At 44.1% G+C, this 144,179-nt stretch overlaps 2 protein-coding genes across 2 annotated transcripts; both read right to left on the bottom strand.

The window, feature by feature from the left end:
- Positions 1-25,569: 25,569 nt before the first annotated feature.
- On the bottom strand, positions 25,570-67,125 carry TM6SF2 (transmembrane 6 superfamily member 2). Its single transcript, XM_069767699.1, has 10 exons — positions 66,930-67,125; positions 47,965-48,068; positions 47,026-47,123; positions 43,049-43,152; positions 40,991-41,073; positions 36,410-36,534; positions 36,218-36,319; positions 31,057-31,149; positions 26,067-26,186; positions 25,570-25,947 (listed from the first exon to the last, which is right to left on the bottom strand). The coding sequence occupies exons 1-10, from the start codon at positions 67,052-67,054 to the stop codon at positions 25,741-25,743; spliced, it is 1,161 nt and encodes a 386-aa protein (XP_069623800.1). The 5' UTR covers positions 67,055-67,125; the 3' UTR covers positions 25,570-25,740.
- A 10,766-nt stretch (positions 67,126-77,891) lies between these two features.
- SUGP1 (SURP and G-patch domain containing 1) lies at positions 77,892-142,781 on the bottom strand. Its single transcript, XM_069767698.1, has 14 exons — positions 142,254-142,781; positions 137,396-137,561; positions 133,266-133,363; positions 132,281-132,502; positions 128,358-128,481; positions 99,173-99,273; positions 86,201-86,318; positions 85,744-86,069; positions 85,550-85,656; positions 84,188-84,365; positions 83,953-84,059; positions 81,817-81,962; positions 79,337-79,466; positions 77,892-78,134 (listed from the first exon to the last, which is right to left on the bottom strand). Exons 1-14 carry the CDS (start codon positions 142,273-142,275, stop codon positions 78,108-78,110), a joined length of 1,872 nt encoding a protein of 623 aa, XP_069623799.1. The 5' UTR covers positions 142,276-142,781; the 3' UTR covers positions 77,892-78,107.
- Between the last annotated feature and the right edge of the window lie 1,398 nt (positions 142,782-144,179).

Here is a 144,179-nt window from a genome sequence, read left to right as displayed (position 1 = left end):
GTATGTGACGTTATTCACACAGGCTATGTAGAGCATCTGGCTTACAGCCTATTACTAACGCACATACAAGCGGGCTGCCCAGTGCTACAAAATGCATGCTGTGTGAACATAGGCCTACAGTTTACAGAGCCATCTTGGTCCAACTGCACCCTGCAAGATAAAGTGCAAAAAAACATATCAATGTATGTAAGGTATTGGTTTATATTGAGGCCACAATACGTAAGCTGGCAACCCACGTCAAGGGTCCTTACATTTTGCCAGTACTAACGCTAAACATCAAACAACGCTCACAGACACAAAAAAAGGACTTAGAAGATCCTCCAAAAATCTGAAAAAAGTCACAGAGAAAAAAGAGATGATTACCTACTCAGGCCTCCAAAACAAATGCACTGGTAGGGTGCAGAGGACCCGATTAATGATGGCTGAAACACAGGTGCAACAACACCGATGAAACAACCACTTTCAATCCAGTGTTGGCAGCTCCGTTAGAGCGGTAGGACCCACTACGAGGTTTGCCGTGACGTGGCAGTGGGCTTCATACAGTCTGATCAGAATGTTAAACTGAAAACCTCATGTTCAGTTATATAAATTTTTGCCTAGCGGCTTTAGATCAACGTATGATTATTGGATGTGCGGTTCATGCTCTTTTTTTTCTTTTTTGCAAAGCATGTTCTAGTCTTTTTCTTGGACCAGCACTCCCCCCATATGGAACAGGTTATTTTCATTAGCAGGAGACTGCAAAGTAAGGGGTCTAGCCCATTTTGGCTCTCACTGAAGAGCAGGAGGAAGGTGAGTTTCAGTGCTCCTTTCATTTTGGTGTTGGTGCTGTGAGGCGGCTATTGTTGCTGTGGCTTTGTGCTGGTGGGGCGGCGTGGTCTGGAGTCATGGGGACTCAGTCTTGCAGCATGGGTGCTGTGGGGCAACAGGCCGTCTGCCCTGCTGGTGCATTGCCGCTGTGGCGGTGGTCCGCTCCGTTAGGGCTATGGGCAGTGGGCTTCACATAGTCTGATCAGAATGTTAAGACATAAGACAGACAGGAGATGATATTCTGCTAGTTGGAATAAGAGATCTGTCACCTCTATTAAGGGTCTGGATCAGGTGCCCCCCCCCCTGTGGTTTATGTAGACCACCGTCACCTGATTGTTGGAGAGGATTCTGACTTGATGGCGCTGAAAGGACACAAGGAGTCTTCTTATTGGCAACTCAACTGCAAGCAATTCCTTCAAGCTTGATGAAAAACCTCTCATCCCCTGACCAAATTCCCTGGATTACTACGTCTTCTAGATAAGTCCCCAACCCCTGGGTCTTGCATCTGTGGTGGCCACCAGTGAGATCTCATTCAAATGGGTACCCCTCTGGACAGATTAGTAATATCCAGCCACCAAGGGAGGGACTGTATTGATCATGGGAATAGTGTCAAGTTTCTTCCCAGGTGCCCACTAAGGGAAATTTAATTTTTTAACACCCTCCCATTGTAAGGCTCTAGTATGAAACTGGGCTCACAGGAAGGAATGCCGGGATGCAAGATGTCAGAAAACCTAGAATTGACATAGCACTTCTAAGAGTGGTGGGGGAACTTCAGAGCCCTAAACACCTGGTTCACTAAGAACTCTTAGATGGAGATTCACAGGCACAAACAGTTTACCTAATGGACAGGCAGCAGGGGCCCTAAGCGTCAACAACCTCCTTTTCAAGATCGGAGCATATAGACGCAATAACCACCCCTTTTTGTAGTATAGGAACCAGTTCATCCCCAGGAAAACAACAAGATAAGGCATTCGCTTTAATGATCTTGTTCCCTGGCCTACATGTGACAAAAAGTTAAACCTGGTGAAGAACAATGCCCATCTTGCCTGTCGAGGTGTTAGACGTTTCGCAGACTCTAGATATATGAAATTTTTATGATCAATGATTACCATAACCTGATGAACTGCTCCCTACAAAACAATGACATCATTTTTCAAAGGCCCACTTGATTGCCAAGTGTTCCCTGTTACCAATGTCGTAATTTCTCTCCGCAGATGACAGTTTTTTTTTTTTCAGAAAAGTATGCACATGAACACCATTTACCAGGAGGTGCACCCTGCGGCAATACAGCATGCACCCCCACATCAGACGTGTCATCTTCTACACTAAAAGTTTGAGTGATGTCAGGTTGTATGAGAATCGGCATAAATGCAAAACACTCCTTCAAGGTATTGGATGCCTCTCTAGCAGGACTGGACCACTTGGAAAAGTTTGTCCCTTTCCTGGTCATATCTGTCAGAGGTTTGGCCACTACCGAAAAGTTTTGATGAACTTACAGTAGTAGTTGGCGAAATCCAAAAACTTTTGTAATGCCTTCAAATCCTCAAGACCAATCCAATCCAGTGCCGCGTGGACTTTTGCTGGATCCATGCAAAAATCGGTGGATGATATAACATATCCTTGAAAAGGGATCTCATCAAATGAGAACATACATTTCTCTGGTTTGACAAATTATTTATTTTCTCTGAGTATCTGTAAGACTTGCCTTACATGTACCTGATGTGAGTCAAGGTCAGGTGAATAAATTAAAATATCATCAATTAGATTACTACAAATCTACCTACCAAATGACTAAAGGTGTAATTTACAAAGTGCTGAAAGACAGCGGGAACATTCGTCAACCCAATTGGCATCACAAAGTTCTAACAGTGTCCCTCAGGCATATTAAAAGCTGTTTTCCACTCATATCCCTCCTTAATACAAATGAGATTATAAGCCCCACTGAGATCCCGTTTAGAAAACGATTTTGCTTATACAATCTGATTAAAGAGGTCCAGGATGAGAGGGAGTGGATACGCATCCCGGGCCATGATCTGATAGAGTTTGCGGAAATCTAGGCAGGGGCGTCACCACTAGTCTTTCTTCTTTAAAAAGAAAAACCCAGCAGCAATGGGGGATGATGATGGTCCGATATGCCCCTTTGCCAAACTTTCAAAAGTCCTAGTCCTTCATGGTAGGCCTCTATGGACCAGAGATATTACATAGTCTGCTCTTCGGCAGCTTGGCCCCAGGAACAAGATTAATGGTGCAGTCATAAAGAAGATGAGGAGGAAGTACTTGGCACCCCTGCTCCAAGAACACATCTCCAAAGGCAGACAGGTATTTAGGCACAGACTGGGTATCCACCCTTGCAAGCCAGTTGCCCAAGCAGTGTCCTTGAAAATACTCCACTTTACCACTTCCCAAGTATGCCAATCTACCACAGGGTTGTGCAGAGTGAGCCAAGAAAGTCCAAGAACCACAGGAGAGGGCACACCCTCTAGCACGTAACAGTCAATATCTTCTGAGTGCATGGCCCCTACCTGTAGATGTACAGTGGGGCAAAAAAGTATTTAGTCAGTCAGCAATAGTGCAAGTTCCACCACTTAAAATGATGAGAGGCGTCTGTAATTTACATCATAGGTTGACCTCAACTATGGGAGACAAACTGAGAAAAAATATCCAGAAAATCACATTGTCTGTTTTTTTAACAATTTATTTTCATATTATGGTGGAAAATAAGTATTTGGTCAGAAACAAACAATCAAGATTTCTGGCTCTCACAGACCTGTAACTTCTTCTTTAAGAGTCTCCTCTTTCCTCCACTCATTACCTGTAGTAATGGCACCTGTTTAAACTTGTTATCAGTATAAAAAGACACCTGTGCACACCCTCAAACAGTCTGACTCCAAACTCCACTATGGTGAAGACCAAAGAGCTGTCAATGGACACCAGAAACAAAATTGTAGCCCTGCACCAGGCTGGGAAGACTGAATCTGCAATAGCCAACCAGCTTGGAGTAAAGAAATCAACAGTGGGAGCAATAATTAGAAAATGGAAGACATACAAGACCACTGATAATCTCCCTCAATCTGGGGCTCCACGCAAAATCCCACCCCGTGGGGTCAGAATGATCACAAGAACGGTGAGCAAAAATCCCAGAACCACGCGGGGGGACCTAGTGAATGAACTGCAGAGAGCTGGGACCAATGTAACAAGGCCTACCATAAGTAACACACTACGCCACCATGGACTCAGATCCTGCAGTGCCAGACGTGTCCCACTGCTTAACCCCTTAATGACCGCCAATACGTCTTTTAACTGACCTGAGATATAAGAGAATAGCCTCCCCATACAGGTAACAATCCAGCATCTGTTGGTTGTACACTATAGCTGACAACTTGCTGTATCAGCCACGATCAGTATTTGCACCTTCTAAATCTGTTTAACCCCTTAGATGCTGCTGTCAATAGTGACTACATCATTATAAATGGTTAACAGAGTGTGGGGGCTTCTTCTTTATCCCAATTGGTGCCCTCAGATCGTGATTTTGTTGTCCTGATGTTTGCCATAGCAATTCATGACCAAATAGCGGCCTTAGAGTCTGACGGCTATAGTAATCTGTTTAGAAGTTAGCAACATTTAGGTGGTAAAAATACACATTTTCATTTCTGTCATGCCACTTTGCATTAATTCCTGTAAAGCACCTGAAGGGTTAATAAACTACCTGACAGCAGTTTTCAATATGTTAAGGGGTGCTGTTTTTAAAATGGTATCACGTTTGGGGGTTTCCCAATATATGGGACCCCTAAAGTCACTTCAAACATGGATAAGTCCCTAAAAAAATTAATGTGGTAAATTTCTTTGAAAAAATGAAAAATTGCTGCTACATTTTTAAACCTCCTAAAATGCTAACAAAATAAAATAACATTTTACAAATGGTGCTGATGTAAAGCCGACATGTGGGAAATATTATTTATTAATGGTTTGCTGTTGTATGACTATCTGGATTAAAGGGATAATCATTCAAATTTAGAAAATTGCTAATTTTTTAACATTTTTCTCAAATTTTTTATATTTTTTATAAATAAACACAAAAAATGTTGAACTAAATTTACCATTATCATAAAGTATAATGTGTCACGAAAAAACAATCTCAAAATCACTGGGATTTGTTGAAGCGTTGCAAAGTTATTACCACATAAAGTGACACTGGTCAGATTTCAAAAATTTGGCTCGGTCACTAAGGGGTTAAGCCAGTACATGTCCGGGCCCGTCTGAAGTTTGCTAGAGAGCATTTGGATGATCCAGAGGAGTTTTGGGAGAATGTCCTATGGTCTGATGAAACCAAACTGGAACTGTTTGGTAGAAACACAACTTGTCGTGTTTGGAGGAAAAAGAATACTGAGTTGCATCCATCAAACACCATACCTACTGTAAAGCATGGTGGTGGAAACATTATGCTTTGGGGCTGTTTCTCTGCAAAGGGGCCAGGACGACTGATCCGGGTACATGAAAGAATGAATGGGGCCATGTATCGTGAGATTTTGAGTGCAAACCTCCTTTCATCAGCAAGGGCATTGAAGATGAAACATGGCTGGGTCTTTCAACATGACAATGATCCAAAGCACACCGCCAGGGCAACGAAGGAGTGGCTTCGTAAGAAGCATTTCAAGGTCCTGGAGTGGCCTAGCCAGTCTCCAGATCTCAACCCTATAGAAAACCTTTGGAGGGAGTTGAAAGTCCGTGTTGCCAAGCGAAAAGCCAAAAACATCACTGCTCTAGAGGAGATCTGCATGGAGGAATGGGCCAACATACCAACAACAGTGTGTGGCAACCTTGTGAAGACTTACAGAAAACGTTTGACCTCTGTCATTGCCAACAAAGGATATATTACAAAGTATTGAGATGAAATTTTGTTTCTGACCAAATACTTATTTTCCACCATAATATGCAACTAAATTGTTAAAAAAACAGACAATGTGATTTTCTGGATTTTTTTTTTCTCAGTTTGTCTCCCATAGTTGAGGTCTACCTATGATGTAAATTACAGATGCCTCTCATCTTTTTAAGTGGTGGAACTTGCACTATTGCTGACTGACTAAATACTTTTTTGCCCCACTGTAACTCTCGTAAGGCTTGAGTAAAAAATCCCAGTCTCTGGGTCACCCTGAAGGAGTGAGATTACTATTTCCATCCATTGCTCCTTGGCCTGTCAGAGCTAGGGTTGAGCGACCTTGACTTTTTTAGAGTCGAGTCGGGTTTCGCAAAACCCGACTATCTCAATAGTCGGGTCGAGTGAAATCGGCCGATTATGACGTAAAGTCGGGATCGACCGAAACACGAAACCCAATGCAAGTCAATGGGGCAGCATAGTCGGCAGTGAGTGGGGGCCAGGAAAACACCTAGAGTGCCCATTTTAATGCCAAAACCATGCATTCTTCTTAATGAAGCTTGTCAATCTTAATTTCCCTTATAATAATAGTTAAGGTAAGGTAAGTATTTAAACTTTGCAAGTGCTGTGATCCTGAGCAAGCAGGGGGGGCCCACTCGTTGGCATTGGCACTGGCACAGGGCCCCTCAAAGTACGGCGGTGTGTTTGCACGGCGGGGGCGCCTCCCACCGGCAGCGACACTTTTGCGTACTATGAGGGGCCCTGTGCCAGTGACGTCGCCAACGAGTATTCCTCCCCCCACCTGATGAAGGAACCTGCACTTTCATCTGCACCTTCCTCTTTGTCCCCGTGTAAGGTGGTATGGTATGCGGGAAGAGGAACCTGACTTTCAGCAGGGTCACAATCTTGCTGTGTAGCGTGCACGGAGAATGTTGCGTTATGGGTCAATGTACCAGCAGACTCATCTATCACTGGCTGGGCAATGGGCAGGATGAGGAGGAAACACAGATATAGGCCCAAAGAATAAAGTGGTTTAAATGCAGTTCAAAATTGGTAAGAGGACTAACCAGGGGGCATTGCTTTGTTCAGTGGAGGACAACTGTAATGAGAGGCTGACAGAGAGTAGGCCCAAATCAGTAATTAGTCTAAATGCAGTTCGAAATTGGCAGCAGTAGTAAACAGGCGGCACAGCTTTGATCAGTGGAGGAGAACAGCAAGGAGCGGCAGACACCAATAGTAGGCCCCAACCCAACTAGTAGGCCAAATGCAGTCTAACATTAACAACTACTTAACGAGAGCCTGAAAATGGAATTTCAGGACAGGAAACCAGGAGAACAGCAAGGAGCGGCAGACACTGTTAGTAGGCCCCAACCCAACTAGTAGGCCAAATGCAGTTGTTCCATTTAACAACTATTTAACAAGAGCCTCAAGATTGAAGCAATGGAGAGGCAACCTGGGGAACACCTTGGAGTGGAACACACCGTCTCTACACCCCTGACCCAACTTGTAGGCCGCATGCAGTGTTGTTTTCAACAACTACTAAACGAGAGCCAGAAGATTGAAGCAATGGAGAGGCAACCTGGAGAACACCTTGGAGCGGCAGACACTGGTAGTAGGCCCCAACCCAAGTACTAGCCCCACTGCAGTTAGATTTACCAAAAAATACTAAATGAGAGCCTGAAGATCAAAGCTCAGAAAAGGCAACCCGGAGAACACCTTGGAGCGGCAGACACTGGTAGTAGGCCCCAACCCAAGTACTAGCCCCACTGCAGTTAGATTTAAAAAAAATACTAAACGAGAGCCTGAAGATCAAAGCTCAGAAAAGGCAACCCGGAGAACACCTTGGAGCAGCAGACACTGGTAGTAGGCTTTAAACCCAAAATTTTGGTCAATGGAGTTTATAAAATGTTCCAGGGGTACACAGGCAGCATTGGTGTGGTAAGCGGAGGACAATTTCTATTTGGGACTGCAGACAGACTTAGTAGGCTGTCCCCTGTGGACCATGCATCCACAACATTAACCCAGTGCGCCGTAATGGACATGTAACCTTTCGTGGACATGCCTACTGGTCCATGCATCTTTTGTCAGGTGCACCTTTCTACTATTAGATAGCCTGAGAGCATGGACAATGTGGATTTTTACATGATGGTGGAGGGCTAGGATGGCTTTTCTCGCAAAAGAAGTGACGACTGGGTAGCTCTTACCATGGTACAGCGTAGTCCATCTGGGCTTTATAATTATAAATAAAAGAAAAAAAGTAGGCTGTATGCACTTTGAAATAGGTTCCAGGGGTACACGGGCGGCAGTGGACTGGTCACTGGAGGACTAGTGGAAGGAGGGACCAAAGACAGGCTTCGAAGGCCTAACATAAAAAAATTGGGCTGTAGGCACTTTCTAATTGGTTCCAGGGGTACACGGGCAGCATTGGTCTGGTCAGTGGAGTAGAAGTAGAAAGAAGGGACCGCAGACAGGCTTCGAAGGCCTAACATAAAAAAAATTGGGCTGTAGGCACTTTCTAATTGGTTCCAGGGGTACACGGGCAGCAGTGGTCTGGTCAGTGGAGGAGTAGTAGAAAGAACGGACCGCAGACAGGCTTCGAAGGCCTAACATAAAAAAAAATTGGGCTGTAGGCACTTTTAAATTCGTTCCAGGGGTACATGGGCAGCAGTAGACAGGTCAGTGGAGTAGTAGTAGAAAGAAGGGACCGCAGACAGGCTTCGAAGGCCTAACATAATAAAATTGGGCTGTAGGCACTTTCTAATTGGTTCCAGGGGTACACGGGCAGCAGTAGACAGGTCAGTGGAGTAGTAGTAGAAAGAAGGGACCGCAGACAGGCTTCGAAGGCCTAACATTAAAAAAATTGGGCTGTAGGCACTTTTAAATTGGTTTCAGGGGTACACGGGCAGCAGTGGTCTGGTCAGTGGAGGAGTAGTAGAAAGAAAGGACCGCAGACAGGCTTCGAAGGCCTAACATAAAAAAAATTGGGCTGTAGGCACTTTTAAATTCGTTCCAGGGGTACACGGGCAGCAGTAGACAGGTCAGTGGAGGCCTAGTGGAAGGAGGGACCGCAGACAGGCTTCGAAGGCCTAACATAAAAAAAATTGGGCTGTAGGCACTTTCTAATTGGTTCCAGGGGTACACGGGCAGCATTGGTCTGGTCAGTGGAGTAGTAGTAGAAAGAAGGGACCGCAGACAGGCTTCGAGGCCTAACATAATAAAATTGGGATGTAGGCACTTTATAATTGGTTCCAGGGGTACACGGGCAGCAGTAGACAGGTCAGTGGAGGCCTAGTGGAAGGAGGGACCGCAGACAGGCTTCAAAGGCCTAACATAAAAAAATTGGGCTGTAGGCACTTTTAAATTCGTTCCAGGGGTACACGGGCAGCAGTGGTCTGGTCAGTGGAGGAGTAGTAGAAAGAAGGGACCGCAGACAGGCTTTGAAGGCCTAACATAAAAAAAATTGGGCTGTAGGCACTTTTAAATTCGTTCCAGGGGTACACGGGCAGCAGTAGACAGGTCAGTGGAGGCCTAGTGGAAGGAGGGACCGCAGACAGGCTTCGAAGGCCTAACATAAAAAAAATTGGGATGTAGGCACTTTCTAATTGGTTCCAGGGGTACACGGGCAGCAGTAGACAGGTCAGTGGAGTAGTAGTAGAAAGAAGGGACCGCAGACAGGCTTCGAAGGCCTAACATAATAAAATTGGGCTGTAGGCACTTTCTAATTGGTTCCAGGGGTACACGGGCAGCAGTAGACAGGTCAGTGGAGTAGTAGTAGAAAGAAGGGACCGCAGACAGGCTTCGAAGGCCTAACATAAAAAAAATTGGGCTGTAGGCACTTTTAAATTGGTTCCAGGGGTACACGGGCAGCAGTGGTCTGGTCAGTGGAGGAGTAGTAGAAAGAACGGACCGCAGACAGGCTTCGAAGGCCTAACATAAAAAAAATTGGGCTGTAGGCACTTTTAAATTCGTTCCAGGGGTACACGGGCAGCAGTAGACAGGTCAGTGGAGGCCTAGTGGAAGGAGGGACCGCAGACAGGCTTCGATGGCCTAACATAAAAAAAATTGGGCTGTAGGCACTTTCTAATTGGTTCCAGGGGTACACGGGCAGCAGTAGACAGGTCAGTGGAGTAGTAGTAGAAAGAAGGGACCGCAGACAAGCTTCGAAGGCCTAACATAATAAAATTGGGCTGTAGGCAATTTATAATTGGTTCCAGGGGTACACGGGCAGCATTGGTCTGGTCAGTGGAGTAGTAGTAGAAAGAAGGGACCGCAGACAGGCTTCGAAGGCCTAACATAATAAAATTGGGATGTAGGCACTTTATAATTGGTTCCAGGGGTACACGGGCAGCAGTAGACAGGTCAGTGGAGGCCTAGTGGAAGGAGGGACCGCAGACAGGCTTCAAAGGCCTAACATAAAAAAATTGGGCTGTAGGCACTTTTAAATTCGTTCCAGGGGTACACGGGCAGCAGTGGTCTGGTCAGTGGAGGAGTAGTAGAAAGAAGGGACCGCAGACAGGCTTTGAAGGCCTAACATAAAAAAAATTGGTCTGTAGGCACTTTATAATTGGTTCCAGGGGTACACGGGCAGCAGTAGACAGGTCAGTGGAGGCCTAGTGGAAGGAGGGACCGCAGACAGGCTTCGAAGGCCTAACATAAAAAAATTGGGCTGTAGGCACTTTTAAATTCGTTCCAGGGGTACACGGGCAGCAGTAGACAGGTCAGTGGAGGCCTAGTGGAAGGAGGGACCGCAGACAGGCTTCGAAGGCCTAACATAAAAAAAATTGGGATGTAGGCACTTTCTAATTGGTTCCAGGGGTACACGGGCAGCAGTAGACAGGTCAGTGGAGTAGTAGTAGAAAGAAGGGACCGCAGACAGGCTTCGAAGGCCTAACATAATAAAATTGGGCTGTAGGCACTTTCTAATTGGTTCCAGGGGTACACGGGCAGCAGTAGACAGGTCAGTGGAGTAGTAGTAGAAAGAAGGGACCGCAGACAGGCTTCGAAGGCCTAACATAAAAAAAATTGGGCTGTAGGCACTTTTAAATTGGTTCCAGGGGTACACGGGCAGCAGTGGTCTGGTCAGTGGAGGAGTAGTAGAAAGAACGGACCGCAGACAGGCTTCGAAGGCCTAACATAAAAAAAATTGGGCTGTAGGCACTTTTAAATTCGTTCCAGGGGTACACGGGCAGCAGTAGACAGGTCAGTGGAGGCCTAGTGGAAGGAGGGACCGCAGACAGGCTTCGATGGCCTAACATAAAAAAAATTGGGCTGTAGGCACTTTCTAATTGGTTCCAGGGGTACACGGGCAGCATTGGTGTTGTCAGCGGAGGCCGATTGTAATGAGTGTCTGCCAGTTAGTAGTCCCAAACAATAAATACATGTTAATCTCTCGCATGACAACAAAACCAAACCACCAAAGGGTGCAATCATTCGGTACTGGGGTGGGCTCCTCTGCGTAGTTTCAGACCTAGTAATTTGGCACAAAGTATTTACTTGGGTAAATATAGGACACTGCCCATGACTATGTTAAGTACCATCATACATGTCAACACAATGGTATGGTCAGTGGCAGGAATTTACGGATGTCAGCGCATAGAATAAACATTGGTGGAACTGTGAGAGATAATTGTGCAAGTGGTAGAGCAATGTTTGAGCTGGGGGTGGGGGAACTCTCTTGTGGCCGGCGGTACATGCCCAGGGCCCCTCATGTTACAACAGTGTGTCTGACGTTGGGTGCGCACCACCACCGCCAGAGACACTTTATTGTACTATGAGGGACCCAGTGGCAGTGCCGTCGACCAAAAGCGGGCACACCCACCTCTTCAGACAAACAGCACTCTCACGGGTGCTGGCGCCAAGTGGCGATACCACAGCCCCGTGTGGGGAGTTTGGCCATTTAGGGAGGTGTAAACATGTCGTATGATGGACAATCAGGTGCTGCAAATTACGAGATTGGAAAAGTCATTCAGAATAGCCCACAGGCAAGACCTTTTCATAGGAAAGCTAGGTGTCGGCCGGGCAAGGTGGGGCAAAAGAATTCGAAATCCTGTTGTGGTTCATTTTAATGAAGGTTAGATCATCTACATTTTGGGTAGCCAGACGAGTCCTTTTTTTGGTTAATATTGAACCTGCAGCACTGAATACTCTTTCGGATAGGACATAAGCTGCCGGGCAAGCAAGCTCCTGCAATGCATATTCTGCCAATTCTGGCCAGGTGTCTAATTTGGATGCCCAGTAATTAAATGGGAATGACGGTTGAGGGAGAACGTCGATAAGGGATGAAAAATAGTTAGTAACCATACTGGACAAATGTTGTCTCCTGTCACTTTGAATTGATGCTGCAGTACCTGTCCTGTCTGTGGTCATAGCAAAATCACTCCATAACCTGGTCAGAAAACCCCTCTGTCCAACGCCACTTCTGATTTCTGCCCCTCTAACACCTCTGGTCTGCTGGCCCCTGCAGCTCGTGTGAGAACGATCACGGGCGCTGTGTGCTGGGAATGCCTTAAGCAAACGGTCAACAAGAGTTGATTGTTTGGTTGCTAATATTAGTTCCAAGTTCTCATGTGGCATTATATTTTGCAATTTGCCTTTATAGCGAGGATCAAGGAGGCAGGCCAACCAGTAATCGTCATCGTTCATCATTTTAGTAATGCATGTGTCCCTTTTGAGGATACGTAAGGCATAATCCGCCATGTGGGCCAAAGTTCCAGTTGTCAAATCTGCGGTTGTGCTTGGTTGAGGGGCAGTTTCAGGCAAATCTACGTCACTTGTGTCCCTCAAAAAACCCGAACCCGGCCTTGCCATGCCAGCAATTTCCAGTGGCCCCGGAAAAGCTTCCTCATTAAAAATATAATCATCCCCATCATCCTCCTCATCCTCCTCCTCCTCTTCGCCCGCTACCTCGTCCTGTACACTGCCCTGGCCAGACAATGGCTGACTGTCATCAAGGCTTTCCTCTTCCTCTGCTGCAGACGCCTGATCCTTTATGTGCGTCAAACTTTGTATCAGCAGACGCATTAGGGGGATGCTTATGCTTATTATGGCGTTGTCTGCACTAACCAGCCGTGTGCATTCCTCAAAACACTGAAGGACTTGACACGTCTTGTATCTTCGACCACTGCACACCTGACAACTCCATGTCTGCCATCCTACTGCTTGCCCGTGTATGTGTATCCTCCCACAAAAACATAACAGCCCGCCTCTGTTCGCACAGTCTCTGAAGCATGTGCAGTGTTGAGTTCCACCTTGTTGCAACGTCTATGATTAGGCGATGCTGGGGAAGGTTCAAAGACCGCTGATAGGTCTGCATACGGCTGGAGTGTACGGGCGAACGGCGGATATGTGAGCAAAGTCCACGCACTTTGAGGAGCAGGTCGGATAACCCCGGATAACTTTTCAGGAAGCACTACACCACCAGGTTTAAGGTGTGAGCCAGGCAAGGAATGTGTTTCAGTTGGGAAAGGGAGATGGCAGCCATGAAATTCCTTCCGTTATCACTTACTACCTTGCCTGCCTCAAGATCTACAGTGCCCAGCCACGACTGCGTTTCTTGCTGCAAGAACTCGGACAGAACTTCCGCGGTGTGTCTGTTGTCGCCCAAACACTTCATAGCCAATACAGCCTGCTGACGCTTGCCCGTAGCTGCCCCATAATGGGAGACCTGGTGTGCAACAGTGGCAGCTGCGGATGGAGTGGTTGTGCGACTGCGGTCTGTGGACGAGCTCTCGCTTCTGCAGGACGAGGAGGAGGAGGAGGGGGTGCGAACGGCTACAGCCAACTGTTTCCTAGACCGTGGGCTAGGCAGAACTGTCCCAAAATTGCTGTCCCCTGTGGACCCTGCATCCACAACATTCACCCAGTGTGCCGTGATGGACATGTAACGTCCCTGGCCATGCCTACTGGTCCATGCATCTGTTGTCAGGTGCACCTTTGTGCTCACAGATTGCCTGAGTGCATGGACGATGCGCTCTTTAACATGCTGGTGGAGGGCTGGGATGGCTTTTCTGGAAAAGAAGTGTCGACTGGGTAGCTCGTAGCGTGGTACAGCGTAGTCCATCAGGGCTTTGAAAGCTTCGCTTTCAACTAACCGGTAGGGCATCATCTCTAACGAGATTAGTCTAGCTATGTGGGCGTTCAAACCCTGTGTACGCGGGTGCGAGGCTAGGTACTTCCTTTTTCTAACCATAGTCTCATGTAGGGTGAGCTGGACTGGAGAGCTGGAGATCGTGGAACTAGCGGGGGTGCCGGTGGACATGGCAGACTGAGAGACGGTGGGAGATGGTATTATTACCGCCGGTGCCCTAGATGCAGTGTTTCCTACTACGAAACTGGTGATTCCCTGACCCTGACTGCTTTGGCCTGGCAAAGAAACCTGCACAGATACTGCAGGTGGTGCGGAAAATGGTGGCCCTACACTGCCGGAAGGGATGTTGCGTTGCTGACTAGCTTCATTGGCCGAGGGTGCTACAACCTTAAGGGACGTTTGGTAGTTAGTCCAGGCTTGCAAATGCATGGTGGTTAAATGTCTATGCATGCAACTTGTATTGAGACTTTTCAGATTCTGACCTCTGCTTAAGGTAGTTGAACATTTTTGACAGATGACTTTGCGCTGATCAATTGGATGTTGTTTAAAAAAATGCCAGACTGCACTCTTTCTAGTATCGGATACCTTTTCAGGCATTGCAGACTGAGCTTTAACCGGATGGCCACGTTGTCCTCCAACAGGTTTTGACTTTGCCACGCGTTTTGGGCCAGATACGGGCCCGGCAGATGGAACCTGTTGCGATGTTGATGCCTGCTGCGGCCCCTCCTCCTCCGCTTCAGAACTACTGCCGCCTGCACCCTGTTCCCCCAATGGCTGCCAATCGGGGTCAACAACTGGGTCATCTATAACCTCCTCTTCTAGCTCGTGCGCAACTCCGTCTGTGTCACCGTGTAAGTCGGTGGTAGAGCGTTCGTGACAGGGCAACATAGTCTCATCAGGGTCTGATTCTGGATCAGTACCCTGCGAGGGCAATGTTGTGGTCTGAGTCAAAGGACCAGCATAGTAGTCTGGCTGTGGCTGTGCATCAGTGCACTCCATGTCAGATTCAACTTGTAATGGGCATGGCCTGTTAACTGCTTCACTTTCTAAGCCAGGGACGGTATGTGTAAAGAGCTCCATGGAGTAACCCGTTGTGTCGCTTGCTGCATCCTTCTCTGTTGTTGTTTTTGCTGAAGAGGACAAGGAAGCGACTTGTCCCTGACCGTGAACATCCACTAACGACGCGCTGCTTTTACATTTACCAGTTTCAAAAGGGGAGGCAAAAGAGCTAGAGGCTGAGTCAGCAAGGTAAGCCAAAACTTGCTCTTGCTGCTCCGGCTTTAAAAGCGGTTTTCCTACTCCCAGAAAAGGGAGCGTTCGAGGCCTTGTGTAGCCAGACGACGAACCTGGCTCCACAGCTCCAGACTTAGGTGCAATATTTTTTTTCCCACGACCACCTGATGCTCCACCACTACCACTACCCTCAATACCAGCTGACAATGAACGCCCCGGCCACGACCTCTTCCACCAGACTTCCTCATTGTTTTAAAAACGTAACCAAACTAACGGTATTTGTTGCTGTCAAACAACTTACACGGTGAGCTATAACTTCAGTATGATTTAGATACCCCTTTACAGGTGGGTGACACCGCAAGGAAAAGCAGGCACAATGTTACAAACTCTGTTTTTGGTGGCACCAAATGAGAGAGATGCCACACACGCAGGACTGTCACTCAAGCACAAATGTCAATATTAATCTCCCACTGTTTGTTTTTATTTTTTCAGGGAGAATTTAGAAACCCCCCCAAAAAATGATTTTTTCAGGAAGAATTTAGAAAACAAATAAAAAAAGTTGATTTTTTCAGAGAGAATTTAGAAACCAAATAAAAAAACAAAACAAAAAGGCTTTCTATGGCCCACTTTCTGAGAGAGAGAGATGGCACACCCAGGAGTCAGGACTGGCACACAAGCAGAAAGGCCAATATTAATCTCCCACTGTTTTTTTTTATTTTTTCAGGGAGAATTTAGAAACACACACACACACAAAAAAAAGGCTTTCTATGGCACACTATCTGAGAGAGAGAGATGGCACGCTCAGGACTGGCACACAAGCCCAAAGGGCAATATTAATCTCCCACTGTTTTTTTTTTCAGGGAAAATTTATAAAACCAATGAAAAAATAATAAATAGGCTGTTAGGAGTCGAGTTTCCTCTGCTGCACAGGGGGAATCTCGATCCGTGTCTGCTGCGGTCTCCCATTCGGTATCGGCCGCAGTGGGCTCTGCTCAGCGGAGACGTCGCTCCCAGCGTCTCGCTGGGGCTGATTCGGTGCATAGGGTCACTACTGCCTTTTCTGGCTTTCCTATGGTACCCTGCACTGATCTGCGGCGAGCGAGCCTCTCTGGGACTAAGTCCTTGTTTACTCACACTGAGCATGCCCAGGGCAGGGTCTCCCATTGGAGGTCGAGGGCCACATGTTCGGTCACATGCTCAGGTGCTGCAGTACATTCCATTGGTCCTTCTGGAAGGTCCTGAAAGGGCAAAACATGCTCAGGTACTGCAGCACTTTCCATTGGTCCTTCTGGAAGGTCCTGAAAGGGCAAAAACTTCAGTAGCAGCTTCCTGTGCTGCAACTATATAAACTGCGCATGACCGCACGGCCATGCGCTAGTATTGTCTTATGTTATGTGCTTTGCGCCAGTGTGGTCACATGTATGTGTGTTCAGGGACCCGGCTGAAATAAGCCCCTAGAATGCTGGCTCCTCCGGCGAGGAGTTTTGTGTGTTTGTGTGACCACTGACTGCTCTCTGCTTGGGCAGTTAGCCTGTGCCTCTGTGGAGTCTAACAGGGCACAGTGCTTTCCTTTCACGGCTACTCAGTGAATTAACTGAGTTAGTCTATACCGCCATATAGCTCCGCCGTTTGCTAGCAGCAGGTACTCCTGCACGGTGGACCCCGGGCTGCGAACGCACCAATATCAATAAACATCTCTATTTACTCGGTGCGTTCCGCTAGCCCTAACATAGGCTTTCTATGGCCCACTATTTGACAGAGAGATGGCACGCTCAGGACTGGCACACAAGCCCAAAGGGCAATATTAATCTCCCTTTTTTTTTTTTTTTCAGGGAGAATTTTTAAAGCCAATAAAAAAATAAATAGGCTTTCTATGGCCCACTATTTGACAGAGAGATGGCACGCTCAGGACTGGCACACAAGCCTAATGGGCAATATTAATCTCCCACTGTTTTTTTTTTTTTAAGGGAGAATTTATAAAACCAAGAAAAAAAAAATAGGCTTTCTATGGCCCACTATTTGACAGAGAGATGGCACGCTCAGGACTGGCACACAAGCCCAAAGGGCAATATTAATCTCCCACTGTTTTATTTTTTTTCAGGGAGAATTTATAAAACCAATAAAAAAATAAATAGGCTTTCTATGGCCCACTATTTGAGAGAGAGAGATGGCACGCTCAGGACTGGCACACAAGCCCAAAGGCCAATATTAATCTCCCACTGTTTTTTTTTTTAAGGGAGAATTTAGAAACCCCACAAAAAAAAAACAGAAAAAAAAATTAGGCTTTCTATGGCCCACTATGTTGAGATGGCACACACAGGGATGGCACTCGAGCAGAAATGCCAATCTTAATCTCCCACAGCTTTTTTTAAAGGGAGAATTAAAAAAAAAAAAAAAAAAAAAACACAGGGACTGTCCTACAATTACTATCTCCCTGCAGTAATCTCAGCCAGGTATGGCAGGCAGCAATAAGGAGTGGACTGCTGCACAAATTAAATAAAAAGTGTGGACAAACAAACAAGATAGCTGTGCAGAAAGGAAGGAACAACAGGATTTGTGCTTTGAAAAAAGCAGTTGGTTTGCACAGCGGCGTACACACAGCAATGCAGCTATCAGGGAGCCTTCTAGGGCAGCCCAATGAGCTACAGCGCTGAGGAAAAAAAAATGTAGCTTCCACTGTCCCTGCAAACAAAGGTGGTGTTGGACAGTGGAAATCGCTACAGCACAAGCGGTTTGGTGGTTAATGGACCCTGCCTAACACTATCCCTGCTTCTGAAGAAGCGGCAGCAACCTCTCCCTACGCTCAGATCAGCAGTAGTAAGATGGCGGTCGGCGGGAACGCCCCTTTATAGCCCCTGTGACGCCGCAGACAGCAAGCCAATCACTGCAATGCCCTTCTCTAAGATGGTGGGGACCAGGACCTATGTCATCACGCTGCCCACACTCTGTGTCCACCTTCATTGGCTGAGAAATGGCGCTTTTCGCGTCATTGAAACGCGACTTTGGCGCGAAAGTCGCGTACCGCATGGCCGACCCCGCACAGGGGTCGGGTTTCATGAAACCCGACTTTGCCAAAAGTCGGCGACTTTTGAAAATGAACGATCCGTTTCGCTCAACCCTAGTCAGAGCAGTGATAAAATCCATAATGGATTAAAAGACGGTTTCAGTCAGAGCTAATGTGACGACTCTGATATCGGGTGTCCCGGGCCCAGGGGCTCTTTACATGTCCCTAATGCTAGGGGCGCCCTAGCTCACCTTGTTCCCCGTGTTACTTCTGATGGTGAAGATGCCGGGGCCACTTACCTTGTCTTAGATTCTGAATTTGCCCTCAGTCTGTAAAAATACCAAATATACAAATATACACACGCATATAACAGGTATGCGCCGGGGGTGGAGGATGGGGATAAACCAAAGTAGGAGAAAAAGGGAATTATCACACGCTCAAAACCTAGCAACAGTCACAGATAAATCCACCAACTCAAATATTCACCAACAACAACATCCAGCCTTGCAGGAAAAGCATGTTCTGACAATGAGTGCTAGCCAGGACCCAGATTATATAGGAGATGGGAGTGGCTAACAATGCAAAGCTGAGAGCCTTAGCTCTAGGAGCCCTCAACAGAGGAGATTAACCCTTGCACCGCCCAAAGAATTTTACACCGTTTAATACGATGGTGAAGTGCTTCTAACCAGTACTGAAGTAGGAGAAATAATATGCTGTGGTCCTCTGGCTCCTCTCTGTCACGGTAAACCAGTGACAATGGGTCTCCAGACGGTTCAACCAAACTATTAAGAATCTAGCTGTATACAGTGGCGGAAATAAGATACAGAACTCTTATAGAGCAAAACCACATATTATTGCAATAGATCCTGACAACAATCAGGTCCATGTATGTGCAAAGCAGGACTAATCACACCCCATCATTATACTCACATAGGGAAATCTACACACCAAAATGATACCAGGGTCCATAATGTATAGAAAATTGCAAAACTTTATTAATTAAAATTGCCAATAGTTTAGGTGCAAAGGGGAAGATGTGCAATAGATATAACATACATAATAAAACATTGCAACAGTATGGGCGTGCACAGGAAAGTGGTATGGAAATGAGGAATGAATCTTGCCTCAATACAAACAAACAATATTTGACCAATCACATGTCTAGTACCAATGGGGATTAATTATTATTCCACCCATAGTAAATATATAAACAAAATACTATTACGGGTAAATATGGATCCACCATATAGGGCACAATAGATGTGCTTTTTTGAGCCACTCCTTTGTTGCCTTGGCTGTATGCTTTGGGTCATTGTATTGCTGGAAGACCCAGCCACGACCCATTTTTAATGTCCTGGCGGAGGGAAGGAGGTTGTCACTCAGGATCTTATGGTACATGGCTCCATCCATTCTCCCATTGATGCGGTGAAGTAGTCCTGTGCTCTTAGCAGAGAAACACCCCCAAAACATAATGTTTCCACCTCCATGCTTGACAGTGGGGATGGTGTACTTTGGGTCATAAGCAACATTTCTCTTTCTCCAAACACGGCGAGTTGAGTTAAAGCCAAAGACCTCAATTTTTGTCTCATCTGACCACAGCACCTTCTACCAACCACTCATAGAATCATCCAGGTGTTCATTGACAAACTTCAGATGGGCCTGCACATGTGCCTTCCTGAGCAGGGGGACCTTGCGGGCATTGCAGGATTTTAAACCTTTACGGCATAATGTGTTACCAATGGTTTTCCTGGTGACTGTGGTCCCAGCTACTTTGAGATCATTAACAAGTTTCCCCATGTAGTTTTAGGCTGATCTCTCCCCTTCCTCATGATCAAGGATACTGCACGAGGTGAGATTTTTCATGGTGCCCCAGATCGATGTTGATTGACAGTCATTTTGTATTTCTTCCATCTTCTTACTACTGCACAAACAGTTGTCTCCTTCTCACCCAGCATCTTACATATGGTTTTGTAGCCCATTCCAGTTTTGTGCAGGTCTATGATCTTGCCCCTGACATCTACAGAAAGCTCTTTGGTCTTGCCCATGTTGTAGAATTAGAGTCTGACTGATTAATTGAGTCTGTGGACATGAGTCTTTTATAAAGATGACTATGTAAGACAGCTGTCTTTAATGCAGGTAACGAGTTGATTAGGAGCCTCTAACTGGTCTGTAGAAGCCAGAACACTTAATGCTTGGTAGGGGATCAAATTCTTATTTCTCACTGCAAAATGCAAATAAAATTATATAAATGTATACAATGTGATTTTCTGGATTTTTATTTTTGATAGTCTATCTCTCAATGTTAAAATTAACCTACCCTTAAAATTATAGACTGTTCATGTCTTTGTCAGTGGGCAAACTTACAAAATCAGCTAGGGATCAAATACTAATTTCCCCCACTGTATGTAGCAGCCACAGCTTTAGGGCTCCCGCTGACGCCTTCCATGTACCTTTAAGGAAGGTATCTGCTTTCTTGTCAACGGAGACCCCATGTCTTCAATTGTGAGAGAGGTTTTTCTATAAGCCTTTGCTACGGCCACATCCAGTTTTGGGGCTTTGACCAGCTTGACAAGGAAGCTTATCAAAAGGATATACAGTTAGGTCCATATATATTTGGACAGAGACAACATTCTTCTAATTTTGGTTATAGACATTACCACAATGAATTGTAAACAAAACAATTCAGATGCAGTTGAAGTTCAGACTTTCAGCTTTCATTTGAGGGTATCCACATTAAAATTGGATGAAGGGTTTAGGAGTTTCAGCTCCTTAACATGTGCCACCCTGTTTTTAAAGGGACCTAAAGTAATTGGACAGATTCATTAATTTTAAATAAAATGTTCATTTCTAGTACTTGGTTGAAAACCCTTTGTTGGCAATGACTGCCTGAAGTCTTGAACTCATGGACATCACCAGACGCTGTGATTCCTCCTTTTTGATGCTCTGCCAGGCCTTCACTGCGGTGGTTTTCAGTTGCTGCTTGTTTGTGGGCCTTTCTGTCTGAAGTTTAGTCTTTAACAAGTGAAATGCATGCTCATTTGGGTTGAGATCAGGTGACTGACTTGGCCATTCAAGAATATTCCATTTCTTTGCTTTAATAAACTCCTGGGTTGCTTTGGCTTTATGTTTTGGGTCATTGTCCATCTGTAGTATGAAATGACGACCAATCAGTTTGGCTGCATTTGGCTGGACCTGAGCACACAATATGTCTCTGAATACTTCAGAATTCATTCGGCTGCTTCTGTCCTGTGTCACATCATCAATAAACACTAGTGACCCAGTGCCACTGGCAGCCATGCATGCCCAAGCCATCACACTGCATCTGCCGTGTTTTACAGATGATGTGCTATACTTTGGATCATGAGCTGTACCACACCTTTGCCATACTTTTCTCTTTCCATCATTCTGGTAGAGGTTGATCTTGGTTTCATCTGTCCAAAGAATGTTATTCCAGAACTGTGCTGGCTTTTTTAGATGTTTTTACCAAAGTCCAGTCTAGCCTTTTTATTCTTGATGATTATGAGTGGCTTGCACCGTGCAGTGAACCCTCTGTATTTACTTTCATGCAGTCTTCTCTTTATGGTAGATTTGGATATTGATACGCCTACCTCCTGGAGAGTGTTGTTCACTTGGTTTGCTGTTGTGAAGGGGTTTCTCTTCACCATGGAGATTATTCTGCGATTATCCACCACTGTTGTCTTCCTTGGGCGCCCAGGTCTTTTTACATTGATGAGTTCACCAGTGCTTTCTTTATTTCTTTCTCAGGATGTACCAAACTGTAAATTTTGCCACTCCTAATATTGTAGCAATTTCTCGGATGGGTTTTTTCTGTTTTTGCAGCCTAAGGATGGCTTGTTTCACCTGCATGGAGAGCTCCTTTGACGGCATGTTTACTTCACAGCAAAACTTTCCAAATGCAAGCACCACACCTCAAATCAACTCCAGGTCTTTCATCTGCTTAATTAATAGTGACATAACGAAGGGATTGCCCACACCTGTCCATGAAATAGTCAATTGTCCAATTACTTTTGGTCCCTTTAAAAACAGGGTGGCACATGTTAAGGAGCTGAAACTCCTAAACCCTTCATCCAATTTTAATGTGGCTACCCTCAAATGAAAGCTGAAAGTCTGAGCTTCAACTGCATCTGAATTGTTTTGTTTAAAATTCATTGTGGTAATGTCTATAACCAAAATTAGAAAAATGTTGTCTCTGTCCAAATATATATGGACCTAACTGTATTCTCTTAAATGACAGAGGGGGGCTCTCTTTTCTTTTTTTTCCATTCCCCCTATATCTTTTCATTTAAAAGAAATGACTTTTGCCTCTTTTGGTTCAACTCCAAACATAATATCCTGAACAGATTTTTGGACTCGGACGCTACTATCCCCATCGTGGTCCTAACTGCCTTTAAAAATCTGTCTATCTGTTCTATAGGGAAACAGAGACAACCTTTGTTATTGTCTGTAGAGCAGGAGGTTGACGAGGAGGATTAGGAGTCATCATCTTTATCTGAAACACTAGACACATCCGACCCTAGCCCTTTTATCCTTCCCCTTATGAACCTCTTCCTGGGAAATGGATTTTAGGGACTCTCTAACTTCCACCATGATGATGATTGATCTTAAGTTGCAGTCAGGCAGTAGATTTCTCCAAAGCACGCAAATTCAACTCAAATTAGCTTTATTGGCAAGACTAAGTACTTGTTAGCATTGCCAAAGCATATGGTAAAAATAGGGGGAGGGGTTGGGAGGCATATAGAGGTCCAAGATATATATGGCTCCTTCTAGAGGATAGGGGACATGTCTAGGGTGGGGTATAGGAGTCCATGGCATATCAGGCTCTTTAGTCGGGGGATAGGGACGTTTCCAGGGTGGGGTATAGGAGTCCATGACATATCAGGCTCTTTAGTCGGGGGATAGGGACATGTCCAGGGTGGGGTACAGGAGTCCATAACATTTCAAGCTCCTCTTAGTCTGTGGCAGGCACTGACATATTCCGCTGCTATGGCCACTGCACTTTCCTCTTCCCCCAGTATTATCAGTAGTTTCTCTTCCTCCTCCATGGAGGCGAAGTCTGGGAGGAAATCAGACAGTGTCTTGAGGAGAGTGTCCCTCACTGCAGAGTATTTGGGGCACCTCAGCAGGAAGTGGGCCTCATCCTCCACGGCCTCCTTGGGGCACTGCTGGCAGTCTACTCTCTTGGGGCTTGTAGTTCTGTCGGTGCCACCCGGATTCGATGAGTAGGCTGTGGGTGGTCAGTCTGTATTGGCACAGGATCTGTCGCTCTTTGGGGTTTTCTAGTTTCTCTAGATATGGGGCCTGTTTGTACTGCCTCTGTAGGTTCTAGTGTATCCTCAGTTTCTGGGATTTGTTTATGTCGTTTCTCCAGATGCTGAGATATTCCTTCTTTGACTTTTTGTACCATCTTCTGGATTTCACCTTTTGTCAGGCTATGTAGGTTGATGGCTTGGTCACACACTCCTTGTGCTTAGACTGTACACTTCTTTCCCTGGCAGTAAAAATGCCAAAAAGGGAAAGGCTAAATTACAGAGTGAACTTTCACAAAGATCACTTACTAGTGTGATGCAATCAAGTGATACTAGATCATGAGGAAGACACATCTCAACCAAAAGACCATCTGGAGAGGCTGAAGACTTGTCCACTCTGCTGGAGCTCCTCTGACTGGATCTGCCACTGCCTGCAGATATCAGTCTCTCACCCACACAGCCTCCAGTATTGCTAAGGGAATGCCACCATTAAAATTGTTGCTGGGGCTTCCCAATGAGCTGTTGCTGCTAATGCAGCTGCATCCATTCTCCTGGAGGGGACAACGAGCAAAGAAGCGTCGATCCATGCTCCCATAGTATCTTAAATGCTGCAGTAGCGCTACTGCCTGCCCCTACCGATTCCGATACCCCACAGAAGTTCGAGGTCGGCAGGTTGATCACATGGCCTGCGCGTCAGCAAGGCATGCCCCTTCCGAGCTTGCACCATCCGCGCCATCAAAGCATGCCCCGGCCGCAAGACACCTTAGTACATCCTCCAACACGCCTCCCCTGACGTCCTTGCACATCCCGAACACACCGGTGGTGCTCCAGAGTATTGCACATGCCGCTGTATTTTTTCCTGATGCATGCCATGCCAGAGTCAGCTATCCCTACCCAGAATAATTCTCGCCTGCGCCCGCACACAAACGTGAAAGTCCCTCTAGACCCAATGTAGCGCTTCCATAGGCCCCGCATTGGCAGAGGCAGGGAAAATACGGCTGCCTGAACTGGTCGTCTAGGCCTGGGAAAATGGTCATCCATCTTTTGATCTTCAGATATGCCTGCAAGAGATTTACCCGTCAAGTTCAGGAAACCAACTGATGTATGGGAGAGGTGCTGCCCTTTTATGCCTGTAGGTTTCCTGTTCTTGAAGGGTGGATCTCCTTTCTCTTGGTCCTGTCATGGGTGATCGATAAACAAGACATTATTTTGCAAAAAACATAAAAGGAGAATGGATGGGGGTTTGCAAACACATTGTGCTTATGAACAAGTTATAGCACAAATAATTCAATACAAGTGTATGTATAGCTCATACATACCCTCTGGTCCCTGGTCAGAATCCGGTGAATTTCTGAGGCGCACAGTGTGTGCGCTGGGGGAATTCATAAGTCTGCAGTTACACAGACTGATCAATTAGGACCGGACTACCCCTTTAAACAGGAAATATAGTTGCCTTCCTAATGTGCAGCATTTTCTGCACGATCTTGAACTAGTGAGTCTTGTAGAAATACTGCAGGAAACACAAATATTAACCCTTCCGTTTTAGTTCCTTCTTTGCCTAGTGGCCTTTTTACCCTTTGTCCCCTTAACTTGGAAGAAAGATTTTCAAATGTTTATTCTATTGTAAAAATAGTACAGTGGCGAGGCTTCAGCTGCAACCTGTTGTCTTACAGCTAGACACAGAAACCAGAGGAAGAGGAGGGGGACATGGCTAAGCTCCTCAAATTCACAGAGAAGATTTCATATGCACTTTAACTTTGAACCAAATACCATGAATGAAAAGATTATGGAGGGTACAGGGAAATTACTCACATGCTCTTTTTCTCCATTTAGCATTCCTTTGATGGGGTTGAAAAACACTTTTCCTGTCTTCTAAAAACAGAACCAGGCTCATTTATTGGCTCTGTATAGGAATTTCATTCATGTCAATGGACTTGAATGGTGATGAGTGACAATATGGTGTGTTGCGGTTTATAATCACATAATATATATTAAGTTTAGAAAAAAATTGATTTTTAAAAAATTCAAAGTTTGTCTTTACAACAGGCCATCAATATTTGATTATTGGTCCAATTCACTGCCGATCAGCTGTTTGGAAGGGCTGTGGGACTGGGGTACCTGCCTCTTTATTATTCATATTGCTTTATATTGCGGATTGGCAGGGAGAGGACAGAATCAGATCCCATTCCAGCTAATATTAACATGTTTTTCAATTGAAAAGAACTAGATGACCCTTTTAGGAAAAGATACTTTTAAAATACAAGTGTTACATATATAAATAAACAGTGAAAACTAGAACTAGACAAATCATATTTATTAGCAAAAATCCAGTGCAAAACACACAAAAACACATTGTTCCAGAGTTCCTCCTACAGTTAACATGTCCTTTTTTACTTGATCAACAACATGAAGTGCCCATTTCATATTCACGGCTTACTCAAGAAGCACTTTAGTCCAATAACATATCCTATTAATCTTGTTTCTTGCCTTCCTCCACAGTTTGCTTTGTGTCTCTAAGAAAGTAGGCAGGGTTTTGAACACATCGATAAGCCAGTAGCTGCATTCCCAGGGTATACAGAACATTCATTATCATGAACTCCCACCATGTTTCTCGAGGAACACGATAAGTATATGGTGTGCGATGGTAGATTGAAGATCCTATGTGAGCAAACTGAGCCTACAAAGAGAAATGAACGTAAATAATTTCTAGAGACACGTAAAAAAAACCTAGAGTACAAAAGATACAGCAGTTAATAGCAACCAATTGGAAAACTAAACTAAAAGGCCTAAACCTACCTGTGCCATTGCACCAGCACATACAACTGCCCAGCTCAACATCCATGTGCAGCCAGGAACCAGCAGAGCATAGATGGACACACATAGAAATGGAAGTAGGTAGAACATATTTACCAACATCTGGAAAGAAGAAATATCTGTCAGCTATTTCCATAGTGATAGGTTACAAGTACATGAAACACACATTAGTATCACCACTCCAGCGCTGCGACAAAACAAATGAAACACTGGGATGGTGCTTTAACCATTCATGATATTTGCCGTACATATATGGCGCAACTCGGAAATGGGTGTACGGAGTGGCACTCGGCAGGGGATAACTAGGTGTTACAGCTAGGACCTGCCTCTAACAATCATGCATGGTACAAAGTGCTGCCCCCCAATTGCTAACCCTTCATGACCTTGGGATTTTCCATTTTTGCGTTTTCATTTTGTAATCCCCTTCTTCCCAGAGACATAACTTTTTTTTATTTTTCCATTAATATGGATATGTGAGGGCTTGTTTTTTGCGGGACAAGTTGTACTTTTGGACAACACCATTGGTTTTACCATACAGTGCATCGGAAAATGGGAAAAAAATTCCAATTGCAAAAAAGTGCAATACAACAATTGCTTTTGGAGGTTTCTTTTTCCTTTTACCATGTTCACTAAATGCTAAAACTGACCTGTCATTATAATTCTCCAAGGTTTGTAAAAAAAAAAAAATGGCTCCATTTTCCAAAACTCATAGCGTTTCCATTTCTCTGTATCTGGGGCCGGCTGACATTTTTATTTATACCATTTTGTGGTAGATACGATGTTTTGATCACCTGCTATTGTAATGTTGCGGCAACCAAAAAAACCATAATTCTGGCGTTTTGATTTCTTTTTCTCGTTACGCCATTTACTGATCAGATCAATTCTTTTTATATTTTGATATATCAGACATTTCTGAACACAACAATATCAAATTTGTGTATTTTTATTTTTTCTATTGTTTTATTTTCAATGGGGGAAAAGGGGGTGATTTGAACTTTTATATATTTTTTAAATATTTTAAGAAAACATCTTTTTTTGCTTTTCTCTTATTTCAATGGTCTACTCAGGAGATTTGAAGCCGCAAACTTCTGATTGTTTGTGCTTCACATAGCAGGGCATTAGCTCTGCCATGTGTAGCTGAATTGATCATCTGCTATAAGCGCCGGCCACAGTTCATAGTAGATCAGCAATGACAACCACAGGAGTCTCTTGCAGATCCCGGGTTGTAATGCCAACCCATTGGCATTCCGTGATCATTTGACACGAGCACCAATGAGCAGAGCTAGTGACGCACATCTGGTTTGCGCGAGTTAAATACCACTGTCAGAGATTTACAGCGGCATTTAATATGTTAACAGCCACTGGTGGACGTCATAGGTTGTGAAGGGGTTAAATGCCACTGACATAGTGACAGTTAGTTAGCTAGTGGTCATAACCATGGATTCCTAAGGTTCTGCAATGCCTGCACATGATGAAAGAGACATAACGAATATGAAAAACTATACATTTCTAATTGGAGGTATTTGCTAATATTATTAGAACACCTACTACACCTACTACATATTGTGATAGGATCTTGAAGATAGGAATTCCCCTTTAACACATAAAATGGGTGACTAAGGCTATATTCACACTTTGCGGATTTTGCTGCGGATCCGCAGCGGATTTGACCGCTGCGGATCCGCAGCAGTTTCCCATGAGTTTACATTTCAATGTAAACCTATGGGAAACAAAAAACGCTGTGCACATGCTGCAGAAAAATCCGCGCGGAAACGCTGCGGATTACATTCCGCAGCATGTCACTTCTTTTCTGCGGATTTTCACCTGCTCCAATAGAAAACTGCAGATGAAAATCCGCAGAAGAAAACGCAGTAAAAACCGCGATAAATCCGCAGTAAAAACCGCGATGGGTTTTCACTGCGGATTTTGCAATTCTGCTGCGGAAAAATCCGCAGTGGAATCTGCAGAGTGTGAACATAGCCTTAGACTCGTTCTCATATATGGTGTCCATGGGAGCTTGGTTACAACCTCTGGCAAAAATTATGGAATCACCGGCCTTGCAGGATGTTCATTCAGAAGTTTAATTTTGTAGACAAAAAGCAGATCACAGACATGGCTCAAAACTAAAGTCATTTCAAATGGCAACTTTCAGGCTTTAAGAAACACTTATCAAGAACAAAAATGTGGTAGTCAGTAATGGTTACTTTTTTTTAACCAAGCACAGGGGAAAAATTATGGAATCACTCAACTCTGAGGAAAAAATTATGGAATCATGAAAAGCAAACAAACAAAAAAAAAACACTCCAAAAACATCACTAGTATTTTGTTGCACCACCTCTGGCTTTTATAACAGCTTGAAGTATCTGAGGCATGGACTTAATGAGTGTCAAACAGTACTCTTCATCAATCTGGCTCCAACTTTCTCTGATTGCTGTTGCCAGATCAGCTTTGCAGGTTGGAGCCTTGTCATGGATCATTTTCTTCAACTTCCACCAAAGATTTTCAATTGGATTGAGATCCGGACTATTTGCAGGCCTTGACATTGACCTCATGTGTCACTTTCCAAGGAATGTTTTCACAATTTTTGCTCTATAGCAGGATGCATTATCATCTTGAAAAATGATTTAATCATCCCCAAGCATCCTTTCAATTGATGGTATAAGAAAAGTGTCCAAAATATCAATATAAACTTGTGCATTTATTAAAGATGTAATGACAGACATCTCCCCAGTGCCTTTACCTGACATGCAGCCCCATATCATTAATGACTGTGGAAAGTTGCATGTTCTCCTCAGGCAGTCATCTTTATAAATCTCATTGGAACGGCACCAAACGAAAGTTCCAGCATCATCACCTTGCCCAATGCAGATTTGTGATTCATCACTGAATATGACTTTCATCAAGTCATCCACAGTCCATGACTGCTTTTCCTTAGCCCATTGTAACCTTGTTTTTCTCTGTTTAGGTGTTAATGATGGCTTTCGTTTAGCTTTTCTGTATGGGATTTTCATTTGAAATGACTTTAGTTTTGTGCCATGTCTGTGATCTGCTTTTTTTCTACAAAATTAAACAACTGAATGAACATCCTCCAAGGCCAGTGATTCCATAATTTTTGCCAGGGGTTGTAGTTCTTTAGCTCATTCCTCGAACCAGTGGTTGAAATTCTTTTTTACTATCTTTATTTTTTGGTGTATTTTTATGTTGCAAACAATGCACTTCCAGCTCGACGCTCGTAAAAGCAGCTATTAATTGTTATTCATTTGTGATTGATAAAATTGTTTATGATTATGAATAAACAAAAGGGGAGAACTGATAAAGAAAATAATCAACACAGCTAAAATCTATAATTTGTCAATATGTTACATTAATTGCCATATGCCAACTTTATAAAATCATGTTTTTAGAACTTCAATAAATAAACCAGTTAGTGCTGCAGACATCCTTGGAATTATCTGTAAGATATTGTTTTCTAGCTAAAATGTACCACAGAAAACAGATCTCTTGACATGTTTGAGATTCAGATGAAAGAAGGTCCTTGAAAACTAATAATTGTTACATTTTGTTTCTATGTTATGTAACTATTGCTGATGGTCTATATCTTTATTTGTGTTTGTGCAGGAGACCAATGACAGTATGCCAGAATTTTTACTTAATTATTGCATTCTTTGGGGGGCAAGTCAGACTTTTTCATAATAGCGCATCTGTGTACTTATTTTTATATATCTTGTCTTTATCTAGCCCTTTTAAATTGCAACTTATATTCTAAATAAATTTCCTTTTTATTCAACTCACCTGTGAAGACCAGATGTTTTGCTACGAAAGACAGATTTCCATATCAGCTAGGTACCTACGACATTTTGATTAGTTTTTCTGGTGTTTTTGTTTTTGTTTTTATGGTGTTTACCGTTGAGGATAATTAGTTTAATATTTTGATAGACTGGGCTTTGTAACAATACCAAATATGTTTATTTTTTTCAATTTCTTTATTTTTAATGGGGAATAGAAGGAGAGATTCACATTTGTATTTTAGTTTTTTACTTTTTTAATGTTTTACTTTTTTTTAGTAAGGGGGACTTAAACCTGTGATCCTTTGATTGCTTTGTTTTACTATACTGTAATACCAGACTATCACAGTATGTAGTGAAAATCGCAGTCTCCCATGAAGCTCAACCTGTGGAGTACCAAGATGGCAGCGACGGGGAGTCTTGGTTGTCATAGTAACTCATCAGTGGCCAGCAACCACATGACAACTGTCAACTGCTCCATTTAAAAGGAACTTGTCATGTTGAAAATGATATATGATATGCATGCAGCACGATATAGAGCATGAGCAACTGGCCAGATTAATACACATTGTGTTGGAAAATATTCAGTAAACCTTGCATTCTATTCAGTGAAATCCTTGATGCTGGTATGCATGAGTCTAGTGGGCAGTGCTATGCAGTGACTGACAGTTTTCCCTGTATGACTGTAGATAGCCATAAATCATTGAGTTAAACCGCCCACTAATTTCAATGAATAAAATACAATAAATACTGAATCTTTTGCAAGAAATCTATATATATATATCATTCTGCTCAGCTTCTACTTCCCTATAACAAGCTGTCCACATATGGAACTGCATGTACAATGTGACAGGTTCACTTTAAATGCCATTTGAAAGATTGGCATCTAAATGGTTAACAGCAGCAATCACGGCTCAATTATAGCCATTGATGTTGGAGACAGATGCCGGCTATGTAACTTAGCTGGCATCTTCCATGTGTGGAGAGATATTAGCTGCTGAGCCACTCTGCACACGGTGGCCCCAAAATTGAAGTACGCATACATAATTTTACAGTAAGGAGTTAAGGGAATGACAAATAGTTTATTTATTCTTAAAAATATTTCATAGTTCTGGTTAAAGTATGGCTCATTAAATTATACTTTTCTCAAGCTTTTCAAAAGTAAACATCAAAAACTGCATATTTACCAGCACTTTAGGGTAAGCCACAGGGTCCCGTATATATGGTTCATACTGGTAGATATAGGTAAAGCAAGAGTCGGAAGGACAGTCCAGTGCCAACTATAAATGCAAATGAGGGCAGAAAATAAAATATTACACCTGATTCAGTAGTTTAAACATATTTACATTAAACACCCCAAGACCGCATGCATTTAAGCAATTTAAAGTCAATAAGAAACATATATCACCATTCCCAAGATTGGTGATAAATGTATAATCGACAGGCGTCCGATCCTGGGACCCACACTGATACTGACATACTGTGGGTCTGTGTGAATGGAGGAAAAGCAAGCATTTGTGCCCTCTACTCCATATTCACTTTCTATAGATATGGTGGCGATAATTATGGCACAGACGCTGCTCACACTGCCTTAGTGATCTAATACTGGAGATAACAGAAGTGCTAAGATAGAAAGACACGGCTCAAAATGCTGTCCTTTATGTCTACCTGATCTAATACTGGACATACCAGGGATGCTGAAGTAAGAAGAGGCTGCTCACACTGCTGTCCACCATATCTATCTGATCTAATACTAGAGCTATCAGGGGTGATGAGGCAAGAAGAGGCTGCTCGCCCTGCTGTCCATCATATCTATCTAATCTAATACTGGACATACCAGGTGTGCTGAAATAAGAAGAGGCTGCTCATACTACTGTCCACCATATCTATCTGATCTAATACTGGACATACCAGGTGTGCTGAAGTAAGAAGAGGCTGCTCAGACTGCTGTCCACCATATCTATCTATCTGATCTAATACTGGACATACCAGGTGTGCTGAAGTAAGAAGAAGCTGCTCACACTGATGTCCACCATATCTATCTGATCTAATACTGGACATACCAGGTGTGCTGAAGTAAGAAGAGGCTGCTCACACTGCTGTCCACCATATTTATCTGATCTAATACTGGAGCTATCAGGGGTGCTGAGGCAAGAAGAGGCTGCTCGCACTGCTGTCCATCATATCTATCTAATCTAATACTGGACATACCAGGTGTGCTGAAATAAGAAGAGGCTGCTCATACTACTGTCCACCATATCTATCTGATCTAATATTGGACATACCAGGTGTGCTGAAGTAAGAAGAGGCTGCTCACACTGCTGTCCACCATATCTATCTATCTGATCTAATACTGGACATACCAGGTGTGCTGAAGTAAGAAGAGGCTGCTCACACTGCTGTCCACCATATCTATCTATCTGATCTAATACTGGACATACCAGGTGTGCTGAAGTAAGAAGAAGCTGCTCACACTGATGTCCACCATATCTATCTGATCTAATACTGGACATACCAGGTGTGCTGAAGTAAGAAGAGGCTGCTCACACTGCTGTCCACCATATCTATCTGATCTAATACTGGAGCTATCAGGGGTGATGAGGCAAGAAGAGGCTGCTCGCACTGCTGTCCATCATATCTATCTAATCTAATACTGGACATACCAGGTGTGCTGAAATAAGAAGAGGCTGCTCATACTACTGTCCACCATATCTATCTGATCTAATACTGGACATACCAGGTGTGCTGAAGTAAGAAGAGGCTGCTCACTCTGCTGTCCACCATATCTATCTATCTGATCTAATACTGGACATACCAGGTGTGCTGAAGTAAGAAGAAGCTGCTCACACTGATGTCCACCATATCTATCTGATCTAATACTGGACAGACCAGGTGTGCTGAAGTAAGAAGAGGCTGCTCACACTGCTGTCCACCATATTTATCTGATCTAATACTGGAGCTATCAGGGGTGCTGAGGCAAGAAGAGGCTGCTCGCACTGCTGTCCATCATATCTATCTAATCTAATACTGGACATACCAGGTGTGCTGAAATAAGAAGAGGCTGCTCATACTACTGTCCACCATATCTATCTGATCTAATACTGGACATACCAGGTGTGCTGAAGTAAGAAGAGGCTGCTCACACTGCTGTCCACCATATCTATCTATCTGATCTAATACTGGACATACCAGGTGTGCTGAAGTAAGAAGAAGCTGCTCACACTGATGTCCACCATATCTATCTGATCTAATACTGGACATACCAGGTGTGCTGAAGTAAGAAGAGGCTGCTCACACTGCTGTCCACCATATTTATCTGATCTAATACTGGAGCTATCAGGGGTGCTGAGGCAAGAAGAGGCTGCTCAAACTGCTGTCCTCCATATCTATCTGATCCAATATTGGAGCTATCAGGGGTGCTGAGGCAAGAAGATGCTGCTCACACTACTGTTCATAATGTGTATCTAAGGCCCCTTTCACACATCAGTTTTTTGCCATCAGTCACAATCCATTGGCTCAACGGATCCGTCGCAGATTGTGAAAAACTGATGAGATGGATCCATTTTTTGGATGGATCTGACAAGCGGATCTGGCTAATTGGATCGGAGCATGCTCAGTTACAAAAAACAAACGGAATCCGTCACTGGATTACGTCATTTGACGGATCCGGCGCCATAGGCTTCCATTCTAGCAAACGATGGACGTCGATGGATCCGACACTGTCTGTTTTTTTGATGTACACAAAAAACGTTACTTTATCCATTGTCTCCGGCCGCCGGACAAAAACTTTTAACAGATCCTTCGAACGATGGATGAAACGTGAGGCCATCCATCGCAATCCGTCACGAATACAAGCCTATGAGAAAAAAAACAGATCCAACGGCATCAGTCGCCAGATCTGTTTTTTTCAAAATTTGACGGATTGCGACTGAAGGCAAAAAACTGATGTATGAAAGAGGCCTAATCTGATATTGGAGATATCAGGGATGCTGAGGTAGGAAGATGTTGTTCTCATTGCTATCCACCCTGTCTTTCTGATCAAATGCTGGAGCTACCAGGGGTGTTAAGGTTAGAAGATGCTGCTCACATTGCTGTCCACCATATCTATCTGATCTAATATTGGAGCTACCAGGGGTGCTGACGTAAGAAGAGGCTGCTCACACTGCTGTACACCTTATAGCAAGATCAATTTGGAAAGAAGCTGCTCTCACTGCTGTCAAACCTGGCTTTCTGATCTAATACTGGAGAAACCTGGAGTGTTGTTGTGTGTTGTTGAGTGTTGTCTTTTTTCGGCCTTACTAACTATGTTACTATATACAATTATTAGGTTCTGTAGAAGGACGTAGATCTGGGTATTTATTATGATGGAATATAGGCTGAACTGGATGGACAAATGTCTTTTTTCGGCCTTACTAACTATGTTACTATGTTACTATGTTAATGTAAGAAGAGACTGTTCCTTCTGTTATCATCCTTGTCTTTTTGATCTAATACTAGAAATACCAGGGGTGCAGAGATAAGAAAAGACTGATCACACTGCTGTTCCTCGTCTTTCTAATCTTAAATCTAGCATAGCCGTCAACTTCAAATACTTGCTTCACATGCTCATCTGTCCTATTTTATGACAGGTTTTTATTAGTGTAGCAAGATGGAATCCATTTTAATGTGCTATTGACAAAATAAACATGATTTGCTAATTAAATGTGTTTTGGAATTTATTCATTACTAGATGGTGGCCCGATTCTAACGCATCGGGTATTCTAGAATATGTATGTAGTTTATTTATGACGTTTTCAGAATAATGCAATTTAAACACAGGATTTGGCCAGCCGCGACCAATTAGTGAGGCGTGGTTCAAATTCCGCGCCAATTTGCGGGCAGACTGCGCCTGTCGCTGATTGTTCGCGGCTGGGCATGACCAATCAGTGAAGCCAGGGCCACCTCCAGGTTTTTGAGGGCCCCGGGTGAGAGTCTCAGTGGGCCCTCCTCTTTAACACATACCACGATTCATGATGCACAGATAACACAGCCCACGTAGTATATAACACAGCCCACGTAGTATATAGCACAGCCATGTAGTATATAGCACAGCCACGTAGTATATAACACAGCCACGTATATTGTCCAGCCACGTAGTATATAGCACAGCCCACGTAGTAAATAGCACAGCCACATAGTATATTGCCCAGCCACGTAGTATATTGCCCAGCCACGTAGTATATTGCCCAGCCACGTAGTATATTGCCCAGCCACGTAGTATATTGCCCAGCCACGTAGTATATAGCACAGACAAGTAGTATATTGCCCAGCCTCATAATATATTGCACAGCCATGTAGTATATTGCCCAGCCACATAATATATTGCACAGCCATGTAGTATATTGCACAGCCACGTAGTATATAGCATAGAGACATAGTATATAACCCTGCCCATGCAGTATAACACAGGCCACGTAGTATAGAGCACAGCGATGTAGTATATTGCCCAGCCACATAATATATACCACAGCCACAGAGTACATAGCACAGGCCACATAGTATATAGCACAGAGATGTAGTATATAACACAGCCCACACAGTATCTAACACAGCCCAGGTAGTATATAGCAATGTGGGCACCATATCCCTATTAAAAAAAGAATGAAAATTAAAAACAGTTATATACTCACCCTCCGTCGGCCCCCCCGGATCCAGCCCAGGCGTTTACCGATGCTCCTCGCGACGCTCCGGTCCCAAGAGTGCATTGCGGTTTCGCGAGATGATGACCGCTACGTCATCATCTCGCGAGACTGCAATGCATGGACCAGTCACCGGAGCGTCGCGAGGAACGGGAAAGGCCTGGGTTGGATTCGGGGGGCCGATGGAGGGTGAGTATATAATGATTTTTTATTTTTTTTATTATTTTTAACATTAGATCTTTTTACTATTGATGCTGCATAGGCAGCATCAATAGTAAAAAGTTAGTCACACAGGGTTAATAGCAGCATTAACCACGGCATAACGCGGTCCGTTAACGCTGCCATTAACCCTGTGTGAGCGCTGACTGAAGGGGAGTATGGAGCGGGCACTGACTGCAGGGGAGTAGGGAGAGGCCATTTTGCCGCCGGACTGTGCCCGTCGCTGATTGGTCATGGCCGCTTTGCAGCGACCAATTAGCGATTTGGGATTTCCGTGACAGACAGACGGAAGTGACCCCTAGACAATTATATAGTAGATTACATTGCTTTCTAGATCACACATTCTATCGCAATGTGCAATAAATATGGCATTTAGCTATCGCACCAATATAGTGGGATGTTACCATGCCCACAACTGGCAACAGTGGATCATCATTATATTTATACTTACCAGGCCCCTGAAAAGAGTAAATGTAATAGCGCCCAACAGATACAAGATCAGTGCAATATCTACTGGGCGTTGAAAAATTCCTTCTTTGTGAGCCAATGTTATCTGGAAAAAAAAATTTTTTAGGCAACATAAAAATAGAAGGTTTATATTCTACAAGACACTGAGGAGTAACGATGTTTCAGCCACTGTTACCTGTTCAGCTGGTATTTTGGTAAGGACATTCTTTTCTCTGAAAATTCTCATTCCTGCCCAGACAGGAAGAAACAGGTAGGGAACATTAAGAATGAAGGCAGGACGGACTTCTGTCCCATACTTCCCTGAAATCATATGACTTTGTTAAAATTCACTGCAGAATAAAGATAAAATGTCATCACATACGAATGAGACCAAACATCCCTCTTATGTTACAGTACGATAGAAGTGACTGAGTCATGGGCCCCTAGTGAGATTTCATAGCTGTACTGTAAGGCATATACGCCCCCAGATCCACCATCAGAAGCGTATGTCTGTCTCCCAAGCCACTATGAGACATCAACTCATAAATCACTGTGACACCGTGGGATACAGGAGACAAGTCTGATGAAATCAAACATTAGTTTTACCAGTTCATCCTGACGGAACTGAAAGAGCAAACTCTAGTGAGGTTTTTAAGAGGTTTATCACAACCAAATAAACTTACTCAGTGTACATTTTCAATTGTAGCTTAACATCATGAATACATACCATGTCCATTTTCACAAAGTTATAAGTGATTGTTTCGGAAATATGCTCAGAATAAAATGACAACATGAAACATGCCACTCTCGAGACTTTGAGTCTCTCATAATCAGTAATAGTTGTGCACTCGTCTGGACTTGGTCTCATGAGGTTTCATATAATCTTATAGAATCCCTGCAAGACTGAATGATATATCTTTCATGGGTAATGGATGTGAGAGTATAAAAATGGTATGAACTTTGTGTGCTTCTTAAAGGAATTCTCCACTAAATACCCTAAGTTCCGAAAAAAATCTACCATATAGAAAAGTAGCAGAAATCGGAGGTTGAAAATGCTGGGGGGTTAATCATGTTAGTGTGCAGAAAAGATATACTGATACCTAATATAAAATACATAGTGATATATAAAATATATACTGATTACCCAATTGTATTTAATCAAAACCATCTAACAGTTAAAGTAATGTAGCATAGGTTTTCTGTTACATAGCTTTAAAGGGGTTTTTCCTCTTTCAACTTTCTTCAGCACATAGGACTTGTGGATGAGACCCTCCCCTGTTCCATCACTGCCTCTCCGGCATTGCTTTTGGTGATTGCTTACAGGCTTCAGCAATGATGTCATAAATACAACACACATAACCGCAGCAGGCAATCACTAGGCTCAGCAGCTGTCTACATTGGCAGAGCCACAGAGTCTGATGATCGGCTGCAGCTGTCGTGTACCATTGTGGCCTGAAAATAATCACTGGGAGCAGTGTTGGAGAGGGCGCCCTCTACAGGGGAAGGTGAGTAGTGCTGTGCTTGTTATTCTCAACATCTGCAAAGGATGAAGTTAGATGAAATGTTTAAGGTCCCAACTCCACTTCACAGTCTTGATAACATTATTTCTGCCTACAATCATAATGGTGAGCTAAATACAACTCTATTAATACTGTTTAATCTTCAGATTAAACAGTCTGAAAATGGGCCAAATTTATTACTGTGGCTCATGCTGGATGACACAATTAGACATTTTGTTTTCTAATTTTACACCACCGATTAAATTAGTCTACCTAAATATTTAACACCACAATTTCGGTGCAACTGGCTATGTTTACGGCTAGGTTCACACTAGCGTTGCGCCGCCCTGCGTCGGCGACGCAACGCGCGACGCACGTAAAAACGCGCAAAAACGCACGCGTTTTGCGACGCGTGCGTCGTTTTTGACGAAAATCGGACGCACAGAAAATGCTACAATGTAGCGTTTTCTTGCGTCCGACGCTAGCGTCGGAAACGACGCACGTGGCGAAAAACGCCACCAAAACAACGCACGCGTCCCCTATGTTAAACATAGGGGCGCGTCGCCGCTGCGTCGCCGCTGCGTCGCCGGCGCAACAGCGACGCACATTGGCGGAACGCCAATGTGAACGTAGCCTAAGCCATGCACCTTCCCACGCAAAGCTATGCCCCAATGGCAGGTATGGCAAAAAACAAATCTTTAAAAAAAAAGAAATTGTAAAGCAAGACATGGACCCTAGTTTTTTGGTATAAACTGAACCAGAATGCAGTTGCATTTATTACTGTATCTTCCCCAATGTATTACTTCCATAGTACCAAGTAGACGCTATGGAAGTAATGTATGTAGAACTGAAGCACTGCCATGTCAATACACAGGCAGACTGCAAACATCAGCATTAGGCTATGTGCACACATTCAGGTTTTTTCACGGTAAAAATGCATCCTATCATTTAGAATGCATTCTGCATGTTTTGTGCACATAATGCGTTTTTTTCCGCGAAAAAAATGCATCGCGGTAAAAAAAGCAGCATGTTCATTAATTTTGCGGATTTTCTGCGTTTTTCCCGCTATTCTATGCATTTGGGAAAAAACGCACAAAAAACGCACGAAAAACGTGGTAAAAACACGGTAAAAACGCATGCAGATTTCTGGCAGAAATGTCCGGTTTTTGTCAGGAAAATTTCTGCAAGAAATCCTGACATGTGCACATATCCTTATAGGAGCTGAGTAACTCTCTTGGCTGAAGTGATCTGCCCCACACTGCTTCTGCAGCAAAGTAACGGACTTACACACGTGGTCAAAATTGTTAGTACCCCTCGTCTAATGACAGAAAAATCCACAATGGTCACAGAAATAACTTGAATCTGACAAAAGTAATAATAAATAAAAGATCTATGAAAATGAACAAATGAAAGTCAGATATTTCTTTAAAACCATGCATCCACAGAATTTAAACAAAAAATAAAACTCATGAAATGGGCCTGGACAGAAATGATGGTACCCCTAAAAATAATGTGACAAAAAGGACATGTTAAATCATGGTGTGTTCACTAATTAGCATCACAGGTGTCTACAATCTTGGAATCAGTGAGTGGGTGTGTATCACACTCAACATGGACCAGAGGAAGAGAAGGAAAGAGTTGTCTCAGGAGATTAGAAAGAAAATTATAGACAAACATGTTAAAGGTAAAAGTTATAAGACCATCTCCAAGTAGCTTGATGTTCCTGTGACTACAGTTGCACATATTATTCAGAAATTTAAGATCCATGGGACTATAGCTATCCTCCCTGGATGTGGCCGCAGGAGGAAAATTGATGACAAATCAAAGAGACAGATAATACGAATGGTAACAAAGGAGCCCAGGAAAACTTCTAAACAGATTAAAGGTGAACTTCAAGCTCAAGGAACTTCACTGTCAGAGCTCACCATCTGTCGGTCTCTGAGCCAAAGTGGACTTCTTGGGAGACAACCAAGGACGACACCATTGTTGAAAAAATCTTAAAAAAGCCAGACTGGAATTTGCCAAGCTTTATGTTGACAAGCCACAAAGCTTCTGGGAGAATGTAATATTGACAGATGAGACAAAAATGGAACCTTTTGGCAAGGCACATCAGTTCTATGTTCACAGACGGAAAAATGAAGCATATGAAAAAGAGAACATTGTCCCTACTGTGAAACATGGAGGAGGCTCTGTTATGTTCAGGGGCTGCTTTGCTGAATCTGGCACATGGCGTCTAGAATTTTTGCAGGGTACAATTAAATGACTATTCTGAAGTGGCCTTCTATGAGCTGTGACCTAAATCCTATTGAGCCTCTTTTGAAAGAGCTGAAACATGCAGTCTTGAAAAGGCAACCTTCAAACACGAGACAACTGGAGCAGTTTGCTCTTTAGGAGTGGGCCAAAATACCTGTCGAGAGGTGCAGAAGTCTCATTGAAAGTTACAGGAATCGTTTTGATTGCCTCAAAAGGTTGTGCAAAAAAATATTAATTTAAGGGTACCGTCATTTCTGTCCAGGCCTATTTCATGAGTTTTATTTTTTTTTTTCAATTCTGTGGAAGCATGGTTGAAAAGCGATGTCTGACTTTAATTTGTTAATTTTCATCGATTTTTTTTATTTATTATTACTTTTGTCAGATTCAAGTGATTTCTGTGGCAATTATTGGTTTTTCTGTCACCTTTATCTCACTTGGATAAAACCCTATTGCGCTGTCTTGTCCTCCTAGTTTTATTCTGTCACCATAATATGTAAATCACATATGAGCTGTCACGGTCCAGTGTTAATCTATGAGGCTATACACGTCAGATTTTCTTCTCGGACCGGCTCCAGATTTTCAGATTGCCCTCGACCATGCAAGTCAATGTGTCCCTGGAATCGGATTGCACTCTGATGACATCTAAGTGTAGTCAGATTTCCATAGACTGACAGATTGGAGAGGATGGAGACATTTTTCTCTCCATTTTCTTCTCATACAAGAGAATCAGATCCCGCTCTGACCAGAGATTGATCAGTGTGTGATTTTCATAATTGCCCGATTCTCTCAAAGGAGAGCATATACGCTGGTGGTCATCTAGCTTTAGGATAGGCCATCAATAATAGATTTGTGCAGGTTTGACTCCGGGTAACCCTTCCATTCCAATCAACTGAGTGAAGGGCCTGCACTTATTCAGTGAGTGAGTTGTGCCATATAAATAAAGAAGGGGAGCTGTGCCTTATAAAGAAGCTGTGGATACTTGAAACTAGTAAGCTGGTGAACAATAGGTACTGAACATGACTTACCAACCACATTGCCAGGCAAAAACACCAGCATGCTCATAATGAGTGAACCCAGCCAGAAAAGACCCACTGTCTTGTAGTTCTTCCTGTCAGAAAGACATGAAAGTACAACATTTCTTATCACAAAGTAGGCTGCAGTTACAGGACAGTACCAAAAACATTCTGCAGCCTCCAAGGTCCCACGCCTAGCCATGAGCAATCTATCGGACATGGCGACCATAGACTGCTATTATTATCTATATGTTACCAAATAACTAATTCTGACCAATAAAACACACTCAATTATTCACATTTCTTGTCACGGTTTAGATATTTTTGCTGCTCTAGCAGTTCTCACATACACCCAAGGAAAACTTTTTGAATCGCACAGCAAGGATATGGTAACAGATTATTCTCTATGGGGAGGGAAAATTATTCACATTATTGGAAATATCTGTTCAAACATGTTATAAAGGCCAAATATACATTAGATGGCTGTTGTCTGGATGGTTCGACCGGCAGCCACCTGTCCCGACTACACCATAGACGAAAATAATTGGCTTTTCCGAGCGCACCAGTGTTCTCTACAACAGCAGGTCTTCTTGGCGCCAAAAAAAAAGGTTTGCAGTTGGAATTCCAAATAATATCGGGGGAGGGTTAAAAGTACGCAATGCACCCTAGACTGTAGGCAGGTCCCACCGATTCAGACAACTTGAGTCTAATGTGTATGGAGGCATTAAAGGGACACTGTCACCTGAATTTGGAGGGAACAATCTTCAGCCATGGAGGCGGGGTTTTGGGGTTTTTGATTCACCCTTTCCTTACCCGCTGGCTGCATGCTGGCTGCAATATTGGATTAAAGTTCATTCTCTGTCCTCCGTAGTACATGCCTGCACAAGGCAATCTTCCCTTGTGCAGGCATGTACTACGGAGGACAGAGGATGAACTTCAATCCAATACTGCAGCCAGCATGCAGCCAGCGGGTAAGGAAAGGGTGAATCAAACACCCAAAAACCCCGCCTCCATGGCTGAAGATTGTTCCCTCCAAATTCAGGTGACAGTGTCCCTTTAAGGTTTGAAATAAAGTTCATCAGACACCAAAGAAGGAGCCCACATACTATGACAGTCATATTGCTTCAATACAGCACTGTCCCATGTGTGGACTATTAGGTTATCTCAAACTAATCATGCTTGATAACACAGGTTGAAAAAAAACCTGGGTCCATCAAGTTCAACCTTTCTCCACCAATTATACAGTATTTTTGCACCATTAGATAGTTTTATCAAGAAAAATAATCTTCATAAAAAGTCTTATTGTCCATAAACAAAGGGCAAGCCTCATCCCCATGATTGATTTCTTAATGATCGGTCACTAATAAAAGTTCTCAGCTTGATTATTGAGAGAGCTGGGTGGTTCCAGTGTTATTCCTCCCACTACACAGTGCTGGCCAGGGATGCTGGACAGATTAGTACAGGGAAGCAGAAGCTAAACACATATAGCTGTCATGGAGACATTTAAAGCCCCCAAGAACAGCCCCATCCACCTCCTGGCTAACACCAACATTTGTCTGTGATGGCAATTAGTCTTTAGCATATCAGCATTGTTGTGAGAGAACTCGTCTTTATAATAGGTACTGCTTTTTCCTGTATGCTCTTCCACAGTGAATCTCTTTAATTGAATTTTTGCTGGTTCAATTTTGCAAATGTTCTTAGCAATCCTTTGCTCCTCCAACCCCTCAGCCCCACGCTTTGTCCCAAGTTGTTTTAAAGGAGCAACAGAGAAACACAAAAGAAAAAATATTAAAATGAATTTAACTAAGGTGCCCCTATACTTCCTTAGATGACCAGAGACATTTTTTCCTATTTTCTATTATATAATCCTTGGTGATTCTTATAGTTATAATACAAATATAAGTTATATTTTTCAACAATGGGCTTTTCCACGATTCTGAATACATAGAAGAAAATTACGTCTCACAAGTTAAACCTAATATTTTTTCATTCATTTTAGGCTTGCCTAGTAAGCTTAGAAATGTAAAGACAACATATCCAAACCCCAGAGCAAATAATTCCATTACTTACTGACGAGCAATTGCTCCCAACATTGTCAAGTAGAGCAGGTAATGCACAGTACCATCCCACAGGCAAATAAGCATTCCATGCGCAGTACGGAGGTATGGCTCCCCCTACAGGTAGAAAGTGATATTAGCAAATCAATATTGAATAGTATAAATCTCGCAGATGCCTGCTGTGTCAGCACATCATTGCAACGTGACTAAGATACCATGTCCCTGAAATTATTGCATAGACCAGGAATAAGTAACCTACACTACAGTTGTTCTAAAGCTACAATTCCAAATGTGCTGCTAACAATAACAGAGGATTTACTGTGGGGGAAATAATTATTTGATCCCTTGCTGATTTTATAAGTTTGCCCACTGATAAAGACATGACCAGTCTATAATTTTAAGGGTAGGTTAATTTTAACATTGAGAGATAGAATATCAAAACTAAAATCCAGAAAATCACATAACTTTATTTGCATTTTGCAGTGAGAAATAAGTATTTGATCCCTCTGTCAAACAAGACGTAATACTTGGTGGCAGTTGATGATAAGATTTGCGCACGTCAGGAGGAATTTTGGTCCACTCCTCTTGGCAGATCCTCTCTAAATCATTACGATTTTGAGGCTGTCGCTTGGCAGCTCGGAGCTTCAACTCCCTCCGTAAGTTTTCTATGGGACTAAGGTGTGGAGATTGGCTAGGCCATTCCATGACCTTAATGTCATTTCCAGTCAACGAAGGTCTCTTCCTCTTTCAAATATGGTGTTCGTGGGTTCCAATTACCTAAAGTGCATGCGCGTCTTATGGGCCCTCTGCTCGAGCTTTTGTTAGTATTAATATGCCACTAGCGACTCCAGCGCATGCACAGATATATATCTTAGGGTAGGTGAACACAGTTAGTAAACGCTGACGGTTGGAGACGGAGTACTTGCACAGAGTCAAACCCGCAGCGTCCAGATGGTACAGCATAGTGGATGGGATTTCAAGAAATCCCATGCCCACTATTCGTGCACCGATGCCTGCGGCTCACCCGCGGAGACGGACATGTGGCGAGTCTTTCCAGACGACAGCATGTCAATTTATCTTGCAGAGACGCGAGGCTCCGCAAGATAAATCTCACCCGTACAAAGTATTGGACGCGGTGATTCCGCACTGTTCAATGAACACATGCGGAATCACCTGAGTTCAATAGCCGTCAGCGCTTTTAGCCGCAGCGGATGTGTGCTGGGCCCAAAGCGCTGCCAATTACAGATAACTTTTGCAGACGCACAGTGATCTTTTTTCCTTTCTCTCTCCTTATTCTTATGTCATAGAAATGCACAATTGATTAGTAAGGATACCAGAGATGGCATTTTTGTGAATACATGATTGGGGAGTAATGATTTTATGCTTTATGAACTGATTTTTGGGATTATTATGCACTTTAACATGATACTTGTATGTTTTACACTTGTTCAGTTTCTACATCATGTTATTACTATTGTGATGTATTTCTTATATAATATTTATTAACCACTTGTATAATTGAAGCACCTATAAAAAGAATGCAAATACACAATTGTATTGCTTAAGAAAGGTTCTCATTTAAAACCAAAACGATGCCATTATGGCCTATTCAAAATTACAAGTTTTTCACCTCTCTATTGGTGTGCCGCCTCCATTTTTTAAAATTCATATTTAATATAGTGATAGAAGAGGGCTGTCAGCTTTAGGATCATTCCACAAATCTAGAGAAGACATAAAATGCTCACACTAGATACTGTAGTTCTAGCTGGTTATAACACTGAGGGATTCCACCAACATGAGCACAGTGTGCTAAGTTCATGCTGTTATTACCCAATTCCTTTTTTTCTCCTTGAATGTAGCTTTCATCTTAAAATGTAAATCTTCGTCTTAATTATGTAAATCAGGATGTTTTCGGCGTTTCATTTTTCCACACTGACTGCTTGGCTACTTTTAAAGTGGTTGTCTTATGTTCTTAAATCATTAAAATTGCCAAGTGCTTCTACAAAGAAGCAACTTCTGCTATTTACCTATTAAAAATCCTCTCCATTCTGAAGACAAGAGAGATTTTTAATTATATTACGTACACTTTGTTGAGTTACATAGGTGAGGAACACGTAGCACGAGTAGGCTCAATGTTTTAGAGCAGAGATCCCAACCTGTGGCTCAGGAGCCACATATGGCTCTCAGCTGCGGCTGTCTGCCAGCTTTGTGCCCCATTACCAGATCTAGCAAAGTGCTATCAGATTATGACTTTTGAGAGTTGCACCTCATAGAAGAGTCAATCTGGATGCACTCATACTGGTATTGGGGTTGGAGAGATAAATTAAGTAAATTTTAGGCTGGACATAGGATGACACAGCATGGTGGGAGTGCTTGATGCAAGAATACCAAATGGGGGTAAAATGGGATCTAGGTATACTGTTTTGGTGTGATTTCTAGGGTAGAAGCTCTGGCTGTCGTTATACTGTTCATGGGGGTTCTAGACGTAATTACAGTGGGAGCGGCAGGAGCTGCTGGTCACTATTCAAGGGGGCTCTGGATGTGGCTCGCCACCCTCACTCATAGCTGAATATGACTCTGGAGGTATAAAAAAGGTTGGGGACCACTACTTTAGCCTCCAAGCACCACTCTGAAGTTGGCCGATTTATTAGATCCAGCCAGCTTCAGTGTCTTTGCGCTTCTCCCTTTTTAAATCCCGTCAGAGGCCACAGGCTCAAAAAGGATAGTCAGATAGACGTGACACTGACTTTTTTATAGGTCCTCATTTCTTTTAATGGTGTCAGGAAAGCAATCACATTGTCTTTTCTTGACTAGTCAGGCTGAAAAAGTCTCTATTTTAAATGCTTCATGGAGCAATTATTGGAGACTTGCGTGAATCTAATCAGCTGATATAAACTGAGCATAGAAACAGTCGGCAGTATGTAGCGATTAGCTTTAAAACACGTATATGTGGATAGGCTAGCTAGCTTCAAATGGGAGCCAAATAAAACAGTGTTAAAAGTATGGTGCTGGGCCAGAAGAAGCGGAGACCAGCATGAAATGGCCGTGGCTTTTGTGCTTTCTACTCCACCTGCTTTTGCATTATTGTTTGGAGAGAACAATGCTTTTCATTTGACCAGTGAGTGCTATCCCTTTCTTCCTGCATTGGACTATCAAGTTTAGAAATTATTCCGAAAGATACAAGGGAATTTGTAATGATTTACAACAGCAAGTCCATTGTGGGGAACAACAGGAAACAGCAGAAAAGGATTGTCAGCTCGCATCATCGGAGAGAGGATACTCCATATAAATGCTGTTCCTCCAAACACGACTGATCAAAAAGAGCGCAGCTGACACAGGCTGTATTTGTTTTTCCGTATGTGAAATCTCAGAAAATCAAAAACCCATCCGTGTTGAAGAGCCCTTTCTTTGGAAGGCTGAGAAAGCTGACACAGCACTTGTATGACTGCCTACATGCATATTTCAGCACATCTGACACGTCTCTGGTACTGTTTTACCGATATACTGAAAAATCTATAAAGTGCTCAATCAGTCTTACTGAATCAGAAAGCCAAAGTTTTCTGTATAAACACCTCCAAAATGTGGCTCAATGGCTGTATAATAGATACTTTCCGTACTGAGGAGGCATATTCGGCACCTCCGCTGAGGTGGCTCTTACGGTTTTTAGCCATGCTATGAATGGAACATTTTTCCATGTGTCAAAATCAATCAATTCTTTTAGTTTCATGTTTCTAGGTGCCATGCTGTTTTATTAATACTACTTACTTATAGTAGAGACTTTAGGCCAACAATCCCTGCAGTTTTTTTTTGTAAAGGAAGGCAAAGTGCTTAAGCAGAAAGTCAATATGGATCTTGCTGAAACTGGCAAAAACTCAAAGCAGGTGGCCATTTCTTAGGAGCAATTCTTGTGGAAATTCATTAGCCATACTCGGAGAACCCTGGAGAGCAGGACACATCTGCAGTGACTGTGCACTTGACTGTAATGCTCACCTCTTTCATGTAGAACGCCATAAATCCGCTGATATAGCCGTCTTCTTCCATACAGATTATTAAGTCGATAACACTTGTGAAGGAGAAGATTGCGAAGACTAAATATATTTGAAGAAAGGAAGGAAATAAAAATTCATAAATGGGCAAGTGGTACGGCAACGTTTAACAGACGAGCAGGAGGACAGAGGTATTAAACAAATGAAATATTTTCATAGTCACAACATCAAATGAAATAGAGCATTTTAAGGCACATTAAACCCATATAAAGGAAACTAAGATGAAACAAGTCTTCCCACTTCAGTGCTTGCTAGCAGATAGCAGCTCAGAATAAAAGATTCATCCAGATGGACAGCTTTTATAGTCTTCCTGAGGCCACTGATAAACTGCTAATGTGCTGTCCAAAAATGCAGCTGTCACAGGGACCACTGAACACCAGCGAGAACTCCTCCGTCCTGCCCATAACTGATCTGCGCTGAAATAATGACCTCTATTATTGTGACTGAGGCTGATCTGTAGCCATGGGTTGGCGCTGCTCTGTGTGGAAGGGATGGGGCAAATGTTACAGAGGTCAGCGATGCCAAAACTCCACTAGTGTCACCATCAGTGTGCTCACTTCAGGGTTACTGGAAAATACCCATCACAGGGATGAGCGACACCGCAAGCTGCCTACGCAGAGGTTATGCCTATGAAGTGTTATAGCGGGTAATTAACACCCCAGTACACCAATCAGCACGGACCTTCTATATGCATATTAATCAAAATGAAAGCATGAGTGTAAAAAAAAGTTTTCATTGCTAGTGGTGGTTGTTTTTTTTTGTTTTCTGTATGAAACACTAGTCACTCAGGATTAATCTAAATTTTAATGCAAAGAACAATATGTAACCAAAGCATCTCCAGGTGTTCTTATCATTGGGAAACTAAAGTTGGTGTTTTGCTTACCATAAAATAAAGGATCTTTGGGTGGGTTTCCTTGTGCAAAGAAAAATAACACGACCAACAAGGATAGCAGCACCAGCACTCCCATGCCAGCTATGACAAGTGGACTGAAACAAGGACAAAATGTATGATCAGACACTGAAGCATGAGTTTTGCACCATGATCCATAAAGACAGTTACGTTCATCGAAACCTCATTTTTTTTCTCTCCAGAATAAATATAGTACCTTCAAATCTACGCTGATAATTTACCACTTTCTTTTCAAAGCTGTCAGGAAATTCAAATACGTTTCGGACCTTGTGGACCAACCAGAGGATAAAAAAGTTTTGGTACTCCAACTACATACAGTATCTAAAAGGAAACCTGACAGATGATAGTTGCTGCCTGATCCACTAGTCGGATAGGCGGGTCCACGGCAGCTTCTCCCCACCCACTCCCCTAGAGTGTCAGGTCTCTCCTTGTGTGTTTGAAAAGCTGCCAAGGACCAGCCTGTCCATCTAGTCTTTAAATTATGTTTTCTCTAAACACTACAGACTTTCAGAGTTACACATCCATGATTGAAATCATACAGCCATAGTCTGATACATGCAGCCCATGGAAAGGGTAGAATGTCTTACATGTTAGGTTCCCTTTAAAGGGGTTATAATTTTTTAAAGGCCATTGGCTTGCACTCTTTGAAAGTAACAAACTCAGCAGTTTTTCATTCTCCCCTGCTCCATCACAGCCACGTCCTTGTGCACAGGATGCTGTGGTGAGGTCACAACTATAGCACATGTAACTGCTGCAACCAATCACCGGGCTTGTGCTATCTACATCAGGATCACTGCCACTAGGCGAACACTGGGCCAACGTACTAATTTCCGTACCAATTAGGCATAGTAGACACCGGCCTATGAGCCCTACATAATTTGATAGTAAAACTTATAATCAGGGTGCCGGTCCAGTCAGCTGGAGCAAGGAACCTCCGATGTGAACATTACAGAAAGCAGCAGTGATGTTTTAGCTGTTGTTGGGTATATTCGAGAATTCAAGAGTAGCAGAGGGGGGGGCATCTATGCAATCAGACATGGCAATTGTGACCGCAAATTTTCGCTCACTCAAGGTCAAAATAGAGCATTCATGGGTAAAAGCTTTAGAAACACAGATGGGAATATATAGGCCGACATCCGAAGTGGACATTAATTAAATTTTATACTGAAGCTTGATTATTTAAGTTTTGTTCTGTTTAATACAATTAATTTTTTTGTTTTAAAAATGTTGTCAGTAAATGTAAAAATACCGTACATTAAGATATAATTTGCTGGAGGAGCCCCGAGATTTTGACTGCCTATAGGCCTCTTCTGAGTTTACGTTCAAAGAGCATGTGGCCCTAAGTAAATTATTCTTGGTAAACCCCTTTAAAGCTAAAATACCCATGTTTGCAATCATTTTTGAAATAGCAAATAACCATAGGATTTAATACCTACTTTATATAAGCTTTTGTTATACATTCTTATAGAAGCTATAATACATGTTGCTGCTAGGTGGAGGTCACCAATAAGGTGCTCAAGTTCAACAAAAACCTTAATGCTTCCCTGGCTGACACTAGGGAGCTCTTTCATTAGGTATGGACATCATGGGTTTGTAATATTCAAAGCCCCCAATCTCATGCACAATTTAATACTTTAATCCTGAAAATGAACATTAGAATTTCCTGTACGTAATCTCTGTGACTAGTCACTATTCAATGTGATGCAAGATAGTCGAGAGACCCGGGGTCAGTACCAAGAGGGCTGGTAGTAGACAAAGGGAAAAGTCAAAAGCATAGTTAGGTCACAGTCCGAGGTCAGAGTATCAGGAAGGTAGCGGAACAAGACAAAGGGGTAAGTAAAATGGAAGGTCAAAGAAAAATCAAAGGTCCGCTACGGAGATCAGAATATAACTCGGAGCAGAGAAAACACGCACCACTAAAGCAAAGCAACAATTGGCAATGGTCTGACAATTGTCAGAGTGCTAAATAGCCCTGTAATCACCTAGATCACCCAGCCAGATAGGACAGCTGAGCTGCCATTCACAATACTCACACCCCTGCCTCAGATTTGGCGGTTGAGCTGTCACTCACAATCCTGACAGCTCAGCAAGCCCTAGACACCATAGGGCAGCAGACCTGTCACTCACAGCACCCATAGGACACCGTGAATGGTGGAATCGTGACAATCTCTCATGAAGACATATTGCAATTCATTATTGAACAGGATTAATTGTTCACGTTACTTTATTCCTATGTACAGTTGTGGCCAAAAGTATTGACACCCCTGCAATTCTGTCAGATAATACTCAGTTTCTTCCTGAAAATGATTGCAAACACAAATTCTTTGTTATTATTATTATCTTCATTTAATTTGTCTTAAATGAAAAAACGCAAAAAGAATTGTCCTAAAGCCAAATTGGATATAATTCCACACCAAACATAAAAAGGGGGTGGACAAAAGTATTGGCACTGGTCGAAAAATAATGTGATGCTTCTCTATTTTGTCTAATTAACAGCACCTGTAACTTACCTGTGGCACCTAACAGGTGTTGGCAATAACTAAATCACACTTGCAGCCAGTTGACATGGATTAAAGTTGACAACCTCTGTGCTGTGTCATTGTGTGTACCACATTGAGCACGGAGAAAAGAAAGAAGACCAAAGAACTCTCTGAGGACTTGAAAAACCAAATTGTGAGGAAGCATGAGCAATCTCAAGGCTACAAGTCCCTCTCCAAAGACCTGAATGTTCCTGTGTCTACCGTGCGCAGTGTCATCAAGAAGTTTAAAGCCCATGGCACTGTGGCTAACCTCCCTAGATGTGGATGGAAAAGAAAAATTCACAAGAGATTTCAACGCAAGATTGTGCGGATGTTGGATAAAGAACCTCGACTAACATCCAAACAAGTTCAAGCTGCCCTGCAGTATGAGGGTACAACAGTGGCAACCCGTACTATTCGTCGGCGTCTGAATGAAAAGGGACTGTATGGTAGGAGACCCAGGAAGACCCCACTTCTTATCCCGAGACATAAAAAAGCCAGGCTGGAGTTTGCCAAAACTTACCTGAAAAAGCCTAAAATGTTTTGGAAGAATGTTCTCTGGTCAGATGAGACAAAAGTAGAGCTTTTTGGGCAAAGGCATCAATATAGAGTTTACCGGAGAAAAAAAGAGGCATTCAAAGAAAAGAACACGGTCCCTACAGTCAAACATGGCGGAGGTTCCCTGATGTTTTGGGGTTGCTTTGCTGCCTCTGGCACTGGACTGCTTGACCGTGTGCCTGGCATTATGAAGTTTGAAGACTACCAACAAATTTTGCAGCATAATGTAGGGCCCAGTGTGAGAAAGCTGGGTCTCCCTCAGAGGTCACGGATCTTCCAGCAGGAAAATGACCCAAAACACACTTCAAAAAGCACTAGAAAATGGTTTGAGAGAAAGCGCTGGAGACTTCTAAGGTGGCCAGCAATGAGTCCAGACCTGAGTCCCATAGACCACCTGTGGAGAGATCTAAAAATGGCAGTTTGGAGAAGGCACTTTTCAAATATCAGGGACCTGGAGCAGTTTGTCAAAGAAGAATGGTCTAAAATTCCAGCAGAGCATTGTAAGAAACTCATTGATGGTTACCGGAAGCGGTTGTTCGCAGTTATTTAGCTAAATGTTGTGCAACCAAGTATTAGGCTGAGGGTGCCAATACTTTTGTCTGGCCCATTTTGGAGTTTTGTGTGAAATGATCAATGTTTTGCTTTTTGCTTCATTCTCTTTTGTGTTTTTTCATTTAAGACAAGTTAAATGAAGATATTATCAAAGAATTTGTGATTGCAATCATTTTCAGGAAGAAACTGAGTATTATCTGACAGAATTGCAGGGGTGTCAATACTTTTGGCCACAACTGTATGTGTGCCCTACATACTGATGTATTTTATACCTTATACACTGTTTTGTGTGTGAGGGTAGACCTTACATGTTTGAAGGATATAGGAACAGCTTTCCCCGGTACAGAGGGATAATAAATAGTCATCTATTTGCAAATGTACTTTCTAACTTTAAATTACATAAATATATGCTATTCCGATTGCATTCAATAAATCCTTTTCTGATACTAAAACCTGGTTAAGGTGCATCTCTACATTCCAATATCTTTTGACAGTCCATTTACAAAGCCAGTAGTGTAATGAGCTTAGAAAATGTACAGGCTGTGCAACAAATGGATATCAAAGGGATCTTAAAATTGATTTTTTGCTAAAATTGACATAATTTCTCATCTCTTCTTTCTTGTGCCTTTTTGGAGTCCCACATAAGAACATATTTTGCATTTGTGATACAGCTTTTGGCAGAAACAGTGTTCCACTGACAGGGGTCCCAGGAAAGGTCGGTGCTACTGCCAAGTGGAGAAAAATGGAGAGGCATGTGTACACCTCTAGATCAGATAACTTCCACTGAAGTATATGGAGAGAGGCGTACCAAGCAGAATGGGGGTTGAGGAACCCTGTTCTGATCAAGGCCCAGAAGTAGAACCCGCATTTATCAGATATTTGTGGCATATACTGTGCATATAAATGTCTAAGATCTATTGTAAGTATCTTTTAAACTCAACAGATTGCAAAGATACTGTAAGGCTACGTTCTCACGTTCAAAATTTGGTCACTTTTTTACATCAGTATTTGTAAACCAAAATCAGAAGAGGAACTGTAAAGGGAAGTGCCCCATAGCCACAGTCTGCTAGAACAGGGGTCCCCAACTCCAGTCCTCAAGGCCCACCAACAGGTCATGTTTTCAGGATTTCCTTTGCATTGCACAGGTGATGCAATTATTACCTGGGCAAGACTAAGGAAATCCTGAAAACATGACATGTTGGTGGGCCTTGAGGACTGGAGTTGGGGACCCCTGTGCTAGAACACAGGATCAAAGTGACCATTAGTCCTGGCAATAACACCATGTAATAACATCGCTGTGAGCACACGACACTTCAAAGTGCACTACTTGCTGGGTGCGAGCAGGGACATGCGCACTGGGCGGTGACGTCGTATCACCGCGCTGCGAGCGCACATGCAGAGGGGCAAGCACACCTTGCCGGCTTTAAATATCTGGTGAGAGCAGCACTCACTCTCTCTCTTTGCTCTGCCCCCTGCCTTAGCCCCACATTTACCTGTGTCCCCTTCCTCTCCAGCCCCACGACTTTATAACTGCCTTCCCCCTCCTGCTCACCTGCGTCTCTGCTGATCCTTCCGGTCCCACTTCTACCCCTCTCCCTTCTCCCATACAACCCCATCTGCTCTCCCCTGACCTCCTCCGACTGCAGCATCCCCTCTGTCCCCTCATGTTTCATATGCACCACCCCTCTGCCCCTTTTCACCTCCTGACCTGACCCTATACTGCTCCTCTGTCTCTTCTCCACACACAGCCTAAATTTTTTTTTCTTTTGTATGCATTCTAATCAAAAATTTATATTTTTTGTTGTTTCAGGTGGCTTTTTGGAATAAGCTGTCTTGTGCGTGAATATGACATGGCCTGTATTCTACATTTTTTTACCAGTTTTCCCCTCTTGAGGCAGCATTTCTAAGTTTCAGTTCAGCTAGTCCTTCTTTTTTAATACAGAGACATAGGGAAACAGACAAGGATACAGAAAACAGCGATATAAAAGGAAAGGAAGGGAGAGGCAAACCAAAAGGGCGATTAAAGAGAGGGAAAACACCAGACAAATTCCAAACAGAAATCTCCAGAGACGACTTCTCTTTCCACGGGTCATAGCTAGTGATGAGCAAATATACTCGTTACTTGAGATTTCCCGAGGACGCTCAGGTGTCCTCCGAGTATTTTTTAGTGCTCGAAGATTTAGTTTTCATCGCCGCAGCTGGATGATTTACAGCTACTAGCCTGCTTGCTTTCTTGCTTACATGTGGGGATTCCCTAGAAAGCAGGCAACCCCCACATGTACGTACTTATGCTGGCTAACAGATGTAAATCATTCAGCTGCGGCAATGAAAACTAAATCTCGGAGCACTAAAAAAATACTCGGAGGACACCCAAGCGTGCTCGGGAAATCTCGAGTAACAAGTATATTCGCTCATCACTAGTCACAGCTCCAAACCAATTCCCATATATAGCAAACTATCACCGGCAACTACCCAAGCTAAAAGGTGAGTACTTATACCAGAGGGGAGTGGTGGAGAAATCAGAACAGCTGAGATAACTCAGCATGGAGAGCTCTGCGAGACAAAAAGAACAGTTTAATCCTTGAAACCAACAAACAAGGGAGATCTGCATAGGTAACTGGAAAGCAAAGCAGATCAAACGACTTCAAGTGTCCGTGTAGACAAATGCAGCGATCTTCTGACCCCTGAAATAGAGAAAACCACTCTCTGTCACAGTATCCATGTGACAGTATGGCTATGAATCTAAACTGGGGTTAGATAAAACACTTAGTAGAAAACAGCAGTACCATTTTTCAGCCTCTCAGTCTCAATCCGCAACCCCTCCTCCCAGAGGCGTAGCTAGGGTTTTGGTTCAGGGGGGGCGAAGCTTCTGAGTGGGCCCCTAACCAGGTAACCTTGATTACAACTGGGTGACGCACCCTAATAGTGGAGGAGAACCTCAGCAGATGACAGCGATGTTACTGAAAATAATCTCTATATTAAGACCAACATGGATATTACCGCCATATGGTCAGTGGTAAATAATACCAGTCCTACAGAACATATAAGATCAAAGTACAGTTACAGATGGTGACTTACCGCCGACGTTCTTTCTGATGGAATTGTTCACTTTTCCGGTCTATTCCATCTGGCCCAGACCGACACAACTTCTTCCACCCAGGACTCGTCTGCAGAGATTACAACAAAGACACATTTCACTTCTCATATTTTCATCACTGTCACCATCTATTCCCAACCTGCACAAACTCATCATCCTACTGGTACCCCAATGATGCTGCCTTATGTGTCCCTATTACTGCACCTGCTGTGTTGTTCTCTGTGACCTCTAAATTCTAAAGCAACCCTCTAGAATATAGTACTGCTGGGCGCAAGTGCCCTAGAAAACAGTGCCCACATTTTGCTCCCTAGAAAATAATATTGCCCTGTGTGCCCCTTTGATAGTCACAGTAACCTGAGTTCCCATATAACAATAAGTGCCCACTTTACATTGAATAATGTCCAGAGTCTCCCCCTTGTACAGCTCCCCTATACACAGTATAATTCTCTTTTATACACAGTATAATGCCCCCTCACTGTATAGTACCACCCACACAGTATACTGACCCCTTAGTAGCCCCCAAACAGCTTGATGGCCCCAACACTGTGTGACGGCTCCGTTACTGTAATCCCCACACTGTATGATGGCCCCCTAGATAGCCTCCATATAGTATAATGTGCCAGACAGTCCTCAATATATTATAATGCATACCCCCGTAGACCTGTATAGTATAATGCACTCCCACAGGCCTGTATAGTATAATACACTCTCCATAGGCCTGTATTGTATAATGCGCTCCCCATAGGCCTGCATAGTATAATGCACTCCCCATAGGCCTGTATAGTATAATGCATTCCCCATAGGCAGCCAGTATAATATAATGCACCATTAGGCAGCCAGTATAGTATAATGCACCCCCATTAGGCAGCCAGTACAGTATAATGCACCCCCATTAGGCAGCCAGTACAGAGTAATTCACCCCCATTAGGCAGCCAGTACAGAGTAATTCACCCCCACTAGGCAGCCAGTACAGTATAATGCACCCCTCATTAGGCAGCCACTACAGTATAATGCACCCCCCATTAGGCAGCCAGTACAGTATAATGCACCCCCATTAGGCAGCCCGTACAGTATAATGCACCTGGATAAAAAAAAAAAAAATAAATCCAATACTCACCATCCTCCTGGTTGCTCCACTGCTCTGAGCGCCTGCACGTCTCCAGACCACAGGCGCCGAGTACTGACGTCATCGCGACCCCCTGTCAGTGTCGGCGTCGATGACGTCAGACGCTGACAAGGGGATGATGAGAGAGGGAGTGCAACGCTCCGTCTCTCATATATGTGGTCAGCTGTATTGGCATCCAGCCGCTACAGTTGACCCTGCGATGACAAGCGGGGGGCTCACTGCTGGCACCGGGCCCTCACCACCTCCTCAGGGGCCCCATAGCAGCCTGGTGGCAGAGCAGGGAGATCGATTCTCCCTGCTCTCCCGCAGAATGTAACTGTATTGGCACAATGTGCTCGCCGATACAGTTACATAGCGCAGCTCCAGGTGGGGCTCCTCAGAGCGTGGGGCCCAGGGCCACCGCCCCCTCTGCCTCCCCGATAGCTACGCTATACCTCCTCCCCTCATTTGACTAATTTTTGAGTATTAATTTGTTCCAGAGTGGATGATAAGTTCAGAAGGCAAGGGAGAGAAAAAGTGAATTAAAATTGAGAAAAAGCTACCGTAATTTCTCTGCTGCGATATATTACAAAGTTTCATATATTTAATTGTAATACTGATTTATGAAAAGTCAATTGAAACAGCAGAGACAACTTAAAGATACTAAAAGAAATAAAATAAAGACTTGTAGTGTACTGATGCTGTGTGTTGTAGGTGCATTTAGAAATATTGCTCCATTCTGTATGTGCCCCATGATTTAATTTATCTAATACCTGTGAGGCAAAGGTCACATGTGAACTGCTCCACATTACCAGGGTAATAAAATGAATCCACTTATACACTCAAACTCATACTGCAGGTTTTCTTGGCATGAACATTGAATCTGATCTCTTTATAAAAAGGATATGGATTTCCAAACAATGAAATACTCCCCTGAATAATTGCCATTGGTTAATAACCATTTTTACAAGCTACTATATAATATTCATTTTGCAAGAATTGAATGATTTGATTCTTCTGCCTGGAATCAGATACTATAACTGGAATGAGATGGGTATTTTATAGTCATGTTTTATTCATAAAACCAGAATAGAACTATATATTATATGACAGCCTAAAATAAATTACAGTTGTGCTCAAAAGTTTACTCATGGTTAGTGGTTGGGTGAAGCCATTTATTGCAAAATACTGTATTTTCTCTTTTTTTAAATCATAATAACATCCAAATAGTGGGTGATAATACAGAAGTTGTGCATATGTTTGTATTATGCTTTTCGTCTGTTTGTTCCTCTCCTGGTTTTGGCTTTTAGATACTGATATAAAATACTGACCAAATACTGCTAGTGTGAATGTGGCCTTAAGGGTAAGTTCACACAGGGCAGTTTTGCTTTTTTTCTGCAGCAAAACCTGATCTTCTTGGCAGGAAAGAAGTGTCAAAAACGCAGGTTTAGGAGCGTTTTTGGTGCGTTTTTTTTTTCTCTTTGTCAATGCCATCGTCCTTGAATTTTCAGCAGAAAAAATGCAGCAAATAATGATACCTGCGTTTTTTCAACACCCGTTCAAGTCAATGGGTGAAAAACGCTGAAAAAACGCAGCAAAAACGCTGAATGAAGTGACATGCTCTATGTCCACAAAACGCAGCAAAGCACAAAATACTGATCACACAAAAAACACCATGGTGTATGCATGAAATTTTTTAAATGTCATAGGCTTTGTTCGTACTGTAAAAAGCAGATGAAAATTAGCATAAAAAACGCAGCAAAAACGCCCTGTGTGAACTTACCCTAAGCCTCATTTAGAAATCTATGATTTTTCACATATGTAATAACACATACTTCTGTTCATCAGTGCTTCTGATCCAATTTCCTTCAGTGTTTGGTCAGTGTGTCAGTTTTACCATCAGTGATAAGTAAAGAAATTGCAAGTTTCTATTCATTGCAATATTAACCCCTTCACAACATGCGCTGTATATATACAGCACTGCGGGAGCTGCGTTCCCAATAATTACCGGCCAGATCACAGCTGTACAGCGCCCCAAGAGCCACCACCTGTACTTTTAGGCTATGTTCACACATTGCGGTTTTTACCGCGGAACCGTGGCGATTTTGCAGCTGCGGGTCCGCAGCAGTTTCCATAGCGTTTACAGTAACATGTAAACCCTATGGAAACCGCAAACCGCTGTGCACATGCTGCGGGAAAAACCGCGTGGGAACGCAGCGGTTTACAACCCACAGCATGTCACTTCTTTGTGCAGAATCGCAGCGATTCTGCACCCATAGAAATGCATTGATCCGCTTACTTCCCGCATGGGGCTGTGCACACCATGCGGGAAGTAAGCGGATAATGTGCAGGTGGTACCCGGGGTGGAGGAGAGGAGACTCTCCTCCAGGCCCCGGGAACCATATTTGAGTAAAAAAAAAATAATTAAAATAAAAAATCATGATATACTCACCTCTGAAGTCTCAGCGCTGCACGCGGCCGTCCGGTCTCAGGTTTGCTCTGCGACCAGGACCTGCGGTGACGTCGCGGTCACATGACCGTGACGTCACAAAGGTCCTTCTCGCACATCTTAGGAACCGGACCGCCGCCTGCAGCGCCGAGGAGATTGGGACGTCAGAGGGTGAGTATATAATTATTTTATTATTTTTAACATTACTATTGATGCTGCATATTGCTGCATATGCAGCATCAATAGTAGGGGTAAAATCCCCCAGTGGAACCCGCAGGACAAACCGCGATAAATCTGCAGGGATAACCGCAGCGGGTTTGCCCTGCAGATTTATCAAATCCGCTGCGGGAGAACCCGCAGGGACAGGACGCATCAATAACCAGTACTGCCGCCGGCATTCGTGACCGGGGTGTACGGCTGCATGTATTTCTGCATGAGTTTCTAGCATCACACTCGCAAGTGTGACCCTGGCCTTAGACACAAAAACCATGGTCTTTTGGACCAGAAGGGGGCAATCAATACAATCCTCTCCCTGTCCTCCCTCATTTTTCTTATGACTAGCAGAATCAGGGCTATTGGAGGGAAGGCCAGGCCAGGGATGCATCTACTACTAGGGGATCCTCCATGGAGTCCAGGGAACAAAACACCTTTACTGTTCTGTTTAGCCTGCTTGCAGCAGGTCTATAACCAGAAGACCCCACATTCGAACTGTCTGACTTAAGATGCCCTGATTTAGCTCCCACTCCCCTTGCCTTAGAATACACAAACCCCACACAATAAACCTGTAAAAGCACCACTTTCACACACATCCCCAGTGTTTTGAAGAAGAAAATAAAAATGGCCCATTCGTCAACAAGATGCTATTACGCTTTCCTTGCCTCCGACACGGATTCCGACAGCGAGGAAGATCCCATATTACTCTATTTCTCTTCCTCCTCCTCATCTAGTGAGGAGGGACCCATATCAAGGCACCCTAGGAACCAGGCAACCCCTTCAGCATATCATATCATATATTGATTTCACCCAGCGAAAATTATCAGCCTGTTATTCCGGATTTTATGGGCAGTTCAGGAATCCAATTTGATGTTACAGGCCTCACTGAAATTGACTTTTTCAAATTCTTTTACGGTGAGGAAATAATAAATTTTATGGTGGCCAAGGCAAATTTGTATGAACATCAATTTTTCACAGAAAATCCCACATCATCGTACACCAGATGGACTCCTGTAAATGCATCAGAGATTATGACATTTTGGGGAATTGTGCTGCATATAGGAATCGTCAGAAAACCAGAGATTTGGCAATACTGGAGTACTGATATTCTCTACAGCACAATGATACTCCATTTGGCTATGACAAGGGCACAATGTTTGCATTATAGTGATAATGCGCAGTGTCCTCCCCGAGACAATCCTAACTTTGATCGTCTATATCAGGGGTCCCCAACCTGTAGCTCGCATGTGGCTCGCCTGCTCCTGAAATGTGGCTCGCCGACGGTCACAGGAAAGAAGACTGTGTTAAGTCCCCAGTGAGCTGCCCCACCGCCTGTAATACCCACGCCGCCGATGGTAATATGCCGCCCCTCCTGTGTCAATCACTGCATTCACTCCTGCGCAGTAGTCACTGTGCTCTATTGAAGCCGCACAAAGTCTCGCGAGACTTCACAAATCTCGCAAAACTTTGGTTACTGAGGCTTCAATAGAGCACAGTGACCCGCGCCACCAGGGCTGCCATCAGTGCATTACTGCCCTGACTGGCGTATGGGGCCTGATCAGCAGAGGAGGCCCACCTCGGGCACCGTCTCTTCTGCTGATCGAGCCCCATCGGCAGGCTTCTGCTCCTTGCAGTAACTGAACCTGCGTCCGAGACGCAGGTTCAGTTACTCTATTGCAGTGTGGGCCCAGGCCCGCACGGCAATAGTTAAAGCCGCCAGCCAATCAGAGGCTGACAGCTGACGTTAGCGCGCACTTCACCGGCGTATGACGTTATTGTCATTCTCCAGCAAGTACGCGCTTGAGACGTCTGGAGGGATCATCATCGCCGCAGGAGCGTGGCAAAGTACGAAGAGAGTTGTTTATTTATTTTTTAAAAGCAATATGTTTCCCTGGCAGGATGGAGACACATGGACCATGTGTCTCCATCCATGTGTCTCCATCCTGCCCAGGGCAGAATAGAGACACGGGTGCAGGATGGGAGACAAGGGGGCAGAATGGAGACAAGGGGCAAAATGGAGATAAGGGGACAGAATGGAGACAAGGGGCAGAATGGAGACAAGGGGCAGAATGGGAGAAACGGGCAGAATGGAGACGTGGCAGAATGGACACAGGGGGCAGGATTGGAGACACGGGGCAGCATGGAGACACGGTGCAGGATGAAGACAGATGGGGCAGGATGAAGACAGATGGGGCAGGAGGGAGACAGATGGTGCAGGAACATGGGGCAGGATGGAGACAGATGGTGCAGGATCATGGGGCAGGATGGAGACAGATGGGGCATCATCATGGGGCAGGATGGAGACACATGGTGCGGGATCATGGGGCAGGATGGAGACAGATGGTGCAGAATCATGGGGCAGGATGAATACGATGGAGACAGATGGGTCAGGATCATGGGGCAGGATGGAGACAGATGGGGCAGGATCATGGGGCAGGATGGAGACACATGGTGCAGGAATAAAGGGCAGGATGGAGACAGATGGTGCAGGATCATGGGGCAGGATAGAGACAAATGGGGCAGGATGGAGACAGATGGGGCAGGATCATGGGACAGATGGGGCAGGATCATGGGACAGGTGGGGCAAGATCATGGGACAGAAGGGGCAGGATGGGATATCACATGGAGGCAGGATGGGAGAACATATGGCTGGAGCAAGGAATGAGACACGCGGGGGCCAGGATGGGGGGTATTATTACTGCAGTGAGGTACTTATTTTATTTTTTGAGGAGTGTTTTAAATAGGGAAGGCTGTCCTGTTACTGTGCAGAGCAACACTGTGGCCTTTTTTTCTTCATCTGGTGTAGTTTAGAATTTGGGGGCAAAAAGTAATGTGTTCTGCAAGCGGAGCTCTAGATAACTGTGTTATTTCCTGCAGAGACAAGCCCTGGCTGGAAGAAGTAACGGTTGTCTGTGCAGGATGAAGATGAAAAGCAAAGATGTAGGACTTCACGTACAGACGACACTTTTGACTCAGTGTGTTACCTGTACACTGACACTACTGTACTAAAATGTGGCTCTCGACCAACTTTCATAGCAGAATGTGGCTCTCAAGGTAAGAAAGGTAGGGGAGGGACCCCTGGTCTATATAAAATTCGGCTAGTAGTTGACCATTTCAGCTGAAAATTTGCTGAGGCGTACACATCCCAAAAGGACATCTTTATAGATGAATCTCTGGTTCATTCCAAAGGGAGGCTAAATTCCGACAATACCAGCCCAGTAAGAGGGCAAACGCAGAATTAAACTGTACAAACTGTGCGAGAGTACCTCAGGGTACACCCACAGATTGAGGGTCAACGAATCCTGGGGGTGAGTAGGAAAATTGTGTGGGAATTGCTGCACCCACTGCTGGATAAGGGTTATCATCACCTCTAAATAGAAAACTTTTAAACCAGCATCCCACTCTTCAAGACCCTATCTGTCAGAGGAACAGTTGCATGCAGCACCCTGTGAAAAAAACAGAGAGGCCTCCCTAAGCCTTTAATTGGCAATGCTGAGAAAAGGCGAAATCAGAGCCCAATGCAGCGACAACATGCTGGTGGTCAAGTATAAGGACAAAACTTATCTTGACCACCATAAACCGTGACAACAATTCCCATGTAACTGTCCGAAGTACCACAACACAAGTCCCAAAGCCAGATTGTATCTTGAATTATAATAAATACATGGGTGGATCTCTCATATCAGGTCCTGAAACCATACCGTGCCATGTGAAAAGCTAAAGTGTGGTACAAAAAATTGGCCGCGCACATTGTACAGATGGCACTATACAATGCTTTTGTGCTGTTTTAATTTGCAGGCAATACAGGAACCTTCCTTCAGTTTCAATAGATAGTCATCAAGCCCCTAATGTTTGTCACTCAGGAAGAGGACTTATGAAACTTATGGTGCCTGTATCGTACCTGGTCAATACTTTCATGCAGAAGTTCCCCAAACAGCGAAGAATGGAAGATCACAAAAAAGTTGCAGAGTATGCTTGAAAAGACACAATTTACCATTGTGAAACCTGGCCTTTGCATTAAGGATTGCTTCAAAGAGTACCACTCATCCACAAATTAATAACATTTGTTTATACCCTATTGACACAACACACTTTTATAATCTGATGTCCTCCGCACAATTTATACATACCATCACGTTATTATAAAACTATGTCTCTAGATAAATTCCTTCAGGGGTCTAGTTTCCAAAATAGGGTCACTTGTGGAGGGTTTCCACTGTTTAGGCATATCAGGGGCTCTCCAAATACGACATGGTGCGAGCAGACCATTCCATCAAAGTCTTCACTCCAAAAAGCCTCTCCTTAGCTTCCGATCCCTGTCATGAGCACAACCAGTGTTTTTTCACTACATATGGGGTATTGGCGTACTTATGGAAAATTGCACAACATGTGACCGCAAGTATGCGATTTACATTCCGACAAAACTTCTCTATTCTCGCTCAATACACTTGCTTTGAGTGAGGCCGCACAGCTAGTTGGCACATGACCGCATGTATGCCAATCACATACTTGCAGTCACGCGCCTGCTGTTCCCACTCTCAAGTGACTTGTACCCTGAGACCGGACAACCCCTTTAACAATATCACTCAGTGATTACTCAGTCTTAATTGACCCATGTAAATGTGGGGTGATGGGTGGGCAGAAGAGTTATTCTGGACTCCGTCTGGCTTCTGTTCAACATTGTCCTTCTTTTCAGAAGTGCATAAAATTGTGGAAGACCACGCTTTTATCCACGCCTAACAAGGACACCGCCGGATCACAGGTCAGAAGGCATCCACAGTGTATCCATCTGCCTCATTATAGGGAATCAGTAGTGGTGGTGGCACAGCAGTAGTAGTGGCATGGTAATAGTTGTGGTGGCACAGTAATAGTAGTGGTGGCACAGCAGTAGTAGTGGCACAGTAATAGTAGTGGTGGCACAGTATTGGTAGTGGCACAGTAGTGGTGGTGGCACATCAGTAGTAGTGGCCCAGTAATAGTTGTGGTGGCACAGTAGTAGTAGTGGCACAGTAATAGTAGTGGTGGCACAGTAGTGGTGGTGGCACATCAGTAGTAGTGGCACAGTAAGGCTGCCGTCACACTAGCAGTATTTGGTCAGTATTTTACCTCAGTATTTGTAAGCCAAAACCAGGAGTGGAACAAATATAGGAAAAGTATAATAGAAACACGTCACCACTTCTGTATTATCACCCACTCCTGGTTTTGGCTTACAAATACTGATGTAAAGTACTGACCAAATACTGAACATGTGAAGGCAGCCTAATAGTAGTGGTGGCACAGCAGTAGTAGTGGCATAGTAATAGTAGTGGTGGCACAGTATTGGTAGTGGCACAGTAGTGGTGGTGGCACATAAGTAGTAGTGGCACAGTAATAGTAGTGGTGGCACAGTATTGGTAGTGGCACAGTAGTGGTGGTGGCACAGTAATAGTAGTGGTGACACAGTAATAGTAGTGGTGGCACAGTATTGGTAGTGGCACAGTAGTGGTGGTGGCACAGCAGTAGTAGTGGCACAGTAATAGTAGTGGTGGCACAGTATTGGTAGTGGCACAGTAGTGGTGGTGGCACATAAGTAGTAGTGGCACAGTAATAGTAGTGGTGGCACAGTAATAGTAGTGGTGGCACAGTAATAGTAGTGGCACAGTATTGGTAGTGGTATATCAGTAGTGGTGGCACAGCAGTAGTAGTGGCACAGTAACAGTAGTGGTGGCACAGCAGTAGTAGTGGCACAGTAATAGTAGTGGTGGCACAGTATTGGTGGTGGTGGCACATCAGTAGTAGTGGCACAGTAATAGTAGTGGTGGCACAGTATTGGTAGTGGTGGTGGCACATCAGTAGTAGTGGCACAGTAATAGTAGTGGTGGCACAGTATTGGTAGTGGCACAGTAGTGGTGGTGGCACAGTAATAGTAGTGGTGGCACAGCAGTAGTGGTGGCACAGTAATAGTAGTTGTGGCACAGTAATAGTAGTGGCACAGTATTGGTAGTGGCATATCAGTAGTGGTGGCACAGCAGTAGTAGTGGCACAGTAACAGTAGTGGTGGCACAGCAGTAGTAGTGGCACAGTAATAGTAGTGGTGGCACATCAGTAGTAGTGGCACAGTAATAGTAGTGGTGGCACAGTAATAGTAGTGGCACATCAGTAGTAGTGGCACAGTAATAGTAGTGGTGGCACAGTATTGGTAGTGGCACAGTAGTGGTGGTGGCACAGTAATAGTAGTGGTGGCACAGCAGTAGTAGTGGCGGCACAGTAATAGTAGTGGTGGCACAGTATTGGTAGTGGCACAGTAGTGGTGTGGCACATCAGCAGTAGTGGCACAGTAATAGTAGTGGTGGCACAGTAATAGTAGTGGCACAGTATTGGTAGTGGCATATCAGTAGTGGTGGCACAGCAGTAGTAGTGGCACAGTAACAGTAGTGGTGGCACAGCAGTAGTAGTGGCACAGTAATAGTAGTGGTGGCACAGTATTGGTGGTGGCGGCACATCAGTAGTAGTGGCACAGTAATAGTAGTGGTGGCACAGTATTGGTAGTGGTGGTGGCACATCAGTAGTAGTGGCACAGTAATAGTAGTGGTGGCACAGTATTGGTAGTGGCACAGTAGTGGTGGTGGCACAGTAATAGTAGTGGTGGCACAGCAGTAGTAGTGGCACAGTAATAGTAGTGGTGGCACAGTATTGGTAGTGGCACAGTAGTGGTGTGGTACATCAGCAGTAGTGGCACAGTAATAGTAGTGGTGGCACAGTAATAGTAGTGGCACAGTATTGGTAGTGGCATATCAGTATTGGTGGCACAGCAGTAGTAGTGGCACAGTAACAGTAGTGGTGGCACAGCAGTAGTAGTGGCACAGTAATAGTAGTGGTGGCACAGTATTGGTGGTGGCACATCAGTAGTAGTGGCACAGTAATAGTAGTGGTGGCACAGTAATAGTAGTGGTGGCACAGTATTGGTAGTGGTGGTGGCACATCAGTAGTAGTGGCACAGTAATAGTAGTGGTGGCACAGTAATAGTAGTGGCACAGTATTGGTAGTGGCATATCAGTATTGGTGGCACAGCAGTAGTAGTGGCACAGTAACAGTAGTGGTGGCACAGCAGTAGTAGTGGCACAGTAATAGTAGTGGTGGCACAGTATTGGTGGTGGCACATCAGTAGTAGTGGCACAGTAATAGTAGTGGTACAGTAATAGTAGTGGTAGCACAGTATTGGTAGTGGCACAGTAGTGGTGGTGGCACATCAGTAGCAGTGGCACAGTAATAGTAGTGGTGGCACAGCAGTAGTAGTGGCACAGTAATAGTAGTGGTGGCACAGTATTGGTAGTGGTGGTGGCACATCAGTAGCAGTGGCACAGTAATAGTAGTGGTGGCACAGCAGTAGTAGTGGCACAGTAATAGTAGTGGTGGCACAGTATTGGTAGTGGTGGTGGCACATCAGTAGTATTGGCACAGTAATAGTAGTGGCGGCACAGTATTGGTAGTGGTGGTGGCACATCAGTAGTATTGGCACAGTAATCATAGTGGTAGCACAGTATTGGTAGTGGCACATCAGTAGTGGTGGCACAGTAGTGGTAGTGGCACAGTAGTGGTGGTGGCACAGTGGTGGTGGCACAGCAGTAGTAGTGGCACAGTAATAGTAGTGGTGGCACAGTATTGGTAGTGGTGGTGGCACATCAGTAGTATTGGCACAGTAGTGGTGGTGGCGGCACAGTAGTGGTGGTGGCACAGCAGTAGTATTGGCACAGTAATAGTAGTGGTGGCACAGTATTGGTAGTGGCACATTAGTAGTGGTGGCACAGTATTGGCAGTGGCACAGTAGTGGTGGTGGCACAGCAGTAGTATTGGCACAGTACTAGTAGTGGTGGCACAGTATTGGGAGTGGCACATCAGTAGTGGTGGCACAGTATTGGTAGTGGCACATCAGTAGTGGTGGCACAGTATTGGTAGTGGCACAGTATTGGTAGTGGCACATCAGTAGTGGTGGCACAGTATTGGTAGTGGCACAGTAGTAGTGGTGGCACAGTATTGGTAGTGGCACATCAGTAGTGGTGGCACAGTATTGGTAGTGGCACAGTAGTGGTGGTGGCATATGAGATTCCACAAAAGCTCGTCCTCGTTCTACAGCGTAAATTGCTGCGCGCCTTTGCAATCCACCACACCACAATTTATAGTGCAGCTCCAATGCAAACCTATGAGATGAACAGCTAATTCACAGCTGATCTACAAAAACTCTGCTGCTGAAAAAAGGGCAAATATCCTCAAAGTTATAAAACAATAATATTTATAAATACAAAAAATAACAGGAAAACCCACAAATCCTGTGTGAAGTCAGCCTAGAGTACATTCTAGGAGGGGCATGTATATAAAGTACTTAGAGGGGGCTGGAGACCCCCGACTGATACACAGCCACTACCGTACCCAGGCGAGGAGACTGTGGCGTGTGTGCAGTGTACTCACTCTGACGCGGCGGCCATGGAGTTCACCATGTAGGAGACGGGGATAGCTGTGAGGGAGAGGAGCAAGGGCCCGCTGGGCTCCGGGAGAGCCATGGCTGCCAGTGTGCTGCGGGAGCTTCCCGGCATACAGGAGGCGCAGCCCGGGACAGGAGTGACTGCTGCGGGCGGAGGGCGGCAGCTCGTCTTGTCTTCCTGGATAGACAAAGGTCACAGGTCTCTGCTGCTCAGATATTGCGACATTAGCAGCCTCTGATAACAGCGCCGCCATGTGAGAGGGATGGAGGGGATTCTGCTGAGAGGACATTATAGGGAAGAGCTGAGCCCACCATCCATTTCAGACATATGGGCTCAGCTTCAGGTCCTGTTCACACTACATTTGTGGAGTGCGGCAGGAGAATCTGCCTGAGACCCCTGAAGAAGCCATAGCCTGCAGTTGTATGTTTCTGAACACGTGCTTATTCGGACGGGCACAGACCTCACAGTCAGAAACTGAACTCGGCACCATTAGGGGTCCGGCGAAATCCTGTTTTTAGGAGGATTTCGTGTTGCCCACTGCTACAGCACGTACCCATTAAAGCCTATGGCGCTGTGCACAAGCCCGTGTTTTCCACACAGCGTGTCCTTGAAAACCCACGGAGACATTCGTTTTTTTACAGTATCAAGAAGGAATATTTACTTCAAATCTATGGGTGCATAAAACAACGGAGCACCCAGCCGCTGCCATCATAATATATAGGAGAAGCTTTGTGACTTCAGATGTGAGACTCACTGGAACCATTGTTTGAGTACGTGAAAAACACTGATGTGTGAATGAGGCCTAAGGCGGATGTGAACAGGGCCTTAGGCATCAGTCCGCAACCATGAAATCCAGGCAGGAGCCCCAACGGGGCCATTGACTGAAAGGAGGCAGACGGGAGTTATTTTGTGCTACATCTGACCTAATTTTTGGCAGTGTCCATCTTTTATAGGCAGGCACAAAAGTAGTTGACCACGCTTTTACTCCCGTCTCAAAATGGCATCCATGGCCAAAAATGAGGTTAGACAGTGACTCCAACTGCTTCACTGAAGTCAATGGTCCAGTCAGTGGACACACGTGGATTCAGGGCTTTCAGATAGAAGGTTCAACAGAGCCACTGACGTGGCAAAAAATGTAATGTGACCCCGCCATACCCGTATACAGATTGCCCCAAGTCTTTCCCATTTTATCCAGCAGAAGTCATGATAGTCTATGTTATGTGCTAATGACGGGAGTCCGGCTGTTTTCGGCAAGCTTGATCATTTGGCTATGCTCACCAAAATCAGTCGTCTCTTTCCGATACCAAATGTATCCCTATTTAATATGGTTTTTTTGCAAACTGCATGAAAAACAAGGAGAAATGTCCATTTATTATCTGATTTGCACGTTGAACCCGACCATTCTAGTGAATATGTCCATGAACAGTATGGATAGTATTTGGATGCCACCTGAGTGCCAGTTTTTCTCTGAGCTGTTGATAGGAGAAGCTTTGAAAAACCTCTGTACATTTTTGTTTTTCATGGACTGTAATGGGACAAACTCTCAATGGGAAAAGTCACAGATGAAACATTATGAGAATTATCAACGTCTGAATGAGCCTCAAGTGACAGCATGTCTGCACCTCAAAGTCTCTGGTGGTCTCTAGAAGTACAAATGTCCAGACATCTTCAGCAGCCGTCAGCCAAACACTTGCATGCTCAGGAATAAGGGAGTAAGGGTAGGTCAGCACTATGTTTGTAGCCACCATTAAAAAAAACCCACAAAAACAGATAACCCCACGTACTGCAAACGTGGACATGTTCTAAAATCTTGACAATGTTGGATCAGGGCAACACAGCAGCCACTGATGACAATTATTGTATAGTGCGGCAAATATGTTGGTAGCATATATGCCATAATGAATGATTCAGATAGTTTGTCTGCAGGGAAAAAATGGACATCCGATTCAGCCATTGACAGAAGTGCAGACCATTTCCAAACAAATGCCAGTTTAAAACCCTACATACATGCTAGCCACCTTAGGGAGAGACCCAAGTTGGGCTAAATGTAGCGGGACGAAAGAGACCGAAAAGCCCTCTACTTAAAGGAAATACATAGTGGATGCTTTCCTGAAACGGAAAGTACTTGCAAGCAGCATAATACAAAGAATAGCAGGTTTACCCAGAATCCTTTGCAGTAGGCGGAGCTATGCAAATCATCTCTTTCCACCCCTGTTTAATCCACAGCGCTTGGAACCGCCAAGCGTGCAATGCTGCAGATTAGTTTCTAAATTTACACAGCCAACCAATTCCTACCTGTGGACACGTGTTTCGGGCTTTAGGCCCTCATCAGCACAGGGCTGGAATTGGTTGGCTGTATGGAGTGGGGCTCGGTGAGCAAGCGATACATACATGCTAGCCACCTTAGGGAGAGACCCAAGTTGGGCTAAATGTAGCGGGACGAAAGAGACCGAAAAGCCCTCTACTTAAAGGAAATACATAGTGGATGCTTTCCTGAAACGGAAAGTACTTGCAAGCACTTGCTTGAAAGTACTTGCAAGAGATGATTTGCATAGCTCCGCCTACTGCAAAGGATTCTGGGTAAACCTGCCATTCTTTGTATTATGCTGCTTGCAAGTACTTTCCGTTTCAGGAAAGCATCCACTAGTTTAAAACCCTGTGAGTTGCATCTTGCAGTGACCACCAGAGGTCACATTCCAGGACCCCCTAGTACTGCAGTTTGTGCTTCATTCTTAGTTGAGAATTTTTAAAAAGAATCCAAATTGTGACAGTCTCCCATTTACAGACTCAACCAAGATAATCACATTAAAGGTAGAATAAAGGTTTTATCATCAGTTTAGTAACTGGTTATGGATGAGGTCATCCCTCTGGCAATAAAAAGCCACGTCAAATTCCGTGGAAAGCTTTCCTTGTTACGGACTTTAGCCCCGGGGCTACTGAATGGCACAGTGTCACAATGCTGGGGAGTTGTGCCTGGACTCTGCCCGTTCTTATCTCCTACCCTGCAGACATACACAGGACTCCTGACCTGACCCAGATTCTGCCATGAAGTTAGATTTTTGTTCAAAATAATAGAAATTGTATATGAATATTTTTTTTTATTAAAAAAAAAAAATTATGCAAACCCTTCCTTAGCTACAGATCAGTGTTTCAGGTTCCAGAGCCGGATCTTTGTTATATGAAGAGTTCTTGCAGAGTTTTTATCAGACAGAGAGCAAATTTTCTCTTCAGTGAGGAAGAGGACTAGAACTCTAGTGCCACCTATTGGAAGTAGCGATCCTAACAGTCAATGTCGACCCTTTAAGGAGCCTTGTCACATGACTTAGGATAAAAACCAAACCAGAATCTCAATTTGCAGACACTGTGTTTCGGGGTACTGCCCCTCGTCAGTGCAAAGTGGAGATCTGGTTTTGCTGATTGAGAGGCGTCTGACCGGGATCCAAGAAGTATTGTTTCTCCTTCCGGAGAGTGACATAACCATGTCGAGGTGAGGAGACAAAGCCGCAATGCTCCTCTGGGAAATATGCAAATTGTCTCTTCAGAGAGGAAGAGGACTAGAGCTCTAGTGCCACCTATTGGAAGTAACAATCCTAACAGTCAATGTCGACCCTTTAATGAGCCTTGTCACATGACTTAGGATAAGAGCCAAACCAGATCTCAATTTGCAGGGGCAGTACCCCGAAACACAGTGTCTGCAAATTGAGATCTGGTTTGGCTCTTATTTTTTTTTCTAGGAAGTTATAAGGGTTAAAATTTGACCAGCGATTTCTCATTTTTACAACGAAATTTACAAAACCATTTTTTTTTTAGGGACCACCTCACATTTGAAGTCCGTTTGGGGGGTCTATATGGCTGAAAATACCCAAAAGTGACACCATTCTAAAAACTGCACCCCTCAAGGTGCTCAAAACCACATTCAAGAAGTTTATTAACCCTTCAGGTGCTTCACAGCAGCAGAAGCAACATGGAAGGAAAAAAATGAACATTTAACTTATTAGTCACAAAAATGATCTTTTAGCAACAATTTTTTTATTTTCCCAATGGTAAAAGGAGAAACTGAACCACGATAGTTGTTGTCCAATTTGTCCTGAGTACGCTGATACCTCATATGTGGGGGTAAACCACTGTTTGGGCACATGGTAAGGCTCGGAAGGGAAGGAGCGCCATTTGACTTGTTGAATGAAAAATTATCTCCATCGTTAGCGGACACCATGTCGTGTTTGGAGAGCCCCTGTGTGCCTAAACATTGGTGTTCCCCCACAAGTGACCCCATTTTGGAAACTGGAACCCCCAAGGAACTTATCTAGATGCATATTGAGCACTTTAAACCCCCAGGTGCTTCACAGAAGTTTATAACGCAGAGCCATGAAAATAAAAAATAATTTTTCTTTCCTCAAAAATGATTTTTTAGCCTGGAATTTCCTATTTTGCCAATGGTAATAGGAAAAATTGGACCCCAAATGTTGTTGTCCAGTTTGTCCTGAGTACGCTGATACCCCATATGTGGGGGTAAACCACTGTTTGGGCGCACGGCAGGGCTCGGAAGGGAAGGCACGCCATTTGTCTTTTTAAATGGAAAATTAGCTCCAATCATTAGCGGACACCATGTCACGTTTGGAGAGCCCCTGTGTGCCTAGACATTGGAGATCCCCCACAAATGACCCCATTTTGGAAACTAGACCCCCAAAGGAACTAATCTAGATGTGTGGTGAGCACTTTGAACCCCCAAGTGCTTCACAGAAGTTTATAACGCAGAGCCATGAAAATTAAAAAAAAAAAATTCTTTTCTCAAAAATCATTTTTTAGCCCGCAATTTTTTATTTTCCCAAGGGTAACAGGAGAAATTGGACCCCAAAAGTTGTTGTCCAGTTTCTCCTGAGTACGCTGATACCCCATGTGTGGGGGTAAACCACTGTTTGGGCACACGTCGGGGCTCAGAAAGGAAGTAGTGACTTTTGAAATGCAGACTTTGATGGAATGGTCTGCGGGCGTCACGTTGCGTTTGCAGAGCCCCTGGTGTGCCTAAACAGTAGAAACCCCCCACAAGTGACCCCATTTTGGAAACTAGACCCCCCAAGGAACTTATTTAGATGTGGTGAGCACTTTGAACCCCCAAGTGCTTCACAGACGTTTACAATGCAGAGCCGTGAAAATAAAAAATCATTTTTCTTTCCTCAAAAATGATGTTTTAGCAAGCAATTTTTTATTTTCACAAGGGTAACAGGAGAAATTGGACCCCAGTAATTGTTGCGCAGTTTGTCCTGAGTATGCTGGTACCCCATATGTGGGGGTAAACCACTGTTTGGGCACATGTCGGGGCTCGGAAGTGAGGGAGCACCATTTGACTTTTTGAATACAAGATTGGCTGGAATCAATGGTGGCGCCTTGTTGCGTTTGGAGACCCCTGATGTGCCTAAACAGTGGAAACCCCTCAATTCTACCTCCAACACTAACCCTAACACACCCCTAACCCTAATCCCAACTGTAGCCATAACCCTAATCACAACCCTAATTCCAACCCTAACCCTAAGGCTATGTGCCCACGTTGCGCATTCGTGTGAGATTTTTCAGCATCATTTTTGAAAAATCCGCGGGTAAAAGGCACTGCGTTTTACCTGCGGATTTACAGCGGATTTACAGTGTTTTTTGTGCGGTTTTCACCTGCGGATTCCTATTGAGGAACAGGTGTAAAACGCTGCGGAATCCGCACAAAGAATTGACATGCTGCGGAAAATACAATGCAGCGTTTCCGCGCGGTATTTTCCGCACCATGGGCACAGCGGATTTGGTTTTACATGGTACTGTAAACCTGATGGAACACTGCTGCGAATCTGCAGCAGCCAATCCGCTGCGGATCCACAGCCAAATCCGCACCGTGTGCACATAGACTAATTCTAAAGGTATGTGCACACGCTGCGGAAAACGCAGCAGTTTCCCATGAGTTTACAGTTCAATGTAAACCTATGGGAAACAAAAATCGCTGTACACATGCTGCAGAAAAACTGCACGGAAACGCAGCGGTTTACATTCCGCAGCATGTCACTTTCTGCGGATTCCGCAGCGGTTTTACAACTGCTCCAATAGAAAATCGCAGTTGTAAAAATGCAGTGAAATGCGCAGAAAAACCGCGGTAAATCCACGATAAATCCGCAGCGGTTTAGCACTGCGGATTTATCAAATCCGCTGCGGAAAAATCCGCAGAGGACCAGAATACGTGTGCACATACCGAAACCCTATCCCTAACCTTAGTGGAAAAAAAAAAATTTCTTTATTTTATTATTGTCCCTACCTATGGGGGTGACAAAGGTGAGGGGTCATTTACTATTTTTTTTAATTTTTATCACAGTGATCAAAACCAGTGTTTCCAGCCATGGCCGATGATATTGCAGCAACGGCCATGGCTGGATTGTAATATTTAACCAGTTTTAATAGGTGAAATATTACAAATCGCTGATTGGCTGTTGAAAGTGAAACTGCCAATCAGTGCGATCGTAGCCACGGGGGGGTGAAGCCACCCTCCCTGGGCTGTACTACCACTCCCCCTGTCCCTGCAGATCCGGTGAAATTGGAGTTAACCCTTTCACCCGATCTGCAGGGACGCGATCATTCTGTGACACAGCATATGCGTCACAGGTCGGATTGGCACCGACTTTCATGACGCATACTCTGTGTCACAGGTCGGGAAGGGGTTAAACTCTATAGCGCCACCTGTTTTAAGTAGCAATCCTACAAGTCACAATCAACCCTTTAACGAGTCGTGCAATATGACTTAGGATAAATGCCAAATCAGTATCTCAATTCGCAGACACGGTGTTTCGGGCTGTTGGCCCTAGTCAGTGCGAAGCATGAGAACTGATTTGGCTAGGTGAGAGGCTCTGGACTGGGGTCTAAGGGGTATCGTTTCTCCTTATGGAGAGTGACATACCATCTCTGGCTTGTCAAGGTAAGGAGGCTTATTCGCCGTGCAATGCTCCTCTGGGAAATATAATATGCAAATTGCCTCTTCTGAGAAAAAAGAGGACTTAAACTCTATAGCTCCACCTGTTGGAAGTAGCGATCCTACAAGTCACAATCAACCCTTTAACGAGTCGTGCAATATGACTTAGGATAAAAGCCAAATCAGTATCTCAATTCGCAGTATCTCAATTAGGTTTAGAATAGAAATGTATCCATAAAAATGGGATGCCACTCAGATGTTCCATGTGAGATGTTTTTTCTCTGCACCCATACACTTGAATGGGTGAGTCTCATCCAAAACTTGGAAGACAGTACTTTCCCGGACTACTGCTGATACTCTACAATGGCCACTGGGTTCCCCGATGCCCACAGGGAAACAACACCCAGCAGGGGTGTATGGGACTGCTGCAGCCTTCACACTGACTGAAAGAAGCCAACTGGAAGAAAATGTAAAGGCTGCAGCAATCATATGCTGCCCCGAGGCTGGGTGAGGAGGTCAGTACAGCATATTTTTTTTTTTTTAAATACTCCAACCTGGGTTAATCCAGAATAACATTTAAAGTAGGGAAACCCCTATAATAAAGTAAATCCTGATCAACCCTTTAAAAAAAAAAAAAAAGGCCCTTAACCTAGAATATGATGCATGCATGTTACTTGTCAGGTCCACTCTGTGTTGCAGCTTTTCTCCACACCAGCTCTCAGACTGGGTAAAGAACATACCATTTTAGTAGAAATGGCTTATTGTTCATGGTAGCAGTTGGGAAAGGTCCCTTGTACAGTTAAGAGACTTCCAGCCGGACACAGAATTGTGAGCTGGTAGAAAAAAAAAAATCTGTTTATATTGCAACTAGATCCCCCCCCCCCCCCCGTGTGCTCACCCACCTATCCACTCTCTCTTTCCCCATGTGCTGACTTCTCCCGTCTGTGCTCTCTTCTTTGACCTGTCTACCCCATGTGCTATCCACTCTGTTTGATGTCTCTCCTTCCAGTGTTGTGTTCTCCCCTCATGTGCTGTCCCGTTTGAGCCGTCTCCCCGTGCTGTCTCTCACCTCGTTGCGCTTTCTCTCTCCCCATCTGCTGTCTTCTCCTCTCATGTCATCTCATCTTTGACCTGTCTACCCCATGTGCTATCCCGTTTGATGTCTCTCTCCTTCCTGTGCTGTGTTCTCCTCTCATGTGCTTTCCCATTTGAGCTGTCTCCCCCTGTGCTGTCTCTCACCCCTGTGCACTTTCTCTCATGTCATCTCATCTTTGACCTGTCTACCCCATGTGCTATTCCGTTTGAGGTCTCTCTCCTTCCTGTGCTGTGTTCTCCTCTCATGTGCTTTCCCATTTGAGCTGTCTCCCCCTGTGCTGTCTCTCACCCCATCTGCTGTCTTCTCTCATGTCATCTCATCTTTGACCTGTCTACCCCATGTGCTATCCCGTTTGATGTCTCTCTCCTTCCTGTGTTGTGTTCTCCCCTCATGTGCTGTCCCGTTTGAGCTGTCTCCCCCTGTGCTGTCTCACCTCGTTGCGCTTTCTCTCTCCCCATCTGCTGTCTTCTCCTCTCATGTCATCTCTTCTTTGACCTGTGTACCCCATGTGCTCTTGTACACGGTCAGACCCAGACAATTTTTAAAATGAACGTTCATGGGAAAACCCCTTTAATGTGACCGGTTTCCTCTGCCCGTAGACATGTCATGCATCTGCCGCCGGGATCAGCCGAATGATTCACTGCGCCTGTGCGGAATTCACGCAGGCGCAGTAAATCAGACCGCCGCCATCTTTGTGCAGACAGATAATGGCAGTCACATTAAGGCTCTATGCACACGTAGGAAAAGAGGTGCAGAATGTTCTGCACAAAATCCGCATCTCCTGGTAGAATCCGCAGCCGTGGATTTGCCGCGTTTTTTCTGCGGATTTTGTGCGTTTTTTACGCAGAATTGATGCAGATTTTGTGCAGATTTTCTGAGGTTTTTGAAACTGCGGAATTTTAACATGGAGGGGTGCAGAAACGCTGCAGATCCGCACAAAAGAAGTGACATGCACTTCTTTGAAATCCGCAGCAATTCCGCACTGATTTTTCCGCACCATCTGCACAGCTTTTTTTTCCCATTGAATAACATTGTACTGTACATCACAGTGCAGATCTGCAGCGTTTCTGCACGGAAAAATCCGCATCGTGTGCACATAGCCTAAAACTGTGCATGCGCCCGTCCTGTACAAAGATGGCAGCAGTCAGTGAATCAGCGGCTACCCCCGGCAGTGGCATGATCACGACGGTGTTCTGCTGGTGGTACCGCGCAAGAGGCTGCGTACGGCGTATAGTTAGTGTGTGTGTGTGTGTGTGTGTGTGTGTGTGTGTGTGTGTGTGTGTGTGTGTGTGTGTGCGCGCGCGCGAGACGGTGTTCCTCTGGTGGTACTGCGCAAGAGGTTGGTACCACCAGCAGTTTCAATATTGAGACATCCATCACTTGGGTGTCCCAATAAGGCGGCTGGTGAATTTCCGTCGCTTGGAATTCTGGCATCCGGACACATCTGGACGGAACAGGATGTGAAGACATTACAAGGTAAGTATATATTAAGGTATGAAACTGAACAAAATCAGAAAGACAGTAGGCTATGAACTGAAGAATCCCCTGCCATCTAGGTTGGACACCCAAAGTTTTTCCCCCCCCCCAATGATGACGTTTTCCTGCCAACGTATGCCATTGTCCAACTGCTTTCATGACCAGCAATGTACGCATTAAAGAGGACATTTTACCAAATTTTTCATGTTAAACTGGACATATAATGTAATAGACACTGCAGAACAGAAGAAAACCTTTTTGTCTGTTTTTTAAATTTCACCTCTCCATTGTGACGATATTAGTGATCAAAGTATTTGCTGCCTAAACAATTTTATTATTTTTTTAAACTCCAAGTGGGCATTAACAGAGATTTCACTGGGGACATGTACTTCACTGACCAATCATAAGCAAGTAGCAACACAATGAGGAAAGAGCAGCACATCTCCATAATAGCTTAGAACAGGCTTAGTGTGAGACATAACAGTCTGCCATCCTCACTGCAGAGTGATGACAAGTGCTGGAGCACAGCAGACCCGAGTGTGATTAACTGACAGTTTTCAGCTCTCATATCTGGCAATCAGTGTGGGGTGAAGTCAAGTTACAAACCAGCTTCGACAATCATAAGCAGGCATCACATGCAAAAGGTAAAGCGAGCACACCTCCAATATAGCATAGAACAAGCTCTGTGTGACACATAATGACACAGCCTGCTCTCATCACTGCAGAATGATTACATGTGATGGGGCACAGCAGACCAGGTTGTGATTAACAGCTTTTATTTGCAGCAGTCAAAATTGGGGAAAGGGCAAAAGTCCACAGCACTACACTTGCATTAGCAATGCTAATGTGTGTATGGTCCTGCCAATAAATCTCATTTGAATTTGAGAGGAGAGTTACTAGTCTCTCTAGTAACTAGAGAAATGAGTCTCTAGTTACTAGCCTCTAGTACTAGTAACTAGTAATGAGTCTCTCCCCTGATACAGCCTGCTGGAGATGAGAGCTTAAAGTTTTCCCTCGCACTCAGATCTGCTGTTCTCCAGCACGTCATCACTCTACAGTAAAGAGAGCACAAACAGTTTGTCAATTCATGGCTCACGCCGAGCCTGTTCTAAGGTTTTGGGTGTGAGTATTCTACATTGCTTCCTGCCTATGATTGGTCAGCATCAGAGATAGATGTATATACTCACAGTGAAATCTCTTTCATAATACCCACTTGGACTTTAACAACATATTAACTGTTCTGGTGTCAAATACTTTGATGGTTTATATCTCCACAACTGAGATGCAAAATTAACGGAAAAAAAACACTTTTTTTTCCTGCTCTGCAGTGCCTATTATATCTTGTGTCCAACTCAACACCTGAAAAATTTGGTGCATGGTCTTCTTTAACTTTTGATACAATATCAATCTGCATGTGCAACTTAAAAAGAAGACACAGATAACGGCTTAAACATATTTATTAAATTCTATGTTTTCCATGAACGATAAACTAAGGTAAAGGTGGGTGTAAGTTACAAGCCAAACTGATGAAGGTTTGTAAACATCGCAACAAACAAGTGATTGCCACCTGAAACATGAATGTATTTTATATTACTGATGAATCAAATTGCTCTTGCACAACATTCTCACAGTATGAAACCAATGGGATCAATCTTCTAGTAGTAGGGGCGTCTTGGGTTATTCTACAAATAGAAAATGAAATAAAGTTAGAAAACCGATTTAAAGAGTAACTAAACGTTTGCAAAAAAAACTGCTGTAAAGTGAGCAGCTCAGAAGGCAGGGGCGGCTTCAATAGAAAGGCAGGTGGCGCTCCTGCTTTCTGAACTCTGCCCTGCTCACTAGTCTTGAGTCATTGGTAGGAGTTTTGGGACCCCCACTGATCTGAAGGGGGATAAAAAGGCCAAACAAATATTACAAATTTTTCAAGTCATTTTCATTGATTTTTTTTCTTTTGTTTTTAACAGAAACAAGACAAAGTCCCCATAAACTCTCCCAAAAGTTTGGAACACCAACACAAATATAATACAAAAGCATGTAATCAGTTCCAAATAGCACAATTCCTGCTAAAATTATACTGAGTCATTCTTAAAGTGGCTTGTCCTGAAATAGAGTTGGGCCCAGATGCACCAAGACTCACATTTTGTATACTGGCTGTGCTCAACCATGCCCACACCCTTGCCTAAAACCGTCAAGACCTTAATTCACCAAGAATGGCATTTTTCACGCGGCCCAAATGTAGCAAAAATTTCAAGAAGCATTACTCCTGAATTCTGGGGAAAACTGTTTCATGAATCAGCATTTTGATTATTTTGACTCAGGCAGAAAAACCGTAAAAGCCTTACAGGCTGACAATTGGCCGTTTAAACATGCCACTAATCATCCATGAATGAGCCAAAACAGTCAGGTTTTTCTGCAGCACGATGTCTTGTGTAATCGGCGAATGTGCTGCCAACATGATGCAGTGCGTAGTCAGAACGAATAGATGATCAACCATTTTCCCCCCATACAGTTATTGTCAGCCTGTAGGTTTCACCCTTTCGACTCTCATTCCTCTTTATTACAAAAGTATTGTGTCTCTAGTCAAGTTAATCACTGCCAAACGCATTCATCTAGCCCATAAACAGTTATGCTTCAGAAGAAGCTTCTCATTTTGTATAAATTTGCTTACAGACATAGATATAGCCAACACAGATATAAGCCAAGTTACTTAGTCACTGAAGTCTCCTAGTCCCTGGAACTGTAATCATTTTTTGGCAATACATTTTCTGATGTCATCCCATCACGTGATATGGGAATTGCTCAAAGTTTGCTATAAACAAAAATCTTTTTTTCAGTCTGTCCCATAGAAATCGGCCTATTAGTACAATATTCACATGTCACCTACCAGTGGATTTGGCCGGAAGCGGTATGCCAGCATCATTCTTTTCCGGAAAGCTTCAAATTCATCATCACTTTTCGTTAACTCTGCTGGACGATCAATGCCAAAACCTGCCCCATCAACTGTTGTAGAGCCCCTGCAACACAGGCATAAGTGACAGTTTGCAGATCAGAAGTACGAGAATACTTCCCTGCAAAGAAATTAAACTGATGGCCTATGAATCCACTAATAGATAAATTAATCCACACAGTTTTTATACATTTGCTAATGAAAACAGTTTTTACGATCTCTGACGGCATAGAGTGGATAAATATGAAAAAACTGGTCTTGACTTGTCCTGGAGATATGTATTGAAAGCGTTTGCGATCAAATTTTAGTGCAAAAATGTGTGTGGCAAATTTATAGGACATTACACCATTTTTTATTATCAGTGCCAAAATGTAAAAATTACAAAACGGCGTGGTTAACATTTTTGGAGTAAAGTACAACATATTTCTGATTGCTCTTAAACAAGTGCAAAAAAAATGGTATATTCTAGATAAGTCATAGCGGTCTTAGAAAAAGAATGGAATTGATTTGTTCAAAAATGTCTACATTATGATGAAACATCTGACACAGTGGTCTTTGGCTCTTATTATTGGGAGGTATGTTACCATGCTTAAAAGTTGTGCTCATTAATGTGCAATATTTGATAAAGATGGTGTGGGGGTGTTGAAGGAAGTGCATGAAAGACTGGGCGCAGACTATGCCATTTTTTATAAATACGGGCCACAGAATTTTATATTTGCGGTAAAGGTTATTCTACATTGCCCTCTAGTGGCAAGACGAGTTATTATTTAGAATAATATCCACAGCCTTAAAACTGTGTTACGTGGACTAGGCACCTTTATCGTTCACACTTGACCTTCATGCTTTTCTGTGGTGTAGTTATGGAAGAATTCATTGTAGGTTTCTATACATGTACAGTATATTTGTTGCTATAATTGTTATGATGTAACCTTATAATACAGGGTTCTCAAGCTCAGCCAGGTAAATGGGGCACACAGTACAGCCTGCATTCCTTGCGGAATTAGAGGAGGTTTTCAGTGATACCATTTTGTTATACAACTTTTTTAATACCTTGCATTCCATTTTTTTGCACCAGTATAATGAAAAAGCTACATTTTTCACGTTTGTCAGTGTTTTTTTTTTTTTTAACTCATTGTATAGGTTGTAGAATAGTTTTATAGTTTCGGTGATGATGCCAAAAGGGGTTTATTTATTTTACATTTTTATGAAGATTTATTTACTATTATTTTTTCATGTTTTAGATTTTTTTTTTTTACTTATTCCTTATGGGAGTTTTACTTGGCTAATTGCTGACCTGATATCATGCAATACTTCTGTACTGCAGGATATTAGATCTGTCAGTTTTTTTACTGACACTTCACTTACTAGGCCACCATAGCTGGCTGACCCAAAGGTCTTGGGTTGCCATTGTTGAAAGGAGATTAAATAGGGAGCCACCTCCCTCAAATAACCATGTAAATACCGCTGGTACTATTGTCATCGGTATCTCAGGTGTTCAATAGTGCCAGTACAGATTGTGGGCATTACAGCAGGGTGTCAGGTATGTTATACAGAAAAAAACAGGAAGATGGTGCCATCATTGCGCCGTATGTTTGGTCGTTTGCGGGAATCAACGTTCACTGCATCGTACATGCACGGTGGATGTTGAGAAGGGGTTAAAAATTCCTCCTCTCCATATTCACCTACCACCAGCAGCGAAGGAAAGACACCTCGGCTCCAACACACTGTGTTCTGGCATGAGGACATTATGGGGTGCTGGCACAATCCTCTGCTGTCTCAGAAGCTCCAGTACCCCTTGGGCTGGAGAGGACAGCCTCAGCTTGGGCAGCATGCTCGACACCCCTAGTGTAACAGATGAATTAAGCCTGCCCCACTTTTGATGCCATATGCCATATACCAAAAAGACTGACCAGCACCTCCAAACAGAACAAGACAAGTATGAACAGGTGCATGTGTTTCATCATGTGATCGATTTTTCTCTTGACGCCTGTTTCATTTTGTAGGTCTATTTATTTGTTGTATAAATGGAAGCTTTATTAACATGCGGTTGATACACAGTAACTCAAAGCACAGTTCCCTATGTATATAATATGGTAAGGATTACAGTCCTCATGAGCCTCCGTTTCATATGTGAACTTAAAGTGCAGGATCATAGTCTTTCCAAAAGCAGCAATGTGGTCTGTTCAGTCACCCAAATATTATTCCTTAGTGCAGGAGGCAGCCATATAGAATCACAAAACAGTAACTGTATCCCAGCATCACATTAAACCCAACACTAAGACCCGCTTTTGGAGGACATACTAATTTCCACAACATTTCAGGAAAGAGCAACCACAACAAAACTAACCTAGAAGAATCTTGTCTTGCTACTTTGTCAGCATAAGTTCTAAGATTGTTAAACATCTTTAAAAACTTACTTGTTAACAGGGTTCTTAATACCTTGGCTCTCAGAACCCAACCCTTCTCCTTCTTTCCAGCCCATCTTCATTAGCATTTGGTATCCAATGTTCTCCACTGTCAGTTTAAACTCCTTGTATTCTGAATAGTCAGGCTCACGTCCCTCCTATAACAGAGGCCAGAGAAAAGTAACACTTTACTGATATGATTTACTTGCCTTGCATTTATCGCAGAAGCCACAGAACTTTGCCAGGTCCATCAACCAGTGGATGCCGGCGGCACCAGACAAGCCCTACTGACCAATAATGGGGTCCTTCACACTTTGCAATAATAGCCAAGAAGCTATGTGGTGTGTGATAAGGGACAAGCCATCCTCATCCCAATCAAGGAAAGTCTATTCCACCATAAAGTATCATTCGGAAAGTATCTAATTCTCACTAACACAGACAAAGGAATACAAATATTTAAAAATGAACAAAAGTGCCTACAAAGAATACACCGGGCCTAAACCCCCACTCCGTTCCCAACAAGACATAATAGTACGGTATAAAAACGGAAAATGAAGGGCAATGCCATTAAAGGGCCAATATTAGCAGTCAGTATTAATGTAAAAATAAAAGGTGAAAATAAATGTTCAAACACCCGCTAATAAATAATACCAGCCCAAAGAAAAAGAAAGTGGTTTTGTACTTTTTTTTTGGCACAATTTTTGTTAAATATTTGAGCTCAAGTGCTCTTATAATACACCGCAATACTTCATCATAAAACATACAGGCATCCCATGTCAGGCCAAAGGTGTACTATCATGGTAAGACCTGGGGACACTTTTAGGCCCCTATCTTCCACAGCAACTCATCGGCACCCCATGATTACACAACAAGGCAAGATCAATACAGGAATAAAAGGGAGTCCCTTTCCTCTGTCACTCTCTTAAATGCCTTGATTACTGTTGTCTGCAGCACCTCGCACCAGTTTTTACATGCTTGATGTAATTATTTTATTTTTCATCTTCATTGCAAGATTTTGTCTTACAAAGTTTAATGTTAAATTTCAATTTCTACCGAGGGGCATTGATAGATTTTTCTATGGATGCATTCTTTTTCCTCTATATGATGTTGCCCAATTATAAGACGGGGAAAACAAAACACAAACTCCCCCAGAGAAACTGGCTTTTTCAGTGTGATGTGGTAAGCCTCAAATGTCTAACCTTATCACACAGATGTCATAGCTACTTACTATCAATACAAGCATCGGGAGAGGAAAGCTGTGCTGTGCGTCATTACATACAACGCTTTGGATCTATGCCAGGCATTGGTAATAATGCCCCGATAGCTGGCATAGATCCATAGAGATGTATGCGACAAACTGCTCGCACACTAAATCTCTCCCCTTTAATATCATTCATAATGTAATGACAACAGTGCAGGGAGAGGAGAGCGGGTGTGAGCAGTGTTGCAAACACCGTTCGATATCTCAGCCAGGTACCGTGGCATTATTCCCTGATGCCTGGGATAGATGCAGAGTTTGGCAATTAATGACAATATAGCAGCGCTCTCCCCCTCTCCTGGTGCTTGTAATGACAGTGTCAGCAGTGAGCTCTCAGTGTGATAAGTTTAGACATGAGAGTCTTCCACTTTACACTGAAAAATCACGTTTCGAGTTTCTCTGGGGGAGTTTTTTTTGTCTGTTCCCCTGTATGACACTGCCATATAATTGGGCAACTTCATATAGGGATAAAAGAGCATCTAAAATTTACAAGTCGATATCTCTGCAACAAATATGAGAAATAAAAAATAACTACATTTTATTCAGCTCTTCGGCCACTTGATCATGATGTAGCCAGTTTAGCATGTAAAAAGTGGTGAACGATCCCTTCAAACAGCAGGGACTGGCGTTCTGTTTAATGGCAACCCTCAGAGGGATGTCAACAGTGTATTACAACAGTCACCTGCTCCATATCTGAGGCCATAACTGTATGTTGTTGTGCTAGACTTTAGTCCTCACCCAAACGAACAATTTGGGTGCAAATATAGCTAAAAATACCACCATATTTTAAGACTTTTCAATGATCTATTAAAGTTTTGCATGTTTGATAAATCGAGCTGTTTGAGCAGCAAGTTGTAGCACTGTCCTACAAAGTTGTTTCACACTGTTACCTTAAGAGCCTTGAATGTCTCCATAAATTTCTCTAGCTCATCTGGAGGCAAGAAATCCCCAATAAAATGCTTACCACGACCCATTTCGGTCAGCTGTTCTGCCCATTCTGTGAGAAAAGAAAATGTGATCACATAGATGTGCTTTCAATCTATCTGCGTTGCCACATAGCATTTTGTATCGCTGTGTGGTGCGGTTACATGTACAGATATTACAAGATGACACCATATACTTTACCCCTTGTCTTGCCCATTTCCATTCTTCTCAACTGGTGTTCCCAGGTGCCTAGTTCATTATCAACTTCTTCATCACTGTCATAGTCATGCTGATGTTGTTTCATAGCATTCTCCCACAAGAGCTGCACATCCTGCATGGCCTGCTTGTGCTTCATTATCAGGTCATACATTTGCTGCATCTGAACAGAAAATGGCGAGATATGTAAGCATGCAATCATTAAAGGGGTAGTAAAAAGGCAAATACATTTTTCTACTAACTCAATATGGTGGCTCAGTGGATAGCCTTGCAGCGCCGAAGTCCTGGGTTCAAATCCCACCAAGGACAACATCTGCAAGGAGCATCCATTAATGGGTTTGTCCAAGTTTGGGATTGCAGACTGCTGATTTGTAACAGCGAGTGGTCTACACGCTGTTACAATTTCCTGGTAGTAATAGCGCGAGTGTGCGATTATGTGACCGCATGCATGTGAATTGCATACTTGTGGTCATGTGCTGACTAGAGGTGTTCAGCTTCTCTCAATAGCAGGGCTGTGGAGTCCGAGTTGTGGAGTTGAAGTTGGTGTCCATTTTGATGGAGTCCATAAAAAAAAAATGTACCATCTCCAACTCCAAATGTTTTCAGAATAATTTGGGAAAGTGATGAAATGTCCTATAAATGTCTGTCCTGTTCCTGATCTAAGGATCTCAGCTTTCAGTGGAGATGACTCTGTACTGTACTTTACATATATGCTCAGTAGTGACCAGTGCTGTGGGGTCAGGAGTCAGGGAAATTGAGAAGTCGGGAGTCAGAGGTTTGGCTTACCAACTCCACCACCAACTCCATAGCCCTGCAAGAGAAGTGAATTGAGAGAAGCCAGCTGAGTCTGGAGTGACTGCAAACTTTTGTCCCAAGTCTGGACAAGCCCTTTAATAAAAGAAAGAGAAAAAGACTTGCTGCCGCTCATTATTATCTGTATAAAGAGAATTAGAAATACAGGAGGAGAGTATGGTATCAGTATTAGACTACATGAAGGATCTCGTAGCACAAACGTGAAGAAAAAACAAAACACTGAAACGTAATGGGACATATTACTTGAGCATTATAGTTTACCCACATACAAAGATATGTAAACTGACATTTCCAATGTAGTATACAATACAATTGCACGATACATTTAGCTGGTCTAAAATTGACCTTCACCCTTTTATGCCTTTGACAATGGAAGGCAGCACATTTTTGTGGCTGCCTGGATCTGGTTGCATTACAAAAGAATCGCACCATGGGAAGGATAGCTTTCCTATTTTACAGTTAAAGGGAAAACCATCATTTGTCAGCAGATTCGCTTTTTCACCGTTCACTATACAGAAGAGTAAAGTTTCCTACCTCTTGCTGTTCTTTTATCTGTTTCTTTTGGGCATCAGATAATTCCGTGACCCCAACCAAGCCCACTGGCTTTCTATTCTCATATCCTAAGCCTTTCAAATCCTGGACTAAAAATAAAACAAGGGGAATTGGAAATTAGGCTCTGAATCTAGTACCTGGGTAGCAATCATATACGCTTTCTAAAGCCATCTCACCTGTTAGAAGACTGGTGGTATCGGAGGGTTCACTAATCACAGCAACAGGAGGCAACTCCGTTTTGTCTTCCTCAGGCCCCCACCGACTCTTTCTCTTCTTTTTTGCAGATGCTTGCTCTGTGGACTGTGGCTGTGTTGGTGGACTAGTAGTAGATGAGGAAGTGGGGGGGTGAGTAGCAGACGTCATCGGTGAGGAAGCTGGCGCTAACTTTCGCTTAAAATCTGGTAAGGTATGATTGTCCGTAGAAGATTGCTTGGCTCGTCTGAATTCCTCCACCTTCATTTTATAATACTGGTAACCTTTGCCATTTGTGTCATATAAAAATCTTCAAGGGACAGAAAAAAAATTGTGTATTAAGTCTGAGAAAACACAAATCTAGACCAGACAATATCCTATTCATCAACTCTGTAATTGGCATTTTGCTCCATAAATATATATATATTGTTCACATGTTACCTAAAGGCAGGGTTTTCTCTGTTATTTTGTAAAGCAATGGCTTCAACCTCAGGACCACCATCTGCCACAAAGCTAGCTAACTTCTCTGCAAACATCTTCGTTTCTTCATCCTCAGGAACTAAAAGGTAAGAAGTCAAAAACATAATCGCGTTGGACACGTTAAATGCTTTTCTCTTAAATATTTGCAACAGAACCTCTTTAAATGGTTGCTCTGATAAATGGTTTCTATCACTTTGTATTCTTAACTCAGGTGATTGGCAAATGAAAGCCCCCCCTTACAAGGGTTGTCAGCTGATATCGACAGGTTCGGCCGATTTTAGTCCAATGTGTACGGGCTTATATTGTGCCATACAATGGCTGAGCCCACCAATATCGGCCGACAGTCCAATATGTGTGGGGGCCTCCAAACTCTTGCTCAACAGATGATGTTGGGGGAGATAAGGATTTGGAATGTGGTTTCTGACTGGCCATCCATTTTGTTCTCAAACCAGCTCCATAGATGAATGACAGTGGCTCTCACTTTTTACTATGGGGTAATTGGGAGAGATAGCAGTTAGCCAAACCATCAATCAGGTGACATTTATTTTGTATGGAGAGTAGAAAAAAAAAGGTATCCAACAAAGTGACAGGTAAATAGAATAAAATCTCCAATTTATTGAAGGTATTAAAACAGTGGCGGTTCCTCCAGTGGTGTTGGACCAACGCATTTCGGCTTAACAAGCCTTAGTCATGGTAACACAATGTCTATACATAGAATTAAATATCAGTCACATGCTGGTTGCAGATCAATAGAATTTACTCAACCAGTTTTTACACTTGGGGTCATATGCAATTAGAACAAAAAGCATGTAGAAGGAAAATGGGACCATAACAAGGACCCTTACATATATTGTAAAATCATGTCTTGTCTCACATCAAGATCTGATAGGGTTCTAGTATTTAGCATAAGAATCCAAAAGGACTCTCGGTTTAGGATTTTTCTTTTGAAATTGCTTCCCGTAACTGGTTTGTGGACCTTTTCTATTCTTTTAAATGTGAACATGGACAAATTGCCTTTGTGCAACTGTGAAAAATGACATGGCTCAATGGATATATTGAAAGCAGTCATATTAACTGCATCAGACATACAAGTGCTTCTCACAAAATTAGAATATCATCAAAAAGTTAATTTATTTAAGTTCTTCTATACAAAAAAAGGGAATTACACTTACCGGTAATTCGGTTTCCAGGTAGTCCCTCAGGACAGCACCCTGGAGGACGTCCTTCCTTGACCTATAGCGGGACAGTATCATAGAGAGGTTAAAAGGACCCTCCCACCTCCACCCTCCAGTGTTGTTTCAAAGTACCACCGAAGGATGGAAATAAATGGTCTATACATGCCCTTACAAACACGTGTGTAGTAAACCCTTTAACGCCTCCATCTTAATTTCGAGCCATGGTGAACCAAAGGATGAACGATCTGCCGGAAGATTAATCCCGTGCAAGCCTAAAAAGAGAAACATAAGGGAGGGAACTATGGGTGCTGTCCTGAGGGACTACCTGGAAACCGAATTACCGGTAAGTGTAATTCCCTTTTTCCATTACGTCCCTCAGGCCAGCACCCTGGAGAATACCAAAGCAACTCTCCCAGGGTGGGTACAGAAGCCAGGAATCAAAGTCCAAGGCAAAAACCGGACTAGATGATAAATAAATGATCTGAAAGATCAGAAAAACCATAGATATCTAAAGAGATCCGCAAAGAGAATCACCGTAGTGTCTGATATACATCTATAATAGCCAATTTCAGTATGAAATGTGGTAAACGAAATAAGTATCAGAAGTAGAGAGTGAAATACACCCATTGTACTCCAATACCAATAATGAACCACAGCAAGTTATTTATTGTGATACTTATAGACATCGCAGCCCCAGAATAGGGTTAGAGAACCTTATTGCCCAGCAAAATATGGTGAAAGTCCCAGCCACCACACCATGAGGACTGTACCGACCAATAATAAGCTCCATGTGCTTATAACAGGACTGTTCCTTCATCGGTCCTTCTGGGCTCAGGTTAAACCTTGGTTACAGACCAGCTTACCGTACTACAAGGAGACCTGCAGAACAGAGGCCCTGGACTGCGGGAAGATCAAACCAATAACAGTTAGTACATGGATAATGGCAGAGAATTGGGATGTACGCACATTACTCATCCAGGAGATCACGTCTATTCCAAATCCTTAGATGTCTAACCCCAAGTAAGGGTTATATATTGTTGAAACTAAGGAATACACCATCCGGCAGGTAATATCTCCTGCCATTACCAACGTCGCGCTTCTCTTTAGAAGCGCTGAAAGAAACGTGGATCATTACTCCCGTTTTACTGATGTTAGACACAGGGAGTCTGGACTCTGAATCGATGAAGGTGGTGGTGAAGGTGGTGCTGGTAAAATCTTCCGACACTTGAAATTATTCGAAACTGCATTTATACGAGTCATTGGTCCAGACATTATAAGTATGTCAACTTATTTGTCCATATCTGCATATACGCACATACATATCCCAAGAGGCAATCTTCTCAGGGATTTTTATACACTCAGACTGCCATTGTGGGAGTAACCATAATCCATGGCTAGAGAAAAGTAGGTTTCTTCCTCATCACAGAGGGAGATTATCTACTGTGAGGCAGTGAGACTATGGGGTCTTAACTGTAAGAGCCCTGGATACAGATTCATTTATCTTAGGAGCCGTGACTGCTGTAAGAGCCTCGAGATTGGGATCCTCTGCCACACGACACAGTGCTGCTGCTTCACCACAAGGTACAGAAGGCAGTGGTGATGTCCCTGGTAAACATAACGCAACAGACTTATGGGACAAGAATCTGTCCGATTGCCAAATGTGGAGTTTGGGAAGGATTAATAATAACAATAATAAACTTTATTTATATAGTGTCAATATATATCGCAGTGCTTTACAGTTTGACAGTTTCAAACACAGTCATAAGTAACAACCACATAATAATTAAAGCAAAATAAAACGACCCTGCTCGTGAAAGCTGACAATCTACAATGAGGCGGGGAAGATACAAAGTACAGGTGTGTATCAACAATATTTTATTTACAATGATGGCCAGCCATCTTCAGGGGGTGGGGGATAGATGGAGATAGTGAATGGGCTACACACACACAAACATAAAATGACTTATTAGGGAACGTGATAGGCCGCTCTGAACAAATGTGTCTTAAGGGAGCGCCTAAAACTATGCAAATTGTAGATGGTCCTAATATCTTAGGGCAAAGCATTCTGAGGCGGAAGGAATCCTTACTTCCAACTCGTGGGATCTTCCACTCCCAGGACAGAAGTATGTCCTTTTATAGGATTATAGGATGTACCAAAATGACATATGTCATCTTATAAAGCTAATTATGTAATAGACTTGCCTTTAGCACTCAAGGTAGAACCTACCTGAGAGATCTGTTCCAAACAGAAGAAATGCAAATTTTACTAAGCCAATTCAAGCATATCTGTTTGCTTGACTAAGCCCTGTTGTAAAGAAAGAAGTAACAGAAGCTGGATCTGGGTCCGAAAACACAAGGACTCCATATCCGGAGTTGAGGCCCAAGACACTAATGTGAAGTTGTAGGCCGAAGATACAATGTGCGGCCACACAACAAGGCACCAGACAGAAGGTCTGACCCATTGGCTCACAGCCAGAGGCGAAAAAGGCACCAAGTCCGGCACACTAATGATACCCCCTGCTCTGCAAAGGGCACCGAAACCCTATGATGCAAAATGATGCATATAGGAACTATGAGGCAATGAAGCAATATGATGCACAAAGTTACTAAGAAGTGCTATGATGCATATAGCAACTATGGAGAAATATGATGCACAAAGGCAACTTGAAGCACTATGATGCATATAGGAACAAAGAAGCAATATGATGCATGTAGAAACCATGAAGCAATCTGCTGAAAAATAATGCACAAAGGTAATATGAAGCGCTATGATGCATATAGGAACCATGAAGCACAAAGGCAATATGAAGCGCTATGATGCATATAGGAACCATGAAGCACAAAGGCAATATGAAGCGCTATGATGCATATAGGAACCATGAAGCACAAAGGCAATATGAAGCGCTATGATGCGTATAGAAACCATGAAGCAATATGCTGTAATTTAGTGCACAAAGGCAATCGGAAGCACTATGATGCATATAGGAACAGTGATGCAAAATGATGCACAGAGTCACTATGAAGCGTAATGATTCACATAGGAACCATGAAGCAATATGATGCAATATGATGCAGAAAGGCAATATGAAGCACTATGATGCATATAGGAACAGTGATGCAAAATGATGCACAGAGTCACTATGAAGCGCTATGATGCACATAGGAACCATGAAGCAATATGATGCAGAAAGGCAATATAAAGCACTATGATGCATATAGGAACAATGAAGCACCATGATGCATATAGGAACCATGAAGCAATATGATACATGAAGTAACTATGAAGCGCTATGATGCATATAGGAGCAATGAAGCACCATGATGCATATAGGAACCATGAAGCAATATGATGCAATATGATGCATGAAGTAACTATGAAGCGCTATGATGCATATAGGAACAATGAAGCACCATGATGGATATAGGAACCATGAAGCAATATAATGCAATATGATGCATGAAGTAACTATGAAGTGCTATGATGCATATAGGAACAATGAAGAAATATGATGTAATATGATACACGAAGTGACTATGAAACAGTATGATGCCGTATGATGTCACAGAGGCACTCAATATGATGCATAGATGTGCTATGATGCAGAATCATGCACAGAGGCAGTCAATATGATGCAGAGGCACTATGATGCAGTACTATGCACGGAGGCACTCAATATAATGCATAGAGGCACTATGATGCAGTATTATGCACGGAGGCACTCAATATGATGCATAGAGGCACTATGATGCAGTACTATGCACGGAGGCACTCAATATAATGCATAGAGGCACTATGATGCCGTATTATGCACGGAGGCACTCAATATGATGCATAGAAGCAGTATTATGCACAGAGGCACTCAATATAATGCATAGAGGCACTATGATGCAGTATTATGCACGGAGGCACTCAATACGATGCATAGAAGCAGTATGACTAGGCCATGCCTGAAGGTGCCAAACAAGAGACCAGACTTACACTTTTAAGCAAAAGAGCAATCTATCAGAGTTCCAGATAAATCTCCACTCTGAACAGTACATCTCATTTGTCAGACTGACTCCACCCGAAGGAGCTAATTAATGAGCCGCAGCTGGAGGGCAGTCTTCATGGAGACAATGTGCCAATTTAACACCCTGTGTCCTCCTATGGATGGAGTAGTTAAGTTGCAAAGAAAAGTGAAACGCTTGCTTATTGAACCAGAAAATGGAAAGCATGCTTCCAAAAAGTCACTCTGAAGCCCAATCATAAGGCTCTGTGCAGACAAGACCTGCAACAAACTGAAGTCCAGTCATGAGATGTAGCCTGGACGTATGGCCTCACCACAGCCTAGAGGTCCAAGGCCTAGCTCCAGGTACAGCTTTGGCACCAAGGCCTGAGACTAGAGTCAGCCCAGAGGCCCAGGCCATCAATGCAACATTAAACCATGCACTCACCTGTGCTGGCTCCATACCTGCTAGAAGACAGGGGGAGCTGGTAACGCCGAGAGCCTACCGTGGAAGGAAGCGGCGTCCCGTCAGAAATGCTGCATTACTGCCTGTGCCCCCTTCCGTGTTCCATCGTGGAACGCACGCCGATCCTAAGTGCCGGCGCTCCTCTCTGACGTCGGTCACTGGAAGCGCAATGGCCTTCTCCACCACATGACTTTCGGAAGTAGCAGTGTTTTGCTGGTCGGCGTCCGAGCCGAGAGCCCCCCACTGGGAGGAGGCGGCTCTACCCAGGAGCCCATCCGCTCGACTGGTCTCTGGGGCTGAGGGACTCCCCACCGGGGAGTTTCCACCCTGGGCTACTTGACAGGGGGAAGGATTGGACCTGCCGCACGATCCCCCTAAGCCCATTACACAGGCTGTTGGCTGAGGAACCTCTCAAAGAGGAGTCAGCCATGGTCCGTCTGACCAGGAAAAGGGAAGGCTGAGACCCCCGAACTCCGAGTCCATCTGGTACAGCACTGATAGCTGAGGGACCTCTACCCAGTGAGGTGTCAGCCACGGACCACTTGACAGGGGAAAGAGAATCCACAGGCTATCTTCGCTCTAGGAGCAACCTCTCATACAACCGTCCCTGTAGGGACAGGAAAAACACTGGAGGGTGGAGGTGGGAGGGTCCTTTTAACCTCTCTATGATCCTGTCCCGCTATAGGTCAAGGAAGGACGTCCTCCAGGGTGCTGGCCTGAGGGACGTAATGGAAAGTGAAACTCGAATATTTTAGAGAGTCATTGCAAACAGAGTAATCTATTTCCACCGCCTCGCCATCGCCAGAGCCGCCGCCTCGCCCCTACCTTCTGTCTCTCCCCACTATCCCATAGAATGTGAGTCTGCAAGGACAGGGTCCTCTCCCCACTGTACCAGTCTGTCAATGTAAACCTGCTTACTGTAATCGATATCTATAACCCTGTATGTAACTTCTTTCTCATGTACAGCACCATGGAATTAATGGTGCTATATAAATAAATAATAATAATATTTCAAGTGTTTATTTCTGTTTATGTTGATGATTATGGCTTACAGCCAATGAAAACCCAAAAGTAGTTAGCTTAGTAAATTGGAATACTTTATAACACCAGCTTGAAAAATGATTTTAAAACCCGAAATGTTGGCCTACTGAAATGTATGTTCAGTAAATGCTGTCAGTACTTGGTCAGGGATCCTTTTGCATCAATTCGGCGTGGCATGGAGGTGATCAGCCTGTGGCACTGCTGACGTGTTATGGAAGCCCAGGTGGCTTTGATAGCAGCAGCCTTCAGCTTGTCTGCATTGTTGGGTCTATAAAACCCCCTCTATAAAACAGTGTCTGGGAGGCTGTGGTGGCTGCTGCACGCAATGTTGATCGTAAACAGATCAAGCAACTGACAAAATCTATGGATGGAAGGCTGCTGAGTGTCGTCATGAAGAAAAGTGGCTATATTGGTCACTAATTTTTCGGGGTTTTGTTTTTGCATGTCAGAAATGTTTATTTCTAAATTTTGTGCAGTCATATTGGTTTACCTGGTGAAAAAAAACAAGTGAGATGGGAATATGTTTGGTTTTTATTAAGTTGCCTAATAATTCTGCATAGTAATAGTTACTAATCACTTATACTGCACAAGGAATGGCGTAAAAAAATAAATAAAACCAATTCTTCACCTGCTGTTGATTTTTTCATCCTGCCTCCCAAAGACCGCAGTAAGGCTTAGTGCACATTTATCCTGCGCTCTACGCTGAGAGCTTACACAGGGGTTTCTGTGTAAATCTGACATATGTGATTCAGACAGAACCCCCGGCGGAAGATTTCCTATAATGAGGTAGATGGAGGCACTGTGGACACCATAGGACCTGTGATCTTGCAGTGTCCGTCTTTTTAGGATTGCATAAAAGTGCCGTTGGCCACGGTTTTATGCTCTACTGAAAATGACACTGCTGAACAGAGGCCAGATGGAGTCCAGAGTAACTCTACTGCCTCATTATAGTGAATGGATCCATCGGGGGTTTCATCTGTCACGTCACTCTGAAATTTAAATGGAACCCCCGATGTAAGTGCTCAGCGTATAGTGCCGGATAAATGTGATCATAAATGTTCCCAATAAAAGCTTCAAATCAATCCACAAAAAAAGCAAGTCCCCACTCAGGTTCATCATCAGGTAACAGAAATATAGAGAGTTTCCACTTACTGGTAGCACAAAGTCTTTGGAAAAGCAAAATGGCTCCTTGCCCCTAAAAGAAATTCAGCAAATTCTCTGCTCCAAAATCCAAAAAAACCCTCCCTTCTAAGCCCCAGTGTGTGCTTAAAACACATTTAGTGCCCACATGTTTGGCATTTCTGTAGTGATGAGAGCCCATCTAACTTACAGGTGCGTGTCTCCAAGAACATGAGCTGGGCATAATGTACTGGTCACTACAGCATACTGGTCACTACAGCATACTGGTCACTACAGCATACTGGTCACTACAATGGTAGTTTGCAATTTTCACTCAACAACATCCACTGTTGCTTGTTTCTGGAAAACACCCATGGAGTAAAGATATTCACTACATCTGTAGATAAATTCCCAAAGGGTTATAAATATCCAAAATGGGGTCACTTGAGGGGGAAAATCTGCTTTCCAGGAGGCAGATAGCCATACGGAGAGACTCGGGAGGGACAGAACGCTACGTAGTACTGTAGAGCCACATATGGGGTACTGCCATATTCAGTAGAAATTGTGGGACTAATTTTGGTGCCAATTTTACCTTTTCCCAGTATGAAAATGTAAAACTTGGGGCTAACAGAATCTTGGTGGTAAAAATGTAAAATTATTTTATCTTCACTGCCCAATGGTATAAAAGTCTGTGACACACCTGTTGTGTCAATATAATCACTGCACCCCTAGATGAATTAATTGAGACGTTTAGTTTGTAAAATGGGGTCACTTATGTGGGGGGGGTTCTGATGTGTTGGCACCTCAGGGGCTCTGGCAATGTAACAGGGCACCCTCAAACAAGTGCAGCAAAATCTGCACTGTAGTATGACGTTTCTTCCCTTCTGAGCTTTGCACTATGCCTCAAAAATAGTTTTCAAAGACATGTGGGGTATTAGTAAACCCAGGAAAAAATTGCACAACAAATTTTGGGGCCCATTTTATCCTGTTACCCGTGTGAAAATACAAAATTTGGAGCTAGAAAAGATTTTTATAGGAAAAATTAGATTTTTTTTATTTTCACGGCTTAACGTTATAAACTTCGGTGAAGCACCTGTGTGTTCAAGGTGCTCAATACACATCTAGATAAGTTCCCTAATTGGTCTACTTTCCAAAGTGTTACTTCTTGGGGTTTTTTACTGTTTAGTCACATCAGGGGCTCTCCAAACATGACTTGACGTCTACTAATTATGCCAGCAAATTTTACATTCAAAAAGTGAAAAGGCGCTCCTTCCCTTCTGAGCCATGCCGTGTGACCAAACAGTAGATTTCCCCCACATATGGGCTATAGCCTGCTCAGAAGAAATTGCACAACAAAATATGGGTCCATTTTCTCCTGTTACCCGTGCGAAAGTATAAAAAATAAAGGAAATTTTTGTGAAAGAAAAGTAAATACTGTATTTATTTTTTCCTTTCACGTTCCAAAAATTCCCGTGAAGCACCTGAAGGGTTAATAAACTTCTTGAATGTGGTTTTTAGTACCTTGAGGGTTGCAGTTTTTAGAATGGAGACACTTTTGGGTATTTTCTGTCACATAGACCCCTCAAAGTCACTTCAAATGTGAGGTGGTCCCTAAAAAAAAACCATGGCTTTGCAAATTTTGTTGTAAAAATTAGAAATCGCTGGTCAAATTTTAATCCTTATAACTTCCTAACAAAAAAATATTATGTTTCAAAAATTGTGCATATGTAAAGTAGACCTGTGGGAAATGTTATTTATCAACTGTTTTGTGCGATGGCTGATTTAACCCCTTCATGACGGAGCCTTTTTTGTTTTTGCGTTTGTTTTTCGCTCCTCTTCTTCCCAGAGACATAACTTTTTTTTATTTTTCCGTCAATACGGCCATGTGGGGCTTGTTTTTTGCAGGACAAGTAGTACTTTTGAACAGAATTGGTTTTACCATATCGTGTACTCAAAAACAGGAAAGCAATTCCGCAACTGTTTTGGGGATTTTTTTGTTACCATATTCTCCAAATGCTAAAACTGACCTGCGACTGATTCTCCAGGTCATTATGCGTACATAGACATCAAACATGTCTAGGTTACTTTTTTCACAAAAAAAATTTACTTTGGAACCAAACTTTTATTTTCACAATGGTATCAGGAGAAACTGAACCACAAAATTAGTTGTGCAATTTCTCCTGAGTAAGCCAATACCACATATGTGGGGGAAAGTCACTGTTTGGGCGAATGGCAGGGCTCAGAAGGGACGGAGCACCGTTTGACTTTTTAAACGCAAAATTGGCTGGAATCAAAGGCGGACGCCATGTCTCGTTTGAAGAGTTGAACCCCACAATTCTAACTCCAACCCTAACACAGCCCTACTCCTGACCCTAATCTCAACCCTGACCCCAAACGTAACCCCAACACCCCAACCCTAAGCCCAACACCCCAACCCTAACTCCAACCTCAATACACCACAACCGTAACCCCAACACCACAACCCCAAACACCACAACCATAACCCCAACATCACAACCATAACTCCAAACGTCACCCCAACACAACCCTAACCTTAGCCCCAACCGTAGCCCAACCCTAACCCTAGAGAAAAAAAAATATGGATATTATTTTTACCTAACTAAGGGGATGATAAAGGGTGGTTTGATTTACTATTTTTTTTTTATTTTGATCACTGTGATAGGATCTATCACAATGATCAAAATGAACCAATAGGAATAATGCCCTATTGTTGCCGGATGCCAAATCTCGGGCAGGTGCACTGCACATTCGCCTGCCATTTTCTTCCTGGAAGAAGACGCCGAGGGCCGTGGGACAGGGCCGGAGAGTCCGAGGATGCCGGAGGTACCGGAGTGGGCCAGAGGACCCCATTTCTCTCTCCTCTGGTATGCTAGATCATATCAGAGGAGAGAGAAACAAATGGGAAATCTGCCTTTTTTTGTTTTGCGGTCGCCGTTATTCGGTGAATAATAGCGATTGTAACACTGGGGATGGTAAAAACCTGCCACTGTTAAAAGGCGTATCAGCAGTCATTAAGGGGTTAACTAGTTTTCTGCAACGCAAAGTTGTGCAAAAAAATTGCAACTTTTGGAGTCTTCACACCAGTCAACTCAGTCAAAGTTGGCAGGGCGGTGTGTGGCCACCAAATTCATGAAAAGTTACTCTATTACTTGAGCCAAAAGTATTATTCCAGCCACTTCTGGCGAGGTGCAAGGAGACGCAAGACCAATGAGAAGATACGCTGAATTAAGTGACAAACACCTCTCGACGAATGCAGCACATCATAGTACACGATGCCACTTCATTAAGTGTGTACGATGCCAGTCTTACTGGATTGGCCTCTTTAAGGGTATGTGCACACATTGCAGATTTGTCTGCAGAATTTTCTGCACAGAATCTGCATCTCTTGGCAGAAAATGCAGGTAAAAATCCATGCATTTATGATGTGGATTTGATGCATTTTTGTAACCTAAATAAAGATCTATTTAAAAAAAAAAAAAAAAGAATTGTGATGTCATTTCTTTGTCCAACCTCTTATTTTACATACTCCATGGAAGAATAGTGTTTACACAGACAGAAAAAATGGTACATAAATAAAAACACACAAAATCTGCCCGCAATATCTTTAATTTAAAAAAAAAAATCTGCGCTAGAGAGGGAAAGCCGACGGCTGGGGGCCAATATTTCTAGCCAGGGAAGGGGTTAATACCCATGGAGATCCTCAGGCTGTGAATCTCAGCCCACAGCTGTATATTTAGCCTTTACTGGCTATTAAAATAGGGGGACCCCCCCAAAAAAAAGACGTGGGGTCCCCCTGTAATTTATAGCCACAAAGGCTACGCAGACAGCTGCAGGCTGATATTCATAGCCTAGAAAGGGGCCATGGATATTGTCCCCCTCTGGCTAAAAATACCAGCACCCAGCCGCCCCAGAATTGGCGCTTCTGTACAATAAAGTATTTTAATGAACTAAAAAACTACACATTTTTTCATAATTTTTATTCCACGCCTAATCCAATCGAAGCCATCGATCACCTGCAAAAAATGTAAAAAACAAACACAAATACTCCCTGTTTCGACGTAGTCCCTCTTTAATAACAAGTGTCCCACGACGATCTCCCCTATATAGAGCCATCACATCAGCAGACGTGACCGCTCTATAGAGCCTCCGATGACTCACTGACCGGAAATAACTCTCCCGCAGTGTATCATCGTAGTTCACTTTACGGCACTACAGTCGTGAGAAAATGGTCATGCTGTAGTGCCGCAAGTGACAGGTGAACTCAGGTAACCTGTCGGCGGTGGAGTAATACAGTGCGGAGGATTATCTCCGTCATTGTATCACCGAAGCCCCTGGAGAGCGGTCGCATCTGCTGATGAGACAGCTCTCCACGGGAGATTGTCTTGGGACAATCGTTATGAATTGGATTACGTCGGACACAGGGAGTATATTGTTTTCAGATGATCAATGGTTTCGGGATTAGATGTATATGGCAAGTATATACTATATGTGTACTGTCTGTGTTTTTTTTTTTGTTTTGTTTTTTAACATTCAACACATTAGCCGGATGATGGGACTACTTTCTCATCAATGGCTAATGGTGTCAATGTAGCAGGCATAGCCGGATGGGATTAGTAGTCCCATCGGACGATGCCTGCCTACACAGACACACACACACACAGCCCCGCACACAGACACAGATTCACGCAGACACCGGCACACACACATACATGCAGATCCACACACACACACACATACACGCACATTTCTCTGCCTACACCCCGCCCACACACTTCCATCCTCCAGCTCTGCAGCATTTCTAGCACCCACATCTGCACCAAATCCGCAGATCTTTTTTACATCTGCGATTTTGCTTCGGATGTGCTTGGCTTAATGGAAGTCAATGGGTGCAGAAACGATGCAGATCCGAAAAAAGAACTGACATGCTGCGGAAAATAAAAAAAAGCTATGTTTCTGCGCAGATTTTTCCGCAGCATGTGCACAACAAATCTCTATTTCACACAGACTAACATTGGCTGTGCACTACACTGTGGATCTGATGCGAATCCGTGTGGCCCAAAAAGCTACGGATCGCATGTAAATCTGCAACGTGTGGACATAGCCTTAATTTAAAATCTGGACAAACCTTTACTTGGTGCAGTTTTCTGTCTCTGGCTTCCTTGTTTATATTCCGCTATCTTCTTTCGGTAATACAGGAACTCCCGGCTGTTCTGATCATGGAGAAATCTGTGGGAAAGGAATTGTACAATAGTCTTAGAATTAGTATTGCAACATAAATTACTTATTTATTATTGGAGTCTCATATACAATAGATATGCTTAACCCCTTGCCGAAATGCCCATTATCCTTTTTCCCTCCCCTTCTTTCCCATAAATGTCATAATGTTTTTCATTTTTCTGTCCACAGATGTTGGATGACCTTATTATGTTGAATTTCACAATTCAATGTACAGTACTGGAAAAAAAGAAAAATTTACAAGTACGTCAAAATTGCGTAAAAATCACAGTAGTTTTTTTGGTTTGATTTCAAGAGCATTTAGTGTGAGGTAAAAATGACCTAGTAATATTTATGATTTTTCAGGTCTGTACGGTTATACAACCCCTGGCAAAAATTATGGAATCACCGGCCTTGGAGGATGTTCATTCAGTTGTATAATTTTGTAGAATAAAAGCAGATCACAGACATGGCACAAAACTAAAGTCATTTCAAATGGCAACTTTCTGGCTTTATGAAACGCTAAAAGAAATCAAGAACAAAAAATGTGGTAGTCAGTAATGGTTCCTTTTTTAACCAAGCATAGGGGAAAAATTATGGAGTCACTCAATTCTGAGGAAAAAAATTATGGAATCACCCGGTCATTTTTCATACCCAAAAATATCAAATTAGATCTGCATCTAAAAAGGAGTGATCACACCTTGGAGAGCTGTTGCACCAAGTGGACTGACATGAATCATGGCTCCAACACTAGAGATGTCAATGGAAACAAAAGGAGAGGATTATCAAACTCTTAAAAGCGGGCAAATCATAACGCAATGTTGCAAAAGATGTTGGTTGGTCACAGTCAGCTGTGTATAAAATCTGGACCAAATACAAACATGGGAAGGTTGTTAAAAGGCAAACATACTGGTAGACCAAGGAAGACATTAAAGTGTCAAGACTGGAAACTTAACCCCTTAGTGACAGAGCCAATTTGGTACTTAAGGACCGAGCCAATTTTTACAATTCTGACCACTGTCACTTTATGAGGTTATAACTCTGGAACGCTTAGACGGATCCCGCTGATTCTGAGATTGTTTTTTTGTGACATATTGTACTGCATGTTAGTGGTAACATTTCTTCGATATTACTTGTGATTATTTATGAAAAAAACGGAAATATGGCGAAAATTTTTTAAATTTTGCAATTTTCAAACTTTGTATTTTTATGTCCTTAAATCAGAGAGATATGTCACGAAAAATAGTTAATAAATAACATTTCCCACATGTCTACTTTATATCAGCACAATTTTGGAAACAAAAATTTTTTTTGTTAGGGAGTTATAAGGGTTAAAAGTTGACCAGCAATTTCTCATTTTTACAACACCATTTTTTTTTTAGGGGCCACATCACATTTGAAGTCATTTTGAGGGGTCTATATGATAGAAAAGAACCAAGTGTGACACCATTCTAAAAACTGCACCCCTCAAGGTGCTCAAAACCACATTCATGAAGTTTATTAACCCTTTACGTGCTTCACAGGAACTGAAACAATGTGGAAGGAAAAAAACGGTAGTTAGTCTTACCGGTAATAGTATTTCCAGGAATCCATCCTGACAGCACCATGGAGGTTGTCTTCTTATCCACAGTGGGACAGGAAACCACGAGTATAAAAGGACCCTCCCCCTACCAACCGTCAGTGATTTTCCAAAGTACCACATCTGGATGGATGCCAAAAGGAATATTTTATTTAAACACAACACAAGATACAAATGTTTACATCACATTAGTTTTTAGTAAATTAGCATGGGAAGGGAACTAACAGTGCTGTCAGGATGGATTCCTGGAAATACTATTACCGGTAAGACTAACTACCGTTTTCCAGGTCATCCACCTGACAGCACCATGGAGAAGTACCAAAGTAGACTACTTCTTAGGGTGGGAATACTGCCTGGAGTACCTTCCTGCCAAACCCTAATTGCGTTGACATTACGTCTAGTTTATAATGTTTGGAAAAATTACTAAGATTAGTCCAGGAAGCAGCGTTACAAATTTGATCTGCTGAAGCCCCACCTTTTTCTGCCCATGAGGCTGCCATTGATCTGGACGAGTGTGCTTTGATACATCCCAGAGGATTTTTTCCCCCGCTTTATAGGCCGAAATTATTGTGGACCTAATCCATCTCGCGATCGTGGATTTAGATGCCTTCTTACCCTTATTTGGGCCTCTAAACTGAACAAAAAGATTATTATCTATCCTCCAGGGTGCCGTAACCTCTAGATATTTAAGAACCGCTTCTCTAACATCTAGATTATGTTAAAGAGTCTCTCTTTGATTTTTTGGCGACTGAAAAAAGGAAGGGAGTACGACCTCCTCATTCATATTTGAATCAGAGACCACTTTCGGGAGAAAAGCTGGATCTAGTTTCAAAACCAATCTGTCATTATAGACCTGTAAATAAGGATTTTGAATAGAGGGGGCCTGAAGCTCCCCCAGTCTCTTCGCTGAAGTGATGGCTACAAGAAAGGCCGTTTTTAGGGACAATTTACCTATGTCTAAATTATCCCCCGAGTCAAACTGATGTTTACATAGTTCATTAAGAACTAAATTTAAGTCCCATGGTGGGACAGTTTTCCTTATTAACGGTTTTAATCTTGCAACTGCCCTGGAAAACCAACTAATCCAGGGGTGGGCCGATAAAGTGCAGTCAGAAAAGACACTAAGGGCCGCTACTTGTACCCTTAAAGTACTGGGCCTAAGACCTGCTTTAAACCCCTCTTGTAAAAAAAAAAATCAAGGATTTTAGGTACATTAGGATGGTCAATATCGACTGTCGTTTCTCCACAATAGCTGCAGAATTTTTTCCAAATTTTGGTATAGATGGAAGAGGTTACTGGCTTCCTGCATGCTTTTAATGTGGAAATTACTTCATCCGATAAACCCTTTGCTCTTAGAACTTGCCGCTCAGGATCCAAGCCGATAATTGAAAACTTTCTGGACTCTGGTGGAGAATAGGACCTTGGAAGAGTAGATCTGTTCTTCGTGGAAGAATAACTGGTTCCTCCCTTGACATCTTCTTCAATAAGGGAAACCAACTTTTCTTTGGCCAGAACGGTACTACAAGTAGGACTTTGGCTCGGTCTTCTGCAATTTTCCTGAGAGTTCTTGGTATTCGTGCAAGCGGAGGGAATGCATACAACAGGACTCTGTTCCATGATTGGGAGAAGGCATCGACTCCAGCCGGGTTCTCCTGAGGGTTCAGTGAGTAAAATACGCTGACCTTTGCATTTCGTCTGGTCGCAAAGATGTCCACCTCTGGGTTCCCCCAACAATGGCATAAGTCTTTGAAAACCTCGTTGTTTAGCTCCCATTCCGTCGATAGAACTGTCCTCCTGCTCAAGAAATCCGCCACTTGGTTTCTGGAACCTTCTAAATGTACCTCTGAGACCGAGAGTACTGTCCCTTCTGCCCATCTGAAGATTCGTTCTGCCAACTGCTGCAAAGCCATATGTCTCAGACCACCTTGATGTCGAAGGAAAGCAACTGCTGTTGTGTTGTCCGAGAGTACTTTCACATGTTTGTTCCTTACCAAGGCCTGCGCTGAAGATAGAACCTTCCAGACTGCGAGCAGTTCTCTGAAATTTGAGGATTGTCTGCTGTTTTCCCAGGTCCACTGACCCTGGTAATACCTTCCCTGGATGTGACCTCCCCAGCCTTGTTGACTTGCGTCCGTGGTGATTATAACTTCGGGAACACTATTCCAGGCCACTCCTTGCCTCAGATTCTTGGGATCTGTCCACCAACGTAACAAAGTCTTTACCTGGGATGGCAGCCGTATTACTTTGTCCAACAACCCCTGTCTTCTGTCCCAGGATGAGATAATCGCCTGCTGAAGCCGTCGGGAATTAAATTGACTCCAATTTACGCAGGGTATGCAGGCCGTCATCAGTCCCAGGATCTTCATGGCTTCTCTGATGGAAACTCTGCTCTTTGTGAATTGACGAATCCTGTTTACTATGCCGCACAGTTTTTCTTCCGGCAGAAAAGACATTCTCACACTTGAGTCTAGTATGACTCCGAGAAATTTTATTCTCTGTTTGGGTACTAGATCGGATTTTGCCCAATTTACGATCCACCTCAAATTCTGCAGTGTGGAAATTAAATACTGACAGTCGGTTCTGAGTTGTTTTACTGAGTCCGCTACCACCAAAAAATCGTCCAGATACGGAACAATTAAGATCTCTCAATTTCTTAGGTAGGCTACCACCTCTATCATAATCTTCGTAAAGATTCTTGGGGCTGAGGCCAGGCCAAACGGAAGGCAGCGAAACTGGTAATGGAAGACCTTGCCTTCTTTTTCTACTGCGAACCTCAGATATTTTTGGTGGTTTAGGTAAATCGGGACGTGGTAATACACACTTTTTAAATCTAGAGTGCACATCACTACCCCTTTGTCTAGGAGGGGAATCGTAGATCTTATAGATTCCATTTTGAATCGTTTGTATACTACCCATGAATTTAGATGTTTGAGATTTATAATAGTCCTGGATTCCCGCGAGGGCTTTATTATGGAAAATAGGCTTGAGCAAAACCCTTGTCCTATTTCTTGGGGAGGTACTGGGACTATTGCAGCCGTTTTTAGCAAGTCCTGAATATCTACCCACATGGGAGAGGTCGAGACAAGGTGGGAGCTTGAGATTAGGAATTTTTGTGGGGGAGGCGAAGAAAATTCTATCCTGTAAACCTGAGCAATCAGTTGTAACACCCACGGGCTTGTAGTGATTTTTTTCCAGCCCCCCAGAAACCTGGTTAAGTGCCCCCCTACACTGGTGGCGTCATTTTCTGTGGTAACCTGATGCTGAACCTGAAAAGGTGGACTCTTTACTTTTGGTTCTAGCCTCCCCACCTTTCGGGTAGCTCCACCTCCCTTGTTTCCCTTTCCCTCTATAGTCCGTTCTCTGATTAAAACGGGACCTACGAAAGGGCTGAAACTTTTTGCGTTTCTCTTCCGGGAACCCCTTTTTATCATCCGACGCCTTCTCTAAGACGTCGTCCAGTACTAGCCCAAATACCCTTCCACCTGAAAATGGGATGGCGCAAAGCTTATTCTTGGAATGTACATCCCCTGACCAGTTTTTGAGCCAGATGGCTCTTCTGGCCGCATTTGATAAAGATTGACTTCTGGCCGTAAACCTTACTGATTCCGCCGATGCGTCTGCTAGAAAATCTGTTCCCATTTTTAGAAGGGGGAGGGATTTTAATATAGCTTCTCTAGGGGTTTTAGATGAAAGTTGATCTGCCAGATCATCTACCCATAAGTGCATAGACCGTGCTACTGATGTCACTGCTATGTTCGCACGCATTACAGCTGCTGAGCTCTCCCAGGCCCTTTTTAAGAGACTGTCCGTTTTCCTATCCATAGGCTCCTTTAGGTTAGAGGAGTCCTCGAAGGGTATGGCGGTTCTTTTGGAGACTCTAGCTAAAGGGATGTCTATTTTGGGAATGTCCTCCCAGTCCTTGACCTCTGCTTGATCAAACGGGAGACAAAGTTTGAAGTCTTTTGGAATAATCAGACGTTTCTCCACCTCTTCCCACTCTTCTAGAATCATTCCGCATATATAAGAATTTACAGGGAAAACTTTTGAAGTTTGAGCCCGTAACCCACCAAACATCTCATCCTGTATTGAACAAGATGTTGGGGGTTCTTCAATTTGCATATTGCGTCTCACTGCACCTAGTAGCTCGTCCGTGTCCATCGAAGAAAATAAGTACTTCTTTCCTTTTTCTGGAGGATCTCTAAACTCATCTTCCTCCAGATCTGATTCGGACAAAGCTCCCTCCGATGTAAAGTCTGAATCCCTCGTTCTCTTCCTATTATCTAGCTGTGAGGGTTGAGGAGTCATTAAGCCGGAGACTGACGCCTGTACCTCCTCCCTGATTATAGCCCTCATATTAGACATGAGAGAGGCTTGCTCTTCACCCACAATGCAGCTAGTGCAAGATTCACAAAGGGATTTTTGCCATGACTCTTTCAATTTTACGGAGCTTATGGGACACTTCTTATATCTCCCCGTTTTCTTAACCTCTTTCTTATCCGTGGAGGCAGGAGCTACCCATAAAAACAGAACCGGTTTAGAAGGTGCATTTATTACTAGGTGGTAGGGATTAGGGGTTGCCCTCTTTAGGGAACTTACATGTGCCTGGCTTTCTGTCTCCATCCTGGCGGTATCCTCCATTTCGGACTATGCCCAGGATTGGAGACATCCCTACCCCCTGTACCTTAAATCCTCTGCTTGATCCTGGCGTTGGAGCGCTCTGTGCTCGCCGACATGCCCCGGAAATGACTCCATCTTCCTTCAGAAGCGACGGAGAACGCCGACCCCGCCCACCGCTGACCGCAACCCAGAAGTGATACACCGGGCTGCAGCGTGCGGCATTCCGGTGACGCTGGCTGTACTCCGGGACCACATGTAACAACTCACAGAGGCGGCCCGGACCGGAGCAGGCTTGGGCGGCGCGTGCAGTCGAGAGCCCCCACAGGAGGAAACGACCGGCGATCCCAGGAGCAGCGCTGCACTGGGTAAGCTGAGGGACCCTGTGTCGGGTTTCAGCACACGGGGATCTTGCGGTGGGAAGGGTACTAAGGGCCTAAACCCCCCAATCCATACCCCCCAAAACGGAGCCTGTCGGAGTCTCGTAGTTCCTATCCACAGTGGGACAGGAAAACACTGACTGTTGGTAGGGGGAGGGTCCTTTTATACTCGTGGTTTCCTGTCCCACTGTGGATAAGAGGACAACCTCCATGGTGCTGTCAGGTGGATGACCTGGAAATGAACATTTAACTTTTTTTTGCAAACATTTTAATTCAGAACCATTTTTTTTTTATTTTCACATGTGTAAAAACAGAAATGTAACCATAATTTTTGTTATGCAATTTCTCCTGAACACGCCAATACCCCATATGTGGGGTAAACCACTTTTTGACTTTTTCAATGCAGAATTGGCTGGAACTGAGATCGGACTCCATGTCACGTTTAGAGAGCCCCTCATGTGCCTAAACAGTGGAAACCCCCCACAAGTGACACCATTTTAGAAACTAGACCCCTTAAGGAACTTATCTAGATGTGTGGTGAGCACTTTGAACCCCCAAGTGCTTCACAGAAATTTATAACATAGAGCCGTGAAAATTAAAAAAAAATAAAAAAAAAAAAAATCACATTTTTTCTACAAAAATGATCTTTTTGCCCCCAAATTTTTATTTTCACAAGGGTAACAGGAGAAATTAGACCACAAAAGTTGTTGTGCAATTTCTCCTGAGTACGTCGATACCCCATATGTGGGGGTAAACCACTGTTTGGGCGCACCGCAGAGCTTGGAAGAGAAGGAGTGCTGTTTTACTTTTTCAATGTAGAATTGGCTGGAATTGAGATCGGACGCCATGTCGCGTTTGGAGAGCTCCTGATGTGCCTAAACAGTAGAAACCCCCCACAAGTGACCCCATTTTGGAAACTAGACCCGCCAAGGAACTTATCTAGATGTGTGGTGAGAACTTTGAATGCCCAAGTGCTTCACAGAAGTTTAGAATGCAGAGTCGTGAAAATAAAAAAAAAAATGTTTTCCACAAAAAAGATTTTGTAGACCCAAGTTTTTATTTTCACAAGGGCAACAGGAGAAATTGGACCACTAAAGTTGTTGTCCAATTTATCCAGAGTACGCTGATGCCCCATATGTGGGGGTAACCCACTGTTTGGGCGCACGGCAGAGCTCAGAAGGGAGGGAGCACCATTTGACTTTTTGAGCGCAAAATTGGCTGTCGTGTTTGGAGACCCCCTGATGTACCTAAACAGTGGAAACCCCCCCAATTCTAACTCCAACCCTAACCCCAACACACCCCTAACCCTAATCCCAACCTGATCCATAATCCTAATCACAACCCTAATGATAATCACAACCCTTACCCCAAAACAACCCTAATGTCAACCCTAACCATAACCCTAATCAAAACCCTAAACCCAACACACCCCTAATCCTAATCTCAACCCTAACCTCAAACCTAACCCTAATCCCAATACACCCCTAATCACAACCCTAACCTTAACCCTAATCCCAAACCTAACCCTAATCCCAAGCGTAACCCTAATGCCAACCCTAATCCAAACCCTAACCCTAATCCCAACTCTAACCCTAACTTTAGCCGCAACCCTAGCCCTAATTTTAGCCGCAGCCCTAGCCCTAACTTTAGCCCCAACCCTAAGGCTACTTTCACACTTACGTCGTTTGGCATCCGTCGCAATCCGTCGTTTTGGACAAAAAACGGATCCTGCAAATGCCCGCAGGATGCGTTTTTTGCCCATAGACTTGTATTGCCGACGGATCGCGATGTGCACTGGATCAGTTGTGTTTTGGCGGACAGTCGGCACAAAAAATTGTTCAATGTAACGTTTTTTGTACGTCGCGTCGGCCATTTCCGACCGCGCATGCGTGGCCGTAACTCTGCTCCCTCCTCCCCAGGACATAGATTGGGCAGCGGATGCGTTGAAAAACTGCATCCGCTGCCCACGTTGTGCACAATTTTCACAACGTGCGTTGGTATGTCGGGCCGACGCATTGCGACGGCCCCGTACCGACGCAAGTGTGAAAGAAGCCTAACCCTATATTTAGCCCCAACCCTAGCCCTAAATTTAGCCCTAACCCTAGCCCTAATTTTAGCCCCAACTGCTTTCTCCTGCCGGCCGGCAGATGGCGGGCACACTGCGCATGCGCCCGCCATTTTGTTTCCCAAAGAAGACGCCGGCGGGCAGGAGAGGACGCAGGAGAACCCAGGGACACCGGTAAGTATAATAGGGTCCCCGAATCCCCCTATTTCTCTGTCCTCTGATGTGCGATCACATCAGAGGACAGAGAAATACACACCACTTTTTTTTTTTTCTTTTGCGATCGCCGGTAAACAGTTAATTACCGGCGATCGCAAAACAGGGGTCGGTATAACCGACCCCGATCATGTTCTTTGGGGTCTCGGCTACCCCCGGCAGCTGAGACCCCAAAGATCCTCCCGGGGCCGGCCGGCGGGCGCACTGCGCATGCGCCCGCCGGAAAAAGGTGACGGCGCCCATCGGGAGCCACGAGGAGCACCGGAGGAGACAGGTGAGTATTGGGGGGCTATCTGGGACCCCATTTCTCTGTCCTCTGATGTGCGATCACATCGGAGCACAGAAATTAAAAGGGAAATCGCGTTTTTTTTTGCGATCGCCGGAAAACTGTTAATTAACAGTTAACTGTTAATCGCAAAAGTGGGGTCGGTAAAAAAAACCCTGAATCATGTTCTCTGGGGTCTCGGCTACCCCCGGCAGCCGAGACCACTGAGAAAATCGGACTCTGGGGGGCGCTATTTACTTTTTTCATAGCGCCGTTAATTACCCTTAACTGCCGCCGTTAAAAGGCGTATCGGCGGTCGTTAAGGGGTTAAAGCAATATGTCTCCAAAACAGGAATTGCACAACAAAACAAATGAGGAACGAATGGGTGGAAACTGGAGTCAACGTCTGTGACCGAACTGTAAGAAACCGCCTAAAGGAAATGGGATTTACATACAGAAAAGCTAAACGAAAGCCATCATTAACACCTAAACAGAGAAAAACAAGGTTACAATGGGCTAAGGAAAAGCAACCGTGGACTGTGGACAACTGGATGAAAGTCATATTCAGTGATGAATCGCGAATCTGCATTGGGCAAGGTGATGATGCTGGAACTTTTGTTTGGTGCCGTTCCAATAAGATTTATCAAGATGACTGCCTGAGGAGAACATGCAACTTTCCAGTCATTGATGATATGGGGCTGCATGTCAGGTGTAGGCACTGGGGAGATGGCTGTCATTACATCTTCAATAAATGCACAAGTTTATGTTATTTTGGACACTTTTCTTATCCCATCAATTGAAAGGATGTTTGGGGATGATGAAATTAATTTTTCAAGATGATAATGCATCCTACCATAGAGCAAAAACTGTGAAAATATTCCTTGAAAAAAAGACACATAAGGTCAATGTCATGGCCTGCAAATAGTCCTGATCTCAATCCAATAGAAAATCTTTGGTGGAAGTTGAAGAAAATGATCCATGACAAGGCTCCAACCTGCAAAGCTGATCTGGCAACAGCAATCAGAGAAAGTTGGAGCCAGATTGATGAAGAGTACTGTTTGACACTCATTAAGTCCATGCCTCAGAGACTGCAAACTGTTATAAAAGCCAGAGATGGTGCAACAAAACACTAGTGATGTGTTGGAGTGTTTGTTTTTCATGATTTCATATTTTTTTCCTCAGAATTGAGTGATTACATAATTTTTCCCCTATGATTGGTTAAAAAAGGAACCATTACTGACTACCACATTTTGTGTTCTTGACTTCTTTTAGTGTTTCTTAAAGCCAGAAAGTTGCCATTTGAATTATGAAATGACTTTAGTTTTGTGCCATGTCTGTGATCTGCTTTTTTTCTACAAAATTAAACAACTGAATGAACATCCTCCAAGGACTCCATATTTTTTTGTCAGGGGTTGTAGCAATATCAAGCTATTATATTTTTTTAACCCCTTCCTGACATGACACACAGTTACGTCATATGTCGGATCCCTAACTTTGATGCAGGCTTGTCCGCATCTTTCCCGGAAGATAATGGCTTTATTCTTCTTCTTTTTTTTATTTTTTTTTTTTTTTTTTTTACCAGCTGCAACATTGCAATAAAAGGTGATCAAAACATCACATCTACCACAAAATGAAATCATTAAAAATGTCAGCTCTGGGCGCAATAAAACAAGCCCTCACAAAGCCCGACATCACGAAAAATTAAAGTGTTACGGGTCTCAAAAAATGGCGACTAAAGCAAAATTGTGTTTTTTATCGCTTAACCAAATTAAAAAAAAACAACTACACATGTTTTGTATCTGCGTAATCACATTGACTTGGAGAATCATATTAACAGGTCAGTTCTACCGTACAGTGAATATGGTTAATAAAAACACAAAAAAAATTGTCTCAATGCACTTTTTTTTTGCAATTTCAACACACACCAAATGATAAAATGAATGGTGTCATTCAAAAAGTATAACTCGTCCCGCCAAGAACAAGCCCTCATACAATTACGGTATATGGATGGAAAAATAAAAGTTATGGCTCTTGGAAGAGGCGGAAAAATGGAAAATAGCCCAGTCGTGCAGGGGTTAAATTGGTGGAAAAATTAGGAAAATTGTTTTGCTTCTTGCTTGTGTTGCCATATTCTGAGACCTGTAACATTCTCAATTTTCCATCAATGGAGTTATGCGAGGGCTTGATTTTAGCAGGGTGGGCAGCTGTTTTTATTCATTCTTATTTTTAAGGTTTCTTTATTTTCTTACTTTATATTTTGCAATCATTACACTTTTGCCTCATTTTCATATTAATCAAAATAGCTACTTTTCAGTCAGGTAGTAACCGTCGAAACGCGTTGTGGACTTAAATATACCCATGTCTTGTTGTTCCTAGCGCTCCTTTGACCGTTCGTTCATTGCAGTACTTTACCCATCCTCCATTGGAGGTAGACGGCTGGAGCCGCGGTGGATCTCTTGTTTATTTCTACTTATTTAGCCAGTTCGATCTCTCTGCGCTCCCCAGGGACCGCGTTACAATTGTTTGCCACTATATTAAGATAAAGACACATATAAAAAGTCTACACATCCCGATTAAATGCCAGGTTTTTGTCATGTAAATAGAGATTTTTGTGTACTCACCATAAAATCCTTTTCTCTGAGCCACTCATTGGCGGACACAGGACCGTGGGTGTATGCTGCTGCCACTAGGAGGCTGACACTAAGTGATACAAAGAAAGTTAGCTCCTCCCCTGCAGTATACACTCTCCTGCTGGCTCTCAGCTAACCAGTTCAGTGACCAAGCAGTAGGAGATTATGAATACCAACAATAGGTACATGTCAAACCTGAGAACAACAATAGCCAACAGGGTGGGTGCTGTGTCCCCCAATGAGTGGCTCGGTGAAAAGGACTTTACGGTGAGTACACAAAAATCTCCTTCACCACATTGGGGGACAAAGGACCGTGGGACGTCCAAAAGCAGTGCCTGGGTGGGGAAATAACACAACAGATTAAAGCCGAGGTACCAGCTGTCTAAAGATGCGCCACCGCTGCCTGCAGAATTCGTCTTCCTAGACTTGCATCTGCTGAAGCCTGAGTGTGGACATTGTAATGCTTTGAGAAAGTGTGCAGGCTAGACCAGGTCGCTGCCTTGCAAACCTGTTCAGCTGACGCTTGATGCCGAATGGCCCACGAAGCACCCACTGACCGAGTGGAGTGTGCCTTGATTTCCACTGGGGCCGGTTTGCCTCTGACATGGTAAGCTTCCAGAATAGCCAAACGAATACATCTAGCGATCGTCGACTTAGATGCGGCCAATCCCTTCCGGTGGCCCTCCAGGAGCGCGAACAGCACACTTGTCTGCTGAAAAGAGGCCGTTCTCGAAACATACCTTCTGAGAGCTCTCACGAAGTCCAAAGTGTGAAGAGGTTTCTCCACACCGTGCACTGGAGCCGGGCAGAAAGAGGGTAGTACAATGTCCTCGTTAAGATGAAAAGACACGACCTTTGGTAGGAAGGGCGAGGATGGCCTGAGAACCACCTTATCTTGATGAAAGGTCAGAAAGGGAGCTCGGCAGGACAGAACAGACAATTCTGAAACTCTTCTGACTGAGGTTACCACAACTAGAAAGGCGACCTTCCATGATAGATGCAAGCGTGACATACTGTAACGGTTCGAAGGGGGATTCCTGCAGGACACCTAGAACCAAGTTAAGGTCCCAGGCATCTAAGGGTGCTCTGTAGTGAGGTACCACATGGGAGAGACTCCCTGAAAGAAAGTCCTCACCTGCGGTTTTGAAGAGATCTTACGCTGAAACAAGACGGGCAAGGCAGAAACCGGTCCCTTGAGGAAGCCCAGCGCCAGGCCTGAATCTAGACCGGACTGAAGAAATTCTAGAATGGTGGGAATGGAAACAACCAGAGGCTGACCTTGGCCTCTACACCATTCTAAAATTCTAAAGTTCTCCAGATGCGATGATAGATGCGTGCCGACACTGACTTCTGAGAATTAATCATGGTAGACACCACCTCTTGGGAGAAACCAGCTTGGGTTAGAATCCAGGATTCAACAGCCAAGCCGTCAAACACAGGGCCCCTGAGTTCTGGTGGTAAATCGGGCCCTGGGAAAGCATGTTCCGGTCGATCTGGTAGTCGCCAGGGGGTATGTGCGACCAGTTGAACTAAATCTGCGTACCATGCCCAGCATGGCCAGTCTGGAGCAACTAGGATTACCGGAACACCTTCCGCTTTGATCTTCCCGATAACCTTCGGGATCAAAGGCAATGAGGGAAATGGGTAGGGAAGGCGAAAAAAGCTCCATGGAAGGACAAGCGTGCCCACCCCGATGGCTCCCAGGTCCTGGGACCGAGCTACAAACTCTGGCACCTTGGCATTGAACTGTGACGCCATCAGATCCACATCGGGTGTGCCCCAGCGAAGGCATATGTGCAGGAAAAGTTCTGGATGGAGCGACCACTCTCCCGAGGCCAGGCCTTGACAGCTGAGTTAGTCCGCAGCCCAGTTTTCCACGCCAGGGGTATTAACAGCCGCAGGGACAGCCGAATCGCACTAATCTCCAGGACATTGATCAGAAGACGTGACTCCTGAAAAGACCAACGCCCCTGAGCCATGTGATGATGGAAGACTGCACCCCAATCCAGAAGGCTGACGTCGGTAGTGACCACATGCCAATGTACCGGGAGGAAAGATTTCCCTTGACGGAGGGAGGACCGAAACGTCCACCACCTGAGTGCCTGTTTGACCCGCAGTGAAGATCAGCACCGGCGATCGAGAGAGAAGGTGCTCCTGTCGCATGCGTCCAAAATCGCATGTTGTAGGGGACGTAGATGCAGCTGGGCGATTGGGACCACTTCCATCGCAGCCCAAGGACCCTCATGCTGAAACAGACGGAATGAGGAAATGGTTGACAAAGAGCTCGGACTCCCTGCTGAAGGGCAAGGACCTAGTCCTGAGGAAGAAGCACCAACCCTCAGGAAGTGTCCAGGATCATGCCCAGGAAGGAAATCCGGTGAGCTGCGACTGTAAAAGATTTGTTCAGGTTTATCAACCAACCTAGCAGAGAAAGAGTATCCAAAGAAATGCGGACGCACTCCTCGCAGGCCTGGAAGGACGGTCCCTTGACCAAGAGGTCGTCTAGGTAGGGTAAGACTACCAAGCCCCGGGAGTGTAGAATGGACATGACAGCCGCCATGACCTTTGTGAACACTCTGGGGGTGGTAGCAAGGCCAAAGGCAAGGCTGTGAATTTAAAATGTTCTCCGCGAACGGCAAATCGCAGGAACCTTTGGTGAGGGGGAAAGATCAGAATGTGAAGGTATGCGTCCCGAATATCGATGGAGGCCAGGAACTCCCCCTGCTCCATCGAGGAGATGACGGAACGGAGAGACTCCATCCTGAAATGTCAGACTCTGAAACTTGTTCAGGAGCTTTATATCCAGGATGGGCCTGACTACCATCCTTTTTGGGACCACAAACAGATTCGAATAGAACCGCTCGTTTACCGGAACCAGGGTAATGACGCCGTCCTGGCGGAGTGACTCGATGGCTTGGTAAAAGGACCGAGCTCTGGTTCCCTCTTTGGGGGGCCGAGAGGCAAAGAACCAGATTGGGGGGTGGGAAGCAAACTATTTTGTATCCAGAGGACACCAGATATCTGACCCATTTGTTGTGGACGACGGCAAGCCAAACATGGCGGAAATAGAGTAGGCAGCCGCCTACTCTTCTGGTGTCATCCTGAACACGTCGCGAGTCATTTAACTGAGAATCCCTGGGACCTGGATCTCCTAGATCTGGCCTGTCCGGAGTGGGACTTCCACGAGTGGTTGGTCTTGCCCGATGCCTGTGGACCGTTGCCCCTTTAAGAGCGAGATGAATTGTCTGTAGAGGACCAGCCGAAATTGCTGCAAAAGGACCGGAATCGTGTCTGCAGTGGTTGGCGAACAGGATGCCTAACTTTCTGCTGGGGAAGGAACTTGCTTTTCCCACCTGTAGCATCTGAGATAAGCTTGTCTACCCTTTCTCCAAATAAGCAGCCGCTCTGGCAAGGTAAAGAAGCTAAAAAGACTTCTTGGATGCAGGTTCTGCTCGCCGCACCCTGAGCCATAATGCTCTTCTGATAGCTACTGCATTTGAAGCCGCTAGCGCAGCGCAATTAGCCACGTCTATGGATGCGTTTACCACATAGTCTCCCTAGGAAGATTACTCTTTTGTATAGTCTTGTACAGAGAATCTGCCCAGGATACAATGACTAGCTACCCACATAGCTACAAAGGAGGGAGCAAGTGCAGAACCTGATGCCTCAAAAACCGAAGAGGCGAGGCTGTCGGTTAGGCGATCCGTGGGGTCCCTGATGGAGGATCCATCAGGCTAGGACAGAAGAGTTTTTGAAGCCAAACGGGACACAGGAGGATCCACTGACGGAGAGTCTGCCCACTCTTTGCGGAGGTCAGATGGGAAAGCATATCAGGCCTCAAGGGAATTCTGTACTGCGAAGCGTTTGTCCGGCCGTTCTCTGTGGCGCCGAACCATGTCCTGGAACTCAGGGTGATTGGCAAACACCCTATGAGGATATTTAGCCCTTTTAACGGACACCGCGTTATCCGCGTGTGCAGAAGCAGGTTCTTCGCTAAACTGCAAGGTCTGGTTGACTGCCTCTATGAGACTATCTATTGTTGTCTGGTAACCCGGAGATTCTAAGTCAAGGGGCCCTTCAGACTCGTACTCAAGAGGCTTGTTTGCTAACAATCCCTGGAGAGGGAGAGCGAGAAACGGAGCTCACGGATGCCGAGGCACCAGAGGGCCTGGGAGACGTGCTATGTATCTGTTTCCTAGATGCCGGTGTTTGCTTTAAGCGAGGATTGCCCCTGCAGACCGACGGTTCCCAAGATGTATGGGAATCCTCTGAGACAGGCAGATTAGTGTCCTCACTCCTGGAGGGCTCCTGAAGGGACTCTGTTAAGGAAGCCATGGACTGTGATAAGGATGCAACCTACTCAGGGGGACTAGTTACAGGATCGGTCGCGGCAGGGGGCTCCAAAGCGCATTTAGTATCACGTTTTGCAGAGCGCTCGGTAACGCAGCCTGACAGGAGGTACATGAGGTGAAAAACACTATGCGTTTTGGTGGCCTTTTTGGAAGTCTAAGGGTACCGTCACACAGTGCCATTTCGATCGCTACGACGGTACGATTCGTGACGTTCCAGCGATATCGTTACGATATCGCTGTGTCTGACACGCAGCAGCGATCAGGGATCCTGCTGAGAATCGTACGTCGTAGCAGATCGTTTGGAACTTTCTTTCGTCGCTGGATCTCCCGCTGTCATCGCTAGATCGGTGTGTGTGACACCGATCTAGCGATGCGATCTAGCGATGCGTTCGCTTGTAACCAGGGTAAACATCGGGTTACTAAGCGCAGGGCCGCGCTTAGTAACCTGATGTTTACCCTGGTTACAAGCGTAAATGTAAAAAAAAAAAAAAAAAAAAAACAGCACATACTTACATTCCGGTGTCCGTCAGGTCCCTTGCCGTCTGCTTCCCGCACTCACTGACTGCCGGCGGTAAACTGAAAGCAGAGCACAGCGGTGACGCGGTGACGTCACCGCTGTGCTGTGCTTTCATTTTACGGCCGGCAGTCAGTGAGTGCGGGAAGCAGACGGCAAGGGACAGACACCGGAATGTAAGTATGTGCTGTTTGTTTGTTTTTTACGCTGGTAACCAGGGTAAACATCGGGTTACTAAGCGCAGTCCTGCGCTTAGTAACCCGATGTTTACCCTGGTTACCGGCATCGTTGGTCGCTGGAGAGCTGTCTGTGTGACAGCTCTCCAGCGACTACACTACGATTTACCTACGATCACGGCCAGGTCGTATCGCTGGTCGTGATCGTAGGTAAATCGTATAGTGTGACGGTACCCTTAGGTAGGGACATGCTGTACCTTTATCTCCAATGTATACGTGAATACACTGCAGGGAAGAGCAGAGCCCTTTGTGTAAAAGATAAGGGGAGGCCTGGAGAAAGTGTGCAGAGCACTTACCCAGGTCCTGTGCCCTTGAGACAGCCTAGTTGCCTTGGGTGGAGTACAGTCCTGTCCTCTTGTGTGCCAGCTCTGTATAAAATGGCTGCCAATAGAAGAAACAGAATAGAAGAAGAAGCTGCAGAGAATAGAATAGAAGAAAGCGCTTCTTGTGGAGAACGAGAAGAGCCAGGAAGGTGGGCGGTACCGCGCATGTGGACGGAGCTACCGGCTTGCGGCCTAGCAGAGGCCGAAGCCGGGGACTAAATTAGCGGTGACCGGCCGAGAAATACGACAGGGCCCCGTGACGCGCTACAGGAGCCCCCCGCGGGTCCTCAACTTACCGCGGAGCCTGGATGGAAGGCATTGCCTGGTGCAGGTAGGAAATGGACGGTGCAGGGACCCTCTTATCCACCATCCTCTTCTATGGGGGAGGTGGAGAGGAACCGTCCAGCTCCATGCAGCGCCGCTGTTTTATCAGTGGTGGTGCAGTGGTAGCAGCACGGACACCATAGGAGCTTCTGTGTATCCTAAGGGTTCGCTCCCCTAGGATGGAACAGGGCTGTGTCCTGGCTCAGAAAAGGTACATGGAGGTGACACTCCATGTTCCTGTCTGTTGCAGGTGTGGGGAGACCGGTGCCCTAAAGGGAACCGTCGCCCCTAGTGTAGCTCAGGCCTGACTTGCGTTGCAGGAGTGGATACGAGGAGGCGACCACTCCCCGTGCTCGCCTATTGTTGATTGGGGGAGATCGGCCCCTTGAAAGGGTCCATCACCCCTTCCTCGTAGAAAAATTTTAAAAGAAAAATTAAAAAGGAATTCACTTCGTGTCAGCCTCCTAGTGGCAGCAGCATACACCCACGGTCCTGTGTCCCCCAATGTGGCGAAGGAGAAAAAAAAAAATCGTAACAGGAATTTCAGAACATTTTCTACTTATAATGTTACCCATAATCTGTCACACCAACTGAGAAATCAACTGAAATCTTTTTGAGTGGAAAAATAAAAAAATTAAAAATAATGTGGTTGATTTAATTATGCATACCCTTAATATTTTGTTGAAATACCTATTGAATTTATGACAGTATTCAGTGTTTTGGATAGGAGTCATGCAACATGGCAAATCTAAAATTTTCTATCTTTGTCCACTCTTCCCTGTATTATGGCTCCAAATATGTCTGATTGTGAGGACATCTCACAGCTCTCTTCAGGTCAACCACAAGATTTCAATTACATTCAGGTCTGGGCTCTGGCTGGGCAATGTCAAAACTTAGATCTGTTTTTGGTTAGCCATTGTTTTGTAGGTCTGCTTAGGTTTGTTGTGGTACTGGAAGGTGCAATTCCACTTCATCTTCACCTTTTTAGCCGAAGCCTGAAGGTTTTGTTGCAAAATTGTCTGATATTTGGAATTGGTTATAATGCCCCCTCCCCCCCCAAAAAAAAAAAAAAGCCTCAAGGCATAATGCTGCCTCCACAATGCTTCTCTGTGGGCTCTTTAGGTGATGAGCAGTGTTGGCTTTGTTCCAAACTGTACCTTCTGGAATTATGGCCAACAAGATCAACTTTGATCGCATCAATCCATAACACATTTTAAGTCATGCTTTTGGCAGACTTAAAGGGGGGACTTAAAGGGGTTGTCCTGGACTTTAAAACTGATGTCATATTCTTAAGATAGGTCATCAATATCTGATCGGTGGGCTTCTGACATCCGGCACACCCCACCGATCAGCTGCTCCCGATGTTGGCAGCGGCTGGAATTGATCAGTTACAGAGCTGCACACCTCCCTTGTCAGAATAGCGGCCAAGTACTGCGCATCCACCCCCACCCCACCCCCATTAATTTGAATAGTTAGGGATGTGTAGTACATGGCCACAATATGCAGTAGGTGGAGCTGTGCCGTGCAGTTCCTGGAACCAAGCAGTTCCAGTGTAGCACTGTCACAGAACAGACACTGATGATGTCTTCTAAGGGTAGGCCATCAACGTTCAAGTCCGACAACTCCTTTAAAGTAGGTTTTGGCAAAATGTAGCTGGGCTTGGATAATTTAGGGTATGTTCACACGTTCCTGATTTCCATCCTTTTTTTTTCAGGACTGTTTTTTAAAAAACTGCAGCTCTTGGCAAAAAACGCAGGTCCTTTTTTTGTCCTTTTTTGATCCTTTTTTTTTATCCTTTTTTTGATCTTTTTTTATGCAGTTTTCTTTGCAGTTAAAATGGCTGAAAATACCCTAACCCTACCCCTAACCGTACCCCTAACCCTACCCCTAACCCTATTCTAACCTTAGTGGAAAAAAAAAAAATTCTTAATTTTTTTTTATTGTCCCTACCTATGGGGGTGACAAAGGGGGGGGTGTCATTTACTATTTTTTTTTATTTTGATCACTGAGATATAACCTATCTCAGTGATCAAAATGCACTTTGGAACGAATCTGCCGGCTGGCAGATTCGGCGGGCGCACTGCGCATGCGCCCGCCATTTTGCAAGATGGCGGCGCCCAGGGAGAAGACGGCCGGACGGACACCGGGACGCCGGGTAAGTATAAGGGGGGGGAGATTAGGGCACGGGGGGGGGGGGGGGGGGGGGGGGGCATCGGAGCACTGGGGGGGGGGGAGCATCGGAGCACGGGGCGGTGGGATTGGAGCACGGGGGGGGCGGGATCGGAGCACGGGGGGGGGGGGGGGGGCAGCCACACTCCGCCCACGCACTTCCGCCCGCTTCCCCGCACTTCCTGCTGCAGCGGTTCGGCACCACAAACCGCAGTAAAACCCGCAGATATTTTTTTCATCTGCGGGTTTTACTGCGGGTTTCACCTCACAATGGAGGTCAATGGGTGCAGAACCGCTGCGGCTCCGAAAAAAGAAGTGACATGGTACTTCTTTTTTACCGCGGCTATTCAGCGCGGCTTTTTTTCTCCGATTCCCGCATCATGTGCACAGTGGTTCCTGTTTTCCATAGGGTACAGTACACTGTACCCTGCATGGAAAACAGCTGCGGAACCGCAGCGGCAAAAACGCTGCGGTTCCGCAGAAAAAAAAAGCACTGTGTGAACATGGCCTTACTGTGTAATGCTTCCATATTGCCAATGAATTCCACAAGCTAGGCGTATGAAGAATACCAAATCTTTATTTCACATGCAATATGCAACCAGTATTTGCCAAACATCTTTGCAGTTCCTTTAAAGGGGTTGTCTACTACTCAAGACAACCATTTTGCAATCCTTATGTTTCCACCCAGCAAAACAACACCACCCAAACTCAACTCCGGTGACAGCGATATTTTTTAATGTTGGCACTTGCTCTCGCAGAGCTCACGTTACTGACTGTAAGGATAATGTGACAATCACCACTGGCTTCATTCTCCCAATCTTTGAACAAATCAGACATCCGGAGGAAGTGAGATGTGGCTGCTCTCTTACTTACTCCGTCCGGAAGTTAATTACGTCCATGGAAGAGGAGAGTGAAGTTAGCACTGATTATCCTCAGGGATTGTTAGACATAATGTTAGGTGAGCCCCGGGAGAGCCAGTGCCGAAACCGCTGGAACGGCCCTTGCACCCAAGGTGAATATAGGTGTTATTTTACAGGGAGGGAAACAAAGATGGAAAAGGGGTTGTCTGAGTAATATAACACCCCTTTATTGTTACTGTAGGCCTATTGGCAGCCTTCCAGTTCAATTTACTTCAATTTATAAGGGACATCCCATTCTAGGAAATGTCACTGTTGTGCCAAATTTAAACCACTTCTTCATGACACTCTTTATAGTGTTCTTTGGTATATCTAATGAGTTAGGCCATGTTCACACGTTGCAGTTTTTACCGCGGATCCGCAGCGTTTTTGACGCTGCAGATCTGCAGCAGTTTTCCATGCGGTCTACAGTACCATGGAAAACCAAATCCGCAGTGCACATGCTGTGGAAAAAAAACGCGCGGAAACGCAGCGTTGTTTTTTCCGCAGCATGTCAATTCTTTGTGCGGAACTGCGTTTCTGCACCCATTGACTTGCATTGAGTCGGGCACTTACGCAGCAAAACCGCAGATGTAAAAAAGATCTGCGGTTTAGCTGAGGAAACGCTGCAGTTCGGGAGGAGGGGGAAGAGTGTGGGCGGGGTCTGCGGCCTGTCCCGCCCGGGAGGTCTGCGGCCTGTCCCGCCCGGGAGGTCTGCGGCCTGTCCCGCCCGGGAGGTCTGCGGCCTGTCCCGCCCGGGAGGTCTGCGGCCTGTCCCGCCCGGGAGGTCTGCGGCCTGTCCCGCCCGGGAGGTCTGCGGCCTGTCCCGCCCGGGAGGTCTGCGGCCTGTCCCGCCCGGGAGGTCTGCGGCCTGTCCCGCCCGGGAGGTCTGCGGCCTGTCCCGCCCGGGAGGTCTGCGGCCTGTCCCGCCCGGGAGGTCTGCGGCCTGTCCCGCCCGGGAGGTCTGCGGCCTGTCCCGCCCGGGAGGTCTGCGGCCTGTCCCGCCCGGGAGGTCTGCGGCCTGTCCCGCCCGGGAGGTCTGCGGCCTGTCCCGCCCGGGAGGTCTGCGGCCTGTCCCGCCCGGGAGGTCTGCGGCCTGTCCCGCCCGGGAGGTCTGCGGCCTGTCCCGCCCGGGAGGTCTGCGGCCTGTCCCGTCCGGGAGGTCTGCGGCCTGTCCCGTCCGGGAGGTCTGCGGCCTGTCCGGGTGTGTGTGTGTGCAGGCATCGTCCAATGGGACTACAAGTCCCATCTGGCTACACACACTACGTGCATGCAACACACTACGTGCATGCAACACACTACGTGCATGCAACACACTACGTGCATGCAACACACTACGTGCATGCAACACACTACGTGCATGCAACACACTACGTGCATGCAACACACTACGTGCATGCAACACACTACGTGCATGCAACACACTACGTGCATGCAACACACTACATGCATGCAACACACTACATGCATGCAACATACTACATACATGCAACATTTAACATATATGCAACATTTAACCTTCGTCCGGCTGAGTAGGTACAATTGTAACTATTCCGTTTTAAAATTCCAATAACTTTTTTTTTCGAAAAGCCGTAAAGGGCTGAAATTTCGTGACATCTCTGCAGTTTTGGTCCAGAATATGTTGGCCAAATTTCAATAAAATATATAATGAAGGTACAATTGTACCTCTGCAGCCTGTTAACGTTGTAAAATTATGCAGCCTGACGAAGGATATACAACATACTACATACATGCAACATATATACAACATACTACATACATGCAACATATATACAACATATTACATACATACAACATACTATATACATGCAACATACATACAACATACTACATACATGCAACATACTACATACATGTGACATACATGCAACATACATACAACATGCAACATACATACAAAATGCTACATACTACATACACACAACATCTAGACATACAGTACATACAACATAGAGTACATACTCACCATCACTTGTCACTTTGATCCCCGAAGCCAGTGTCACCTGTAAAAAAATATTAAAATAATAAACAAACAATATACTCCCTGATCCGCAGAAATTCAATTAAAATGAGTGTCCCATGACGATCTCCCGTGGAGAGCAGCAGCATCAGCTGATGCGACCGCTCTCCAGGGGCTCAAGGAATACAATGACAGGAGGAAGGTATCCTTCCGCACTGTATTCCTCTGCCACTGTAAAAAATAGTCCCTAGTCTCACTTTTGGCACTGCTGTGTGAGAAAGTTCCCACGCAGCAATGCCATAAAGTGAGACCAATGAACTCAGGTAACCTCAGTGATACACTGCAGGAGCCATTGTCTCCTGTCAGTGTGTCACTGAAGGTCCTATAGAGCAGTGACATCACCCGATATCACTGTTCTATAGGGGAGATCATCGTGGGACACTCGTTATTAATTGGACTACGGCAGACAGGTAGTATACGGTTGGTTTATTATTTTAATTTTTTGCAGGCGATCGAGTATGGTAAGTATGGTTAAATTAAGAATATTAAAATACTTTTTTCTGGCTGTGTATTTTTTTTTTTTTTTAACTCTTACTACTATAGGATTAATAATGAATAGGCGTCTTATTGACGCCTCTCCATTATTAACCCAGCTTAATGTCACCTTACAATAGCAAGGTGACATTAACCCCTTATTACCCCATATCTCACCGCTACTCGGGAGTGGGAAGAGAGGGGCTCACAGATGCGCCATTTCTGGGGTGGCTGAGGGCTGGTATTTGTAGCCGGGGGGTGGGGCGCCCATATCCATGGCCCCTCTCTAGGCTATGAATATCAGCCCGAAGCTGCCTGTGTAGCCTTTCTGGCTATAAAATATATGGGGACCTCACGGTTTTTTTTTTTTTGGGGGGGGTCCCCCTATTTTAATAGCCAGTAAAGGCTACGCAGACAGCTGCGGGCTGATATTCATAGCCTGGGAGGGGCCGTGGGTACTACCCCCTTCCCAGGCTACAAATAATGGCCCCCGGCTTTCCCCCTCTGGCGCAGAAAATTGCACGAGAGCCCACGCCATTTTTTTTTTTTTTTATTAAACATTCAGTAAGAAACATAGGCCTTGCTATTATATATCTATGGACATATCTATGGATATATCCATGGATAAATCTATATATCTAAACATGGATAACTATGGATATATCGATCTATAGATATATTTATAGATATATATATCTATAGAAACATCCATATATCTATCTGGCTACTTTTGCCATCAGGCACAACCCGGCGAGTTTTGGAAAAACGGATCCGTGTTTTTTTTCCACAGGATCCGTTTTTTTCTCATAGAGTTGTATTAGCACTGGATTGCGCCTGATGGCCACACATTTCATCTGTTTTTTGCCGGATCCGTCAGAACAGCTGTTTCCAGCAGGCTGAGAAAACGTACAGAAGAACGGTTTTTCTGTCCGGCGAAAAAACGTGCAGTGACGGATCCGGCGAAAAACATATGAAACAGATGTGAAATGATGAATTCGGCCTCCGAATCCAGTTTTTCATGCATTTTTCCATTGAAATCATGTACATTTTCTGTTCTCTCTCTCTAAAAAAAAAACGTATCAGTTGCATCAGTTTTTCACTATTTGCAACGGATCCGTTTTTTCAAAAATTCACCGGATCCTGCCTGATGGACAGATGTAGATAGATATATGGATAGTTAGGCTACTTTCACACAGTTTGTTTCCGTCAGGCAGGATCGAGCTAATTTTTGAGAAAAAAAACGAATACGTTGCAAATAGTGAAAAACTGATCCGTTTGTTTTTTAGAGAGAGAGCGAGAGAGAGAACGGAAGATGTGCATGATTTCAATGGAAAAAAAAAAAGCATGAAAAATGGATTTGGAGGCCGGATTCATCATTTCAGATCTCAGTTTCATACGTTTTTCGCTGGATCAGTCGCTGTGCGTTTTTTCGCCGAACAGAAAAAAAGCTTTCCTCTGTACGTTTTCTCCATCCGCCGGAAACAGTTTCTTTTGACGGATCCAGCAAAAAACGGATGAAAAGTGAGGCCATCAGGCGCAATCCCGCGCTAATACAACTCCATGAGAAAGAAACCGGATCCAGCAAAAATAAAACACGGATCCGTTTTTTTCAAAACTCGCCAGATTATGCCTGATGGCAAAAACCTGATGTGTGAAAGTAGGCTAACTATCCATATATCTATCTCATTCCATCTATCTATCTGTCTGTGTGTGTAATGGAGTGTGGGTTGGACAAATGTAATAGAGGAGGTTGGACAAGACATGACAAATCTTTTTTTTTTTTGCTCAATAATACATCTTTATTTAGATTTCAAAAACGCATACAAAACCACATAAAAAAAAAAAAAAACACATCAAAACCGCATCTGCGTTTTCTGCCAAGAGCTGCGGATTTAGTGCAGAAAAATCTGCAACGTGTGCACATAACCTTATAACTTTGAACAATGAATTCTTTTGCTGTGTTGTAAGCTATTTACTGACCATGGCTTTGTTGTTAATTGCAACTGAAATGTCAGGACTATCCTACTAGAACAGAAACTTTATTTGGAGTTAAATCAGAATCATTGTAAAATATGGCAGCTGTGCACGAACTGTTATTGAACATGGGTTTAAATGTAATTGGCACACACTTCTGCAACCACATTATTTTAGTTACGGTATATTTTTATTTTCCCTTTTTCAAAATGGTTTTAATTTGCTTCTTAATTTGTACAGAATATGGGTGACATTTTAATTAAAAGGTTTAAAAAGTTCTGAAATGTTTTTTTTTTGTATGTTTTTTTTTACATGGCAAAAACCTGGCATTTTGACAAAGAAGTGTAGAATTTTTATATCCACTGTAGCTTATACTATATATAATTTTTAAGCTCCCAACTGGACAGTAAACCCAATGAAAAACAGAGTGCTACTTAAAGCGATATAAATGCTTTTGTCACACACATCTGTAGTAAGTATTTTCATTGCATATTTATTTCTTTTACTCACTTAGGCAGGGTTCACATTGCATAAATGGCAATGCGCTGACGGCATCCGTTACACAGCGGCACTAACGCAATGTAACAGATGCTTCAGCGCACCCATTGACTCCCATAACGCTAACGCATGTCATAATCAGCATGCATTAGCAATGTGCCGTCATTCTGTGACGACCCTCGGACGTGGTCTGCAGCCTTTACGGGCCCGTCACCACTAGCGTAGGTGGAGCATCTGCGCTATCGCGATCTTTAAAAGGCACTAGCGATGGTGCAGTCCGTTTAACGCATGCATTGAACGGACTGCACCAACGCAATATGAACCTGGCTTAACATAGTCCCATCATATTTCTCATCACTTTACAGACATCATCATCATTGTCCCAATTACGGCTCACAATCTAAACTACCTCATCTCCTATTTCAGCAATGTAACAATCTATCTTTACTGAATACAGATTTTACCCAACTGAGAATTTTAAGAATAAATATTCAGTCCTGAAGGAGAAATAAGCAGAACTCTCTCATAAGATACAGTATATACGCCGAGTTTTTTTGTGCTGAAAACGCCCCCCTGGGCTTATACATGAGTAATTGTCCCAGAAAGACGGCTGGAGAGGGGGAGCAGCGGGTCACAGAGGCAGGAGCTGGCAGCAGCAGCTGTAACTGTGCCCGCTGCTAAAAAAAAATAAATATTCACTGCACTGGCAGTTCATTTATCTTATGGCGTGCACAGTTACAGCCGCAGGCTTCCAGCACACATCCTACTTCCTTTCCCTGCGCCCCCTCGATGCATCTCGTTCAGGCGCCAGCAGCTCTTCCGGCTTCCATAGTTGTGGAGTAAATATTCATTACTTTAAAGCTCGGGGACACACGATCGCTCGGCCGGAAGAGTTGCTGGTGCCAGAACGAGATGCAGCGAGGTCGCGCAGGAAAGGTAAGTAGGATATTTTTTGTTTGTTTGTTTTTTTATACGAACCATGCAAACAAGGATAGGGGATAAGGAGCCATGCATACAAGGACAGGGATGGGGAGCCCCATGCATACAAGGACAGGGATGGGGAGCCCCATGCATACAAGGATAGGGATGAGAGGACAATGCATACCAGGCTTATACTCGAGTCAATAAGTGTTCCAGGTTTTTTTTTGCAAAATTAGGTGCCTCGGCTTATACTTGGGTCGACTTATACTCGAGTATATACGGTATATTACAGTTTCTCATTTTCATAATAAAAAATAACGTGATGGTTTACTCTAGGTTTATGGACACCTTAAAGCATACTATAATTTGAGGTCACTTCTCAGAATAGGCCATTATGTGTATATGAAGAATAAAACAATTACAGTTGTGTGAAAAAGTGTTTCCTTCCTTTCCTATTCTTTGGTATGTTTGTCACACTTAAATGTTTCAGATCACCAAACAAATGTAAATATTATACACAGATAACAAGTAAACACAGTTCTTAAAGGGAATCTGTCACCACTTTTTTGCTCTATCAGCTAAAAATATCATTTAATTGCTTGTCAGGTATGCATTCCACATCTACATTTGAAACCCCCGACACCCCATAAATCACCCATAAAAACCTTTTTCATTTGTCCCGCGCTGTATGTTAATCTGTTCAGTCCGGTCCGATGGGCGTTGCCTCTGTTCCCTCACTCCACCCCTCGGCTTGCTGTACGCATTCTTCGCTGTGAATCTTGCAGAGCGCGTACAGACTTTGCGCATGAGCATTGCAATGTGACCTCGCACGTGTGCAGTATGCTTGCCCAAAGGCGGGCAAAGCAGTACGGCACAGTACTGGCACAAGCGCCATACTGCTTTTCGGCTTTGCCCGCAATTGGGCAAAACATACACAAATGGCGAAAACACGGAACAGTGGTAAACCTTCTGAGAAATGGGCGGCCGATCAAAATTACCCCGAGAGCGCAGCGAAGACAGCCAAGAGGTCACAAAAGACCCCACAACAACATCTAAAGAACTGCAGGCCTTAATTGTCTCTGTTAAGGTCAGTGTTTATGACTCCACTATAAGAAAGCGAATGAGCAAAAATGGCCTGCATGGCAGAGTTCCAAGACAAAAAACACTGCTGAGCAATAAGAACAAAGGCTCATTTACGTTTTGCTAGAAAATATCTTGATGATACCCAAGACTTTTAGGAGAAAACGGTATGGACTGAAGAAACAAAAGTTGAACTTTTTGGACGGTGTATGTCCCATTACATCTGGTGTTGAAGTAACATAGCATTTCAAAAAAGGAACATCATACCAACAGTAAAATATGGTGGTGGTAGTGTGACGGTCTGGGGTTGTTTTGCTGCTTCAAAAGCCGACTGTGGTAAATGGAACCATGATTTCTGCTGTTTACCAAACAATCATGAAGGACAATGTCCGGCGATCTGCTTGTGACCTCAAGCTGAAGCGCACTTGGGCTATGCAGCAGGACAATGATCCTTAACACAACAGCACGTCCACCTCTGAATGGCTTAAGAAAAACAAAATTAGCACTTTGGAGTGGCCCAGTCAAAGTCCTGACCTTAATCCGATTGAGATGTTGTGAAATGACCTTAAAAAGGCGGTTTATGCTCGAAAACTCTCCAAAGTGGCTGAATTACAACAATTCTACAAACATGAGTGGTCCAAAATTCCTGCAGAGCGTTGTAAAAAACTCATTGTAAATTATCGCAAACGCTTGATTGCAGTTGTTGCTGCTAAGGGTGAGCCCAACCAGTTATTAGGTTTAGTGAAAAACCACATTTTCACACAGGGCCCTCTGGGTTTGGATTTCTTTTTCCCTTAATAAGAAAGGCCTTCATTTTGAAAACTACATTTTGTGATTGTGTTATTTGTCTAATATTTAAATTTGTTTGGTGATCGAAACAAACATGCAAAAAAATAGGAAATCAGGAAGGTGGCAAATACTTTTTCACAAAACTGTATATGGCTTTTATACTGCACTTTCACTGCGTCCTCCACATCACTCATCCCATGCCTAAAGATTTCAACTATTAGACGGCAGGGTAAAACAGACAGATCAGAATGCATTGCATAAACTGGCCGGAGACTCTCCTAACCTCAGAGTGACCGCTGCACAGAAATACATGAAGTTGTCACGCTCGAGTTGGAAGACCTGACTGTGAGTCCAAGCATTACGTTCCAATGTCAGTCTGATTTATAAGGCCGTCTGAATGTGCCCTGTGAGTTATCTAATGAGTTCAAGAGGTGGGGGGAGCAGTATAGAGAAGAAGTAGCTCACAGATGTAGAAAGCAGCAGATTTTTCTTAGATATATAGCAAGATTTCTAATATTCCTTGTGGAATTGAGTTATGCAAAATGTATTATACCTACATCAGTGAGAAAATGTTTGCTCTACCCAAAGGTCCATTTGCTGTGTTTTACAAAATGTACTGCAGAGAATGGCAAATCCTAGTAGAAGCTATCAAAGTGTATAGGCAGATGCTATGGTTTGAAGTCAATCTGATAATGGTTTGAGAATTGTAAGCCGATATATTGACATTACAATATGCAAGCACTGTGTTTTACCACTCACCCAAAAGATGGATTATCCTTGTAATCTTCCATTGCCATTTTTTCCAGTTCTCTGCCCCCTTCAGCTACAAATCGAGCCAACTGTTCTACCACTTTGCGTATTTCTGAGTCCTCTGGGGGTGAAACTTTAAGCAGGCTGTCAGTACTGGGATTCAATTCACACAGTAAACAGTCAACAGGTATTTACAGTGGTCATAAAAAGTCTACAGACCCTTGCTAAAATGCCAGGAAGTAGAATGAATTCATAACTTTTTCTACCTTTAATGTCATCCATAATCTGAACAAATCAATTGAGAAACACACAAGTAGTTTTGAAGGAATGTGTTGTCAAAAGTATGAACAACCTCTTATAATTGGGGATGTGGCTGTGTTCAGAATCAGCAAATCATATTTAAACTAATGATAGACAGTAGATAGCAGCCATAATTTACAGTGATTCAGATTAACCCCATAAATAGTTTATAGCTGTTCTAGTAGGATTTTCCTGACATTTTCTTAGTTGCCTTTTCCAGCAAAGGCCATGGCTCGTAAAGGGCTTACAGTAAAGCAAAGGGATCTCGTTGCATGTTATCGGTCAAGAGAAGAAAACAAAAAAAAAACCTTCCAAAGCATTAGATATGTCACATTAAAGAAAGTCATCAAGAAGTGGCATCAATTTGGCACAAGGGTGACATTAGCTAGAACTGGACGTCCCTCAAACATTGATGAAAAGACAAGAATAAAAGTAGTCTGGGATGCAGCCAATAGACCTACAACAACATTAAATAAGCTGCAAGAATTTCTGGCACATACTGGCTGTATGCTGCATGTGACAATCTACTGTATTCTTCATATTTTCTGCCTGTGGATGGTAGCTCTGATTTGCCAAAAGCTACCTAACTCTGCCAAAAGCATGTGGGGAAACGTGTTATGATCTGATGAAACCAAGATTGAACCTTTTGTCCATAATTCCAAAAGGTGTGTTTGTCACAAATTCAACACTCCACATCACCAAAAAGACACCACACCTACATTGAAACATGGTGGAACAGCATTACGCTTTAGGGATGTTTTCAGCAGCTGGAACTGGGGCTTTAGTCAAGATGGAGAAAATTATGAAAAGTGCAAAATCAGTCAATTTTGCAATAAAACCTTGAGATCGCTGATAAAAAGCTGAAGAAGAATTTTACCTTTCAGCACGGCAACGACCCTAAACATACCTCCAAATCAACTAGAGTTGCTTCCCCAGAAGCAGATTAAATCCAGACTTAAATCCAATTGAAAATATGTGGGTTTACCTGAAGAGAGCACTGTACACAGGAGATACCCTCACAATCTGACAGATTTGGAGCACTACTGCAAGGGAGACTGAGCAAACGATTGTCAATTCTATAGATGTCATGCTGAAAGACTCCCACCCAAAAAGACTGAATGCTGTCATAAGCCCAAAGGGTGCACCAACAAAGTTAGTTTAAGGCAGGGATACCGAACCTGTAGCTCAGGAGCCACATGTGGCTCACGGTCACAATGAATTGTGGCTCGCGACTGTCTGCCAACTTGATGCATTAGCTCCACATTTAGTAAACTGGTATGAAGAGTACATGTCAAAATGGTGAACTTTGTGAGTAGCCCTGCAGAGAACAGATCAGGGTACACATCTACTTGTCTTGGGGGTTTAGAGATAATTTAGGTATGGTACGTTGGAGACAGGATGATACTACCAGTCAGAGGAGATGCTTGAAGATGGATGTGACCGTGTTTGGAGTGCGTGATGGGAGAATGCTGAATGTGGTGGGAACCCCTGGATCTTGGTATACTGCTTAGGGGTGATTTGTGTTGAAAAGCTTTGGTTGTTATTATACCCATAATGGGGGCTTTGGTTGCCACTACTGTGAGGGGGGACAGGAGCTGGATGTGGCTCGTGACCCTCTTGCAGAGCTGAATGTGGCTCTCAAGGTCAGAAAAGTTGGTTACTACTGGTTTAAGGGAATGCACATCTGGGTATCTGCATTATTTTAAAATCTTTATTTTTATATTTTCCATGCAAAAAGTTTTCCATTTTTTTCACAATTGAATTATGCAGATAGGACAAGTTATGAAATTATTCTTCTTGATGTGATTTTTTTTTTTTTTTTTTACTTGACAAAAACCTAGCATTTTAACAAGTGTGTGTAGACTTTTTATATCCACTGCAATTGCTAGAAAAAGAAAGGGAAAGGAAGGGAACAAACCAAGGAATAAGAGAGCAACAACTGCTTAATTGTCAGCTCTTGTGGCCAGTAACTCTCTACACTGATACTCATTCTATTATATTGCCTATTTCCCAGGGAGAGGCAGATTTATCAAAACTGTCTAAAAGGCATACCAATCACAAGAGAGACAGTTTCTCTTTTTAACTGTTTTCATAATCCGCCCCATTATGAGAATTTCTGTAGAGAATTTTACATTTTCATCCACTCAAAAATCTGGACAGAAATCCACAGCAATTTCATGTGTACATACAGCCTAGCAGTGTCTTAGTTGTAAGATTTCTTCAGCAGAGCAAAACTTTTTTTGACTGGTTACGGTAATTTTTTCCACCTCTTTTTTGGTGATCAGCAACTAAATTTAGCCATATAATAGTTGCACAAGTTACCCTCTATTGCGTCAATACAATATATTAAAATAATTACACTGCAACAAGGGAGTTACCCCTGAAAAATACACCTCCACCTAAAAAATTAGTGTAGGTAACGTGATTATGATAAATGGGTTATTTTAAACATGTCTACTCAGGAGGGAACCATGCAGCAGCCTCCGAGGTTCCTGCTTATCGGGAAAGCCGTCCCACTCCTGAAGATAGACAAATCGACCAGTCAGCATAGCTTCATGGATCCAGAGATCTGGCCATGTTCAAAGCAGTGCTTATAAGGTTTACAGAAAAGCGCTTGCAAGCACATGCTCCTTAACTAGAAATTGATCACCTCTGATAAAGGTGGCCTCTTATCTAGGCACTGAAGAGTAAACTATAAAATTAAAAATCCCTCCATTTTGAGAAGAGAGGATTTTTAATAAGAAGTAAAATGCAAAGGTGCTTGTTTTTACACACACTTAGGCTGGTTTCACACTTGCGTTTCAAAACGCATGCGTTTTTTAAAAAAAAAACGCATGGTGAAAAAACGCATGTCAACGCGCGCAAACGCTGCGTTTTTTTGACGCATGCGTTTTTTGCATGTGGTGAAAAAAACGCGGCGTTTTGACGCGTTTACATGCGTTTTTTCATGCGTTTGCGTTTTTTAAACGCATGCAGATAAATGTGTGACAGCTGCCAATCATCAAAATAAAGTAAAAAAACCCACTATAAACAGAAAGAGCTATGGTTAGGGGTAAGGATCCTAACCCTACCCCTAACCCTACCCCTAAAGGGATCCTATCCCTAACCCTACCCCTAACCCTAAAGGGATTAGGGTTAGGGGTAGGATCCCTTTATCAATTTTATGGTGTGGGGTGGTTTATTAGTGTGTTTGTTTTTTTTTGTTTTTTTTAAACGCATGCGTTTTTAACGCATGCAAACGCATGTGGTTAAAAACGCATGCGTTTACATAGACAGCAATGCATTACTTGCCGCAAAAAAACGCATGCATTTTTTTGCGGCAAAAAAAACGCCGCTAAAAATACTACATGTTGCATTTCTGCAACACAACGCATGCAGAAAAAAACGCATGCGTTGCAAATACGCGTCAAAACGCATACAAAAAAATGCATGCGTTTTTAATGTTAAATATAGGGGGAAAAACGCATGCTTTTTTTGCGTTTTTTACCACAAAAACGCAAGAAAAAAAAACGCAAATGTGAAACCACCCTTAGCAATTGTTTCCATTTATCATGAGAAATCCCATTTAACACTGCATCACACTAGATTACTTATCCCTTCCTGGACAAACTCACCTCCCACTTGCAACTTACTTTTTATTTCTAACCACTGCTCATAATCCTCGTCGTCATCATCATCCTCGTCAGGAGATTTAAAGACAGTATTTCGATTTATCTTGGGTGTTTGCTTAGTACGAGTAAAAGTCTTCATTTGATTGAGCATGCTCTCAACAGAGGACCCATGCCGCTTTACAGTTAGAACAGGCTTCTTCTGAGTAGCCGATGAACTGCAACTAGAACTTGCTGTCGATTTTTCTAAAAAACAAACAAAAAATAAAAACACTAGTAAACACGGCAGTGGAGTGGGCAAGTCAAACCTCTGACTCCTCAATTTCCCTGTACTGTTCAAGCCATTAATAAAGAAACATAATAAAATTTGTATGTGCAAAAGAGTGTTTGCTATTGCTTGCAAAGCAAATCTAAGAAGCAAGCTATAACTATATCAATTATATAAAATTGCTGTTATTAACTGTAAAGTCATCGCTCATTGCCAACTACAGAGTGGGAATGTACAGTTTTTTGTTTTTTTTTAATGGTATCAGTGACGGTTGTCTATTAGATATGTATGAATTTCTGACAATATATATATCGTAAAGAAACAATTCTCATACAGAACATCTTGCTTGGATTTGAACGTTGAAAGAAAATGATGACTCAAGTCTGCAAAGTATCTTTTATCAGATGGATAGGAGATAGCCTCCCCATCACAAGGGATCCAACTGCTGAGACCCCTGCAATCTAAAGAGTCCCGTGTGAATGGATCATTGATTGATCATGCGCACTGACGATCTATTCATTCTTATGGGAACTCCAGGACATAGTCGAGCAATACGCTCACCTAGGCTTCATCACTCCTATAAAAATGAATAGATGTGGCAGACTAGTACTCAATTCACAAGAGCCCCAGCTCTCAGGATCGGTGGGGTCCAATGGTATGGGGTAACGTCCAAACTTGAGAATATCCTTTTAGGACACTTTATAGTGAAATCATAGTTGCATTACAGGACAGATAACTTACCGGTGCCGGTCTTATCTTTCTGTAACTTGAGAAACTGTTGCAAGAAGCTGCCATCATTTGCAAATTTATTTGATGTGGAGGAGGACGCACCTGCAGAGCTGCATTTGAAGGCAAAGCACAGAAATAATCAGTGTGCATAATACAATTTACAGGTATTTGATCAAATTTAGGCAAATTTGAAAAATCGATTGAAAAAAAAATATATATATCAGCTGTTGATTGTTCTGTTCCTTCATTGTCTATTTCACTACTGCTACATTGAAAGAAGTGGAATCCATCATAAAAATATGCAACATAAAGATGCCGTAGAATTGGAAATTTGCGTGGATTTTACATGAACAAAATCTGCAACATGAGATTTATGAAATCTTATTCACTCACCTGCTGCTGTATTCCACTGCAGATTTTAGCCACACAAATCTGCAGGTAAAATCCAGAGCAATTTCATCCCATGTGGATGTATGCTTACTAGAGATGGGCGAACCTGAACAGTAAAGTTCGGAGTACAAATGAAAACACCTACTGTTCAGGCACGGATCCCTAATACAGACTTCAACACAAAGTTGTTGTTAGGGCTCATACCCATCTGCGAGAAAAAAAAAAAAAAGGACGAGTGCTATGCGAGTGTCATGCGATTTTTCGACGGAATATCCGTAAGACATGCGTATGCAACACGATTTTAACATGAGGTATTACATACAGCAATTCTCTGTATGTAAAAGCTCATGTTAAAATCGCATTGTAAAATACAACTGTACACATCATTTTAAAACCAAGTAGTCTTCAAGATAGATAGATAGATAGATAGATAGATAGATAGATAGATAGATAGATAGATAGATAGATAGATAGATGATGAACTCGGCAGCGTGAGAAAACGAAGTGTCACCTTCCCACGCTCAAGAGTTCACGTCGGGTCAGGCTGGGAGGCTGCGCTGACATCACTGATGCCGGCAGCTTCTCATTCATTCCTCAGTGGTTTACAGCTAGGGCGGTTAAATTCGCACGGCTCCCTATTGTAAACTATATATCCCCCAGATATGGATTACGTCGTGGGACTGACTGTACGCCGGACAGGTATGGGTATATTGTTGTTTTTTTATTTTTATTTATTACAGAAGATCGAGGGCATCATTTGGATCGGCAGAAGAATACAGATGGCAAAACTGTGTGTTCTTTCATTTCATTAAATTACTTTATTCTGCGTGTGCGAGTGTATTTAACCCTTTACAAACTTTAGGATTAGTAATGGATAGGTGTCTTATTGACACTTACAATACAAAGGTGACATTAACCCCTTACTACCCCATATGCCACCTCTACAGGGCAGTGGGAAGAGAGAGGCCAAGTGCCAGAATTGGCGCATCTTACAAATGTGCCTTTTCTGGGGTGGCTGGGGGACAGATGTTTTTAGCCAGGGGGGCCCAATAACCATGGTCCCTCTCTAGGCTATTAATGTCTGCCCTCAGTCACTGGCTTTCCCTCTCTGGCGCAGAAAATTGCGCGGGAGCACACGCCAGTTTTTTCCGCGAAAACATTCTTTTATTAAATAGATACAGGTCCCAAATTTACTCACATACTACTAACAGTATTAGTCACTGACATACAGAAATCTAACTGTTCTGCAATGGTTTACTGTGATTTTACAGAAGCCAACAAATGAATTATCGGCTATTTACCAGTGCGTAAAAATCAGAAACCACTTGCATGGTGCAAGTACTGTGCGATTTTTTTCTCGCACCCTCTGACTTAAATTGGCGAGTCTAATCAGAGATACGCAGCATGCTGCGATTTTTTTCTCAGTCCGATTTCGGCGAAGGAAACAATAAAAAAAAAATCGCAAATGTGATGTCACCCATTGAATAACACTGGTCCGAGTGCAATCCGATTTTTATTAAAAAAAACTGAGTGAGGACCCCTCTATTCTTGATAACCAGCAGCTGAGGGTTGCAGCCCACAGCTGTCAGTTTTGCCTGGCTGTTTATTAAAAAATACAGGGCAACAGACTTTTGTTTTTTTTAATTATTTAAAATGCAGGAGCTGGCTGATAAATACTCCAATTAGCCGTCGCCTGCTCTCGCTGTTATTAGAGGCAGCAGGTATAGACTGATGGGTGTTGTAGTCCCATCATCTGATGCCAGTGACCGGAGGTAAACTTTTTAAATCCAATCACAGCTGCAGGCTCACCCTGATTTGACAGTGTGGGAACAGCGGCTGTCTAACTGGCGGTAATGATTTTAAGGCTGATCAGAGGCAGTGTTTGCTGCGCGGTCATGAACATGACAGCATGTCAGACACTGGATGTTCGGACCCCCCATTTAAGTGAATGAGGTCTGTGTACTGTTCTGGTACCCAAACTTTTTTTTAACTGTTCATCAGGACCCTATCCGTGCACCAATAAAACACAGGAGTGCCATTGTTTTTTTCCCTAGCGATGTATGGTAGAAGAACAGAATGGGAATTGGGTGTTTGAATTTAGAATACTTAATTTCCTATAGCAGGCTCTGTCATCAACATACAACAATACCTGGTTTAACAGCACACAAAATACTGTGCCCTTTTTTATGTAAGCTCTTGCACACACATTGCAGATTTTGTCTGTTTTTGCCATACAGATTTGTTAGCAAAACCTGAAGCAATCCTGATGCCAGCAAAGTGAATGAGAAACTTTAAGTTAAGGTTGCTTATTTGTGACTTGCAGGTTTCGTGCAGAAAATAATCTGCTGCATGTCAATTCTCTGTGTTTTTGCCCTGCATTTTTGACTTCACTAAAATAAATAAAAAATACAGGGCAAAAATGCAGCCAGAAACGTGCGTTTTTGCAGCTGCGTTTTTCCTGCCAAGAGATGCAAAAATTACTGCATCCATTTACTCAACGTGTGCACAGCCTAAGAGCCATTAAAAAGACTTCAGCAGGCTTGTAACTATCAGACCTCACTCACACTAGATAATGATTTTCTCAAGCGATAGCATCAGATGCTTTGTGCAAATAACCCTCGGCTCAAACTCTGCTGGGAGCGTGAGAAGAGTGACGTTTTACTGATCCGATTTCCTCGCATGCGAGAATCTGATCAAGGGGGCGAGAAGATGGAGAGCTTAATTTCTCCATCTTCTCCATTGTGTGAGCCAGTGTATATTGAACTGCACTCGGTTGACAGAGTACAGCCCAATGTTTTGCATGTACCAATAGACTTCTATGGGAGTGCAACGTCCAATATACGATGCCAACTGCAGCATGGCAAGATTTTTTCTCATGCTTACTTGGCATAAGAAAATAAACGCTAGTCAGTACTGTTCAATAACATTGGAGCGAGTGCGATGAAACATCAGATAGCATTCGTCCAAGTAATACGTTGGCTACTCACCAGTGTGAGCGAACCCTTATTTCCCTGAATTCATGAGGGAAGTACTTCCTCTGCTCCCTTTAACAATGACTGCTGGGTACCCATATGGACATACAAATACTGTATTTTTCAGACCGTAAGATGCACCCCAAATTTTCAGAAGGAAAATAGGGAAAAAAAATTAATGTTTCTAATGGGGGTCCGTCTTATAGTCCGAATTTTACTTACTTGAATTCGGCAGCGCTGGTGGTGCTTGGTCTCAGGGGGTGTTCGGTGATATCAGGCTGGTGCGGTGGCCTCTGGGAAATCCCATCCCAGGCTGGTGCAGTGGTGGTGCGAGATCTGGTTCGGGATGAGACCTCGTTGCCAACATCTTAATCTGAGCATGCACCGCCCCCCGGCAGCCATTTTCCCAGAGGCCACTGCATCGCAGCAATGGATGTGCGGTGGGCACCGGGCTTTCACAAAATGCTGACGGAATCCTCTGCACCACAGAGAACCACGGCCGAACCAGCCTGTGAAGGGAGTGCGATTGTCAGACCAGGACTGCCGCAGAATCGCCCAACTCCTACTGCTGCCACAGTATTTGTAAGTAAATTCCGACTATAAGACGCACCCCGATTTTCCCCAAATATTTGCATCTTATAGTCCAAAAAATACGGTACTTTATTTTATATAACTGATGGCTGCAATGTATGTCATTATCTGGGTTAGTAATTTTGATCACTGTAAAATTATTATAAGTCCTTGCAAATAAAAACCTTTATAGGGTGGCATTCAACTTACGCTGTTCCTTGAGCAGGGATGTTCTGATGAGACCGTTTGGCTTGTTGCTGTGCTTTAGCCTCAATTTCTCTTTTCTTCTTTTCAATAAGTTCTTCTTGGTACTGAATATATGTACTTGTTTTTGCAGGTTTTGGGGGTGCAGATGCAAACCTCCTGCCACCTATACCTAAAGTAAGAAGAAATGTAGAATTATGTCTTACAGGCATTAATTTGCCTTGAAGAATGCCAGATTAACAGTGTGCATTTTTGGACAGTCATAAGAATATATGGTACTAGATGGCAGCCCGATTCTAAAGAATCGGGAGTCTAGAATCCATATATACTTTATTTATTCAAATGTAAGAATAATACAATTAATAAATAATAGTAAGAAAGAACAAAAATAATAGGCAGTATATGGAGAAAACACCAAACAAAAGTTCAAAATTGGTGTGAAAATGTCACTGAACCACTTCACAACTAAATATATATAGTTTTGGTAAATGGTATTATCATTTTTTTGACGAAATTCGGCAGGAGCTTGAAGAGCAACGTCACTGGGCCCGCCTCCACACAGTAGAAACTTGCTGTGAGGTAAAAATTCAAAAATCACACCAAAATGGCGGGCGGAGTGTGTCACAGTACGGCACGTTTCTGATTGGTCGCTCGCAGCAGGCGGCAACCAATCAGACACTGGACACTGTTGACGTCACTTATCTCCGGACATTAGCTCCGGACATTAGCTCCGGACATTAGCTCCGGACAGGAAGTTGGCACAAATTGCAGGAAGTAGTATTCTAGGCAATTATATATTAGATAGACAATAAATAGGAAGTTTAATGTTTATGTACCAATGATCTTGTGGAGTGGGAATATCATCATTTGTTCCTTCTCCCATCAATCATTTTAGATTATTGTCAGGAGGAATTGACAATACTAAGCATCAATTTCCACAAAATTTAATCCATCTGCCTATTGGAGGATGTGCCCGTATTCATTACCAACCTGCTTTTACAAAATGAATCTATAGTCATGGCCGAAATTGTTGCCACCCTTAAAATTATTCCAGAAAATTAAAAAGTTCTCCCAGAAAATTATTGCAATTAAACATTTTGTCATACAAGTATATTTTCTGTGTGTGTATTGGAACAACACAAAAAAAACAAAGAAAAGGGCAAATTGGACATAATTTCACAAAAAAAAAAAAAAAAAGGTCCGGTCAAAATTGTTGGCACCTTTCCAAAATTGTGAGTAAAGGACTTTGTTTCAAGCATGTGATGCTCTTTCAAACTCACACATGGCAAGTAACAGGTGTGGGCAATATGAAAATCACACCTGAAATTAGATAAAATGGGGAGAACGTCGCTGGATTCCAGTGTTGCACGGTCAGCGACGGATCCTGCATCCATAGGCTTCCATTATATTCCATTACGGACAGCGCAGGAGGCGTCGCAGAGCGATTTTCCGACGTGCAGAAAAAATGTTCCTCTGAACGTTTTCTCTGCACGATGGACCGCTATTTTCCGACGGATCCAGTGCACGATGGATTAAACGGATGGCCATCCCCGTCACAATCCGTTGCTAATACAAGTCTATCCGAAAAAACAGGATCCTGCCGAAAAATTTGCAGGATCCTGTTTTTTCAAAACTTGATGGATTTTGACGGGAGAGTAAAGACGGAAGTGTGAAAGAGGCCTAACCCGAATTCAATCTGGAATGTATTCACGTGATGTGAGAGCACACAAGGGATCGCATTTAATTGTACGTCATATGCCTCATTCTTAAGTCTATTCTCTTTCCTTCCTACACTGTGGTAGTTGCCTTTCTGATACTCCTCACGCACGATTTTCATTCTTTTTCAATCTCGGTGCCTGGTTCCCCCACAGGTTGCTTTTGTTTACTGACAATCGTAATAAAATAGAGTTGAAAATTAAGTAATAAAAATTACCGTATATACTTGTGTATAAGCAGAGTTTTACAGCACTTTTTTGTGCTGAATATGCCCCCCCCTTGGCATATACACGAGACATTGTCCCAGAAAGCCGGCAGGGGAGCGGCGGGTCACAGAGGCAGGAGCCGATGGCAGCGGCTAAAGCCTGTGCCTGCTGCTAAAGAGAAATGAATATTCACTGCACTCTTATAGCGTGCACAGTTACAGCCCCTGACTTCCAGCACACATCCTACTTCCCTTCCCTGTGCACCCTCGCTCCATCTCGTTCTGGCGCCAGCAGCTCTTCCGGCTGTGCAATCACGTGTCCCCTGCTCATTAAGGTACTGAATATTCACCTCTCTCCACTCCCATAGGCGTGAAGTTAATCGATCGGTCAGAAGAGCTGCTGGCACTGGATCGAGATGCAGTGAGGGCGCGCAGGAAAGGTAAGTAGGATGTGTGCAGGAAGCTGGCGGCTGTAACTGTGCACGCTATGAGGCTATGGGCACACGTTGCGGATTTTGCTGCTGATCCGCAGCGGATTTGATGCTATGGATCTGCAGCTGTTTTCCATCCGTTGTACAGTACCATGTAAACGTATGGAAAACAAAATCCGCAGTGCACATGCTGCGGAAAAAAACGTAAGGAAACGCAGCGGTGTTTTCTCCGCAGCATGACAATTCTTTGTGCACAAAAACAGCGGTAAATCCGCAGTGCGGTTTACCTGCGGATTTTGCAAAAACAGTGCGAAAAATCCGCACACCAATCCGCAATGTGTGCACATAGCCTAAGAGAAATTAATATGGATGAGGAGGCCGTGCCTACAGGGACCGGGGATGAGGAGGCCGTGCCTACAGGGACCGGGGATGAGGAGGCCGTGCCTACAGGGACCGGGGATGAGGAGGCCGTGCCTACAGGGACCGGGGATGAGGAGGCCGTGCCTACAGGGACCGGGGATGAGGAGGCCGTGCCTACAGGGACCGGGGATGAGGAGGCCGTGCCTACAGGGACCGGGGATGAGGAGGCCGTGCCTACAGGGACCGGGGATGAGGAGGCCGTGCCTACAGGGACCGGGGATGAGGAGGCCGTGCCTACAGGGACCGGGGATGAGGAGGCCGTGCCTACAGGGACCGGGGATGAGGAGGCCGTGCCTACAGGGACCGGGGATGAGGAGGCCGTGCCTACAGGGACGGGGGATGAGGAGGCCGTGCCTACAGGGACGGGGGATGAGGAGGCCGTGCCTACAGGGACGGGGGATGAGGAGGCCGTGCCTACAGGGACGGGGGATGAGGAGGCCGTGCCTACAGGGACGGGGGATGAGGAGGCCGTGCCTACAGGGACGGGGGATGAGGAGGCCGTGCCTACAGGGACGGGGGATGAGGAGGCCGTGCCTACAGGGACAGGGGATGAGGAGACAATGCATACCCGGCTTATACTCGAGTCAATAAGTTTTCCCAGTTTTTTGTGCCTCGGCTTACACTTGGGTCGACTTCTACATGAGTATAAAATAGCATTGGCTTTGCCGTACATGTTGTACTGTGAACCTAGATTTTCACTTACCCCACTTCATTTTAACTAATATATTCATTCTTATGCACACATTCGTGTCACTTTTCCACCCTGATATGTATACAAGCATTAGGGATTTCAATTAATAAAATGCAAATTTTACTGGAACATTCCCCACAAAAATGTCCATGAATCTGATCAGTTCCTCCTGCTCTATAACATCCTGCCTGCAGCTCAGATACCATTCTCTACCTAACCAGTTCTTCCTTAAAGGGTTGGTAGCCTAATCTTTACAGTGTGGAAAACATTACATTGCTCCTCTCCCCCCGGGCAAAGTTTGGTGACCTCCATCACAGCCATTCACACATTACAATGGGCCGCACATGATGCTCCGTATAGTATAAGTAGGGGGCGCCCTGGCACAGTAGGGAGCGCCCCGGCACAGTAGGGAGCGCCCCCGCACAGTAGGGAGCGCCCCCGCACAGTAGGGAGCGCCCCCGCACAGTAGGGAGTATTCCGGCACAGTAGGGAGCGCCCCCGCACAGTAGGGAGCGCCCCCGCACAGTAGGGAGCGCCCCCGCACAGTAGGGAGTATTCCGGCACAGTAGGGAGCTCCCCCGCACAGGAGGGAACGCTCCCCACAGTAGGGAACGCCCCCGCACAGTAGGGAACGCCCCCGCACAGGAGGGAGCGTCCCCGCACAGTAGGGAATGCTCCCCACACAGTAGGGAACGCTCCCCGCACAGTAGGGAACGCTCCCCGCACAGTAGGGAACGCTCCCCACAGTAGGGAACGCTCCCCACACAGTAGGGAACGCTCCCCGCACAGTAGGGAACGCTCCCCGCACAGTAGGGAACGCTCCCCGCACAGTAGGGAACGCTCCCCGCACAGTAGGGAACGCTCCCCGCACAGTAGGGAACGCTCCCCGCACAGTAGGGAACGCTCCCCGCACAGTAGGGAACGCTCCCCGCACAGTAGGGAACGCTCCCCGCACAGTAGGGAACGCTCCCCACAGTAGGGAACGCTCCCCACACAGTAGGGAACGCTCCCCGCACAGTAGGGAACGCTCCCCGCACAGTAGGGAACGCTCCCCACACAGTAGTAGTTTGCTTCCAACACATTTGTAACTATTACAGCTGAGCAGTAGAATTGCTGTAGCAGAGAGCATGCAGTGGCTACAGCAGGACCATTGTCACCATCTCCTCCGCAGTATAAGGCGCCCCAGTCACTACCAGCAGCATGGCCTTCCTGGAGCTCCTCAGTGACTGCAGTGATACAAGGAGGTGCCGAGTACAGAGGATCCGTCCTCTGTGGAGCAGTCACTGCCACCATTACCTCAGCACACCCAACAGAGCCGGCGGCTCGGCTCCATTACACACCGCAGGGCCCCGGCTGTGCTCGGCTAGTGGTCCGGCTGCCCTCCCCAGCCCAGCACCATACCTGCAGACTTCCTACTCTCCATCTTGCTCGCTCTCTCCAATGCTGGCTCCTCCTACAGCAGCACACGGCCTAAGCAAAGCCTTTCCGGAGCGTGGCATGCCGGGAACTGTAGTCCCTGCGGTGTCATTCATTCTTCTATGTATTTGCCTGCTGTGTACTGTCACAATCGGCCAGTGCCTGCCGTGCCCGTGACTGCCACAAGCCACAGCTTCCTGTGAGGACTGCAGAGTGCAGAGGGTCAAAAAATAATGTGGCTGATAAAAGCAACGTAGGAAAAACAGCTTTTCTTCATGCAGCACAGGCTGGAGTATGATGGAAGTGAGGTGGAGTCAGGAGACAGAATTGTCGGCAGAACTGCCATCCTTTCAGGAACCAGACCCCTGGTCACAGCCGCCCCCATGTAAGGCCGTGTTCACACCTCCATGTGTGGCGAGCCCAACTGCTAGTCTCATAGATGGCTGTAAGGCGGCTAGGTTCAGTCTGGTCCCGTGCCTGGTGGCCCGTGTGAATATCGTGGTGGGGTTATCCAGGGAAAAGGGTGGTACCTTACTGATGGATAGGGAGCCAGTGTTGGACCCATCAGTAATATTGCCTTTGAGGCCCACTTTTCACCTGCATACAAATATTACTTGATCCTGGTTCACAAGTTTACCTATATCTCTATATAATAATGAACTGGGTAGTTTGGTTAATGAATGATGGGATTCTGCTTTTTTCTGTACAGAGAGAATGAAGTAAATTATGACAATATTGCCCATACAAATAGGTTGGGGGCCTAGATCTCCACTGGGGCCCACCAGAGGATTCCCCTGTTCCCCCATGGGCCAGTCCGAGTCTGTAGGGAGCTGACTGATCAGCAGAACGGAGAACTGAGTTCACGCGGCAAGCATCTGATTTTCATCTGTTTGGTGGTCAGTATACATTCTGTATTGCATCAGTTTTTCTATCACCAGCTAACATTTCCACAAGACCAGATACAGTTTCCTCTGTAAAGAACTGCAATGTATCTGTAAAAAAAATGATGCAATACAGATGGGATCCGTTTTTTCTGCACACCCATGGCTTGAATATAAGGCTGCAATCACACTAGCAGTATTTGGTCAGTATTTTACATCAGTATTTGTAGCCAAAACCAGTGGGTGATAAATACAGAAGTGGTGCGTATGTTTCTATTATACTTTTCCTCTATTTGTTCCACTCCTGGTTTTGGCTTACAAATACTGATGTAAAATACTGACCAAATACTGCTAGTGTGAAGGCAGCCTAAGGCTACTTTCACACTAGCGTCGGACTCGGCCATCGCAGTGCGTCGGGCCGAGGTTCCGACGCTAGCAGTGAAACGGAGGCAGTGGATGCATTTTTCCTGCGCATCCGCTGCCCCATTGTAAGGTGCGGGGAGGTGGGGGCGGAGTTCCGGCCGCGCATGCATGGTCGGAAAAAGCGGTCCGTCGGCAGCAAAAAATGTTACATGTAACGTTTTTTGCTCCCGGCGGACCGCCACAACACGGCGCAACCGTCGCACGACGGTTGCAACGTGTGTCAATGCGTCACTAATGTTAATCTATGGGGCAAAAACGCATCCTGCAAACAACTTTGCAGGATGCGTTTTTCCCCTAAACGACGCATTGCGACGTATTGCAAAAAACGCCAGTGTGAAAGTAGCCAAAGAGAGTCAATTTGCTCTGTGAAAAAAAAACCTCATCTGAACAGTGCAATAGATTAACATGTGTACCAGTGCTGTCCGTGTGATGTCAGTACTTGTGGACAAAGCTTTAGAATGGCGCAGTGGTACATATACCACGTGGAAGCGCTCGGTATTAGCGCGAAACGGCCATCGTCGTCTTGCCTGTCGCACTCCCTCTCTCACTCCGTCCCTTGAACCACGAAGATGTTTTGCTATATGCTCCAATAAAGGACGTTTGAATT

This window comes from Ranitomeya imitator, chromosome 1 (genome assembly GCF_032444005.1).
Source record: "Ranitomeya imitator isolate aRanImi1 chromosome 1, aRanImi1.pri, whole genome shotgun sequence".
Taxonomy (NCBI): Eukaryota; Metazoa; Chordata; class Amphibia; order Anura; family Dendrobatidae; genus Ranitomeya; species Ranitomeya imitator.
The sequence above is the reverse complement of the archived record's forward strand: the minus strand, read 5'-3'. Positions and strand labels throughout refer to the sequence as shown.

Excerpts from the sequence above, each read along its gene's own strand:
- SUGP1 (XM_069767698.1), bottom strand. The coding sequence starts at position 142,275 with ATGGAGAGTAGGAAGTCTGCAG. Across the intron at positions 137,562-142,253 it reads GGAGAGTAGGAAGTCTGCAG|GTATAGGTGGCAGGAGGTTT; the intron begins GTATGGTGCTGG and ends TTCTTACTTTAG. Across the intron at positions 85,657-85,743 it reads TACCACCAGTCTTCTAACAG|TCCAGGATTTGAAAGGCTTA; the intron begins GTGAGATGGCTT and ends TTTTATTTTTAG.
- TM6SF2 (XM_069767699.1), bottom strand. The coding sequence starts at position 67,054 with ATGCCGGGAAGCTCCCGCAGCACACTGGCAGCCATGGCTCTCCCGGAG. Across the intron at positions 41,074-43,048 it reads TTGGGAGCAATTGCTCGTCA|GAAGAACTACAAGACAGTGG; the intron begins GTAAGTAATGGA and ends TCTTTCTGACAG. Across the intron at positions 31,150-36,217 it reads TTACTCTTTTCAGGGGCCTG|TTGGCACTGGACTGTCCTTC; the intron begins GTAAGTATAAAT and ends TTGCATTTATAG.